The sequence below is a fragment of the Aythya fuligula genome, chromosome 11 (assembly GCF_009819795.1).
Source record: "Aythya fuligula isolate bAytFul2 chromosome 11, bAytFul2.pri, whole genome shotgun sequence".
NCBI classification, from domain to species: Eukaryota; Metazoa; Chordata; class Aves; order Anseriformes; family Anatidae; genus Aythya; species Aythya fuligula.
This window is the reverse complement of record NC_045569.1, coordinates 7,761,758-7,863,580: the sequence shown is the minus strand read 5'-3', so window position 1 is coordinate 7,863,580 and position 101,823 is coordinate 7,761,758. Positions and strand designations below refer to the sequence as shown.

Here is a 101,823-nt window from a genome sequence, read left to right as displayed (position 1 = left end):
GCACGGCTTTGTTTTGGCATCTGTAATATTTCTGTTTGGGATCTTGTGACAGCACAAGTTTGCAGCAACAGTGTCTTAACACTAATTCCTGGAAGGTACCAATCATGATTGTAAAACAAAGGACATAAACAGCACACGAGCTTTATTCACCTCTTCATTTCTTTCATAGCTTCGTAAGCCTGTCAATCTGCAGAAAGCTTCACCTGCAGCTGGAAGAAGCAGCCTGTCCCATTGCAAGAATTCAGTCTGTGAGTTGAGCACAATCTCATGCGTGTTGCATACAGGCATCAAAGAAAACACTTACTGTGCTAACAACAGCATTGTGTAAACTGCAGCATGTAAAAATTGTTTGAAGGTCAAGATTCCTTACTGAGCTTTACATAAGTTATCCTCATTTACTAGATGTATTTGAAGAGTACTGAAAAACGTACTAGGACTGCAAAGACAATTTCATTGTGGAACTTTTTCTTACAGCATGACATTCATAATTCTGTAGTTAAAATTAAGTTATAGAAGAGATCTATATATACTCTATTTAGAAATGTTTTCTTCTGATTATTAAATGAAAGCACAAGTTTTGGAGCATAAACAGCCATTTCTCTTCCATGAGACTAGCTGTTCAACACCAAGATACAAGTTATACAAGGTAATGTGATCATCTATTTGGATTCCTTCCTTTAACATAGCAAGGAAAACATTTCACATGACCAGAAGAAAAGATAAAGTGAGACTTCTTGCAATGGAGTTTCAAATCTGTGGTTTCGTTTTTTTTTTTTCTTTTTTTTTTTTTTTTTCTTTGAAGTACTTCTGGAAAGCTAGTTGCAAGCTCAGGTAACATATCAAGGGGCTTTCTGAAAACAGTCCTTGGAGCAAAGTGAGAATTATTCCAGGACGAAGGAATTAAATCAGCCCTGACCAAAAACAGAACAAAACATATCTCTATGAGATAAAGTGTTTTTTACAGTTGAAATATCCCCTGTTCTGTGTTCAGGGATTTTCAAAGTGACTTTCTGTGAGTGGTGAAAATAGGGCACTTAAAATCCCACTGTGAAGTTTTCTTTCTTTTCCTTTAATTTCAAATTGCATTATGCATAATTAGGCATTTGGATATGGTGCAAATACTCTGGAATAAAATATGAATCTATAAAGCATCTATAAAGTATACTAGTCCTACATTTTCCTAATCAATGTGGATTTGTACCAGTAAATACCATTTTTGATCATGTTCTGTGGCTCTGAGGGAAATGGCAGGGCACAGCTTGCATCCCTCTCTCCTTTGAGAAGGGTTGCCATTAACACAGTCTTCTAGTAACTGCCTGTGGCTTAAGTTACCCCTCTGTCTGTGGAAGTTGTGTGGGGAAGTACCAGTTGGCTCAGACCAAAGTTGTCCCAGGGAAGATCCTCATAGTGGGTGGCTTGAGCTATTCCCTGGCTTTTATTTATTAGTAGAGAAGTAGCCTAAGTGGACAAACTGGACTTTATTACATCCTGGGAACTAATCGGTTCAGTCATGTGTAGAAACTCCTACAATTTATGGTAGGCCTCGTTTGGCGAAGTCAATGAAGTACTGGTAGCTGTGATGCTGGAGGAGGTGCTTGGCTGTTGCAGTACTGGGTTTCATTGGTATAATTGACTTGCAGGCATTTCCTAATGTAATTAATCTGTGTTTTCTTTAAGAAATTAACTTCGCTGAATGTTCCTTTTTGAAAATAGAGGTAATAAAAATCAGAATTGATTCAACTTCTGTGAACTAATTTGTTAAAAATCTTGGCAAAAGAAATGATTTGCATCTTAAAGCATTGTAGGCTCATTAAAATTCCTCTCATGGATAATTAAAGAAAACTGAATAAAAAAGAAAGTTTAGCAGTAAGCAGCTCACAGGCACTGCGACATTTCAAGCATGCTAAAATCAGAAAGAAACAGCTTTTGTAGCTGTAGTCTCCTCCTCTTTATTACGTGTTGTTTTTTTCTAACAAATAACCAGTTAGTGTTGGTTTCTTCTGTTGTTCAAGTGGCTTATTTATGCCCAACCTTCACAGTTCTTAGCATATTTGTCACCAGCTTTAGAGGGCTTGTCAGCATGCCTAACAGTGGAGAGACTCTTGCGAAAAAATCACAAGATGAAAATGGGTAAAGTAGTTTATGTATTTATATTAACAAACTGATTTTCCAGTTTTTCACGACTTAAATTCGTCTTCTACTACCATGTGGGTCCATGAGAACCTTACTTTCTTAATAGTGACTCCATCTGATTCAGAATAAGAAGTATCTTTTGAGGCTAAAATGAGAGAAAATCGTAATGAAGATTCTAAATGGATTTACTCTCCTATGCTAACTTCTAGTTTGGCATTAATCCTAACTGTTTCATTCAGTATGAACTATGTTGCTTGTATCCTATTTGCCTTTATCTAATTGTGTAGTGTTCATTTTATAGCGCAGAGGCTTTTAGTCCCAGAAATGGGCTCAGCAGAGGTTTGTGTATAGCAGTTCCAACAAGAGGTACATTGAGTTCCTGTGGCTCAGCTGCTCACAGCTTAGTAAAGACAGGGAATGCTATCTGAAAATGCTGGTAAGCTACTAGACTCTTATACTGCAGTAAATTGAATGATTAATGGCTTTCCAACCATGTGGTAAGATTACATACATTCTTAAATACCATAAAATAGCAAAATTCTGATAGTCTTCAAGAAAAGAGTGGTCATGTTCCTGAACCATCCCTTCATGTGTCTGCGATGAATAGAGCAGCAACCAAGACTAGAAGTTCGGTACTGTTTGCTCTACACATACTACCATTCATATTATGTACTTTGAATGGACCTTCAAAAATATCCTGCTGCAGCTATGAATGTAGAGCTCTCTTCCCTGCTAAGTTTGAAGGAATAAACCTTAGGTCGTAATTTGCCTTTGTGGTTGAGCATCATCTTTCCATCAAAGGCAACTGAACTTAAATCATGGGATACCTTAAAAGGTATCCCATCTCTTTGAGCAGGGAGTGGGGAACTTGCTTTTAAAAGAGTTTACTTCAGAGTTGATATTACATTTTTACATGAAAGACAACCCTATCGGCTGCTTTCTTCTTTTTGTCCTAGGTAGCCAACACAAAAGGGAAAAAACATTTCCCTTTTCCTGTTACTCCATTGCTGTAATCGTATTTCCTGTGAGAAAATCTCCCCATCTCTATTTAGAGTTTTTCAAAATGCCCAAGATTTTCAGAATAGATGAACAAATCTCACAGGAAATATTTTAGCTTCTTATTGTAAGTTTGTCAGTATCACTGAGTACTAATTATTGATTCCCATGTACTGAACTATCGTATTAGGTAGACATTTTTCTGTTAAGTTAGATTTAACTTCACTTTTACTTAGATAAGAACTTACATGTTACGTTGCTTGAAAGATTTGCTTGATCCTCTCAGGTAAACAGATGGCTGGGGTCCATTTTATCATAATGGTTTCTTCTATTCAGGGCTTTGTAATCCCAGATAAGCACACTCAGGAGTAAACTGTGGAAAAAGACTTTATGGAAAAGAAACAAATTGAAGAAATCTTGGAAAGCTTTTGAAAAAAAATATATATTTTTTTCTTTTGCAGTAGTAAAATATTTAATACTAGATTGACATTTTTAAATCTGCCCCAAACCCATGAAACAGTTTGATTTGGGATTGGTGTAGATATATGTACACACTGACCTGAGGAAGTGAGGATTTTTGTAAATTAGTAACAATGCCTCTGTTTTAGTCCAAGCATGGTTCTACTTGTGACGTGCTTAAATAAAGAAAGTGTTCTGGGTTTCCATTATTTAAAAAAACTGCTGCAAGAATTTTAAAATATATAGTGGCTTTCAACCATTGCAAACAGGAAGTTTAAGTGTCTTATGTATTACTTCATTTCAGTAAAAAATGTTTGGCATATGGTTTGTTTCTGAATTTCTATTGAAAGAATGTCAGACCAGAACTCTGAATGCTTTTGATGTGTTCGGTTTCCTTTGCTTAAATGCTTCCCTGTTTTTGAAGAAGTTGGTGCATATTTGTTGTCCTGCTAAGTGGTGGTGTTCACCTGGTGTGGTTTGAAGTTTGGCAAAGTTTCTTTTTTCATGCTGGAAGTAGGATTTCAGGTAGAGAAAACTAGACAAAGAATATAAGATTCTAGCAAAATGTGCAGAGGTAAAAAGACCTTTGGTTAGTCTGAAACTTAATCAGCATGACCTCAAAAGTGAGAAAGAGAGGAAATAATGAGTTCTGCATGACCTAACTTTGCCTTAATCCCTACAGATTGCTGTACAGAAGCAGCTACTGGAAGATTTCAGGCTCAGGTGTGGGATTTTGCTGGGTAGGGTAGAACAGAGTAAAAAGGTTGATATATTCCTTCCTATTCACCCACACAATTCTCAGCTATCTGTAGAACTAGTCTGCTTGCCAAAATAAATGGCCTGTTTTGTTTCTTTTTTTTGGAGGGAAATTAGTCATACAAAAGATAAAAGGAAGTTTTATTTTTGCAAACAAAGATAGGCTTTACTAGAAGGTGTGCGTCAAATCTGGCATATGGCAAAACAGGTCTCAGCTCTTATCTTCTTTGTTCTTTATTACACTTTTGTGTTGCTCTTAAAGATACCTTTGTGTGGGAAGAAGTTATATTAGTAACTTGAGAAAGGTGGTTTTCTTGTGCACTCTGAGAAGAAAGCTGATTGTTTAATCAGCTGAGCCTTTTTGCAAGAGTGGCACATATCTGGGCTGCCCCCTTTTTAAGTCTCATAAGGACATGAAACTAATTAAAACCTGAATGTAACCCATTCTTCAAGGAGAAGGGGAAATTTTAAATAGAACAAATATGGAAAGTATTATAATATTTCCCTAATTTAAAAAGAGGAGTAATTGGTAAATAAGACCACTCGTAATAGACAGCAATGCCTCTGTAAAGGACCAGGAGGACCTCTTCTGACTCTCCTTACTTTGCTCCTTAACATAGGAACAATTTTACATGTGATACAAAATTAGGATTTACAAAACTAGTATTGTGGGCCATTACTGTCTGTTTTTCTTGATGCAATAGAAGATGAGAAACCATTTAAAAATGTTTTAGGAAATAATTAATAGCTTCTCAGTCAGGAGATGTAGTATTTGCTACTCAGCTGTTTGTGTTGCTCACAGAATTTGATTTATCTGATGAGCTATTAAACCTGGGGGCCAAGTTATGTTGTGTGACTCAGATTTGAATCTGAGTAATTTCACAGTCTTTGTGTAGATCTCTGACAGATTCATGATTCTAAATTTATTGTCCTGTGCTCCCTCCCACATCCTCTCCCCAGAGTTCTGTTTTAAAATATTGGAGTCAGCACTTGCAAGATGCATGGGAAATCGGGAAAGGATTACTCATGAATGGGATCCAGATGGTGATGGCTAGTGGCTGAAGTTTCTGGGCAAAATGCCAGGATTATTCAAGTTTTCAGAGATACCCAGAGGTAATTTGGCCCATTGCTTTTTGCTGCCAAAAGAATTGTCAAGTGATTACTTAATGATTCCATCTTAACCTAAAATGGCCAAGTGACCTGTTGAAAATGCCTAACACCCCATGAAAAGTACTCTGGAAAGTGCAGATGCAGACCCAAAACATACTGCCAAAAGCAGCTCCAATGTAGATTAAAGCTGGTGGATTATATATAGCTGGGTTGCCCTGCAGAACATGCAACAAAAGCTTAGGGGACAAAAAAACAAAAAAGTCCAATTGTTAAAATGGACAAATATTTCATAACACTGGTCACAGACTGATTGGAAGAAAGATTTTATTTTTTCACCTGCTTTACTACTGTTTAAATTAAACAACCGAACTATAAGAATTTACAAGTCATCCTCAGAAGAAGCAAGCAATGAAAGGTGAACATGAAATTTATGAAGAGGTTTCTGCCTTGGAAAAAAATGCATGTTTTCCAGTTCAGTCTCATTTCATGTTTTTTAATAAGATAATTTTTTAATGGGAAAAAATTACTATATTTTTACTAAATAATAAATTGTATGATTAATTTTTAATAATTGGGAAAGCCTAAGGCAACAAAAGTGTGTTGGGGAAATAAATACTTGTGCAAATGGGGATTTGCACAATCTTCTCCCTAAGATAACAAAGAATCTCCCTGAGAACAAAATTTATTAATAATGTTTTCACTGTATGGTGACGCCATCCATGTAGTACAACATGATTCAGGAATGAGATGAGAGCTGAGCAGCTGTGCAATGGGAGAAGCTTCTGCATTAGAAATACCAGGAAAGGGAGAAAGAGATGGTGGCATCATCTTAAATCCTGACAGCAGTAGTGGATTCTGGATGGAAGCGTAGCCCAAACTACTGACTGTTTAAACTGCAAAAAAACCTGTTTGTTCAAACCTTCCTTGTGACCAGTTATGAATGTGATTTCCAGACTTAAAGTATTTTGAATTTCTGTATATATTTAAGGGGTTGTGACTAAATATCCTGAAGCCTAAAAAAGTAACTTGTACTGAATAATGTATCAACAATATACAGACTTTTATCATTTGATCAACTGCTCATATTTTTGCAAGTTTATAGAAAGCTGACTTTAAAACAAACAAACAAACAAAAACACAATGCTCACTGGTAAAAATCTAACAATGAGAAAGCTACAGAAGTTGAGCAATAGTGATAAAATATACAAAAGAATACAAAAAGAATAAGAGCTTTCTGTTTGTTTGCCACTACACATAGAGTTTAACAACTTCCCCTTAAATTTCATTATAATTTGACTGCTGCATAACAAAGTTCAGATTTCATCGGTACGTTTTTTTTATCTAAGGAAGCACTCTGCAGAATTAAGGCCAAAATATGTTGAACTAGTTCCTCATTTTGAAATATGGGAGAAAAGGTTCTAACCAAATCGTATAGGACAATGTGTGTATTTTGTGAGGTGTGTTAAAGTAAGAATTTATGTAAAAATACTTTTGCTCTCCATAGAAATCATCAGTTCATTATCATATTAAATGTTGACTTTATACATTCTTTTAGGTTTTATTCTTAGTATTTTCATCAGATTTTACTGAGAGAACCTTATGCACAGGAAATGAGCTGACTGTATTTGACCTAGCATGTGAGATGTATGCAGAAATTCCAAATATCAGGGCAAAAAAAGTAGAGCTTGTGGAAGTGCTTCCAAAGTTTCTTGAAGTTTTAAAAAGAAAAAAAGGAAGAAATTAGTGTCACAACACAGACTGTCATTAATCAGACACTCAGTATCATACTAATAACAGTTTTTCCTAATGTATAACGTTAAGCACATGAGGACTGCCATTTCATAATGATCAGAGTGGGGGAGATTTAGCTCTTATATTAAATTTCTTTGTTTCCAAGAAGAAACAGTGCTGTATTCACTGGATTTGTTCAAAGACTTTTTTTTTTTTTTTTTCCTCCCTAGGCTAACTGCTCTGCCAGCAAGCTCAGATTGGTTGCCTTTTTTTTTTTTTTTTTTTTTTTTCCCCAGAATCCTCACCCACAGCAAGGGCTCAGGAGGTCTGTCAGTTACTTCAGTCACTGCTGTGCTCTTATCCTGTTGCACATGCATTACTTCTCCTGGTTTGCAAAGACAGAACTGACTGGAGCTGTTTCAGTCTTGGAAACAACGAATGGAATTTTTCCCTTTGTTAATCCACTACAGGGAATGTTCAGACTCTTGATTTCGGTTGTTGGTTCACCTGATACGTGAGAGGAGCTTCAGTATGCTCTAGCAGTCAGTTGGTGCGGCGCAGGGCAGTAGCTGCGGGCACTTGGAGCTGCTCTGGGATCTGCGCCAGGCCCTGGGCCAGCCAGCCTGAGCCTGCTGTGCCTCTGCCTCAGGGGAGGGCTGGTCTCTTGACTTCAGGCAGCTGACAGAGTCTTATTTGATAGGATGGTACCTCACCATTAAATCCCAGCCTGTCAGGAAGTACTGTCATTCAAAAAACCCTCATGCTAATGGAGTTGCACAGGAGTATGTTTTGTTGAGTTCTGGCTGGTCAGCACTGTGTAACTTGAACTCGTTTTGTTGTAATTGGCATGCTAAAATGACTTCTACTCTCAAATCTTTTGTGTGTGCTTTGTAGAGGTTTTTATATATTACCTTTGTAATCATACACTTTGGTTAAATCAAAATTTTATATAGGAAATTCCCTTTTAAATTGGTAGTTGAATTTGGGAACATGCTGTCCCTGTACTAATAACTTTAAATGATTTATGCAGAACGCCGGCCTTAACTGTTGCAGCCAAAGTCCAGATATTTAGAACATTTTGGTGTTGATAGAGCATCTTACCAACAAACCATAATTCTGCAGTGTATTTTCTCCTTGCAGCTGTATGCCAGGTGTGTTCTTATTTTCCTTTGGGTATATTAGTATGTGGATTTAAGCATTACATCTTTAGTAGTTATATCTCCTTTCAGAATATCTACAGATACACGGCCTATCTGCAGAGATTTGCTGACTTGTTTTGAGGACACCCAAGATGAGAGAGGAGACCCAAGAGAAGGGACCCAAGAAGAGCCAGCAGGTAAGCACACAAAAGGTGATTTTTGAAAATTGGAACCCCTTTTAGAATTTTTACATGCAATGTTTGTGTCTGTTTTAGCAAACTGGCTGTTTTTCAGGGCTATGATAAGAACAACCCCCCCCCCCCCCCAACCCGCCAAAAAAAAAAAAAAAAAGAATCAGGCAACTGAAACTTTTCAGGAGTTTTCTGTAAACTTGCACGAATTCAGTAGCTTCTCATGATTTTGGTCTGTATTTGAGATGATTGTTAGATAAAAGTGAAAAGTAGCCTGATCCCCAGCAAAGTCATCCCCATCCTGGTGTTAACTTTGGCATTACAGCCTGCTTACCAGCTAGTAGCTATCGAGAATTTTCCATGCTGTAATAACTGGGGGCTGTGAAGGAGTACCTGTCCTTGGGTCAGTTCTGCATTGTATTGTAGCACAGGCATACTGTTGTAAGTTTAAACCAAGTGCAGTGTTATATTAAAAGAGCTCTGCTACCATGCAGCTTAAGGGAGGTTTGCAAGCAGAATATAAGCAGCTGCTTTGGAAGATTTGCAGCCCCGAGGGAGCTCCCTGATGCCTTGTTGAGACTGCTATCTAAATGTGCTTGTTTAAATATGGTGTTATTTGTACTAGGAGACAAATGGAGTAGTGACTACAAACAGATCTTGAAGAAATAACAAATTTATGTAGGAATCTGATTTGCAGACTTTACACGTATGAATATGCACTTGTATACATACGTGTGTGTATATATACTGTTAAAAAGGCAATTCCTTAATCCACAACAGTGCTTTTTGTTTGTTTGTTTGTTTTGCTTGTCTTTTTTCTTTTTCCCAAGAATTGCACTGCCAGCCATTCACATTTTGTTGTTTAGTAAGCAGGGGAGAAATTTGTATGGGTAAAGGTGACAACTACCTTCTCTTTTTAAATGTTTAGCATGTTTTATTGAGCTATTGAAGACACATTGCATGTGTAGATTATTGCTGAGGCTGTGATTCTGCAGAGTACCTGCTTGTGTGCTTGTGAAGGCTCTGACCTATTTTTCTAAGAGAATATATCTGGGACGCTGGTTACTGCCACCAGCTATCCGTCCCGCTTCTCTCCCAGAGGTTGCTACTGGCTCCAGTTTCCGTAGTACTCTGGTCTATAAACCACGGTGCTCAGGAAGGAGTGTACATGCCACCTCAGCCACTCCTGCATTAGGTGCCTGTGGCATCTGGAAGAAAGGCGAGGCAAACAACGAAGGGTAGAAGCCACTCCAGATGTTCCATGATAATTTTTCTGCAATCACAAGTCACGCCCCATTCATCTTAATTGAGCAGTTCCTTTATTTGAGCTTAGGTACATTTCTAAGTTGATGAATCAGTCTTCAGCTGCAGTGGGTTTGCTTCATATGTCAGGTGAAAAGGAGATTCTGATGCTTTGTAGTTGTGAACTGTCTCTTTTTATAATTGATAGTTCTGCAATTTCAGATGTAAATATGTTTAATGAAGACCTCAAGTTGCTTTTGGAATTTTCTACCATTTATTTTCCACCACCTTATAGAAGCTCATCCCTGTGAAACCAAGCCATAGTTTGGTTTTTGTAATAATGCGTGTATAAAACCAGAATAACCTCACTCTTGACAGCAAGCATTATATTGGTTATAAACCAGTGTAAAAGTAAATGAGAACTCATGCATGCTGGTTATATTCTGATGGAATTGCAAAATAACTTTTTGGAAAAGACCTCTGGAGGGCAGCTAGTCCAGCTTCCTGCTAAAAAGTGACCTCATGGCCTTATTCAGCAGAGTTTTGAAAACCTCTGAGGACAAGGGTTCCTCTCAGAGTCTCTCAGACCCTGTTCTTGGTCTTAGCCACCTGCATTGTGAAATTATTTTTCTTTATCTAGCAAGAGTTTTCCTTGCTGCATCTCATGTCCATTGCCTCTTGTCCTTCCACTGTGTGTCTCTGAGAGGAATCTGCCTTCTCTATAGCCCACCTGCCCTGCCTCCAGTCTGTAGCAAACTGTCGTTATATTCACCCTTGGTCTTCTCCAGATTGAAGAATCCCATCTCTTTCAAGGGCTTCTTGTGTGGTGTGCTCCAGTCCTGTGAACATCTGAGAGGCCCTCCTTTAGGCTTCCTTCAGTTTGTCAGGATCTCTTGCACTGGAGCTTCCAAAGCTGCACACTGCTCCAGAGGCAACCTCATTGAGTATTGAGTAGGGGGAAATAATTAGTTCCTTTGATCTGCTGGCTATTATCTTGCTAATGCAGCCCAGGAACTAGCCTTTCAGGAACACAATACTGACTCTTACATAGCTTGTTTTCCACCAGGAGCCACAGGGAATTTTCTGCTGAGCCAGCCAACACCCAGTCTGTGCTGCTGCATGAGGTTATCCTAGCCCATGTGCAGGACTTAACATTTACCATTGTTGGGCTTTGAGGTTTGTGCCAGACCAATTCTTCATGTGTCGTCATTGAAGCTGGTGAGGGAGCATTCCATTGCTCAAGACGGCAATGCAGTCATTAAAACAATATTGTTTCTAGGACTAACCCCTGAAGAATGCCACTTGTAATTGACTGCTAGCTAGACTTGGAAATGTTGACCGCTGTTCTCCAAGACTAATTATCCTGCCTGGTTTTGATTCACCTGCTACTCCAACTCCATCTGGTCCAAACGTTCCAAGTTTGCCTTCAAGGATGCTGTGGGAGACCTTGTTAAAGTAAATGACCTGCCACAGCTCTCCTCTCCCCATCTACAGAGCCAGTCATCTCGTGGTGGAAGGCAGTTGGATTGGACAGACTTGATTTGGGTTTGGTAAATCCATTCTGGCTGGTCTCAGTAACCATTTTATACCTCACAGTGATTTCTAGGAGGGTTTGTTCTATAGCCTTCCCACAGTCTGCGGTGATTTGGATTGTCCTGTTGGTACTCAAGTACTCTTTCTTCCTATTTGTGAAGATGGATGTGACATTTGCCTTTTTCCTGTCATTAGAGATCCCACCTGATTGCCATGCTTTTTCAAAGATGATGGGAGCAGCCTAGGGATGGCATGAGGCCAGCTCTCTGAGCCTGAAGAATCCCGTTTGGGCCCAAGGAGGTTTTTGCATGTGTAATATAGAATTCTGCATTAGAGGATTTTACTTGGAATTTCCTTTGCTATAGTAGGTAGAACTTCTCATCTGCTGCCACTGGGCACAGGAGCTCAGAAAACCTTGTCAGTAAAGACCAAGACAAAGGTGGCACTGAGTATGTCAGCCCTCCTCAAATCCTAAGTCAGTAAGTTGCCCATTGTATCCCTTTGGCTTCCAATGTACTTGCGGAAGCCCTTGTGGCTCTTCACGTCCCTTACCAGTTTCATCTCCATCTAACTTTGGACCTTCTATCTCTGCATGCCTGGGCAATGTTTATGGAGTGATGTTTCCTTGTGATTATGCACACACCTTTGTTTTGGTACATCACCATCAGTTTTAGAAGCGTCACGATTGTTACAAAGCTTGTTTTGTACGTAGTTGTCTGTTCTGCTGCATCACTCCTTCCATGTCAGTTTGTAAAAACATTCTTTGAAGGATATCTCTCATCTCTGATCCACATTGGTAGCAGCTTCCTGCATCTGCAGAGCAATATATTTTATTATGATTCATAGACGTTCCCTTTTTGTCTACTGGAAAAGGTAAAAGCTTCCATGAACTAAAACATTCCTGTGGTTTTTGGCTAATTTAAAAATATTTTGTCTATTTTATTCATTTTTTTCTGCTTAAGAGTTTAAGCTATAGACGGGAAACAGGGAGAGGTTGTTGCTGTATTCTTTTATTTTTATTTTTTTAAAGTATCACTGTGCATGTTTTCTGGCTCATATGTTCAGGTTCACTTGAAATTCAGTTTTGTATTTTTCTGTTTAATCTGTTCATTGGCACGAGGGAAAATTTGGTGCAGATGACAAGCTCTCTTATTCCTGTCTGTGTCTATTCAACTTCAGCTTTCACTAAAAAGAAGTTTATTTTTCAGGGCCAAGGATGTGTTGAAGAAAATTAACAATAGTAATGGGTGAGAGGAGGAATGATGTATTTCTATTGTCAGCAGAATGTGATGGCATCACTGTTGTGGAATCTGGGATGACAACTGTCCATTAAAAAAAATGCCTCCAGCTAAGAGCCTAATACCTTCTCTTGTCATTAGAGCAGAGTGATGTTTTGCAGGAAGTGGCATATAATCAAGATACTGTTCTGTGAGTTAAAACTGAAAGAGTTTCAAGCAGAAGTTTAATTATTGTTTTAGTTTCTGCTTCTCAGGCACATCCATGGCATAACAATTTGAACTGAGGTCATGCAGCGGGGCTGTTCCACAATCAGCCTTTATTACCTGTTTCCCTGTGTGAAAGGTGACCTTGGTTCTTTTGCATTTCCTACAGCTTGGAGTTCTTCCATGAGATTTCATTTACATTCCCAAATGCATTTTGGCAGTCAGTCACCAGGGTACTTGAAAGACAAGTAGTGAACAGAGAGGAGGTCTCATTCATGTATTAGCTTTAAATTATAGGATTAGTTGCAATTTATTTATTTATTTTTTTACTAGCACACATTCTGTCATATATTCCAAAGGTGCAGGCATTTCAGCCAAACATACTATGCATGTGAGAAAAGTGTATCGTTTTGCTTTTTGCTTGCCTATTTAAAACAGTCTTTTGGTATCTAGGCTGGAAGAGACAGCCTCTACCATCTTGCAACATACACAGTGGAAAGAAATAATTGGCTTACAAAAATAGAAAAATTCTGATGTGTTTATATTATGTATTATTTCAAATTTGGTAGGAAATATTTTAATCACAAATGTACTCATAAATTAGAATTCACTTATAGATGGTTCACAAGTCTAGGATTGAATTGCGAAAGATCAGTTTAAAACTTTCAAAGTACTTTTTAAATAGAAAACAGTTTTAAACTGTTTTTATTTCCTGTAAAGTTTCATAGTACTTTTTTTTTAATTTTACTGGAAACACTGTATGCATAAAATTCAAAATAATTTATCAGATGTAATTAGAACAATTTCCCAGACAAAAGGCAGAAATGGTCATCCTGTTACACACTTTGTATACAGCAACTCTGAGCTGCCTCTTCCTCCAGCTGCAAAGACAATGGTACATGGAAAAATTAGTCTGAAAAGGAATTGTGCCTTGGAGGAGAATGGTGGAGTTGAGGGGGTGGGATAGGGACACTTGAAGGGGCTCAGATATTCAAAGGTGAGTACCTATCTGAATAAAATCTGTGCTCATTTGTTTTATCTAATAAAATAGGTTTTCTAGGAGCAGATATTTTCTCACCATCTCTGACTAACTGAATTCACGTGAAGGACATGAGCCGAGGTCATATGTTAGTGAATAAAGAAGCTTTTGGGGTACAAAGTGTAATGCAGATAGCAGGAGTTACTAGAAGAAAGAGGAAAGGAACAAATACTCCTCTTTGCTTGCATATAGAGAACTGTCAGTGGCATTAAGTACTTTGAGGTGGAATCCTGTCTTATTTCTTTTTATGTTCTATGTAAACCTACAGATGTATAATGCATCAATGCTCATAGTTTATTTAAAGGATCTCTATACTGATGTCCACTTTGGTTCAGGTGGTGAGTTCATTTCTATCATGGGCATTGCAGTTGAGCTTTGAGCTGCTAGTGAGGCAGGGCACCTATTTTGCTTTTCCCACTTTATAATCAGTTCATTCAGTATTTAGCCAGGCATTCTTTCCCAGGCTCTTTCTGGGAAGAACGAGCCCTCTGCTTAATATCCCTTTGTGTACTTACAAGAGTATGTTGTTCATTTTCTGCTGTTTTTAGAAACTCTGTGGGAGAGCAATCTTTAGATTATTATTATTATTTTTGGCTTAGGTTTAGATTTAAGAACTGTTTTTAGATTTAAGCTTTACCTGCAAATACATGCAAATACAGATACTGCATGAGTGTTCAAGTTTATATTCCTTTGCAGTATATATTTTGTATTATTAAGGTGGCTCGTTGAGTCTCTGTGAAAGTGATTCTGTTCTTAGACTTTTTGGTGTGAGTCAAAGATGCCTTTTTGACACCAGAAAAATTGCTTAAATAAAAACAAAACGATTCCCCGTTTCAAAGTACACTTTTAGCTTTCATTTATAGATATTGCAATGATGTGATCTTTCGCTCTCCTGTCCGGAAACTACTATCTGCTGAACAACTGCAGTGAAAATATTGTGATTCAGCAACTTTTGCAATGTTATTCTAGGAACATTTTTAATATTTTTAGTTCCACTGGAGAGAGCGAGAAAGAGACTTTGAAGAGTTTTTTGTAATAGGTAAACTGAGATGTTGTAATTTAGTTCTGTATGGTATGATTTTGTGCTCACTCATACCTGTGATCCTTCCTATTTTTGTTGGTTGAGAAGCCAGAACATCATAGAGAGTTTTTCACCCAGGCTTTGTGTGCGTGCAGAAAATAAGCACTTGGCTTACCAGTAGCTTCCTTCTCTGACGGGTTTCATTTCATCCTATTCACACCAGGACTGAAGTTAAAGGCAGAAACACCTGCTTTGCCCTCACACTTAAATGTTTGTTGGGTGCCACTGTTTACACTTCAACGAAGTCTCTTTGTCCATTACCTAACCTCCTCCATTACTGCTGCCTGGATTTGTGGTGCCCTTTATCCATTGACCTTAAGACACGTGAGAATATTTGGTAAAGCTCCACACCTATGTTTTGAAATCATTATATACAATTTATACATGAGAAAATTAAGGCACATGGAGATTAAGCAGCTTTATTTGTATTTACTTCTGTCATTATTACTTTCTGTTTGTCAGGATGGTCAAGAGAACAAATATTAGGGTGTGAGTCAGGAACACGAATGCAGCATAATATGAGTCAGGAACAGTAATCCCAGATTGACACGCATCATGGCTTTGACTTTTCTAATTACTTTCTGCACCAGGGTTAGTATCTCCTTGCCTGGGAAGGGGTAGAAAGGTTAATTAAGTATTTTTTTCAAAAATACTTTGTACATGTTAAGATAAAGTATGGGGGCAGTGAAATCTTTAGAAATAGTTTCACTGAATGCTGGCAGCAAACCAGCTTCATTTATGAAAGTAAGTCTAAGGAAAAAAATATTCTTAAACTGTTCTTGTACTGTTTCATCCAGAAGGATGGGAACTAGCTATTTGGCAGGGGGGTTGTGAGCATTCTTTTTGTCTTTCTTAAGAAGAATCCATGTAAATTTTGCCAATTTACTAACCCCTAAGTTCTCTAAAGAATGTATTGATATTAAGCCTGCTTCTTGCTGGGTCAGCAATAGCTAAGCAGGATCTTTGAGGAAGCCATTTGTTGTGAATGCCAGGGACACCTACAGTCCTTGGCAGCAAGGATTTCGGTGGTGTTCCCTGTTTGTGTCCTGTCAGCGATGGGTAGAAAATATTTTTATTTTTTTAAGTGAATGGTGGAAAGATGGTTAGCATGAGAAAGGCAAGAGCAGAAGGCAAAAGATGACGTGGTAATGGGACAAGACAGGGGTGAGTGGAGATCCATAGATAGATATACTAGAACATAGGGCAGATGACCACAGGAAAAAAACTGTAGAAAGCAGTGGGGGGGGGGGTGTTGGGGCAGGATAGAGCAGAACAGCTGGGTAGAACAGAGGGGAAGAAAGGGCTAGGATGAGCAAAAGAAGCTGGGATGCTGGGCAGGAACAGGGATTTCAGATTGCCACATAGCCCTCTGCTTCAGGAGCTGCTCCATTAGCTCAAGGGATAGTGGATTGTGCTGTGCTGAGCATGAACAGTCTTCACAAACTGGTGGTGTGCCTGTACCATGGAAGATCAGCATAATTCTGAACGATGTTAGCACTTCTATTCAAGACACAGAACAAAGTATAAGAAATAGTTTTCTATCTACATAGAATATTCATTAAAGTTATAAAACTGGAAAGCCCTTTTCTCAAAAGATGGGAATCGATGGAATTATGTTCAGTCCTCTTATCTTTTGGTATAGTCACACAGTATTTTTCACTAGGAGAATACCTAGAAAATGCTTTATTTTCCAGAGACTTTGTGGACTTCCTTTGCTGATGGCAGAGTCAGACTGAGAATAGATAACTCATGTCCGCAGACTCCCATAACAGTTCATCAGATGTTCAAGGAGAGCCTAGAAAAATATGGATCTCTTAATGCTTTGGCCAGCAGAAAGAATGGAAAGTGGGAGAAGATAACTTTTTCAGAGTATTATTGCCTTTCCAGGAAAGCAGCCAAGAGCTTCTTGAAGGTAGGTACGGAAAACACAACCAATTCCCTTTTCTCCCTCTGTCTCCTCAAATAAATAAATAAATAAATAAATAAATGATGATTAAAATTGTTTTCAGTCAAAGAGATAATATTTCCGTCATTGCAGGTAAATGCCACTGTTTCATTCAGGCATAGGTACAAAGTTCATCATGAGGTCTTAAGACAAAAAATAAAAACTGTGCTGTATGTTTCTCTCCAACATGCCTCTATTGTATAACTTCATGCTTATTACTTTTTAGCTTGGTCTTGAACGATTCCACAGCGTAGCAATCCTTGGATTTAATTCTCCGGAATGGTTCATCTCAGCTGTTGGAGCTGTTTTTGCTGGGTAGGATTTGCTTCCCTTTTGTGTAGGGATTTCAAGGTTTCAGTTGTGCAAGGTTTAGAAATGTAGCAAATGGTTATTTGGTGTCACATCCTGGAAGTTGTGCTGCAGCTGATTAGCCTATTCAGCAACCTACTGGAGTCTCGTAGCTTTGAGTGTATCTGGAATAGTCCAGACACTCATAAATTGAACCTGTTTGCTATGGACTTAATTGTGACAGTCACGTATCTTCTCTTACTGGAAGATGTAGGATACAGAGGACACTCCCAGCTTTATGTCAGTGATACATGATATCTTCAAGTGAATGAAGTGACAGATAAAATACTCACTAGCCTGATTCCTTCTGTCCTGATACGTGTTACAATTTGGATTTGACCTCTTAGTCTGTTTCTGTGCCATTGAAATTCAAACTGGTATCTGTGTGCAGCTTGAACAGAAAGAGCACATGGTGGTTTTTGTTCTGTTTTGTTTTACCACTTATTGAGCTAACTCCCCTGTAGCCTCAAGTAGGCTAAAATAATGAATCCTAGCCTACAGCATCTCCTACTGCATGGAGTGCAGAGATTTATTTTGCATATATCATCCAAGTATATCCAAATACTTGAAACAAACATGATAGCTGTACTGATGTGTACCTCCACATCCTCATATTTTCATCTTTCATGTGATCTCTTACTCTCTTTCTGGATGTTAAATGCATGTATGTGTGTATATAAATATATCTTCTAATATATAATTTTGGATGTAGAGGAATTGTCACAGGAATATATACAACCAATTCACCAGAGGCCTGCCACTACATTGCTTATGACAGCAAAACCAACATCATAGTTGTGGAAAATCAGAAACAACTGGACAAGATAATGCAGGTATGAAGTGGCTCAAAAATTCATTGACCAAGTACCAGGCTATGCTGTCATCAACATAGAAGAATAGAAATTGTAGAGCTCAAGAGATTTGGTTCATACATGTTTCTTTCTAGAAATAGGAAAAATCAGCTGTGGTAAACACTGCTGTATCCATCTGAGGGTTTTTTGGAGCTATTATTTCAGTTTTACTTCTTTCAGAAAAAAAAAAAAAAAGTGTAACTTGTTATCCTTCTAATGATATATGCATAGTGGCTATCACCAAGCCACTCCATTTGTAAAAGCACAGACTGATCACTTCAGTTCTGTGATTAAGTCAAAGATATATGTGAGCCACTGGGTCCCACAAAGTTGAATGAAATTAATGCTCTCTGAGGGCCATCCAAAGCAGAGAAAGACTGTAAGCCTGCAGCTTTATATTTTTATTTATCCTTAAAATATGCAAATTGCTTCCTTTTTTTTTTTTTTTTTTCTCTTCTCTTTTAGGAAGATAAAACATTTTATTTATTTATTTTTAGCAGTTTAACAGTTTTTATTGAGGTGGTTTCTTCTATCTTTATTAGGAACCACAGGAGCTATGGTCAACTTTCAGCTTGAGCTTGAATGTTCCTTGATATGTCCTTTGATGCAATAAGAGAAAGGATACTGACGAACCTTTTTGGTGTAATTTAAGTCTTTTGACTGAAACCAGACTTAGCAGATTAGCAGACTGTGTAGCATCTCCTCCTCCCCCTCTTTTATTTTTGAGCCAGTTGGTTGTGAGTTTAGGGGAGAATACTTGAGGGAGGAGGGAAACAGGAGCTTTCTTCTGACTGTCAACCCAATTACAGTTTTGGCAGCACTTCAGTGGGGAAAAACACAAGATACGAATAACAAATTATAAATTTGTTTTTAAAAAAACCTAACAGATCTGGAATCGTTTGCCACACTTGAAAGCAGTTGTGCTGTACAAGGACTCCATTCCAGAGGGATGTCCAAATCTGTATACGGTATGTGAAATGCTAGAACAGAGTTACAATTATTAGGATATTATTTATTTAATGAATTTCTGCTATGTTTGATCTGTGGAATGTCTGCCATTCAGAATGCATTGCTGTCTTCCAGCAAAAGCATTCACAAGCTTCATGAGTGTGCATTCTATTGAATTTAAGTGTAACTTGATTTTTGATGCTTGACATTTAAAATTAAAGTTACCTTGCTTGACTGTCTTTTGTTGTAATTTTTTTTTTTTTTTTTTTTTTTTGCCTTAACTGGATTAACAAGACACCTGTAGGCTTCAGGTGGGAATACGTACTCTCAAACCATTAAAAATAAGTTGTACACTGGCTGTAGCGAAAGTTGCATTGTGGGTGGTTACACTGGATCCAAGGACATGAAAATGTCTGTACTTCTACTGGTGATAGTTGCATCATGTTTGCACCAAATATTTCTGGTGTCAGGCAACAGGTGAAAAGAAATTACTACAAGCTACACAAAGCAGAGCGCATTTTCTTAGCATGTCCAGAATCCACGGGTCGCATGGTAAAAAAAAAAGAAAGCTGAAAAAGGGACAAATACGGGATCAGAAATTTGAGTCGTATAAGTCCAGCACTTAAGAAATGTTAGGAATTGTTTTTTGTAAAAATGTTTTTTCAATATGTTGAAAATAGGTTTTGTAGTCTTATTACATGACTATCTTTTTTAGTTGGCTTCTGATTATCAGATTCCAGTCTGAAAAAACTCTTAATGAAGAGGGAACAGCATAGCAATACTTATGCTGTGTTTAATTTCATAAACTGTTTATAAACAGTAACCAGTGTTACAACACTGTACATATCAGTATGGAGTATGCTTTACATCCCAGTATAATAAAAATGTTACTTTTTTGCTACTTATATTTCATAGTAAAAGGAATAAGGCTAGCAGTTAATTCTGGAACAACATTCTGTTGCTGAAGCCTAAATGCTTGAGAATTTGGGAAGAGCGAAGTAATGCATGGTTTATTCTGTTACTGAAAGATACATCAGAAAACCGCCCTGTTCAAGTGCCAGGTTGGACACATTTTCTCAATGGAGAAGGGTAGCTTTGAGAAAGTCTTGACAGTTGCCTTAGTTTATATTGTGTAAAGGAAAAATTGGAGATCAAATCACCAAAGGCAGAAATGGTTTTATAACTTGGATGGAAAGCAAGGCACCCAAACCACATGACATATGATGAAAGAGATTTATGTTACAAGTTGACAGCGGAGATGTAATGAGCAGTTGCTGCAGTAGGGGCCAAGCTTTAGTTCTCTTATCAGCGCATGTTACCAGATGCCAAATGCACTCAGTAATGTGTGTGGCTGTTTGTACCTTTCATACTCCCAAACAGGGAACACTCGCTATTGCAGGTACTGTTCAGTAAATAAAGCCTGGGCAACAGATGCACAAGTGATTAACGCATTCTGGTATGAGAAGACAGTAAGGTCAGGGAAACAGGAGCAAATGATAAGTCACATAGAAACAATTACGCCCTTGACACCTCCAGACTTTCCAGGAGCTGGTGAAATAGATATGGCTGTATTGTGTGGGAAGAGATAATATGTGACGAATCCTTTCTTGCTATGGAGCTATTCTTTGTACTCCCCCTCTTCCCAGAGAGATGATATGGTGGAAGAACGTATGAAGCTTGTCACTGGTGGTTAGCAGAATGCTAGGACAGTGTTGCTACCCAAGAAAAGGAAGTCTGGGTGCCACAGAGGCTAACTATTGTAACCTTAGTAGCACACTAGCAAAGAGCAGAGGAAGGAAGGAATGAACATGCACAAGGGGAGGTGTTAACCTCTGCTGTCCTTTGCATCATCTTCTTCATTACTCTGTGGTCCTAGATATATCTCCAAGAAATCATTGTGGAACAGAGGTGCTGCATCTTGCTCTTGGATAATACAGTTTTGTAGCACTGGTTGAATTATTGGATCTCAATGGGAAATTGACTCTTGGGTTATTGACTAATTTTTATTTACCCTAGTTTTCATTGCATTGAAATCAGTGGCATACCTAGCAGGATATCAGGTGCATGTGGTAGATGCATCTGAGAACGACCAGTAAAATATAGACGATCAGGCTCAGCATTTTTCTGGGACCAATTTGTGCTGCACAGAAGTCCACCATCATGAAAAGTTTAGCTCATTCTAGATGGAGCCAAATCTGAATGGAGATTGTGACCAGCATTATATGTTCTGTTTGCTATTAAATAGCAGGGAATTTGGGCAAGCACTCACACATCTAGATGATAATGCTTTTGCACAGAAGCTTTCATTCTTTTGCTTTATATAGTTAGGTACAAGAACGGTGAATTATAAGTTGAATATCATAAGTGTGCTCTTAAAATGTAGATCCAGATTCTTTTCAATAAGAATCACAGTCCTTCTAGGTGTAAGATAGTAACAGAATTTTATCCTCTATGACTTGTACATAATATCTGTCTTAGATGAAGAATGGGACTACCATTCCCTTCATAGGCACGGGGAAGACATGTAGCAGCATAATTTCAGACAGTCTGTTTGCATTTTCCACGTGAAGTTATACACTAGTCTTATGTTCTTTCCATGGGCAAGACCTGAAGTAAACTTGTTTTGGAAATGTGTTCAGAGTAAGGCACTAAACTTTTTCTGCCGTTCTTTTTAGGCTGGTAAGGTGCTGCATCTTTTCCACTTGCAAGGAGGTTCACAATACCCTCTATTTTCTGTTACATGCTCTAGATGGAAGAGTTTCTGGACTTGGGAGATGACATACCTGATGCTACTTTGGATGATATTATTAACTCCCAAAAGCCGAATCAATGCTGTGTACTAATATATACGTCCGGAACAACTGGGAAGCCAAAAGGAGCCATGTTGAGTCATGACAATGTATGTAATTTAAACTCCTCCTTTAGTATAAAAATAGCAAAGTATGAGGATACTTATTCCTGTTTTTTTTTGTTTGTTTGTTTGTTTTGTTTTGTTTTGTTTGTTTGTTTTTTAAATGACTGGTGCATAATAGAAGAGCATTGAAATTCCCCTGGTTTTGCAACATGGGTAGTGTACTACAAAGCAATATTCAAAATGGAGTCATCTGATTTTGATTATGTTTAAGCACAGTGAAGAATAAAACTACATTCTAAGTAGCACTTCACAAATTTGAATGTAGATTATGAGTATGTGTTTTGTTACTTGCTGGGTTGTTTGTGAGATACGGTACTTTACTTCTGCAATAATTTATATATAGCCATAACATTTTAGTGATGTTTTGTCATCTTAAAACAAATCATATGCATCAGCCAGCTGCTGTAAGAAGAGCCTGAGACAGACTACTTTTGCAAATTTTACTTTTTCTTTTTTTTTTTTTTAGTCCTAGTACTCAAGTACTCATAATCACTTTAGCTGTATTGTTGTGAATAGTAAATTGCCTACTGATGGAGAACAGCAAAGCCAACTGCAAAAATGGGTCTCCACAGAGGTCTACTAGCTAAGATCTGGACTGTAGTTGATTTATTTTACTGAAAGTGGCTGAGCAGGAGTGGGAAGTGGTAGAGAGCCTCTCTGAACACTTAGTCTGTGAAAGGGCTGGCCTAAGTTGTCACCTCTCCTCTTAGAAGAATGCAGAAACTATTACAGATAGCGAGCAATTCACCCAAATGTAGGGAATCAGCACAGTGATATCTGGAGGGAGAACATAGTGTAGTCGATAGACAAAAAGACTGATCTGACGTTGCAAATTCCATGCTCTTCTGTCTCAAAGGAGTCTGGTGTCATTTCCATGTTAGCTGCCAAACTATTTCTGGCTGATGATCACAAACAGGCTATTTTTATGTTGACCAACAGTGGAAAACACTCCTTGCCTGTAACTGCTGCTGCCTTCTTTAGTCAAAAGAAGTTTGCCACTGTCCATCTGTAAAACCAATGCTGAGTCAGTCATATGCACCCACAGAGATCTACTGTGAGCATGCCTGCATGCTGTGAGGCTTTGGAGGATAAAGAGGATAAGCAATCAATATATCTACATTTCAAAGACATCCCATTCTGCCTACTGTGTTTAACTCTCCAATAGCTCCTTGACCAATGCTGCCACCTAAATTTGGAGTGGCCTGTCCTGACAGCATGCTGCTCCTTAAAAGCTTTTCTGGAGAATTGCTATTTTTTTAGACCAAACCTACTCTCATGTTAACCTTGAAATTTATTTTGAAGAAAAGCAACTGGCTGGAACATACCGTGAGAGCAGGTATTGCACGATTTATATCTTTTCCCTGCTGTGCTGAGTAACTTTTTTTGTGTGTCCTATCCTACCCAGTTTAGATTAGACTACTCTGAAAAAGCCATCTCCTCTTTTTCTGCTATGCATATGTGTATATTTATTTTCCTCTTACCATCACACATATTTGTGGATCTTGCATATACTGTATTCTGTTAATGAATATATGTGTATTTAGCATCCTTCGGCTGCATCTTCTGACATAAAGAACTGGGAAGAAAAGGGGGAAACACAGTTTCACTAAGAAGTCAAGCAGTGAATCTTAACCATTATTCACATATGTAGCTCTGCTTATGGGAGGTGTGTGTGTGGATGTCACTTGTGAACCACTGTGGTGAATCTCCCAGAGACTTCCAGAGGAACAGGATACAGCTGCTAATCATGTGGTGATCAATACAATGTGATGAGCTTCTTGCAGATACTCAACTGTCCTGTGAGCTCACTGATCACTGAGTATTTATTGTTCTCTTTCAGGTAAACATATAGACATACACTGGTGAAAAGTGCCAGCTAGATAGAAAGCGTGCACAGTAGGAGACTTGCAAATGAAGGGGCTGATCAGTTTTCTTGTCCATCCAGGCTGAAGCTGCCTTACTTAGTGCACCACCAGGACCTGGGGAGTTGGTAGTGTTCACAGCAGGTCAGGCAGCAGAAAGACTGCATTTAGTTCTGTTATCTGCAGGCTGTTGTTGCTACTAGATGAGTTCATCTTGCTTTTGGCTGGATGGCACCAGAGGAATGGCCATCTGGTATGTTGTTAAAGATTGAAGTGTCTTCAGCAATTTCTGTAAGCAGACTTGTCATAGGTTTGTTGGCATAGCATAAGGATGCTTAGTTTGTGTTAAAAGAAAAAAAACAAATCTAATTTGTTTATTTTTTATTTAAATAGATAACTTGGACATCAGCACATTGCAGCAGAGCAGGAGATATGCAACCTGCAGAGGTCCAACAAGAGTCCATAGTCAGTTATCTTCCACTCAGCCACATAGCTGCACAGATATATGACCTGTGGACTGGAATCAAATGGGGAGAACAAGTTTACTTTGCTGAGCCAGATGCTCTCAAGGTATCTGCCTTGCATTGCACCTGATTAACCTTGCATTTTTTCATCTTAGAAAACATCCAAAGGAGGAAATGTGTTTTTTGAAGAGGTGCAGAAGATGGAGAGTCCGTTATTTTAAGAATTATGGAAAACTAAAATCCTTTAGACTCAAGATGCAGTGCCCTGGACTGCATTTACCCATGTGGCGAAACCGCATAGAAAAGAGTCTCTTTGTAGTTATGAGTCCATAAACTGCTATAAGAAGAGTGTACCTGGAACTGGTCCCTTACCTACCCCCACAAAAAGCTCATAAATGCATAAATGATACAACAGAGACTGTGTAGATCTTAGTTCCAGTGTTTTCTGTAATTTAACAGCTAACTTAACAATTTATACTCAAAATATTCTGAATGTATACATATTTGGTAGTCCAGGTCTGTAAGCTTTAATTAAGGCAGAAGTGTGCCTCTAATGCAGAAGAAGTATAAGATTTTGGGGGGAGAAAGGGAGGAAGATGGAACTAAACCACCTGTGTTTTTTCCTTTTGGAGTACATGCTTCCCCTGATGTGTAAGAGCAGATCCATGTTAGTGAGTATACCTGATTGAAATAGGTTCAGCAGTCCTTGTTCATATCCTATATGTTTAGTATGTTCTACATATTGTTATTGCAAGATGCAGACTGTATCACCAAACCTCTTTTTCACTGATGTGGACCTTTTGCAATGTTTTGAAATGATTTTAACAGGGCAGCTTGATCAACACACTAAAAGAAGTGAGGCCAACATCTCACATGGGAGTTCCTAGAGTGTGGGAGAAAATCATGGAGAAGTTGAAGGATGCTTCTGCTCAGTCAGGATTTCTGAAGAGGAAAATGCTGTCATGGGCTATGTCAGTTAGCTTAGAGAGAAACCTGAACTGCTCAAGCAGGTAAGTATTATTAGGAGTGAGATCTCCATCATCCCAGAAGTAGTTGTCTGCTTAAAAGAAATACCAAGCTTCAGTGAGACTCTCGAAATATAAACAGGTAAAATTTGGCCTAGCAACACTGCAAATATAATGTAAGAGGGAGGATATAGTTATCAATTACAATAAGCTAATCATAAACCCAAGTGACTGTTAAATGGGTCCCTCCATCTTCTCCAAGGATGTTTTTCCACTAACACCTCCCTGAACTCTGTGTCTTCTGTGAGTTGAACTGGCTAGTTTTCAGCTGGGTGAGGTCCAGCCTACCATGTGACTGTGCAAGTACTAGATACTGGTATGAAGAAAGGGCATGAATTTGAAGGAACTGTGTGAGAAGGGGAAAATTCTCATTTTGAGGACAGCCCAAACATAAACTCTCTCATGACAATTTGGAGTATGCACCATGGGAGCAAGAATACCTCATTGTGATACAAACTCAGGGACTATCCCAACCCCCTGAATTCTGTGAGCAATAAATAAATAGTCTGTTCTGAATAACAGGTATTTTCCTGGATAAGAGTGCACAGATACTGAATATTGCATAAATTCAAATATTAACTTAATTCACAGTTCCAAAGTTCTTAAAATGTGAAATATGAAGTGTGAAATTACTTACTGAAAATGGAATTTCCAAAGGTACTGCACATTGGTACTGATTTCCTTGTCTGATCTTCCAACTGCTCAGATAAGTTGTGTAAATTTCAGATTTTAGTGTTTCTCAAATATTCATTTAACTGATAAAAAATCAGGAATACCAGAACTTTGTCTTATGCAGTACATTTTTGTAGCCTCTTTTTCAATTTGCAGTATTCCGACATCTTAGGAGTTGAAGTTCACTTGCAATGAAAGACACTAAATAAATGAAGCAAGGAGAAATAAGTTTCCTGTTCTTATTGATGTGACTTCTGTCAACATACAAAACCAAAAGGCAAATATATCTCTAAACAAAACTTGCATCTGATTTTGTTATGGAAATTCTGTTGGTTCCTCTGACTTACTACTATCTCTTCCTCTTTTGTGTTTTGTACTCAGCAGTGACCTAAAGCAGTTTTGGACAAGGTTAGCAGACTACTTGGTGCTTGCTAAAATACGCAACGCTCTGGGTTTTTCTTGCTGTCAGAAGCACTTTTGTGGTGCTGCTCCACTCAATACAGAAACACTGTATTTTTTCTTGGGTCTGAACATCACCTTATATGAGGCCTATGGAATGAGTGAAACCACAGGCCCACATTGCCTGTCTGGGCCATATAATTACAGGCAGCACAGGTAATTTTATAGTTAATTTTATGTGTTATATTTCATTATGAGAAAAGTATTCGCTGAGTTCAGCAATGATCTTACCACTTACTTTCTCTCAACGCATTGCCAGTCTGTTGTGAGTTTGGGAGACAAAACATTCAAGTCAGAAATTGAACACATTTCCTCCATAGCATGCCAAATCAAGAGCACTGAAAGTGATCTAAAGCATTTTATGCAGGACATAGTTATTAAATCAGACGTGTAGCATAGCCCTGGCCCATGGCAGGATAACTTTCAAATATGAGGCCTCAAAGAGAAAAGTATTTTTATGCCTAAAGGTACAGTGCAGGCGGGGGGGGGGGGGGGGCGGGGGGAACAGGAAGCACAAGGCAAGATACACGACTTAAAAACTGACACTAATACATTGATACATTCAGGGATTTGGTATTGTAGATATCCTGCCAATATTAAATTTAGTATTTCTGTGTTCCCTGTGTGTGTTGCTGCTCTTCCCCAATAGCTGTGGAAAACCAGTACCTGGCTGCAGGGTGAAATTGGTGAATGAAGACACAGAAGGCAATGGAGAAATCTGTTTCTGGGGAAGGACTGTTTTCATGGGTTATTTAAATATGGAAGACAAAACAAAAGAAGCATTTGATGAGGATGGGTGGCTGCATTCTGGAGATTTAGGAAAACTAGATGAGGATGGCTTTCTCTATGTCACTGGAAGAATTAAAGGTAATAAGCAAAATCTTGTATCATATTCGTAGTAAACTATTCATCACTGTTCGGTCATATATCAGATGTGGTGCATCTAAATAAGTGTTTTTCTTTTAATGCCAGCAGAATTTATCTAACAGGAAAGAAAAATAAACTTTCCTATGATGAAACTGTGGCATACTTCGTTTAGGGAAGGTTTCCCTCTAATCTGTGATAGGTGGGGATAATTCAGTTCCTACAATGAGGCTTTTCATTTCCCAGGCCCTTATTCATGATTACTAAGTCATATAAAATAATAATGCAGGTTTAATGTGTTGTCTTTGATTCTAATGGTCCATTAAGCTCTTCCTTTGAATCTTGCCCAGTTGTCGTAATTACACATTAGAATATTTAGACAGTAACAGGAGACAGCCCTCTATTATATAAAAGCTATTGCTGTAGGTCAGAGCTAGGTTCTTCTGATGCCTTAGGCAATTTGTTTGCAGAGGCCACTATTGAAATTTGAAAGTGGAGGGGAGAGCTAAAGCAATAAACCTGGGTGTTATTACAGTATATAGCTTGAAGTCTTGCTTGAATAACACTGGTTGTTGGTACTGTGGAAGCACTTTTTCAAAATGTGTGTTTGTAGAGTGAGATTTGTCATGGTAGACATAACAGAAGAAGATTTAAAAACTGAGTAACCATCATCTTAGAATATGTGATGAATCACTAGGGAGAGAACATGGATGAGTGAATTTGTCATAACAGTGGCCTATTAGGCATCAGGACGTCAGTAGATGCTATTAATAGCCTGCACCAAATACAGTTACCTTGATTTTAATTTGCTTTCTCATCTGATCCATTTTTCTTTCAGGTAGTTATTAACATCTTCTAGTCTCATTCTGTCATAACATTTGTGTTGCACTCGCATCTTCCTTGATTGTTGAACTAATAACGATTACTCTAAATTACAGGGTAGGATACATCTGGGATAAAATAAGCATCTGTCCAGTTTCATTCAAGTTTTAAATCCAAGTCCAAATAAGGTAAAATGTAATAGAAGGTAGTAAAGAAACTCTTCTTTTAGTGACTTCTTTGTTTGGTTGATTGGTTCTTACAAGTTTTAGGACTCATTATATTAAGCATGAAACAGTAGAAGTTGCTTTTTGATATCTGAGGTCCAGAGAAGTTGCAAAGCACCAAGATTTTGCTAGAGGAGCCCATACAGGAATATCTGTATAGTTGTGCAAAAAGTTATTACGATTATTACAGTTTTCCTGATCAGCTGGGAAAAAGCTGACATTTCAGATTGAAAAACTAGGAAAAAAATGGCATTAGGGCAAAAGGAAAGGAAATAAAAAGAAAACATTACAAGTTTGGATACACAACAACTTTGTTGTGTTTATGTGGTTTGGCAGAAATCTCTCTTTCTATAAACACAAGTCATGCTTCCTCAAATGCACTCACTGTGCTGACTAGGGAGAAATAACATTTGTAATTATGAGATGAATGTGTACTCCTTACCAGAATGTGGAGTACGGATTGGGAGTTATTTCTGATCATTGCTGTTCAGGAGCAGTAGAGATGGTAAAGAACACGTGTGAGTGCTGAAAGGGTGTCATATTCCGTTGATTGCATCTAAATTCTTTTATCACTGGCAGTGGATTGGGAATCAACCCAATCTTTCATATATAATCTGCATTATTACACAAAGGACTGGTCTGCCATTGCCCTGTGTTATTTATTTCTTGAAGCATGTTACTTATTAAAACCCTGCCAAGACTATTTGAGGGCAGGGAGAACTCAACAGTGTAATGAAAACAGGGTTGAAACTTACTAGGATAATTCTCAGTCATGAAAATTTCAGTAAATAGGTGTATTATACTTCAGAATGAATGCATTCAAATAGTTACACATGCCCTTGTCAATGGCCAGTATCCCTACCATTGTTTACAAACCTCAAAAATACTAAGATTCCAGTCTGTCATTATACTCCTCTCATGTCAAGAGTAGGGCAGGAATGACTGCTTCCGCTGTGAATTTCCTCTCCCAGATCTTGACTTCTCCCTCCTCACATTCCTTTCCCTTCTTTCCATGTTGCTTCTGTGGAGCCTTCATGTAGTAGTAACTTGCTTTTGTCTGGCCCCTGTTGGTGACTCTAAGAATTAAATATGATGTTAACCATGAACTTGCTTTTTGGTGAGCCAACAACAGTAAAATAAAGAATGAATCCTACACTAGTTGGGAAGAGATGACTGCTCAGATAAAAGGTATGTGTTATACAACTTATGAGACGTAACGGTTACTGGATTGTATAAAAATATATTATCCTATATGCAGTTGGACTAGATGATCTCTGAAGGTCTCCTAACTGAACTATTCTGTATCTGGAGCTTGTTATAATGGAGTTTGCATTGTGTGTACATGGGAGCAAACGTGTTACGTGGAGGAAGAATTGAAAATCTGAGCGCATACTCAAAATTATCAGCATTGCTATTTTGAAGAGAATCATACTAACAACTTAATAGGTTTGGTTCTTTTTGAAAACTATGAATTTCTGCATGTCAGAATAAGAAATGTGGATCCATCCAGGAATTAACCTGTTCTTTAGAGTTTATTTGAATTCAACTAATAGCCCTTGTTTGTGTTTTTTTTTTCTTCTCCTAGATTTGATTATTACAGCTGGAGGTGAAAATGTGCCTCCAGTTCCAATTGAAGATGCTGTGAAAAAAGAACTCCCAATTGTTAGTAATGCCATGGTGATTGGAGACAAAAAGAAGTTTTTGTCCATGTTGTTGACCCTAAAAGTACGTTAGTTTTAATACTCGTATCAGTGAAACTGTTATACCTGCACCTAACAAAATGAGGAGGATTGTGAACCATTGGCAGAAAGACACAAAATTTGATAGGAGGGCATTGGTTAAACAAAAAAAAAATGCATGGGAACTACAGACCAAGTCATCATGATTTGAACTTGTTATGGTTAGATGATACAATGACGTGCAGTGTTGAGCTAAATGCTCCTCTGTAATGATGAAATAAGTAGTAGGTCTGGTAGAAATTCAAGGTCATTAGACATATTTTAATTGACGTGTTTCGAGTCTGTTCATGTCTTCTGCTTTTAAGTGTTTTTTTGTGTTTTTTTTTTTTTTTTTTGCATTTGATAGCTAAGTAGAAAGAAAATAAAGCATTACCATCTGTAGACAGATATTTCTGCTTTTTCAGGCTTAAATAATATTTTGGTGTTGGTATTTGGCTGCTTTGATTCTTAAAAGCTGGAGAGAACGTGATCATTTAATGATCATTGATTTAATAAACATTTAATGCCTTGTAAGAATGAGCATTTGATGATTTTCTTCATCTGCTATTCTAGAGTGTACTGGACCCAGATACATCAGATCCCACTGACCACCTCACTGAGGAAGCTAGAGAATTCTGCCAGAAGACTGGTAGTAAAGCCACTAAAGTATCAGAGATAGTAGCTACAAGGGATCAGGCAATCTACCAGGCCATTCAAGAGGGAATCAACAAAGTCAACATGAGTGCTACAAATAGGGTTCATTGTATTCAAAAATGGATAGTTCTGCCAAGAGATTTTTCCATTTCTGGGGGAGAACTAGGTAAGATTTGTTGATTTTATCCTAATGAGCACACACTGTAATGGGGCTGCTGATCTAAGAGCATTCAAATCCAATTTCACATGCCACATTCTGGGTACAAGCAATAGATGGAAAAGAAAAAAGTTATGCAGCATTTCACAGACTACAAAACCTGGAGTTTTTGATGTGTGTACATATCTACAGCAAACATGGTCATTTAGCGTGCATACAATTCTGTGACTAAATTTGACATTGCTTAGGGCAATTAAGCAATTCTAGGTAATTCTTTATGCATTAAAGTATTAATAATTTACAGTAATGATACCAAAAAGTCATCCTAACAAAAAATGGAGGATAAAGTGAAGGACTGACAGAGCCCCAAACACAGGCTTTTTTGAATAAATTGGGAATTGTTTAAAAGGTTTCAGAACTGTCAGCCTTTTAATTAGTTTCGGGGTCGGGGCAGGCAACAGGACACCTGAAAGTAGTCAGATATCACTCCCTTATCCACACTTGCCTTTGAAGTGCTCACTAGAGGGAGGCAACCTTACATACAATTGCTTCTCCTTTAGCAGAAATCTACACTAACAAAGTAGATACTCTCCCATGCAACGCTCTTCCGTAGAAAATGTTATGAACCAAAGCTTAAACAAAGTAAAAAATTTTTGTTTCTGTTTCTGCTGCTGTGACTAACGTCTTCTCTTAAGGTCCGACAATGAAGTTAAAACGGCTCACTGTGCTTGAGAAATACAGAAAAGAAGTAGACTCCTTCTATCAAGAGTAAGAAGTCTTTCATCCAAGCATTAAGGAAGACCTGTGAGCTAAAGAAAGTATTTCCTAATCATAAGCATTAAGGAAAATTTGTTTCTGTTATGTAGTGTAGTTTCATTAGAAAACTGCTCTATTCATTTAGTTATTTCTGATACTCACATAAGAGTTTGTCCTGTTCGTATAGAAACATCTACAGTGTGTCCTTTTTCTAATACAGCTTTTACTTTATGCCCTGAATGAACAAGATTAAAGACACCTGCATGTTATGTATGAAGTGGGTATAACTAATTAGTTCCTCTAGACTGAAACAGAAGGAAAATCTTTATGCAGTGATTTACCTTTGTGTTGTTGTTCTGTAGGAGGTTCACTGTAGCTCATGTTTTATTTCTGTAGATCAGTAGTTAGCAGTAGTGTTAAGCAAAACTGTTATACCATTCCACTGATAAAGATAATTATTAAAGAAAAAAAAAGTCACAAGGCCTCTTTTTTTCTGTCCAAGGGAGAAGCAAATTTTCATGAGCATACCATTTTGGAGCCTAACCAACACTCTTCTGTAAGGGCTAGACTTCAGTGAGACTTTTCTGAAAGCAGGAGGTCATCACTTCTTAAATCCATGTTGAAATAAGTGTTATTTCCCGTAAAAACAAGCACTCCAAGAAGTTGGGGGAATAGCTTTCTAAGAGTGAAAGACAAACTAGGTAATATAAGAGCTCTCACATAAAAATAAGTTTGTGTTCTAAATCGTAGTTTAAAGAGTTCACAGGACTCTTTAAAGCAAAAATATTTAGAAGGAAAGTTTTACTAATGCTTACAAAGGGGAACTGTATTTCTTCTTCCCCTTATAAAATATAAATCACATCACATGAAGGGCTAAAGGGTCAGGTAGTAAGTAATATTTGGCAGAGTTATAAGAACAAACAACAACAGAGACAACAATTCTTGATTTAAAAACAAAACCACAAAAAACACCTTGCAGAACAGGCTATTTTCTCTATGAAAGTTCCATGATCAGTCTTAAACATCCTCTAACTTAAGTTTGTTGCAAGTACCAACAATCAGATCAATACATGAGGCATGACAGCAACGTAGGATTACAAAAACAACAAGCAATTGGACTTGGAAAACTTTATTTTTTCCCTATTTTGTGCGTAATGGTACTTCAGGAGTTCTTAAACAATATTAAAGGAAACAACACAGCCAGCAGCTTGCAAAACATAGAAGGAACTGTCATCCTATTCACCAAAAGCAGAGTGCATAAGGAATAAAGCTTGTTGTCCCTCTACCACCATGGCATTAGGTGGCATAAAATAGCTGAGATGCTTACTATATAGAGCAATGCTAGAAGACAGACATTACCCAAACTAGTTTCAAGTCTGAAACAACCAGCCTAAACAGTCTCACTGAAAAGTAACTAAGAGGAGTAATACCTATTAACGGAATAAAGCTTTAAGAAGTCTGGTTCTGGCACTAGGTATAATCCCATGCTATAGCCATGACTTGTAAAAATGTGCATTTTCTTGTAGGATATGCTAATGGCAAGCATACCCTAAGACATCTCGGTCAGAGTGACTTATGAGGACTTGTATGTGATGAAGGAGGGAAGGAAAAAAAGGTGCTTTTATGCTTACTGGGCTTAGTAAGCAGTAAGAAAAAAGAATTTGAGATTCCCTCCAATAGGGATGAAATGTATTTCTGAAATGTAGGTACCAGAGCCAAGCCTTTACCTCTGTCTTAATCCCTTTAGGACCAGTCCCTTACATTCCGAGTTTATAGACTAAAATTACTAGTCAGTGCAATGAGATACACTGCATAAAAACAAAGTACAACACAAAAAAGCAATACAGCAGAAGCCATAAAATATTTAGTATAAATTGGCGAAGTCAGTACTTTTCCTTCACAATATATGGCAGAAGTAAGTTTTTATAATTTTCTCTCTTTAGAACTCTGTTATAAATTAAACTGTGCTTGAGAGAGGAAAACATTTAAGAACAACTTTGGTACAGATGTGAAAAACAACTTTCTGTTAGTATTAGTTCTCACACCTAGCTGGTTTGTTGTTTCTTTATGTACATAAATTAAATCTCTAGATTTTTGCATTTCTTTATTCATGACTTTCAAAGGCAAAGCTGTATTTCATGAATCAGACCATCTGGAAGTGTTTTTTCATTGCTTTTAATGCAACATTGCTGTTATTTCATACCCATTTCTTTTTATAAAGGTTATCTTGTGCTACTGTTAGGCTGAAAATCTGCCATTTAAGTTTCAATAAGACCAATAAAAGTAGGCTTTAAGAGTTAAGGTGCTATTAGAATTCACTGATTCTGTAAATATGATATTCACATAAATTTGCTTTGTGGAAAGTGAAAACCAGCTAGTTGAAATGGTAGACAGTTACAAAAAAAGAAAACAGTTCACTTACATGAAAATGTTCACCACATAGAAACAAACGAAAGCAGGCACAAGTATCCTCTGTAGCCATTTGGACTAAGTTTATTAATGAAGAGACCCTTCCTAAAACATTTGCTCTCTTAAGAGACAAAAGTTATATGCATATAGATACCAGGTTACACAACGTACTACTGTGATGCATCCTCTCAGAGTTATTACAAGCCGTATGAGATGTTTAGTCTGTGTCCTGTACTCTGCGGCAGATCTCCTCTGTGAATTCTGAGCACTTTGCATTACCTCCCAAGTCTTTTGTCAAGACCTGAAGGAAGAAAAAATGGTATTAATAAAACATTTAATGGGGGTAGTCCTGCCTCTGCAGTTTATCTTCTACATGTTGTACATGGGTACTGAATACAAATGAGAGACTACATCACATATGAGTTTTTCTGCATTCCATATAGCTTTCATCAATAACAACTATGCAAACTGAGGCTGGTAGAGAAAAGTGAGTACGAACATGGAGCGTTGTTATCTCAGTTGAGATTTTGTCTTAACTACAGGAAGAAAGCAAATTTGGCCAACGCTCTCAAGTTAAGTATTAACTTTTTTTTTCCTTAACAAGTTTGTCCTTTGGAAGTAAAATTCATATATGAGGACTCAGCACAAAGCTAACTAATTAAGAGTATCAGTCAGTAATGTTTTTTGGGGGGTTATTTTTCCAAGGAACCCCACATGGAAAAAGCACACGGACAGCTCTCAAAATGCTGCACATTAACAATTGTCTCATGTTTGCTTAGTTAAGAGATGGAAAAACAGACAGTTAAACTTTCTTCAAGTACAACTCCTGTCTGCCAGCATGAGGATTGTAAAATAATAATTAAGAAAGTGGGCAACATTGCTTGTCCAACCTAGTCAGATTAAAGCAGTCTAAGAGGTAATTTAAAAATCATTAGTTCTCCCCTTATATCACACACACACAGATCCCAATTAAATAGCTTGGGGTGGGGAAGAAACAGCAAGCATGAGAGGCAATAAAATGTTACTATTTTAGAATCTTGTCATTTTAATTGCATTATGCTTTTTTCAATTTAAAAAGATTCTCTCCACTGTGAGCATGTAATCATAACATCGTAAGCGACTAGTAAACAAGTAGCCATGTCACAAAACTTGCACTGTTATCTTCTGTAGAATTACTGACCTGCAGATGGAGAATTTCATTTCCAGAGCAGTAAATGGAAACTTTACAGGAGCACCTCTTTATTCACTTGTAAGTTTAGTTTTTTGTTTGTTTGTTTGTTAACTGGCTCCTACACACAGCAAGGTAGCTGCAAACAGACCACTTATGAAATGATGACAGCTTTTTGTTTAAGCATGCTTGTTACTTTTAATTACAAAGCAGCTTCTCATGCTCTTGCCCCAGATAACTGCACTAGCATGGCTAAATACTAATCCTCTTTAAAGAGAATCATCGGGATCTTTCCAGTTCTGTTTTGAAAAGGTGGAAGTCAAAGCAGGTGAGTGAACCAAAAGAACTCTGAGCAGAAATTCAGGTCAGGATTTAGAGCAGAACTCTTTCCTCCCCCCTCCTCCCCAATCCCCTTTGGGTATGGAATCTGGAGAGAGTTTACTGCCCAAGGGAAATTGCATACAGTGTTAAGGGAGAAGGTAAATACCGGATATAATTTTGCCCTTAACTGTTATTTAGTAATCCAAAAAGGAGCCAAAGTAGTTAGGAGTGAAAAAGAAAATAAGTGACCTGAAAAATAGGAGCAGAAGTATTACAGTCAGAACTGAAATGAGTGATTAAGCCTGTAAAAGGCAAATGAGCATACTTCACTTTAAGGTCCTGATTTTAATGTATTACAGGCCTAACAAGGAAAGTAAAACTAGCTACTTGAATGTCCAATCCCTTTCATGAAAAACAGAGATCCAGTTCTAGTTTTAGAGCTAGTGGAAATTGAGACACAAGGAGAGCTACAGAGTATCCCTCATAGTGAGCTGAGCAAACTTGATACCACTGAGGGTAACATAATTACTATAAGAGAACAGTTGTGGTACTGTTCAAGATTCAAGCCAGCAAAGCAGGGCATCTGCTGTTTTGGTGTTGATGTTCTAAGTTTAGCTATGATAAAATATTATTTTAATTCACTTTATGTATTTCCACATCTTCATGTTACCTTTCCATCTTTAATTGTATCAAAGCAAGCTGTCTCAATTTTTGTGGCATGCTTGTGTAGTCCCATATGACGCAACATCATTACAGCACTCAGAAGAAGGGCAGTTGGATTTGCCAAGTCTTTTCCTGCAATATCTGGTGCTGTTCCATGAACCTAAAAAGAAGAGTGAACCTTGCTGTTACAAAGTTACTATGTTGATAAAAATGTCCTAGTTAATTCTAGTATGCAACCAACTTAAAACTGAACAAATAGTCCATAAAAGAACATACACAAGTTTGTGTGTAATACATATTCTGTTTTTTGAGTAAAATTTTTCTACTTTAATAGTCACATTATGTGTCATGGGAGTTTTAGATTCTCAAGTTGAGACAAAATTATTATTACTACTAGACCGCTAATAAGAAGACTTACCGATTCAAAAATTGCAACTCCATTAGCACCAATGTTCCCACTCGGTGTTACTCCAAGACCCCCAATCAATCCAGCACACAAGTCACTAGAAAAAAAAATCCACAAGTTCTTTCCACATAGTTGTTTCCCAGCAATGTATTAAAATAGCTTTGTTAATTCTCATTTTATTTTGACAACATTCTAACAAGACAGTCTAAGAATAATATTATGAAAGTATAGATCCTGTTAGCCACTTGTATTCCACTGGAACATTTAAGAACTTGCAGAACTACTAGCAAGAGAAGTTTCAATAAAGAATAACAAAAAGGAAATTCTAAATAGTAAAATAAAGCTGATTAAGACACAGGCACAACAAAAGGTACTCAAAGCACAAGAAATCTGTAACAGCCTCAAGAACTACCAAAAATTCTGATGTACTATCTACACATACGTACACATCTAAGTCTTATTTCCCTTGAAGAAGCCACAGAACCACTTACTGTATATAAAGACTTTCTAGAAAAAATTGAATAATTTTGCTCAGTTAAGGAAATACTAGTAAAGTTTATTGTGTGAGACTTAAGGAATATGTTCCAAGTGGCACAAGACTGGCTTTACCCTTCTCTTTACTGAACAGCCTGAAAGTCATAAATCTAACATCAGCAGACCATCAGACATTAGTAATTTGCATGTATTTTCCTCCAAAGTTAGCATAGGAAAGGACAAACCAACTCTGCCTACAGTTTTCATTCTCTACCCTCAAAGCTGAAAAAACTGATAAGGCTCTTAAAACTCTAATATTTTAGCACACTGTTTTGTTGTCTACAAGGTACCTAGTAGATGAATAAAAAGCAGAGAAGTTTGGATGAGCTTGCAGAACTATCTTTTAAATTAACCTAAATTGATCAACTATAGTTTAGAAAAAAAAACGGATACAGTCTAAACTTGTAACTTAAGGTATTTAATGCTTCAGAATGGAGATTCCTTCTGTATCTATTCAGGCCAAGAAACCTTTGGCATTATGCTCATGCTTTAAAAAAGCACAGGGGGTGACTTTCTCCAGTGACACAAGTGCACTTCTTCAAGAAAGACTCAAATTTATTGAAGCTTTTTGGAAGTATGAAGTTGACAGAATTTCCACAAGAACTTTAAAACTGGCAATGCTGAACTAGGTATAGTAAGTTGAAATAGTACTGATGATGGGACTCAAACTGATCCGACATCTTGCAATTAATAGTGCAACGTCTGCTGTGAGCGCCCTGTGGACTCCTCTACCAGTTCTTAAAACAAGAAGCATTACTTGGAGTCTGATTTTTCTTAGAGGTGACAGATATCCTTATCAGAGGGAGAATGCCATCTTAAGAAAAGCTGAATGAACATTTCTTCTTATGCATCAGTTACTTTTACACTCATCTGTACAGAAAACAGGAGATGAACTTAAAGACTTAAGCTGTCATTTTAATGTCATTTTAACTTTTAATCAAATTCCAAGGCTGTTTTCTTCAATCTCTCCTTGGACATGCAAAGAGAAGCAGTGCTCTGTTATACACTGGAAAAGTTCAGATTAAGATACTTAATTTTACTAAGCAGTAGTAATTGAGTTTACATTCTACTTAAACATTTTTACAGAACAGAAAAATGTCTGCTGATTGACTTGGCTTTCAGGACACCAAGTAACTGTAGTAGAAATGTTTTTTAAATATGAAATTTAATCTCAAAGTGAAAAAAAATACAATACAAACCCCAAAAGCTGGTAGGATAGTAAGAGAAAATACATTTCAATCTTCAGAATCATTTGCCTCTATGGATAGCTTGCTTTAAATGTGATATTCCCACAGTCATCTTATGTAAGTTTTCCTAATGCTTAAAAATAGCAAGTTTTTCCTACTGTCTACCCAAGCATTCTGTGCTACAATTTGAGTCATTAACTTTTTTCACGCTTCTGGAGGAATTTCTCCTACACCAAACCCCATTTGAGTAATATTCCTAGCCTTTATCTGCAGAAACTTTTTTCTTTTAGTAATATGCATATTCTTGTCATATAGCTCATTCCAACTACATAGTAATAATATTAGTGTAATAATACCATCCTTTCTTCCTATTCAGAGTCTGTGTGGTGTTTAGCTGCCAACTGGGTTAAACCACAACATGAAGAACTCTGGATGCAAAAAACAGTCACTCATCTGGCTGGCATGTAACCGGATTAACTTTCTGGAACAGTATTTTACATGCTGATTTAGTTTAAATCAAAATCTCCATACCTGAGGATGTCACCATACAAGTTTGGCATAACAAGCACATCAAATTGTGACGGATCCTGAACCATCTAGAAAGAAGTATATTTTTATTAAGGCTAAGAAAGTAAACTAAAAAATAACCATAACTAAACCAGATAAATACTCACATTCAGACACACAGTATCTAGATACATTTCGTTAAATTTAATATCTTTACAGTTTTCTGCTGCCTCCCTGCATTTTCTCAAGAAAAGCCCATCAGACATTCTCCTGCAATTAAGTGAGAGAATACGGCTGTTACTGAAAAGTAAACAATATATTGAGGTAAAGAATGCATGCAACAGGAATTTAAATAAAGAAAAACATTAGAGTGCAGACACCTAATTGCTGACTATTAATCCCTTATGTTAAATACAAACGTTTTTAACATGATACAGTCAAAGAAGTTAACCCTTTTGTATTCCCATCTAAAATGTTTTTGGAGCAGTAGTTTGACTGTCACGCATTAATTCCCAAACCCTTGTTAATTCCCTTGTTCTTTTACTAAAGGCTTACTAAATTTGTACAGATGGTGACATGTACTATCTATCACGTGCAGTGTGACTCAGTTCACTATGAAGTGCTTTGGAAGCTACAAAGGACACTAGCTATTTTCATCCTCATTTTTTAAATTCTTTTTTTTAGCTTATTTTTAAAGTAAGAGCTGTGGGAAGAAAGTCACAGCACTCCCACAGACTTACTAATACAAACATTAGTCTTACAATTAGATTTAGAATACAAACATTAATAGGTCACTCCAGACCTATTAATAGTAGGTCAATATTGTCCATTTTACTTATGAGGCATTTACTTCAAACATTTTACTTACTCCTGCTAGCATTAATGTTAGAGATTTGAGGAAAATTTAAAGCGGTTTATAAAAGCCTATTATTTTTTGTTGTTCTTAAAAGGAAGTTTCAACATACATAATATTTGCCTTGTGTACAGCAGTAACGTGGCTTCTCTGATTGTTTCTGGCATACTCAAAAGCAAACTCTGCGATACGCTTGCTAGCTTCCTCTGTGATTAGCTTGATACTTTGCACGACACCTTCAACAATCTGAAAGACAACAGTTGCATTGCTAGTAGAAACAGAAGCTTATTTTTTTCAAACCAATAGTATGAATGTTTGGAACAACAAAATAGCAGAATTTTCAGCAAGACAGTCTGCACAATGCATACCACAATAAAAGACCATTTTTGTGGGTAAAGAACTTAAAAAACACCACTCAGCCTCTCAGTAAGAAACGACTGAGATGGGCAAAGTTATTAACAAAACATAGAAACCCTCCAGAAATACAACACTTCCAGCAACATACCACATGTTCAATTCCACTGTATTCGCCTTCTGTGTTCTCTCTTATCGTGACAATGTTTACATCTGTGTAAGGGGTTTTGTATCCTTCAATTGAGACACAGGGACGTACGTTTGCATAAAGGTCAAAGGTTTTACGCAGAAGCAGATTCATTGATGGGTGTCCTGCAGCAATTGGGGTTTTTAAAGGGCCTGAATGCAAGAAATAAGACAAATGAGATAATAATACTACTCCACAAATTTCAGAGTTGAAACTCTAGGTAAAGTTCTGTGGCACTCTGACAGAGGAACTCCAAATTCCTCTGTAACCCTTACACCGAAATGCCACAGAAATTCTCTGTGCCATCAAGAATACTAGAGTGATATAAATCAGCTGCTCAAAGGCCAAATTGTTTCCCTCATTCACGTGGAACAGGAGTTCTTATAAAAGGTTTTTACTGAAATGAAGATACTATTAATTGAGAGTATAATTATTACATTCTGTTGTAAATCAACTACCTTGGAAATACATTCTGTTTAGAGTATAAAGTTGATATTTAGTACTGCCCACCTTTAACATATTTCCTAGAAAGTCTGTGACACAGCTTTGACACGACGAACTGTTTTAAGATTACAGAAGACAACCTGACAGACTGTCCCCTAGAGTTAGCCATTATATTATGTTACTGATGAAGGATTTTTGCTTTAAACCAAACTCACCATAAAACAATATTTAATACCTTTGTGTTCAACCCCAAGTACCTTTTAATCCCATTTTGTTTTTATCCATGGATTCTTTGGCATCCGGAGGTATCATCCACTTTCCTCCTGGTCCTTGGATAGCTGTAACATTCCTCTCTTCCCACTGAATAGGAGCCTAAACACATTTTCTCTATGTTAACTTCAATATCAAGACTTTTGCTTCCACTTTTAGCTTATTTTTCACAACAAGGTGCTTGAGGAATTTTGTCCAAACCTTCCTAAACATTTTTTCTCTGGTGAGTGACAGAAAGCATTAGATGCTTGAACTTGAAAATAAGAACTTCTAAAACACAAGTAATTGCAAATGAAATAGTATGATCAGTATACTATACCAGCACAAATTTCACCATCACAAGATGCCTCCCTAGTAATGATATACAGGTAGCATGAGAACTGCATTTACATGCTAATTCCTTTAACCTTTAAAGAGTTCTCAAGTTCCCTGTATTCAAGAGGCACAAGACATCTGAAAATGGAATTCATTGAGAACTGATCATACAAACTGCCTGAAAGACGGTGCATAACATGGATATATCTGTTATCTAAATTGAATCTGCAAGTGTTCCACAGTGCTTTCTGAATTTTCGTTCACCATGGGATTCTTCTAATAGGAAACAAGCTGCCACCTGTTCATCAGGGAAGGCCATAAAGGAAAAGGTGCAAGGTCTTACATAAGCAAACAGAACCAATCTAGGCTTAACATACTAGAAAAAGAATCTCCTTGAAAATGAACAGATCAGAGTAAGGACTGAAAACCTGCACTCATACACAAAGGTAGGTTTTACTCTGCCATACCTCCTGCCTCTCTCCCCCAAAACAGCCATAGCTATTAAAAGCTTTCACATGTAATTAAAGATAACTTCACCTTTTCCAAATCTAAGTTGGACAGTTCTAACAAAAAGTGAATATGCTTTGACACTATTGCTAACAGGGAGCAATTTAACAGCTCTTCAGGAAAGAGCACTATTTTATTCAAAGCAAACGATACAAATTCTCATGAAGTTCCTGGGATAAGTAGGAAAACAGTTCTTGGACTGTTTTCATTATCACAAAAGGTGAATGCAATTTAAAAGTGCAGCAGAATAACTGCAGTAAGGTTTCTAATAATAAAATAGTTCCTTCCCTTCACATATGCTTTGATCTGCACTGAGAAGTCACAACGGATCAAAGAATGTCCTGTCAGTCGCTCAGGATTGCTACCTCAACAAGATGATTTCACATGATACATTGAGTTGACATTTCCAGAACTTAAGTGCAACATTTGCTCTCAAGTCACTACTACTCTGCCAGCTAACACTTTCAAACACTGCCATATTGCAATACTATCTTTTAACATCTGAAGCTTCAGACTGTTTGTATTGCCAAGAAGTTTTAATAGCTTAAACATGACTCAATCGTTTGGAAGTTAAAAACATTTATAACTATAACCTAGATAACGTCTGTTGTGGTAGTTAAAGCTACAGTGCTCACAGCAAGACAAGTAGACTTACTTTGGCAGCATCAAAGATCTTCATCACAGCAGCAGAAATCTCAGGTCCTATGCCATCTCCTGGGATTAAAGTTACTGTTTGTACCTAGGCAAAGAAATATCAGTAGCACAGCTAATGAATGCTATGTTCAATGCAGGAAACATTTTCATAAGTTACAGAAACCAAGTAACTACTAGAAAAGAAAGTTTGAGTTACCAAAAATCACTATGAAGAGTAGCAGTATTGAACAGAGAAGCAAGAATGACAAGCTTTTTTTCAAAGGGAGCGTGCAAGCATTTTAAGAGAATTTTTTGAAGATTTGCCTACTGTTCTTATTTTAGAACACAGATTTAACTTGAAAGACAGGTTCCTGCTCAGTGCTCCTTGAAATAAGTGATCTCAACATGCTTTCTTCTTGAAAACTGGAGAGGAGACAGCACTGTCATGTTTTCCATACATCTCCAGTATTATCAACATGCTATGTAATACTGACCCGTGCTAGGAAAGGCTTAATTTATGAAAAGCTTATAGAAAATAAAAACAAAAACATATCTAAACTTCTCAAGCAGTTCTCTAAAAAATGCACACTCATTTTTAATCCTGTCAAGTTATTTTTCTGCCATGATTTTCTCAATTTTCTTTCCTTTGTCATCTTCAAACTGATGAAAAAAATCACAAACCCTAGGCTCACTGGATAACAGAGGAATAAAGTACTCTGCTTTGATTAAAAAAATATATTGATGATTGCTATTTTCATCCTCCATGCCCCAAATCTTGATTTTATTTATATATTTCCAATATTTTTGTAAGGAATCATTACTACCTACAAAAAGGCAGCTCGGATACAGCATTACGTGTCAAATCCCAACTAGAATCAAATGGCAAGATATGCTGCCATCCTCCTCCAAAGAGGATACTCAGAATTTCAGAAGGTTTTATCTGAAACAATAATGTGGTATAAGCAGATCTGGAGGAGCCTTACCTTCTACAACTTCCTATACTGTGTAAGACACAAGCTACACTTCAGTTTCTTCTCTCCACCATCAGTTCTAGAAAACTTAGAGTTAAGAGCCACGATTCTTCCTTAAACTTAAGTCCTGCTTAAGGGTACATGCAGTGGTTCTGAGCCCTGCTTCTGTCTGAGCAGTTTTCAAGGCCATCTTCACTGAAAAAAGGCCTGTGGGCACCTCAAACACACACAAAAAGAAAGTAAAACGTCTACAGGGAAATACACAGCCAGTGTCTAAAGTACATTAAAGAGGGCCTTGAAAAGGCAGAATTGTAAACGCAAAGTACTCTAAAAGCAGCAAGATTTAGAGTAAATCCAGCGTGTAGCAGAATGTCTGCAAAATAAAGATGAGAAGCTTCTCAACAATCTTCCTAATTTGCCTATATCCCAATGAGTTTCAGAAGACTGGCTTATGACATCCATATTTTGGGAAAAGGTGTTGTTTTTTTTTTAGTAGAGTCTTTTAAATTAGCACTTACTCTTTTATATAAAGTAGCCAAAGACAGTGATTAACCAATATACATCCAGTATGGCATTAGGAGCCTGTATGTTCATTTATTCTGGCCTTATTTTTGAGAAGATAAAATTAATAGCAGCAATCTTATAAAGGTCAATTTCTGGGGCTCTTTCTTGAGAAACTTCTTAAAAGAAAAAGGAAATGGTACTATCATACTCACAGCACTACCAAAACTTCTGGTCACCTGTTTTTGGTTTTTGAAAGCACCTAGCAATCGTGAAACCTGCAGAAACACAGAACAAGAGGCTGCTATCTTATTGCACCAAAGGGATTTTAAACAGTTAACGATAGCGCAGCGACCATGCATTTTAAAGTCCTGTCACTTTAAAGTCCAGTCTCAAACCAGCACACAACTCGAAAGCGAGCAGCTGGTGCCTTGCCAAGCTGCCCACAAGCAGTGTACCCAGCTCCGCGCACGGGTGTTCCCAGCAGGGTCAGGCCGGGACAGGCACGCCGTGCCGCAGTGCCGCTCCGTGCCTGGAGGTGCGGGGAAGCCGTTGCACAGCAGCCTGAGTCCTCAGGTGCCACACACCGGGGAAGCAGCCGCAATAACTCCAGCTGAGGAGATGATACAACGAGGCTTAAGATCGCAAAGCAGAAGGTTTGTTCCACCAGCAGCAGTACGTTGGTGCTGAGGTCTCGCTTCCACAGCTGCTTTCCAGCGGTGCAGACTCCTGCCGGGCACGCTGGGTGCCTCAGTCCTTACCCCGCAGCCGTGCCCTTGGTGCCGCAGCGGGATGCGGAAGCCTCCTCCCGAGGCACGCGGCACGGCCACGCTCACCACGGCGAGAGCAGCCGCTGCCTGCGCGGCTCCGGCCCCGCATCGCGCCGGGCCCCGGACGGGCACAGCGGGCACCGGGCCTCCGGCGGAGGCTGCGGCACACCCCGAGCACGGCGCCGGGAGCGGCTCGGTGCCACCTCAGGGCGCGAGCCCCGTGCCCGGCCGCCCCGCCACCCTCCCCGCCATCCCTCCCTCCGTGCGGGCGGCGCAGCCATCTTGGCGGGGCCGGGCCGGGCCGCCTCAAGGTCACGGCAGCGGGAGTCTCCCCGCAGCGCCCGGCGGCCCCCTCCCCTCCCCGCCCGCCCGCCCGCGCTCCCCTCAGAACCGGCAGTCGCAGCCCCGCGCTTCCCCCTCAGCCCGGCACAACCGGCGGCGCTCTCCCGGCCCGGCCCCGCACCTACCGCGGGCATCCACGCGGCTGCAGCCATGGCTCGCCCGGCGCCGCGCCCCAGCAGGCCCCGCAGGCACGGCCACAGCGCCCGCAACCGGGAGGAGCCCGGCACCGGCACCGGGACGAGCCCCGCCCCGCCCCGCCCCGGGCAGCCCGGCCCCGGCAGCGCCGTGCGCATGCGCTGAGTTTCCCGCCCAGCGCTCGCGGTGGTCTCGCTGAGGTGGTGGCGGCGGTGGGGAGGGGGGGGGAACGTGGTTGGAGCCCCTCAGCCCCCGGTGCGGCCCTGAGGGGTACCGAGCGCTCCCGGTGAGGGGGAGAGGCCGCTGCTGGCAGGTGCCTGGGGGCGCTGAGCGTCCCTAGGAGCCTGGCACCGCGTGGAGGCACGTCCAGCCGAGGGGTAGCGGCCTCTGAGGGGCTTGGATACCCCCCGGGGGATGGGGGAATCGCCTCAGCCTCCGTGTGGCCTACTGGCAAACGGTTGTGTGGAGGCAGCCTGCTGCGGCACGGTAGGCTCTGCTGTCTTAAATAACAGTACTGCCAGAGTGTGCACGTTTTTTTTTTTTTATTTTACTTTTTTAATTATCACACAATTTATGCCAGCTGCTTTGTTGTGAGTTCAAGAAGTTAATTATAGGAATAAACGAATGTGTCAGCTTTGATTTAAAGCCCCGAGCAGCGTAGGTGTTACTCTAATTACACCACAATAACAAGCAAGATGCACAAGAGTGGCTGCTGTGCATCCCTTCTGAGAAGGGCCCAACAACACAGTAATAAAAACACCAGTTATTTTCCCTAGGCAAAAGATGCCTCTGTAGAGATAGCAGTAGTTTCTTTACCCTCATTCTTTTGAGAGTTACTTTAAAGGAATTCCTGTTATCAAATGTCTCCTCAGGAAATTGGTAACTTTTTAATTCTTAATATTCTACCCTAGCTTAACTCCTGGCAAGTAGCAACAACCTGAATGTATAGGCTACCCTTTTGGATTGAAACCGTTTTGCAAGCAGGGTGGAACTTTACGGAGAGGTAACTTGCAAGGAAACATCTGTGCAGGAGGGGATTTGGTGTATTTGGTATAATAGGCACAAAAACCTGCGGGTTCTTTTTTTCCCCAGTCTAAAGCCTAACTTCTGGTTGTATCTGTGTATGAAAACTTACAAAGTTTATAGCAGGTGATCTTTGGGAGTGAATGCAGCTCATATGCAGCTTGTTAACTGTGTGCAGATGCGAAAATTCTCCATAGAATGAGGCATTCAGAGGTAACGTGGCCAGGGTTCACAGTAGCTTGATCTTCCTTGGAGGAATAAGAGCTTTCATTCTTAGACTACAGTCAAATTCCTGCTGTATAATTTATAGAGGCAATTTAAGGTAGGATGACCTATCTATTGGAGGCTGTTAAACCTAGACCTCTACTAATAAATCAGAGCAAAGTCACCTGGTTTAGCAACCACAGCTAGCAACAGTTCAAAGCAGAAGACTTTACACTGAAGGGACTCAGAACTGAGCACGATCTGTTCAGCTGCCTGGGCTGTGGAGGCAAGTCCCTACAGCTGGGGTCAGATTGCAGCCTTACATGGGTGTTAAGCAATTGCAGCTGACAGCTGCCTTGATATAAAATGTTAAATCTGGCGTATGTGGTTGATAGTATATTTTCTGATCTATTAATTCTATTTTTGAAATAGATGAGGAGTGGCTACGTAAGCACAATCTCTGCTGTAATAGCCAGTATAATGGCAAGACTACTGTGTTTATATATTTTGTCCTCTTCATTAAACTTAATTTGCAACTTTGTAAGGTATATGTTGTGTGTTGCTAAATAGCTTACAATCAGTCCGTTTGACAAACAGTTTAGGGAAATTCAAATACCATGAAGTGATGCAAAACTGGCACTGATAACATTAAGATTAGAGTCTGCTGTGTATATAGAGAAGTATTGATTTGTGGCAGTAACATGCTAGGAGTAAATATGGCTTAACGCTCAACAAGCAGATTACACTAATCGTTGAAAAATACAAACAGAAGAAGTGAAAAAGAGCAAACTGAAAAATTTAACTGAGCTTTGATATATACGAGGAGATAGGAGTGAAAAAGAGTTTGTGCTTTATGCTGTCTTGAAATTTTACCTGGTTAGCGTAGCAAGATCATTACATGATGAAATATAGATACCGCTATAGCACACTTGAGAAATAGCTAGCTAGTATACAGGAGCCCTCAAAAACCAGTATTTGGAAGTTATTGTAAAAAAAATAAAAAATAAAAAAAATCTTGTGCATTTTAATTGTATTTAACAATTGAAAATCTTCAGAATATGCAGAGAAACGGTTTGCTTTCTGTCCATATGCTCTGTGGGTGCCATTGCCTTGGTAAGTTGTCTTTCTTTTTAAGCAAGAGCTTGTAACTTTTAAAGCAATCATCCCTTTCAGCCATACTAGTTTTCTTACGTACTTTCTCTATGTTAGAATGAAACCAAAGCATTTTTAAATGGAAAAGTGGAGGAGGACAGAGTGGGAAGAGGGTGCAAAAGAATAAACAGGAATGTGTGAACTTCAGGAACTCTACTTCTAGCCTGCTTTGTATCCACAAGTAAGTCGTATATACTTGGTGCTTTCCGTTTAGCCTTTCTTCTTTTATTTTTAATTTTTGGTTTCTAAAGACTGGCTGATGTGTGTCATTTAGGATACAGTGGGACCAAGAAGCCAAGAATATAACAGCAGGTAAGAAATGAGATGTCAGTCTTACCACTGTAATAACACTCTCAAGTATGCCAAATCACAAGATTAAAAGATAGGGAGCCCAATCCATCTTTGATGTTGATTCACTTCCATATGATGGCGTTGAGGATAGTTTGGTCATTTATATTTAATCTGATTTGCATAGACAGGCAGCTTGAATCAGGTAGCTGCGAAAGGAATGCTATTTCACACAGATCACTTGACTATGTACTGTTCTGATATGACTGCAATCAGCTGCTAGTCGGTGCATTTCAGTAGCACCAGATCATGAGTAAGAAACATGCTTAATTTTATGGTTAATCACTAAAGCCAGTGATGCAACTTATTCAGAGTTGAGGGTGTGTAAGAACTGGGACATTCTGGAAGTTCTTAAAGTTCTTAATCTCAAAGGGCCATTATGGGTGGTGGTTTTCAGTTTCAAAAAGTTTGTTGAAATAGAAATACTCTAATTTGTATGTTTTGCTTTTTTCTTCTTTATATTCTGTCTTGGGGGTAATTTTTTGGAACAGAAGAAGAATCCAACGCCATTATACATTGGTGAAAAAAAAAACACTGGTGACTAGTTAAAAGGTCAGTTTGGCCAGGTAGCAAATGGTTGATTCAAGTGGGTGCTATTTGAATAGATGCTTGCTGCACTGTTGATCTGATTGGAGGTCAGTCATTCAGTTTGTGTTATCCTTATTAGTGTAGCTTTTTCTTATTTTGAAACTGCTGCAATGTATTCTGTTGGTAGTGTCCATTTCTGTCACTGATAAAATTCTGATGCTAGCTTAACACTAATAACAAGTGTTATTGAATGCATTCTCATCCCAGTAAATTAATTTTGTACATATGTTAATATTGTGTTTTAGTAGCACCAGGCAGTGCTGGTTTACAGTTAATCAAATCTGCATTTCTAAATGTTGCAATCTAAATAAATGGTCTCTTAGAGACTGTTCCCCATTCACTGGATGTTTTTACTACATACCCAACACATTTCATAGAACATTACACTGTATACGATAGATGTATTTTCAGTTTTTTTGTGAAATATTTGTTCCTTGTTGCATGTGAAGGTAAACTCAACTCCTATTATCTGATGCCATTATCTGGTCAGGGTCATTAGATGTAGGAAAAAAGCAGAAGGTAATTCTCCAGATGCTAAATATACTAACTTCCTGAAGGAATAACGACCATGGGCAGAGCTATAGGTAAAGGAAGGAATTTTATTAAACATTTTTAAACCTTCTGTTCTTCCTATGCTTACAACTGGGCAGCGAGCAGGCTGAAGAAGCTTATTTGTAACAGGTCTTGCCTCCATCTTCACATCCTTTCTCACCCAGCTTTCCTCCTGCTCGTATTATAAGAGCTCATCCTTCTGCAGATGTTAGATAATATGATTTTGTTTCTGAGTTTATTCATTCTGCCTGTCTGCATCTCTTACGTGCTCTTTTTTTTTTTTTTTTTTTTTGCCTTTTTTTTTTTTTTGCCCTTTTTTTTTTTTTTTTGCCTTTTTTTTTTTTTTTTTTGCCTTTTTTTGTTCGCTTTCCAGGAAATACAGGAGGGTCGTGTTGTTTTAACGTATGCTGTGAGCCCTCTAGCGGCATTTTCTGCACCTCTCTTTCAGGCTGTGGTAGCATTTTTTTTCTTCCCAGCTTTGTTTGCCTGAACCGAAAGAGTCAGATTAACTTTTGTTTAAGCTACTTAATTAAACTTTCCGGATTTGTTTCTTTAATGTGAGAGGAATACTAGCGTTTCCTGGTCTGTCTGAGAGTATTGCAGCTCTGGTAGCGAGCTTATACCCTGGGTAGCCAGGGCTGATGGAGCTGCAGCGTGAACACAAATGTTTACTGTGGAACCCACGTGGCACCCGGTGGTGTTGTGAGGATGCTTTGGGCACTTAAACACCGCTGGATGGAGGCTCCCGCTTTGGCAGCATGCTACAGCAGGTCAGATCCAAGCAGTGATGAGGATGTACTTTGATCTGAGGAGAGACTGACTGCAGAAACACTTGCTCTGCTACTCCATTCTTCCAGTTCCTAGCCTCGCTCTGCGCGTGTGCGTTACATGACTGCGCTACCGAGCGCCATCAGGTGACGCAGAGCTGTTCTGAAACGTGAAGGTGCCGAGCAAGAGCACCCTGAACTCGCAGACTGAGCAAGGAGACACCGAGGCAGTAGAGAGCTGATTTCTTCAAGTGCTTCCTGCTTCTTTTTTAAGTCGTGAAAGCTCTGTATGTCACTTAGAAAAGCGTCTGCAAAAGGGGAAAATAGGCATCATTGTTTTGGGGTGACACCTGCCTATGACTTCAACACTTCTCTTCCTGGCACACTGAAGTCAAGCCTTTGCAAAGATTTTCCAGTACCGCTTCCTTCCTCGCTGGACAGGAATAGGCAAAAACAGTTCAATGCAGGCTTTGGGATTTTTTCAGCACTTTCACAGTGTATACATGCTCTAAATGCCTACAACACAGAGGAATCCAGCTACTTCTAATGGGATGCATTTGCATAAAGGAAGAATTCCTCTTCTAAGATGGGTAATAAGCAGACAATATTTACTGATGAACAGCTGGATGCCTACCAGGTAAGATATCTTAGTTTGAAAGGAAAGAAGTAACCTCAGCATGTTTGTGGGTTGATGGGTTTTTGTTTTGTTTTTGTTTTGAGAGTGTTTTCGCAAATACAAACAAAAATTTGCTCTTTAGCTTGCATGTATATATTTTACTGTTCCTTCCCCATACCTATATTATAAGGGTGGGTTGTTCAATATGCCCAGTCTAATTCTTCCTTCTCTGTGTACAGAGGCGTCAAATCGCTCATGTCCTGGCTGGGAAACAGCGTGAAATCTGTGACCAGCTTGCTTAAGGGGAATTTCTGGTGCAATCTTCTTACTGAGCATTTTGTGAAGAAGTGTATCTATAACATTTTTATTTAATGTGCTGACTTTGCTGTATTAGGTGTGAGGGGAAATAAAAGGACACATCTAGTTTCACTTCTAACAGTGACTCATAGAAATATACCTAATGTAAATCTAAAATAGGTATTTTTATGCTTGTATTCACTCCTGGATGGTAGTTTCTTTCTTGACAGAACAATTACACTTCTTATTTCTGGGGATAGTTTATTGGTGGCACTTTATTTCTGTCACATCAATTTTTTAACTGCATTTTTCCTCGAGAAAATAAATAGATTCCAGTCTTCATTCATGTTTTAGCATACTCTAAATCTTACTGAAATGCTTTGAGAGAAGCTCTCTGCACAGTGGGCACTTAGAACAAGTTTATGAAAAAGCAAGTGAGGCAATATGTGAAAATAGAAGTATGCTCAAGACGGAAGCACTGAGTACCTGTTCTGAGATGCAGACAGGGCTGGCTGCATCGCTCTGTTCTTTTACAAGAAGTGACAAATACAGACAGAATTAACAGTGTGGGAAATCAACATTTAGTTTCTCCTGATAACCGAAGGACAGATCCAAGGCACACAGAAGTAAATAACGTTATATTTGCCTTTGTGAACTTTGACTTCTATCCCTGTGGTTGAAACTACGAGTGTAAATACCAATTTTTGGGGGGAGTTAGTGCTAACGTGGACATTTCACAGGTGTAAGTATTTATCCACATCAAGTCAGTTTAGGGATACAGGCTAAAAATGCTCTAAAATGTTATCCAATTGTGAAAATAAGGCATAAGTTAAATATTCTTATTAATTTCCTAGTTCTGTTGGTATCAGGGTTTTATACTTGTCATTGTTCTTGCTCCATTTTCACATTTCATACAATGACAGCTTCTTTAATTTCCATTTCCTTACACATCTCATCCTCACCAGCAGTCTCTCACTGTAATGCACCAGTTGCAGACTGGGTTGCCAAAGTTCTCAATAGACTTTTTTTGTTTTTTTACATCCCTGTGAGATAGGCAAGAGGGAAATCACAGATCTCTGAAAACACTGATGTCTGTCTTCTGCTACCAGTAAAAGTGAACACAGAACAGAGCCCAACTGCAGTGAAACAAAACAAAATCCAAATGTAATTAATGTTATCTTCTTGACATGAACTGGCAAATGCAAGAGCCGAAATGTCATCCCTAATTCATTATTCTTCATCTAGAAATTGCCTTCCTCTAATGGCTTTTGCAGCCCCTGCCTTTCATAATGCTGGGTAATTGATCTCAAAGCCTTGCAGTAGTTAGGGCGATTGGATTGAGTCAGCCTGTGGGATTTCTCTGTTACAGGAGGACTTGTAGTTCATTAGCATTAGTAAAACATGATTTGCAACAACCTGTTGTGCATATAGATGCCCCAGTGTGCAGCCAGGTATATACTTAAAAATAAGTTTTAAACTGAAAGATGGGTTACTCCTTTTCTTATCCCAAATGGGGGCTAGGCAACTTCTTGAGAATTTGATGTCTCTGAGTTGGTGCTCTGCTCCTTATCATAGAACTCAGGGTTACTGAGTCATATAAGTATGTCAGAAGCAAGAGAGTCAATTTTATCCTTTTTATGAAATAGATTTCTATTATTCCTCACAGCACCTATTAGAAAGCTGTTCAAAAACTCCCTCTCCTGATGGTTAGACTTGTAATTTATTTGCTTAAGTCATTTTATTACTTCGTGGTAACTTGCACAATTTTTGTCTTTCAACACAAGTTATTCTGGATTTACAGCATTTGAATGTTACTTTAGCAGTGAAGTCTTTTTTCAGGTTATGTTTTAAGAGCTTGTTTCATAGGAGATGCTTCCGATAGTAAGAGGAAGATGGAAAAGTGAGAAGTTAATCTGCTTAACGTACAGTAAATCCACATTCAAATTACTTTAGTTTTCAGGAGTAAAAGTTAAGCTGCAGAAAAATCACCTGCATGAAAAGCTAGCATACAGTAATCTCAGATCATCAATATGATATTAAAGAAATAAAATAACGCTCCCTACCTGATTTGTTTAAACTTTTCAGAAATGCCCACGTGAAAACTTTGTAATATATAAATGATCATATTGAAGGGTCACCTTTTAGCACAACCTCTGTATTTAAATGAAATGTAAATGTGGTCAGCTGCAAGGTGCGCCAATGTTTTAAAATAGAAGAATGTTTTAATTAGCCTCCTAAAAGAGTGATGATGGGAGAGTCAGTTGAAGCTTTTCTTGAAAGAGATTAATAATAGAACTCAGTAACATTAAACCTCTCATTGTTTTCCTTTTTTTTATACTCAGAATAGGTAGAAGGAAATTAACTAAAGAAGGACTGGCAACTTGCAAATCTTCTAACACCTTGTCATATCACCTGGAAACTTATTTAGCTCCTGTTCTAGTTGACAACTCTTTAAATTTGCATAGGCATAGGCTTAGTGAAATGTTAGGGAAATATAAGGAGTTAGGCTTTTGCAGGCATTTGTTTCCTCACTGAGATTCACCTCGTTACAATGTTAGCCATGTAAAAAAATTATTTCTGTCAGGGATTGCTTATTCTTGTGCCCTTAGAGTACTTGACTGTTGTGTTGTCTTACTACATAAAATGCAAAATCTAACCAAGGTCTGACTAGGGGAAAGGTAAGTGTTAGCAATCAAATAACATCTTAAAATTAAGCTTTTAAAAGTTGTCTACAGGACAACTTTTGGATACCAAGTTCCATAATGAGAAAAATAAATTAACCTGGAATTTTACCTTGAGTTGTGCTATATAATGATAATTGGAGCAGGAGAAAATTAAGACATAAACCAAAGCAGTAACATCAGGTCCATGTATTGGCCTGAGTGCGCTGCATTTCTCACTGAGAAACATGATTACATTGAATAAGGAATGTGTAGAAGCTGTACTTGGAGTTTGAACAAATTACTCCTCAAGCAATCTCACTGATTTCGCTGTAGTTACTTGAAAAGGTGGTCTGAATTTGATACAAATTGTGTTCCAGTTATTTCCTTAATAGACATAACTTAGGGAATGTAGGGCTCAAATATTTTATACCAGGTATTACTCTTTTTATTCTAAGTCAATTCTTTTTGTGTTTGTTAATTACTAGATTTTTTTTCCCCATATGTTTAATACAGCACTAAAAGTGGTATTTATGCTGGTTGGTTGTCTTCTATGCAATACTGCAAAAAATAATAGTAATTTGAAAAAATAACATTATTGTCTTTTAAACAAGAATTTGTCAATTAGCTAACTTTTTTCCTTGTACTAAAATTCAGGTCAAAGTGGGATTCGGCTATATATCGTGAAATATGCAAAACCAGAAGAAAAAAGTTACGTTATATGTCAGTAAATGCCATTTATAAATTGAAAAAAGGTCATTAAGCTGTCTTTGGATTTTTAAAAAGCTGTGCTTGACTTGGTCAGGATCTGTGATGAAAATGTACCGTTTTGGGGGCAAAAGTGCAAAAAGCCTACTTGTCACAGGTCCTACAGGACCTTCTGCTAAAAGCACTTTTCAGTTTCATAAAGAATTGCTTTTAAAGTGCAAACTTTAAGTAGCATAATAATGGAAGAAGCATTTGTGAAATTATCTTGTAGTCTGATTCCGGTTTCATGTTACTGTTTGGTGCATATACGGATTGAGCCAAATTAAATTTGCTGACAGTTTGCTTCTTCATCAGTACTTCCTTATGTCTAGCTGTTTCTACTCCAGTGCCTCAGTACAAATACACAAACTATTTCTTGTGGCTGCAGGTTTTGCTTACTGAAACTTGGTGGGGATTTTAGGGGTTTTCTGGCTGTAGTTCAGCAACATGATTACAAATAAAGAGAATGTGAAAATCTCCAGTGATATTGTCTGCTGCAACCAGCATTTTTCAAGATAAAAGTCCATATAACAGTACTGTTACTAGTGCAGATACTGATTGTGACATATTTTTTTTAGCATTTAAATTGGGATTTACTGAAGTACTTGCACAGATGTGCGACTTCCAGGCTCGTGCTAGCCTCATTGGCTTCCAGTAACTTTGTATTTACAGTGACAAAGATACATAAATATATTGATGCCTCAGTCTTGCACAGCTCTATACCACTCTTATTTGTATGGCAATTAGAATCCAAAAATAATAAAGTACTGCACTTGTAAAAATGTTACAAGAGTAGAATTAATAATAGAGCATCTACCTATATGAGGATTGGTTTTGTCCATCACCTTTTGTCTTCTTAACTTTTGATTTCTGATTGCTTCATAAGGTGATGTTTTCTTGGTATTTCATTTAAATGCTCTTAGGCACATTGAGTACTTCTGTCACAGTGCAAAAGATCATTTGTGATTTTATAAGCGAAACCCCTGAAATATATATTTAAAATGTTGATATTTAAAATGCAGCATTCAGTACTTGTCATTTTCTTAAAAGCTGCTCAGTAATATAGCTAGAAGTATCTAATCTATCTTGCCCTGAGGATATTTTTAAAGTTCCTGTTATTTGTTGGTTTATTTTATCTGTGGCTTGTTGGCTCTTGTTTGAGATTCCTTCTAATCTGAAGCGACTTTTATATTGCTAGGACTGTTTTGTATTATTTATTTACTTATAAAATGTTCTGATGAAGCTGTTGCAGGTTCAGAATAATCCTGCCCTTCTGCAATTATGCACATAAATTACACAATTATACAACTATTGTTATTGAAGAGAAATATAATGGGTGTATGAAATGCTATTTTGCAATAGACTTGCACATTTGAGTGCTGCCCTTTTCTCATTTGGTTGTTATCCGGTTTTTCTTCTCTTCCATCCTGCAGATAAATATTGTCCTTCTCTATGTGCAATTAATTTTATTTGAAAATTGTGCTTTATGCACAACAATCTTTGCTTCTAAAGGTGGTAAGTGATAATCTTTTATTCAGTGGACTGCTAAAACTCATAAACTGCATTCTGCTCTCTGGGATAGCCAGTAGATCTTGCAGAACAAATTACACGTGGTCCAGTTCCAGAATAATACTGCACATTACACTCTGTATGTGTACATTACATAAAATTAATGCTGATTAATCAGCATTCTTAGCACTGTTAACTCTACTCCTATTTTTTGCTCAAATCCCTGTAGAGCTAAACATAAAGCAGAACTGATCTAGGAGTTTGCAGTGAAATCTTACAGACTAGTAGACAAGGTAGTGTACTGTTGTGTTTGTCTGTTACCATCTTGTCCTAAACTTGCATTCACCTGACATAGTAGGTCAAAGAATAAAATGCCAGTTCTGGTTTTGCTAAACTCTTTACACTGTGCTGTTTTATAAAGGAAATTTTAAGAGCAGAGACTGTTAATCTAGCTTTGAGCAACACTGTGTGACTAGCAGAAGGTCACACCACCAGCCAAGAGCAAAGCCACCCATAAAACCAAAGCACACCAGCTATATGCCTCTTTATTCTGCAGAATATTTTAAGAACCAGTTAAGCTACCTAAATGCCACATTTGAGAATCAAGTTCTATTATACGAGTTAATGATCTAATTGAAATCAATGGACAAAATTGTTTGCTTTGTTTTTCAGTCGTAATTAGCCATAAGGAAGCGTGTAATTGCAGATTTGTGTTATCTCCAAAAAAAAAAAAATAAAAAAAAAATTCAGTGTTCCTTTGTCACACTTCTAATTAGTTTAATTACTGGGGGCACAAGGACAGACCAAGTGGGATAGTTGATCTTAGAAAAGGAGCGGGTATTCTCTCAAGTGCAGGAGTAGGTAATCTTTCAAGGCAAGACCTCTGTCCTAAATAACCTGAAACCCACAGGGGACCTCCTGTTAGCAGTAGCTTTTCAGGCCGTTGTATAGCATTAGAAATAAAAGCCTCCATTTCCAGGATAAGTTCTTGCTGGAAATCTAGAACTGATACTAATTATGAAAACCGTGGTCATGTTCCTTTGAGTGTTTAGCCTGTGCTTTTCTAGCAGGACTCCTCATGGCTTTAGTGTCCAAACAGAATAAGGCAGATTGCTTTGTAAATCAATGGTAGACTGAAATACCGTCTACATGGTAACAATGTGTTCCGTGATATTCATGGCTTAAAGGAAGATTGATGTAGGCATATGCATAGTTCCCAGGACCCATTTCACATTTCCATATGAGGGACTTAATTTGACATGTTTATTTACTATTTATTGTCCATCATTTTGTGTTTTCTGTATGAATGAAGTAGCCAGAAGAAAATTGGATGATTCACCTCCTTGTTTCTCTGGCCAAAAGTCTTTAATTAGATTTGAATTAAATTGATGGAGTTACAGCAAATACAAAATGAAATTATATTTAGACCTGGGTTCCATGGTGACTTTAATCCAACTTGGGGCTGTGCTTCCAACAAAAAGGGTAGTCCTATACCTCTTCCCTCCCATCAGTAATGACTTGTTTTAGTTTCTTCTCTCAACACTGGTGCTAGAATTAGTGACATTGTTCCAAGCCACAACAAGGAGGTGATCCAAGCTGAAAACGAATCCCTTTTTGTATGGTTAGTTTCCAAACACATTAGTTCCTTCTCTGAATTCTCTGATGCAGTTACACTACTCATTGGCATGAAGTCAGCATAAAGGAAGAACAGAAATTAGCTGAGAGAAGCAGGAGAGCTGGCTGGACTTCCCTCTCAGAGGCTGGAGCCATGGCTTTTGCATTTGCTGTTCAGGATCAGCCAGGCAAAGCATTTTTTAAGGGGTGTGTAAGGTCTTGCTGTGGGTTGGAAGTAGAAGCCAGGGTCCTGACCTTGGTGCCTTGACATTGAATAGCTCTAAGCTCTCTGAAAGTGGTCTCAGAAACCATTGTAAATTTTGTGACACCCCTAACACACAATGCCATGTAATTGTCAGGCGTATTTGGAATACTGCAGTCAGCAACAGTGGTCAGGCAAATACTTGCTATTACAGGGAAACAGGATTGTGTTGTCTTTTGTTATAAAGGTCTCCAGTGTCCATGTTTTTAGATTACGGCACTAAAAAATTCCTTTGATAAAACTAAAGATGGAATACAATGTTTGCTGTCAAAGAAGTGAAGTGACTCAGATTTAAAAAAAAACAAACAAACAAAAAAAACAACTAAATGTGGACTTTCATTGGAAAAGGTTTATGACATCTTGCTGTGGTTTTTAGTGGTGCTCTCACAAGAGTTCTAGAAGGTGAAGAGTAACTCATCTTGTTCATCTTTATCTCTATCTGTGTATCAGTTCTGTGTCAGCTTTCTAGTTAAGTAACAGTGTCTGCTGTTTTCTCAAGCCTATATAATTACAGGATGATTGCTGCTCAGGGCACCACCATCATTTGTGAGATTGCACCTGCCTTTCATTAGTAAATGATGCATCCTTTAGTGGCAGTTTGACTGTAAGTGGCGAACAAGCTGGAATTAATGAAGACTTACCCAGCTGGCTCCTATTTCACTTTGTGCGGTTCCAGACAATGTGACATCTTTGTTGGCAGCTCACGGTGTGCCTTCCTATCCTGCCTTGTAACACTATTCTGCTACACAATACACGGAAGGGAAAGCTGCTTCTGCTCCTGCTTGGTGCAGAGGAGAGCAAGCAAACTCAATAATTGATACCAGGCAGGACTGATACTGTACCTGGATACCTGAGATGAGCTGGTTGATTGCTTCAGCTAGCTGTGATCATTTGCTTTCCCCCCCCTTTGAAGAAGCAGGCATTTAGCCAGATTAATTCTCACCTTAGAGACAAAATGCATTTTCAGCAGTTGACTGAAGAGCAGGACCAGGGTGAGGGTGCAGTAGCTCTATGTGCTTATAGGTACAGCATAACAACTCTGTCTGTTGTCTTGTCACTAGTTGATTTTAGGATGTATTTTTTAAATGTTTGCGTTAAAGGAGAAAACCTATTACGATAGGAGCTGAATTCTTAAGCGTATGCTCTGCCACATCACTCAGGCCTGTGAGAGAAGCAGGTAGTCATCAGGAGTGTTGTGGTTTGGTTATACTTGCATCTAGCACTCTGGCGCTCCCACCCTCCCATCAGCCAGTAACTCTGAGACACAAACTTGCATGTTCTCTAAACTCAGGGCCTGAGCAATGTGCAGAACTCATCATCCAGTATTTCATTGTCATCGGTGTTTCTAGGTTTGAATACAGGGCATAACTTTCCCTTTAAACAAAACAAAACAACACCTTAGGATATTTCAATTATTTTATAACATTCATTGCTTTCTATAGAGTTACTTTATAGCATATATTGCTTTCCAAATCAAAACCGGATGGTACATAAATGGTATCTTTAATGTTTTTCTGCCAGCTCTAAGTTTTCTCCCCAAAACATTAAAAAGTAATCCTTTGCGCCCACTTTCAATATTTCTATTGTATGGTAATACATTTTGTTTTTTTTAACAGGATTGCACATTCTTCACTCGGAAAGAAATCCTTCGGTAAGTAAACTATATTATTTTTTCTGTCATCACATGGAAAGAACAAAATTGCTTTTTTCTGACTGGCGAGGAAAACAAATGAAACCAGTTATTTTGCATAAATGAATGTAGGATGGGGCTCAGGGTACATGTATAATATGTAAATGTATGTAAGCAAAAGATGTCTGTTGTGTTAACGTCACTAACATAGGCTTTTCTAGGGAGAAGCCATTGAATAGTAGGGAGTCAGTGACTTTCTGAATAGAATTTGCTGCTTTTCTGTTTGTTTTTGCTCAGGATTTTTGTCCTAATAAGGAGTGAGACTACATCTGCGGCATGTATCTAGGATGCATGATATGGCATGTAACTTAGGAGCTCATAATGTTCTAGATTCTCAAATTTGAATAGCTTCTGAGACATAAGCAGTATCAGGGAAACAGCCTTTGTTTTCATAAACATTGGAAAGTGCTTTGCTCTGAGATCAGAAATAGATCTGGTCTCTGTGAGAGGTGTTCTTTGCCTTAGCAGTAAACTTCAGTAAGACTGATGTTCAGCAATTCTGTTGAGGTGAAAACTAATGGGTTACTTTATTTTTTGGTGGGGGAAAATAGAGGTGGTATTTCAGCTAATTTCTTACATACCTTTGTTCTTGGTATTTGTGCACCTAAGGTACATCTACAGAAAATTTTGTGGACAAATAGGAGTCTAGAGCATGTGTAATACAGGCCCAAATTAAAGAATATGACACAAAACACAACTAATTATCTAGCAAGATGTTGGCAGGGGGAGAATGGACACACAACTGTAATATGCTGATGAAAGAAAGGAAGTAAGGAATCAAATATTTCCCCAGAAGATGTAATTAAGAAACTTCTTAATCTGAGTACACAGACTTTCACATTTGGGAAACAGCGTTTCCATAATGAAAACTCACACCATCACGAGCAACTGAGAGAACACAGAAAGTGTACTTTGAAAAATATGCTGCAGATTTCAGGAAAAGATGTTCTGAAGTCAGAAAATGTCACTGTATGATAGGCAAGCAGGAATGTTACAGCATCGTGAAATCTGGCTATGAACTGAGGAGTCAGCAACTTTTGTTCTCTTTTTTTCTGGGTTGCAGTGGATAAAAAAAATAGTAGTAGAGAAGTTTCCAATGTGCAGTTTTGACAAGCAGGTAAAGACTGACAGAAATGAAGAGAGATTTCCTCACAGAAATGTCCTAAGGTGTTTTTTACATGCATTCTGGATTTTTTCTTGATGCATGATACTGAAATAAAACTTGTTGAAATTTGATATCAAGGCACTGAATGTTTCAGAATGTTCTAAAAATAGCAATTATAAATGAGCTGGATTTGTGAATGTTTATGTAACAGTATTCTCGGGTGTGTCTCAGAGCTGTGTAATTTGAAACTGCATTTGCAGACAGGTGATTTATGATTTTTTGTCCTCGCAAGGTAAGTGTGACAGAGTAGAGGAGGTCACTGCGATTCATAAGACTTCCTGATAAAGGAAGGAGCACCGAACTGTGGCAAAGGTTCTGCTGCTTAAGAACAAGATGATGATTATTTATCTAATAAAGTTTGACATGGTGACTATGCATGGGATAGGGACTGTAGAACTGGAAGTTGTTGGTTTACTTTGTTACTCCTTCACTAATCTATGTAAGCAACTAAGCATCTTTGACAAATTGCCTCTTTAATTCGCCTGTCTTAATATTTTTGTGCCTTTTAAGTATGAGGAAAATATTTCTTTTATCTTGATTGTTGAGGTTGCAAGCTCCTCCTGGTAAGAATAAATCAAACTATTTTACCTCCAGAATGCTAAAAATGGTCTTAGTTGTAGGGTTTGCATTCTGTTGTAGTGAAAATGCTGGTCTGAATACTTCCTGAAGCTAGTGGTGTCCATGAGAGGTGTTGTCATCACCTGGCATTTAAATAGACCAGTTTAAGTACAGTAAAGAGATGACTGTGGGAAACAGTATTTAAGTTAGAACAACCCTGATAGATTTTAATAAGGGCTGCTTTTCTAAAAAGCACAGAAATGTAAACAAATGACTTAGCAAAAAAAAAAAAAAAAAAAAAAAGGCAAATAGTTTTTGGCTGAAGTCAGCCTCCCTGGCTGGCTCACCATCTATTAGTATGAGTGGTAGTGATGACACAAGCAAAGGGACACGGTTGCTTAGATGGGGATGAAGGAATAAATATGGCAGCTCCAATTTATATGACTTTAAACTCATGCAAAACAGCATGAGATTGCAATTAGGTGAAATGGGCTAAGTGATATTATCCATCTTTCTGTGCGGGAAAATAGACCATCAAAAAGCCCAAACAACAAATTTCTCTTCTGCTGGTTTAATGAGCTGAATCAGCTCTTTCAAGGGTGAGTGCTAAAGCTGGAACAAGAACCAGAACAGGAAAATGGGACTGAAAATGAGGAAAGTAAAAGAGAGCAAGACTCTACATTTCAGTGGAGGTGAGATGTTAGATTGGCTTAGTCTAGTGTCACTGTAAGACTTTGGTACCGTGATCAGTTTAAGTCAACATAAATGCAGGCTGCTGTCAAAGGGGTCGAGGACACGTTCTCCTGATCGATAATCTAAGTGTGGAAGGAAGTATGTTTATAAACTATAAGGAAATAGTGCAATTTAAGTTAAGGTGAAGAAGAAATGAAAATATCATCGTGGCCCATGATTATGGATCTAGGAGGAGGGAAAACTACTATGTTAATGGACTGCAGAAAAGATAATCATGCCTGGTGAAAGAGAAGAAACAAATAATTATTTATCATGTTTCAGTTGAGTGTTTATCACCAAAAAATGTAAAAATTCTCGTGGAGAAGTGCTTAACACAACTCATTAAATGAGCCCAGGGCAAGAGCATGTTGAAGATCTGTGGATAATGTAGATGTATATGTACTATCAATGACAAAATATTATCTAAAATACTTACAGGACAGCTGACAAACGTTCAGAATCCTTACTGATTCTATTGATAGGTGTGTGTTAGGGCTTTGAAAGCATACCCCGCTTTGCCTGAGAATGTGGAGATTACACCAGGACTGCAGGACGCAACCTCAGTGTATGGAAAGATGCCAGACCACTGAGTGGATGATCAGCTCTTAAGTGCCTAGAACATAATACGTGCTCAGATGCAGCCACTGTGGATTTGCTAAAAGCAAATCTCCTCCTTCATGAGTGACTGCTCTTGTGGATAAGAGAGAAGAAACAGATGCAACATATCTTTATTGTTGTAAAGCCTTTTTGCATTTTCCTGCATGCATTAGTCCTTTTCTACCTCTGTTGTATGAGTGCACTAACCTCTTGGCTAAGGTACCAGTGAACATACTTGAAAAAAATTGTAAGAACTGCAAGAAGCATTGAGCTGAGGGGGGATTGGACACACTATGAAGATCAACGTTACCTTTTAAAGCCATGCTCAGTGTATCAGAGAGAAGGTCCAAGATCACCAACAGTCTGCACTGAAATTCATACAGTCAAGTATTACAAACTGTCAATAGATAGGAGAAAAAATTGTCAGTGCAGAATGGTAAATGGTATTAGTAGTTAAGATATATGGGAAGGGGATTAATTGATCTAAGCAAATTTAAAAAACAAACTGACACCCCCCCACCCTCCCTGGATACCAATGTTAAAAAAAAAAAAAAAGGGGGGGGGGGGGAGGGATGGGAGCAGGGCGTACTTCTAAGGTGTGTTAACCTAAACATTGTGTGTAAAAGGGGAGAATTCCATTCTAGTCAGCATGTCATTCTGGGACCTCAGTGTGAACAGACTGTCCAGTTTTGGGCATCACCATTCAAAAGAGATTTGTTGTACTGGAAAAGGTCCAGTAGAGAGAAACAAGAATAAGAGGATTAGTGGAGGAAAAACAAGAAAGAAGAAAGGTTGGAAAAACACGTTATTGATGGCAATAATTAATCTGTTTATATAACATGCCTGTCTTGAGATTGTAGATGGGATCAAATGCTTGTCTCCTATAAGGCAGTATTTCTCCTCCTGAGAAATGTAAATCTGATTTTCTAGCAGCCAAGCTTTTACTCCAGCAATAACGCTTATCTGCTAGCCAACCCGTCTGTTTCTATTTCTCCCTCTAGACTAGTACAATTTGGCAAATACCCAAGCATTCAAACACAGGTGTTCTTGGATATCTGTCCTAGCCAAAAAGTATGAACTCTGTAAATTAGAATTGTAGAGTTTGAGACTGACTTAACCTAGCTAGACAGCTGCTAGAAGAATATGGCACTAAATTACCAAGTTGGGCACTATCTGGACAATCAGCAAAGCTTTGAACCTTCTCGTGCAGAAGAACATTTATAATTCTGTTGCATTCCCTTCTCTGCGTGTTCATTGGCGTGTGTTTGAGGGGCAAAAGATAAGGTACAGAGGAGCCAATTCTGGCCAATCCAGCTATATGCTGGATTTAAAACCCAAAACCTGCCTGAGAGTGAAGCAGGGAAGAAAAGCAGGGGTTTCCTCCAAGTGTCTGGAAAGCCTTCCTTATAAGGGAACAAATATGGGAAAGGGCTAGAGATGCATTTCCCTTGGGAGCAAGCTGCTGTGCAGATGGAGGGAGAAGCTAGAACACAGCTTCTGTTTTCCTAGCACATCTCGTCTTTCAAAAAGTTTGGGGCCCACGTGCAGAAAGGGGAAGTGCCCATATTGTCAGTTCTGGAGAAAAAGGGCTTTGCCAACAGAATAAAAACCTTGCCATTTAAGCCCGGTGGCATAATTCTGAGACCCTGAAAGGAATCTTTCCTTAACCAGTTGCAGACAGCCCTGAATGTCCCTCGTTTCTCAGCCCCAAACTGAAGAACCTAGGAATTGGACTTGATGATCCTTATGGGTCCTTTCCAACTTGGGATATTCTATGATTCCATGAACCTCCTTCTCTTTGAGCTGCGGTAACTTTTTCTGTGTGTGGCAGACTTATGGATACAGAGTCATCTGCGCCCCAGCTCTCAGACCCCACGTTTGACTGTCTGCAATAACAGCGCTCTAGGACAAGTGTGTGTGCACTCTAACAATTTGCATTGCTACAGCAACTAGCAGCAGTTGAAAATCAGTTCCCAGCTGCTGGCTTTGCCATCAGTATGTTGCATTCTCCCTGCAGTCTGTGCAATTCTGTCTTGAATGTTGTTGCTTCTTTTGCTTCTAGCTATCCATATCTCTGGGAGTTCACAAGGGCCGATCTGTCCGTTCCCAGGGCTGTGGGCAGACAAATCGCTGCTGCTGCTGCTCATCTCTGAAGTGTTGTGTTCCTGCATATTCCCAGAAGCTGTTCTGCAGCTTTTCCATGACACTCATACATCTGAACAAGAGCCAGTAGATTTGATTTTGGTGGGAAACTGAAAGTGCAGCTGAACAGCAACGGAGTGCTTCTCTGGATGTGCTGTTCATTGTTTATTCCGTTCTGTACGTTCGACATTTGGCTAGATCAAGGTGTGGCTCCTATGAGCTCCTGTGGTGCTTTTACTGTGCTAGGCAGCTGAACACCACAACTGCTCTCTCACTCCCCCTCCTTCGAAGAGGAGGGGAAGAAGTAAAGGAAAGAACAACTTATGGGTTGAGATAAGGATAATTAAATTAAAGGGAAAAAATAATTATTAAGGAAAGATGATTATTAATTAAACAATTTAACTAAAGGGAAAATGGGAGAAGTGAGCGGGAAAGGGAAAAACAAAACAAATAAAGGCTATGTGGAAGTGCAGAGGAAAGAAATTACTCTCTGCTTCCCACAAATGAGCGATGCTTGACCACGTCCTTGAAGCAGGGCCTCAACAACGCGTGTAGCTGATGTTCAGGAGGAGGACTGAAGTTTTCATAATGAGAGCCCACCCCTCCCCTCTTCTTCCTTTTTCCACCTTTTATTGCTGAGTGCGACATATGGTATGGAATATCCCTTCAGTTGGTTTAGGTCAGCTGCCCTGGTGATGTTTCTTTTCTCACCTTTTTGCTCACCCCCTAGGAGGGTTAGAGAGGGTCCTGATGCTGTGCCAGCACTGCTCAGCAGCAGACACAGCACTGCTGTGATCCCACTGCTGTTCTAGCTCCAAGAGCAGAGCACAGCACTGCATGGGCTGCTGCAGGGAAAGTTAACATCCCAGCCAGACCCAGTACAGCTCCTTGTGGGACTGCTCATCAGCACTCAAGGCCTTGCTTTGTTGTTCCAGTTAAGCCATATTGCTCTTCGTTTTCTGTGAATATGCAGAGCAGTCTAGAATTTACTCTTTGGGGTGTTTATGATTTGTGGTGTTACATTCATATGTATTTTGAATGTATTCATGTTATTTAGCCTAAAATAGGATAGATATTCCTGAATAATTTTTTTCTTTTTTCCATACCAAAAATGAAGTGACTGGTACTGTGAAGGCAGCACCAGACTTGGTGAGATGTTTTAAGGTATTAGGTTCTATAGGCCGCTTTAAAGGTTCTGCTTCCGTCTAATCAGTGAGCCATTACCAGCTTTTATCTTTTGTTTTCAGCACTCCTTTAGCGCAGAGTTCTTATTACAAAAGCAGCCCAGCTAGCTGTAATGTCGCAACGAAACGTTTAATGGTGGTGATTGATGTGTATCAAGCCAAGGAAGAGCTTCTCTGTTTCTCAGCATACCCGCTGGTGACCTCAAGGACAATCTGACTTTCATTCCGAGCTCAAGAGCAAATTAAAACAATCACTGCAGGGTGCTTAGAAATCTTTTTATTTATTCATTTAGGTCTGTTCAGGTATAGCTAGAGGCTCCATTATGAGCGTAGAGAGATCCCATTTCCGCCATGTCTAGCACATGCCCTTTTGTGATTCCAGGGTGTTACACCCTTGAGAACTGGAGTAAGGAATCTGACCCACCATTTTTGCCAAGTAAAACACTTTCACATGGTAGAATGAAATAGCAGAACCAAATGTAGGGTGCTGTAGTGTTGTTTTTTTTTTTTGTTTTTTTTTTTGTTTTTTTTTGATTTTGCTCACTGAGCTGAGTTGATTTAACAGTTTCTGCTGTCTACAGGGGTAAGTCTTGATCTGTTCTTGTTTGATTAATAGAAAAAGTATACCCTCAGTTACTTGCACAAGCAGTGTTGCAGTTGCAACTGTGAGCTACCTCAAGGAGCTGTGAAACTTCTGTATTTTCAGTCACATCAGTTCCCTGACCTTGCTGCAGTTTCCTAAGTGTTACTGCTTATGCAAAGGAGGTGAGTGGGTGGGCAGGCCTGAACTGTCTGTAAGTGCAGATCAGCAGTTCGGGTTTGGATGGAATTAATTTGTGAAAGAATCACACTCTTGGTCCTTGGGTATGGTACATTAAGCTTAAACATACACCAAAATCTGAGGAAACGGTGTCATTTGTCTGTTATGACATTTGTCACTACATTTCTTCTACTCTAATCTGTGGGAAGGAAAACACTAACAAATGCTACTAGCCTTTCTTCTCCTTCCATGCAGAATAAATACAGCATTCTGCCAACAAAGGGGGAGCGCATCCAGGAAAGGAGAGATGCTTTTGCAGGCATCTGGAAGAATTTCTTGAGGCAAATACCACATCAGGATCTGTAGTCACTGCTGCGAAGGCAGTGAGGCTTGTTGTAGGCCCTGGGCTTATGAGCATTTCTAATGGTCTGTGCGTGGTGAGGGCAGCCTTTCCAAATCTATGTGTGTTTAGATTGCACTGCAAAACTTCACATTGCTCCATTTCTAAGGCATAAATGTGTCTATGACTAAGGCGGACAGCCAAAGCCACTTCATTATTTTCAGATATGCTTCCCGTTCGGGGACATGCTGAACGAAAGGACACAAAGCCAGGTCACAGCTCCGTATGAATTCAGGCCATCATCTGAAGTGCCTTCTGCTTCTATACAAACAGAAGAAATAGTAGAACATTTAGCATGGAGGTTTACTGATATGCCATTTCCAGTTAGTAATTAATGTTATTGTGTCAAATGTGTCAGCACAGCAGTGTGTACAGTGACAATCAGCACAGCTCTCAGGAGAAGGTTGCTGAAGCTGGCTCTCTGTATTGGTCCAGGTATGGCCATGGTGTGGCTGATTGATGTAGTGCTGTTGCATGCAGGAGGTTTATGGTTCTAGACTAACCCAAGTAGTCATCTGAGGAAATAACCTTTATGTCCACTGATCTTTGCATTGTGTTATAGAATGATTGATGAGAAACGGCCAGTTCCCTTGCCAAAAAGTAAGTACTCACCCAGTGTAATGCAGGTTACTCAAGTGCATGGAAGTTTGACTAAAATTCATGCAAAAGGGACTGTATTACACCATGTGATATATGGCTTTCTCAGGATCCTGTAAGAGGCTGCAGAAGTTCTTTTTTTCTACCAGTTATCCACAAAGTCATTTGAGGGACTGGCAATCCAGTGCTTAGTTTATCATGAAATGGCGTGTGGTGTCCCTGAATAACTTTCCAGCTGTCTTTACAACTTCCCAGCAGAGGAAAAAAAAAAAAAAAAAAGAAAAGATGTGGTGTTCTGTTGTTTGGTTTTATTGGGTTTTTTTTTTTTTTTTTTTTTTTTTTTTTGTTTTTTTTTTTTGTTTTTTTTTTTTAAATTATTATTATTTATTTATTGCAAAGGATAATGGTGCTTGTGTAGCATATTGCATATTGGTTTCACAACCTTTGTGTTTTTCATCGTGATAATGCCATATAATAAAGCTATCTCAAATAGAGTTGTAGGATCCTTACAGATAAAAGCTTGTGAAAGACTATTTTATTGCTGTAATTTTATTTGCAGGAGCCTGGATCACAGCCACTTCCTACAGGCTCATTTGGATGCTTTAGTGTGAAATCCACTCAGGTGGAAAGTTCTTATTCCTATGGACCTTTGTGTGTTTTGGTGAATTAGGGAGAGAGTTAGTGGGAGGAGAACAGGATAAGAAAGCTTCCCACAAATCTGCTGTTAATTACTTGGATGTTTTTCCATCCCTTGTCTTCTTTCTAGCTACATCTGACAGAGTCCTGTTGAGCCTGAGGCAGTGTTCTGGAAGGCTCTCTAGTTGTTAGTGCCTGGCAGGTCCTTTATGCTCTGCTTCAGAGAAAAAGCAAAACAGACTTAACTGTAAATGGACTGACAGGGAACAGGTTGTCCTAACAGCTTTCTGTAGAAATGAATGTTGACTTCTTGTGGATGTTGCTGAATAAAACAGAGAAATTGCATGTACTCACGTGTATATCTAGGAATGTGTGTGTATATGTATATTACAGCAGAGACATCTTACCAGGGAGTTATTTGCTTGTTTTGGTGGGTTTTACCAACTTCCTGTCCCTAAACATGTATTTCTCTTCGTGAATCTAAAAACTAAGCAAATTCTGTCAGCAAATGTATTGTTCAGCTCAACACTTTTGGCCCGAGCTCACTCATCTTTCTTTTTTGAAAGGAATTTTATTACACTCTATGGCAGCAGAGCAAGGCTATGTGCTTTTATTCTGTGTCCTTTAGCAAAGTTTTTAGCTAAAACCTAATCGTTGTAATAGCTTGCTGAGGGTTTCTCTAGGAAAAACACTTGCTTATTGCCTCTAAAATACACCATTTTGAGGAATAAGCTCAGACAAGAATGAAACAAAACTGTGTGAAATGGAATGAAATGGAAATGGTCTGTGTGACAGTGCTACAATTACAAGTGTAGATCTACTTTGCTAGTGAGGCACAGCTAGGTAAAGGGCTTTTTATTTATTATTATTATTATTTATTTATTTATTAACTGAGAAGTAAGGTCTCGCAAGATGCTGTTGTCCATAGCATAGATGGCATATTATTTGTCTTTTCAGTTTCATGCCCGTATCTTTGACCAGCATTCTGCACTCAGCTTTGATCCCTGGGTTTTGCTCCGTGTTAGTACATTGGTCCAGGCCTGCTTCTTGTGTACACGTAGGAATCTGGTGCTTAAAAATTTTATACAAATGGTGTGAAACCCTGCTTAATAAAAAACTCAAGGTATATGTCGGTGATAGCAGCAGTTGTGCTGGATACTACATCAAATCCCTCTATCTCCAAAAAGATGGGGGTTGGATATGTCAGTCTTTTGCACTTACAGATAATGATTAGCCAGATTTGTTTGATTACTCAGGTTGGATAACTGGGAAAGGTTCTTCACTAAGATGGTGGTCAAGCACTGGAACAGGCTCTTCAGGGAAGTGGTCACAGCACCAAGCCCTCCAGAGTTCAAGGAGCATTTGGACAACATTCTCAGACACAGGGTTTGGTTTTTGGGTGTTCCTTTGTGAAGCTGGGAGTTGGACTTAGATAACTTTGGGTCCCTTCCAGATTAGGTTTATCTAGGATTCTCTACTGTATGAATTGAATGGGTTATTTAAAATGACTTTTTTTTTTCTACTTGTTTACAGGTTGCATGGCCGGTACCATGAAATGGCACCAAACGTTGTGCCCATGGACTATACAAAGGACCCGGATGTTAAACTACCTATGCAGCTTATAATAAACATGCCTGAGCTAAAGGTATGGCTTCTGACTGCTTACAAACTGTATTCTGATAAGCTCTAAAGCTTTCCTGCCAGAGATTGTGTCAAATAAGTTCGGTATCTTTTCCCCTTCCAGTTATTGTTCAAGGGCAAAGCCAGCCACGGAAAATGGAAAATATTTAGGTGGATGTCTCCCTTGAAGAGATAGTTGGGATAGAAATTAAAGGAAATTAGTAAGAACTAAAACTACAATTTACACTCTCTTCATGTCATATATCCTTTCAAAGCCAGTGGGTTTTTTTGCTGATAACTTTCCTTAATCATATTGCATAGTATAGGAATGTAGTTAGTATGTACCTCATTATTGTTAAAATAGTTACAAAATTGAAACCTGAGATGTGAAATAAGTTTTTCCCAGAGTTGTTATAATATTTCTTTCATCAGCCGGTTGAAAGCTGTTCACCCTTGTAACTCCTAGAGCTATGTAGTGCAAACCTGATTAGAATTCAGCTACAGGTTAGCTTTGTATCAGCTGTTTGCATTTTCCAAGTCTGTGTCCTTGACTGCCAGGGCTATTGGTGTAATTCCCTCCTCTGCAGCTTATGAAGCTGACCTTCTTATCTCATCTCTAAAGAAATGAATGGCATTTACTAAATCATGTAGGTATTACAGTTTTAAAAAGTTATTCTTCACCCATTACAGTGCTCAGCATGAATTAGGAAAAGGACATGCAAGTAGTATAATTTAAGGTTTGTTTATGTATGAAAGTGTAACAGCAGCAGCATTCTATAAACCCTTTTTTAAACATTATTATGTGTGTAAATATGTTGAAATATCTATGAAAGAGCCTAAATTATGTGCCTATGGAGTTAATGAAGAAGAAAGTGCATCCGGAGAAGTAATCATGGAGCTTGAAAATAGGTGGTATAAAGATCTTGCTGAAATGTTCTTTTCAGTTCATCAGTTGGCATAAAATATCTTACTATATGTTAACTGTTCAGATACCATAAATATATACTGCAAGTTTTTGCATCACACAGATGTTTTTATACTCTTTTCTTATTGTACAGATAAGAAAATTAGGCAACAGGACGAGTTAGCAATACTTTGCAAAAATGCCCCGTATTTTTCCTCTCTCAAATTGAGTCTAAACTGGAGATAGCAACACAGATTTCTAAGTTGATTATCTAGAATTAGATTGTTTAAAACATAATTAGGCATCTAAATAGGTAGCCTGAGATAAGTAGCTACCACAAGCAGAGCTAATTAGGCCCCTAGGCTGTATACTGAAGTATATTGTTAAATTGCTAATGGAGCTAAAAGTTGGAAAGTAGAAAGCTTGCTCTAAGCTTTATTTTTTGTACTTATGATGGGATCAGATGAGTGATGAGAGGTTGAGAGGTGAATTGAACACAATTATGCACTACTTTTCAGAAAAACAAGGAGTTTAGTGCAAGAAGTTATTAGAGAGATGGCTGACAACACGTGAATAATGAGAACCCGTTGCCACACTGTGGATGAGACAGCATTGATATCTTCAAAAACTATTTAAGTGCTCGTACAGAGAATAACTCCACAGATTACTAACTAGATTTATGATTTGGATGTAATCTCTGTAAATCAGAAGTCCCTCATGTTCATTGCACTGATCTCTTTCTTTTTGAATTTTATTTTTATCTGCTGCTGGTTCCAGTTAGACTTAGGCTGGTGGACTGGGTGGGCTGATGATTTTGATGGTTACTGTGTTCTACTCTTTTTTTCTCTCTTAGAGGTGATCCCTAGATGAGTTGAATTTGTTTTTAATGTCCCAGTGAGATTTGCTTTAGGTTAGTTAAAGGATCAGTTCTTAACAGATATCCTGAACCAGCCAGTTACCTGGAACCTATCTTAAAATATGAATATATTTCTGACTTGCTGACATGTTGGATGGACATCTGTATATAAAAATGCAAATTAGTCTTGTATGAGATGCAATAGCAGAAGTTACTAATGGTCTTACCAATATGAATATAAATTAAAATAAACTCATCAGCTTTTCCAGTAGCTGGCAGGATAAAATAGTATGTGCTTCATGTGGTCTAAGTACATGGGCGTATCTTGAAGTATCCTGGTTGTATTAAGCCATCTGCTGTGTTTTGCTTATGCACAAATATTGATTTTTTAGATTTGTGATTAAAATACATGGTTCTTAAGGGTTTTTGATTGACTCATTCTTTGTTGCAAGTAGTTTGATATCTCTCTATCATGTCATGCCTGCAACTCTTTCATCACTTAGGTGTTTGTACTGGCACTTCACGTGGGGAGACTCACTATTCCTTAAGTTTTATGTAGTTATCAAGGCAGAATCTCTAGGATGTTGAGAGCATGATATGAAATTTTCTGGCTCAGTTATGTAACTCTGAAGGGCTTAGCTGCCAGATGGCTGGTAGTTGTTTTGTGAGACATTGGCAGGCTGATATCAGCCTTCAGTTCTGAAAAGAAAATAAGTGATGGTAATCACACGTACTTTTTTTGTCTTCAGAGATACAGGATCAGACACTTAGGGAACAGCTGTTCTGTGAAAATGTTAAGAGATGGACTGCTCTTTTTACAAGACAGTGTGGTGTGTAAACTGAGATATAAGACATAGATTTTATGTTGACCCATGATTAGATTTTGTGATACAAGAGCGTATGTCACTTTTGTAACATATTTAGGTGGTAGTGGTGTAATAAACTTGCATATGTGTATTTAAAGTGGATCAAAATCTATCTTCTTTCACCCCTTCAAATCTGTGAAGCTTTCTGACCCAGCTATAGACTGTCCTGAGACAAATTGAATTTGGTTTCATGCAAATGGCAGGACAAAACTCAGTGTCAAATTTAATAATAATTCTCTCCCAAGTTTCCCAAGGCTGTGAAAACCCTTAGAAATACTGCTGTCAAACCAATCATTTCAGGAACTGAGGTTTTAAGAGTTTGTGGAGTACCTTCCATAGCTGGTGAGCTTGTTTCCAGTAAAATAACAATTAAAAGAGGAGACTGGATCTGCCCCACCTCCCAGGGTCTTTCAAAATATTGACGGTTAAAGGTTTTAAAATGTCACCTAAGATCTCAGTCATAAACCTGGGCCAGCGTTGGTCACGAAGCATTTCCCTATCTCTTATACAGACAGGGGAACAAGTCTTTCACCTATAGTTCATTTTCCAAGCAGTCTAGGTATTGACTTCAGCTCATACATGAAGAAAAAATGTCCTTAACCTTTGCAACTTTCCCAGACTGCTAAATAAATCGATATTGTTTACTCAGTAAATTTTCATCAAGGTGAAGACAAAACTGACATTTGAATCTCAGAATAGAAACAAACAAACTAAATGTCTATTGAATTCTAATAAAATTAGTGATAATTTCAATGCACCTGGCTTTTTTCATATGCACATTACACTTCCAGTTACTGGCAATGTTGAGCTTAATACCACTGCAGATTCTGACAAATGGATAGAATCAATAATGCACTTTTCTAAATTAGATTCTGCTACTATAAAGAAATATCTTTACTTCACGCATTAATGTTTTGAGCCAGGATGTTTTTAAATATGTCTGTGTTTCAAAGGAAAAAAAGATCTTCACTAACTTAAATTGGCAATGAATTTTTCACTAATTCATGGTCCTTAAGTTGAAAGTCAGGGCAAGAAACAAATAAATAAAGAAGGGGCAGATACTTTAAGTTGATTAGTTCTACCATTACACTGAAGTTAACAGATCGAGTTTACTCCGTCTGTTCCATTGGAGTCTCTGTCCTCTAATTTTGACAATCTTGGCTACACAAGCAAAAGTCTAATAAGTTCATTCAAGGGCATATGAGAACATTTGAGATTACGCTAATTAATACTGCAAATTTGTCACAACAATACGAATTGCTGAGTATGAGGCCATGTAAAAAGGGAAGATGCCTTTATTTCAAAACACAGCTGATTTCACTTGCATTATCCCTGTCATTTCCACATAACTAGATGTGAGAATGTAACCTGATCGCAGAGATCACACGTGTTCTGTAGGATGCAGGACTACATGTGTGGCTGCCGTCTTTGTGATGTATAAATCTCTGGTTGTAAGAACCTTCAAGTTGGCATACGGCTGTTTCTGGTTGTGGCAGTGTAGCAATCTTTGTGTCAAGACGAGGTCATAAAAGGGCTTTCTGGAGGGGAACCGTTTTTGTTTCATTCACTTTACAGTCTGTTGCTTTCCATTTTTGGCTTGTGCAGTAACTTCATTGATCCTCACAGGCCTTGTCATTAGCTGCAGTGGTGAGTGAGGTAGTTCATAAATCCACACACTACTGAAACAGAATGACCAGCAGGCACAGGAATCGGTCAGGGGAAAAAAAGGACACACAGGGAACAGAGAATTGATCACACTTTAGAATCAGTGTTAGCACCCAGTTTTTTTCTAAGTTTAAACATGAACACATACATGCTGCTTCAAAATAAAAATAAAATAATTTCCTATAATTTTAAGAGGATTGAGTTTTAGAAGTCATTTCAATGATTTTGTTGCACTGGTGCTAAGTAACGATCTGTCCTCAGTTTTAAAAGTGATAAAGTTTTCTGTGTAATGGATGGGGTCACCCAAGACAGCAGGTTGATTGTCTTCCCAGACCCCCACCCTGCTTTGGCTAACATTTGCCTCTAGCTCATCCTGACATCCTTGTCCCTGCATCCTATTAGTTTTTTCTCGTTATTGTGGGATGCTTTATGCCTTTTAGACCTTTCCTTTTGTCTTTCTGAAGGCCGTTTTAAACAAGTGTTTCTCAACTTAACCCTGAGCACTCCAAGTGTAACAAGTGAGGGCCATTTTTTCTCCAAATTCTAAATCTGTACCTATTGATGCTCTATATTAGTATTTTCTACACTTTCTTGCTGTAGTGAATCAGGTTTTGTTTCAATGCCTTATATTGCCATGATGGACTACTATGTTCTGCAAGAATCAGCAATCCCATATGCAACTGGCATCTTTGTTTTTTTGGCCCTCGTGACCGTGGTGCAGCCATCATTAAATAGGTAAGCTTGTTGCCAAGCTGTCCTACATCTCTGCTTTCTGCACAGGTGCAATTGCTCAAAACCTTGTAAAATTCACTTTGGTTTATATTTTATAGACTTTTAAAGATGTACTTGAAATAGACCTCAAAATGTCGCTTACTCCATTCACCTGTTTTATCTACAATACTTACCAAAACTGAAATTCAGTGCGTTTTGCATTTCTCATTAGAAACTCTAGGAGTTTTAATAAGCATAAGAGCTTTATTAAGCATGTACAGACAGATATGGTTGTTTATCGAAGATGTAAACTTATCAATCTATCTGTATCTTAGCCTTGGTTTGTGCAGGACTTTCTTATGCAGCGCGCTGTAGCTGCTGTAGAGAAGTTGGGATGACATAAATAGAACAATCTAAACATAAATAAAAATTATATTTGATTTTTGAGGAAGGTGTTAGATTTAAAAAAAAATAAATTATGGAAATGTGCTTTTGTCTGCTCCAGGGACAATTTGCTCTTGCACTTTTAATGTTTCTTCCATAGTGCCAGCCTTTCCTTTGGATGTCTAATAATGAACAATTTAGCCATTTTTATGTTAATGTTTGTCTAATAAAAATCCATTTCTATTTTTTAGGAGTAACTTCTGAAACTTGAGCATTTTGTAATGACTACCCAACCTCTCTAGTTTAGTTATCATGATCTAAAGAGAATTGTTATAGTTATACTTGCGGCACCTTATTTTGAAAATGCAGTCAGCTTGTGATAGGAGGACAAAGTGCTTTAAATTCAGTGGTCAAGCTGCAGGATGATTACAAAAACGGATAGGGCAAAAGGACAACACAGTGCTTTCCTTGAGCCTCTGATGGAAGTGAGAGAACAGGGTGTAAATAACAAATGCCACAGTAAGATTTAACTGTAATCACAAGCATGAGGCCTATAATCACAGTCTTAGAAAACTAACGGTCATGATTTATCATGTTGTGTTCTAAGTCTCTGTCAGAATAGATGTAACAGCATATTAAAAATGTTTAGAAGCACAATTGAGTAGAAAAAGCTATGGTTAAGAAGATAGATGGCACGTTGAGGAAGATGATTTCAAGCCACTTAAACAGCAGCAATCAGCAAAACAGCCAAGTTTTAGCTGTAACAGTTCTTTATGGTTTCTGTCTCCACTCTCATTTTTATTATGAGAGGACTGAAAAAGCTTTTTAACAAGATAAATGTAGGTTTCTAGTTGTAAAAGGATTCTTTTTTAAACAATTAGTGCTTGAAGGAAAACAATCTATGAGGGAACCGTATCGTTTTCCACTTTATTCCCTTCCCCCATGGCTTTTCCTTTAAATATGATGGAAGCCTAATCTGTGCTCTTCAGAGTAGAGGTAATGAAATTACAGAAAGGATGTGAAAAGTATCTGTGAAGGTAAACTAATACTTTCCATTGTGTAAACCGCAGATATACTGCCTGAAGACACACAATATGAGAAAGTTAAAGGAAAGAAATCAATATGAGGAAAGATTTTATTTTTCATTTAGATTTTAGAGATCCATTTGGCAAAGAGTTACTTAAGAAGTATGCTTAGGTCCATTTAATTGATTGTTGACCTATCTGTAATTTCAAGGCCTCTGACATGCCAAATAGATAATTCATCTTAAGCAACTGCAATATATTAGTCAGTGAGATTGTGACTAGCATTACGATGCAGAAAGTCCTGGGTTTTATATTCACTGCTCATAGGGATATTTGCTTCTGTGTAGTCCCTGCTTGTTGCCCTATGCTGCCAATAAGATGTCAGTTTCCATCTGTTCCCATGCCACCATGTTCTGATGGAGTTGGTTTTGAAAAAAACAATACAGCAGTTCAGAATGGCAGTGTATCTAACATGTTTTCTCATCCAGTCTGATACTGAGCATTTCCTAATACTACACATTTAACAGACATGCTGTTTTGTGTCCTTTGAGAAAGAAACTGGGCATATCTTGTATAGCCCAACTGAATCGTGCTTTGTCTTCGCAATAAACCGACCATTTGAAACTATAGAATCAGCTATTTTTCCACTGAGTGGCCTTCTATATGTATATTCATACCCCAGGCAGGTGTACTTCCAAGCACTTGAGTCAGATGCTCTGAGTGGTACCCACTGATGCACACCTCCTCCACACATCATGCAAATGATGGGAGGGATTGTTTTGTATCCTTTTACAACACTTCCTCTCAGCCACCTGGCTTATTCTGGGGTGTTGTTTTTTGTACTGTGACTCTTTACAGCTGTGACCCTGCTGCTTTTTTGAGCTTGACATCTTTTTATTTTCAGGAATCCCCCTTTTTTAATCTGTATTTAATTTCTCTCATTTTAAATTGGCCTGTATTTTCTTCGTCTGAATAGTGAGCTCAGACTCATATTAAGTTCAGAGCACAGTGAAGTCATTAATTTTCTACCCTTTGAAATCTGTAGACATGCTCTGTACTGTGGAGTTACTTCACTCATTAAACAATGTAGCAGAATTTGAATTTAGTATTGAGGGCCTTAATGCTTTGTTATTTGAGACCATGGCTCTGGAGTTGCTACTTCAGCTACCTTTTGAAACAGCCTTATTTCTGGCTGTTATCTCAGACAGAAAGGTTGGAGAGATCTTGGCATTTAGTAGTACTTAAAATCTCTGGTAAAGGCTATTCTGTAAATCTTGATTGTCCCAAGAGATTAATTACACTTCCAAGTTTGGTTTCTGAGAGCCTCACTCATCTGCAAAAGATTGACAAACACGCTTGTATTGTTTGGCACTGGATGGCTATATGGCTTTTGGCAGACTCCAATCGCTTTCTACCATGGAAGTAGTTGTAGAGTGCAAACTGAAAAGCTCAAAGGCATCTCAGGTTGTTAGTGTATGCTGTGTCCTATGATACCAGTAAAAGAGAAATCTGATAAAATCAGGTATGCTCTGAGGATATGAATAGCCTGTTAGCTTCTGCATGAAAGTATCTTCAAGTTCTAGCTGATAAGGCTGCCAAAACATGTTCTTATACTTGCCAGGCTGTATGTCTTGCTAAATGTATGTAGATATAGGACAGCTTTTTTTTCAATCCAGGCCACATAACCAAATGTTTAACCACTTCTCTGTATTTGCATCCTGGAGCAAGACACTGCAAGGAGTCATCCAACAGTAAGAGTCCACACATGACCAATCACCTGAAGAAGAAAGGAATGCTGCTTTCCAGGAACTGGATGTCCTTTGAAATGTTGTCCTTGTGCACAGTCACACCTCATGTTCCTCTTGGAGCATTTATGCTGTTGTATGTTACGCTAGCCTTTTAATAAGAATCCTTAAAAGTTAAAATGTTGGTCTGTGCCCCTATGTAACATGTAACTGGCACGTGAAAGAGGCCATAGGGGAGCATACTTTAATAGTCACTGCTGAGGCTCAGAAGTCTGTTATGTGACCGCATAGTGGTCATACAACAGGCACCTTTATAACACTTACAGAGGAACAATGGTTCCCCTGGAACTTAGCTACAATTCTTTATTGGAACTTAAACTACAAAATCTGTATCTGCCTGAAATCTGGGTTCTACCAGGCTGTGTCCTCAAATGCAATAAGTCAGTAGAGTTGTGCTAACTAGCATGAGCTAGAAAGATTAGGCACAAGAGTTTTATTTAAAATTGCCTTATGATATCTCAATCCATGTTGGCTTAGATTAATTTTCGATTTCCCTCATAAACTTGATCTGAAATTTTTGGTAGATTAGAAAGAACTATGTCAAAGTTTTCATTATTTGAGGTTGTAACAAAATATATTTTAAATGTTATCTATGTGTATGTGTGACAAATGTCATTATGCTTCCAAGATCCCCCTGTGATTTCAATTGGATATCTTTATCTTTAGCTCTTGTTTTAAGCTGTTGCGCACCATTAAACAGTTGTTGAATTTAACTTCAGAGGCGGATGCATATTAGTGTAAGTAACCCAATTCTCGTAAGGAAGTTTGTGCTCCTATAAGATGAAGGATATTTGAATATAAAGCATCAATCTGTTCATGTAACTTTGCTTTGTACATGCTGTTGGTACTTAGCCTCTGGGGGCACACAGAAAATACTGTGTTTTGTACGTGCATATGTGCTGTGTGTGTATTATCAATAAATAATTATAGTAAACTGAAGATTAACACTTTCTGGCCATTTACCTCTCTAATATAGCTGTTTTATGAAATTTTATTTAAAATAATTGGAAGGTATTATGAATATTTGTTAGTTAAATTTTTGTGGGGAAAAACTGAAATGGATATGAGTGAACTTTTGAGTTTTCACAATACTGCTGCTTTTGAAAACAAACAAAACACCGCAAGCATATTAAAAATAATGACTAAAGCTGACTGCGTTTATAGGAGATCAATATTTTAATTGCCATTCTTGGCTTCAGACAAGGTCTATAGAACATACTTGATAAGATGCTGCTTGCAGTCCAGATGATGTTCATTTGTTTTATTCCTATCCAATTGAATTGATTTTTGCCAGTTTTATAGACATAGCTACAAATTCATCTTGATTTTTATATAGCTGTGGGAAAGGTGTTGCTTTGTTCCTATGAAAACGGTGGTTTTGGACTTCAGAGTACTAAAGCAGCTTTTCTCATGCTTCCTGACTGTTGTATTTATTATGGTTATAGAATATTGGCTTTTTTAGAGTGGCTTGGTCACCAGCTGGGTTGGTGAGGTGCTAGAATAGAATCTCAGGATCATCTCTGTACAGAGGAAATTGAGTTCAAAACTCTTGAATTCAACCAGAGCTCAAGCAGAGGTTGGATATTATTTATTTATTTATTTATTTATTTGGTAACAGTGAAAATGAAAGACCCTTCTACAAGATGCTACTGGGGGTATGCCTCTACATCTTTAATGAGCAGATTTGGTATGTTTGATGGTTCCATATCAAACAGAATGGATAGCACAGATTTTTACTTCTTAACATGCTTTCATAAATAATAGTTGTTCCTCCAGCCAGGTATCACCAGGTGATGTAAAGACCCTGTTTGTTTTATTGACTTCCCACCTTGGTCTGTTTTTTTCATTGATTTTCCACCTTGGTCTCTCAATTCCCTTCTTGTGTCACTCCCTGTTTGTATCTGGTAACATCTTAATGCAGGAGCAGTAATCCTCTAGGCTCTGTTAGTCTGACAGCTGGTCTGGAACCAGTTATGTGCAAATGATATTCACAGTCTTAGTGGCCTTATCCTAACATTTATAAAGCAGGTGTTTCACATTGGAGAAATGAGGTGACCATCAGTTTAGAAACAATTAGTAACAATTGAACTGAGAAAATCTGGGTGAGGAGTGGTGTGGTGGCAGTATATTTTACTGACACTTTGTGCCAAAGCATGCAAATGTCAATTTTTGGATGTGCTTTGGGAGAAAGAAGTTGTCTTCAGAAAGTGATCTTCAAGCATCCGACTACTGTTTATTTGCAGGGAGTCTGTGTTTTTGTTGATGTTCTAAATAATAATAATTAAAAAAAAAGTATAATTTTTTTTTTTTTTTTTTACAGGAAAATCCCTTCAAGGAAAGAATTGTGGAATCTTTTTCAGAAGATGGAGAGGGGAGCCTCAGCTTCAATGATTTTGTGGACATGTTCTCTGTCCTCAGTGAAATGGCTCCCAGAGAGCTGAAAGCAATCTATGCCTTTAAGATCTATGGTACAGTATTGAGATGCTTTTGTATGCCCTGCTTGTTTAAAGTAAAAGAGTATGAGAGTTGCTGGTGATCTTTTCTTTGTTTCTTTTACTGTTTAGATTTTAACACAGATAACTTCATTTGTAAAGCAGACCTGGAAAAAACCCTCAATAAGCTAACTAGAGAAGAGCTAACAGCAGAAGAAATCACTTTAGTTTGTGAGAAAGTGATAGAAGAAGCTGACATGGATGGTGATGGGAAGCTAGGATTTGCAGATTTTGAAAACATGATTTCCAAAGCACCAGACTTTCTCAGGTATTGCCTTAAGAAAAAGTATGTCACTAGGTATTTTCAGGTATTCTTTTTGGATGTTGACTGTGTAGTGTGGCACACTGTCCAATGTGCCAGGCTTTTTTAAATTTATTCACAAAATTACACATGTTGAGTGTCGTGGCAGGTCTAGTTTCCTTTTTTTTTTCCTCCCCTTAGTGCAAAATACCAAAGTATTGCTTTATTGGTGAAGGCTAGGTAGATTTTATAAATGTGCATAAATACATTTTACATGGAAACATTGATTATTCTCATTGAGAAGGTGAGAGCTAGAGGTTCATACTGGTAGCAGAAAATTGATTAAAATGATCTATCGCTATATTTTTTTTGGATGTGCTGTTAAATAGTACTTTTAAAAAAGTACTATTTTACTATTTTTTACTAAGTACTATTTTTTAATTGATTTCTGTCTGTTCTTAATGTTCTGTAGACAAAACCCAGTCCTCTTAAGGTAGAGCTTCTCTTTCCTGTTTCATATTTAAAGAGAACTTTTATAAAAATACCAATGGCTTCTAATTTTCACATGTTAATGAAACATTCTACATAAGTTATGGGTAAGACTTACTCAAGTAATACAAGGATAGAGCCTCTTTAAGAAATTGCAGTGGAACAGCCAGCAAAAGTAAGATACTTCAAGACTGAGAAGAGTTAATTTGGATTTTGAATCTATTGGCAGTGTAGGCTGAAGCTAAAGCCTAGGTCTGTTTTTCACCAGATGTCAGTGGGCTGCGTTATCTACATCTAATAATAAGTGCATGATATCTTGAAAAAATTATTTCCAAGTCTTTGTTCATATACATTATGGCCAAGTTGGTAGTGTGACTGGTGATAATTGACAATGACAAAAGTTCTAACATTTGGGAAAATAAGAATCCAACAATCATCTGGACTGCAGGCAGGTATATGGTATGATTTTAAGTTTGAAGTGTCCTGAAGAAAACAGAGGAGTTTTTCTTTGGTAAACTAAATTTCTGAGGAAAGGCATTGTAACAAAATGATATGTAAAGCATGAGGACACCATTCCTTTGAATTCTAGGAAACATTAGCATCTCAAGAGGATACGTTACAAGTCAATGTGAGTGTCTTCTATACTATAGAAACACATCAGGCACTACTTGACAATCCAAGCATGTCTCTGGGAATTCTTTTAAAACAAGATACGTGTACATATCATTATGGTGAGGTTCAGCTGAGTATGCATTCCAATATTGTGTTTATACATATTTCTAGGTAAAAAAATGTTCTCTGTACGCTGTTCTCCATAAAGAAACTGTTGGGATCAGGTAGAATTTCTTTTAAGCAACGAAGAGGCCATGAAATGTACCTACAGATCTGGTAGATAGCGCAGATCAAATGTGAAGAATTGAAGACCGTTGTAAAGACTCAGCAGAAGCTGTAGTTTCAGAGGTTTCCTGTGCCGTGACTGACTTTAGTGCTGCGGTGTAGAAGCTTGCAAACTGCTGACTGAAATCCAAGCTGTGGATGCTGTGCAACCAAATCATTTCCTGAGAAGGTGGCAGAGAAGAAGAATATTCTCCACCATACCCATTGGAATGACTGTTGCAATTATTTTTCTTTTACAAGCCTTTGATGTGTTGGTGCAGGCATGAACTACCCTGCCAAGTGAGTGCTAAACTTATGCCTGAACCATCTTCTTGATAGTACAAAAAAATATGAAAACTTTTTTTTTATCTTAGTCAAATTGTTCTTTTTGAAGTCTTTAGCAGATGCATGGAAGAAACACCAACCTACACATGTCCAGAGACAGCTGTAATTTTAATTTGGTTTTGCGTATCTCCACATTTTGTGCCCAGCTGAATACACTCCAAACTTTAATTTCAGGGAAAACAAAGTGCCTATTGATTTATACTTCCAGCTGCTCGGCAGCTCTGAAAATTAGACACCAATGCATTGAAGCAATGGCCGCCTTTGAAAATGATAGCCAGTGAGCAACTGGAGATGCTGGGCAACTGCAGTTTTCAGAGACTATGTACAATATTTCTTAATACTGGATCCTAGAATACCACATGGGTACCTAATATGGGATCCTTTTAAAAATGTTAAATGCTTTTCCAAACCCTAGATGATTTTTGTTGTCAGTAAAGAAATTCGTACTCTACCTTTTTCCTGTCTTCAAAAACCACTTCATTAAAACAAAAGATTATGAAGCTTAGATGCAAGTTTCTTCTTCTGTGGCTTTGCCACTATTTCAGTATGTGATTGCTGCTAAGCCATAGGTGATCTTACTTTCCCTTTGTTGTTATATGGGTCCAGTGCTTACCTGACTTCTGACAGACACTGAGAACTTTTATAAGATGATCTGTCCAACTGTAAAATCTATATCATCATTAAAATGAGGTATAAAATTACTGAGGAGGAATATCTTTACCCTGTTGATAAGAATCTTACCTTTAAAGGTTTTATGTAATTCCTATTTTGAAGCACTTTTTTCACACAGCTCAATGTATTATCTTTTAAGCTGCCATACTATCATGCATAATATATATACAGCATATAATATATACAGCAATCATTCATTTTGGCACTATGATCCAGGCTTTGACCTACTATGAGCTAAAGTTCATCCATTCTGTGTTGACTGATTTTCATTATCTCACCACTTGTTTCTCAAACCTCTATTTAATGACCCCATGTAGGTTTAATCTCCTACAGACAGTCTTTGCAAGCTTTGGGCTGCTGTCAAATAAATGAAGATGCAGTAAAGTCTGTTGCTTGATTTGTGCTGCTGCTGTTGATGACACTTTTTTAAAGACTAGAAGAAAATATTGCTCATTGTAGACCAGGGAAGATGATGTATACAGTTTTGGCTTTTATTCTTGAATGTAGAGTAAGCTGTAAATAATTATGACAATCACTAGTACAGACAATTTGATTGCAGTAGGTTTATTTCACTCAATTGTTATCAAGAAGCTGCTTGCAGTTTAATGGAAGCGTTTGCACTCTGAACTGGCACTAGCTAAGTGTTCTGTTCTACAAGACTGGGTACGTTTTCCACAGGAAATTGGTTTATAAATCATCCTGGAAGTTTAAACTTATTTGAAGGCCCAGGGTGAAACATACTATAACAATTTAAAATGGAGCTTGAGAAGACCATGGCATTAACAACACCTTGGAGGTGCCAAAACTAGGCAGAAACAACAGATGAAACAAAGATTTCATTGGATATGCACTGTTGTGAAACCTTTGTGGGCCTTTACCTATGTAACAGGCCATGTCATGACTCTAGTCCTACCCAAAGCTGATGTGACAGGAGCTCTCTCTCAAGAAATGTGCATCTCAAAAGACCTGTCCTAAATTGCAGATGATCTAGTTTCTAAGGATTAAAGTCAAAGCTATTGACAAATTGATAAGAGATGCTTAGTGAGCAAACAATGACAAGAAATGATTTTTATCAGTGTTTTTCACAATGTATTTCAGTTTCTCATTAGTAAAATGCTTCATCTCCACAGGCCAAAACGACAGTCTGATAGAAATATCAAGAAAAACCCAACCTTAAACAGTTTTCCAGTGAAGTAGATTTACATGGATTTTTTAAGGTGTCATTTGTAAAAATGTGTTCAAACGCTGATTTTTTTTAATTTTATTTTTAGATCGTAGATATTGGCAATGTGTGACTTAAATATCCTAGATTAATGCAGGTCTCTATACATCTCTTGAGTTCTGAACTAAATGTTTACTATTCTTTTTTTCTGAAGTGTAAATATTGGTAAGCTCTTTGCATTACAATATGCTTTCTATACATTTCAGTGTCACCCAGACTGAATAAATTTCAAGATACGAAGTTCCTAGAACGAAGTTACTGTGAACATAAAATTTTATTTCCTCTGTATACATACCACAGGTTTTCCTTCAGTGAATTCCTGATTCAAATCAAATAGCTGTAATCAAGTTGCAGCCTCCCTGGAAAATAATCCAAAACCATATGTCCACTTCAGCCTCTCAAATGCTCCAAACCTCTAAAGCTCTTTTTTTCCATATAGGCACCAAAATTACAGTTTTTGCATGTAAATAAACATGATGAATACCTTCTGATATCAGTCAAGAAGGAAACATACAGTTTGTAACACTGTAGGCACTGTCAGAACATTGAGCAGAGATTATCACCGAGAGGGCAAGTAGAAAAGCCTTCCCTGTATCTTTTACCATCCTGACAAGTTTCTCAAGAGTTCTGAAAACTGATAGCAGTTGTAGGATGTGTTGTGCTGTTTACCTCTATTACAGTGCAAACCATGGATAAATAATCAAAATGTCTTGTTCCTTAGCAAGAGAAATGATAAATTTATCTATGTAGTTTGATGTGCATAGGAACCCAAATGCTGTGCTATATCAGAAGTGCAACTGGGAAACGTCACTCTGCTATATATCCAATAAGTAAGCCAAAGGATAATTGATTTAATCCAGTACTGTGCTCTGCCCTGTGATCTAATGTGTTCAGAAGATGTAAATCTTCGTGAGAGAAAACTTGTTATTGCAGATAACTGATAGTCATAAATGCATTGGCCAGTCATGGATTCTAACTGTCCCAGAGAATGGGACAATTTGTAACGTCAGTAATTAATCTATACTCTATGGCTGTCGTACAAACCAGAAAATAAGTAGATATTCTTGTATTTTTTTTCTTTTCTCTGTTACAGAAAGATTTGAGGTTTCCAGTGCTAGCATCTAGGTTTGGCTCGGTCTAACGACTGCAGGATGTTTGCAGATTTTCAGATTCAGATATTGTTATATCCGCATCACAGATCTTTGGGACCATCTCTTCTGCACTAAGATTTAATTTTTCTTATGATATCGATATCCCATAGTATATTGTGCTCTGGGATAAACTTTTTTATCTGAAAGAAATATTATGAGTACCTCTGAATTTCTATAGTTAGACAAGTGATGAGAACCTTGTACACACAAAGAGGTCATTCTAGACACAGCATTTTTTCTTGCTGACTGGCTAATGAAACTTTACATGATTGAAGGAAACATGATGATTTAGCTAACCTTACCATCTCAGTCTGCAACTAGAATTGAAGTTCTTTTAGGTCTAATTGACAGTGTAATACTTTGCACATAGGGACAGTACGTTTGAGAAATGCTTGGAGCTCAGTTTCAATTAAACGCAGACTGTAAAATGAAGTTGTGAAATGGAGAGATGAATCACTACTACTCTGTGAAATTGTGGAGGTGATGCTGCTATGCTAGAAGACCAGAAGGTTACCTTTGGTATGTTTTTAAAGTGGCATCGCCATCCTGTATCTACTCACTGTTATTGCAAGATGCAAGGAAAGGATGAGCATACTAGTATATGCTTTTTTCTTACAATGCTGGCATTCCAGCCAGAGCAGTCACTGTAGGATCTTCAGCAGAACAGTTTCTGTAAAGTCAGGTTTTCAGAATATTGAATTTCAATCATACTTTTACATCTTTTTCAAGATTATTGTGCATTTCTGCTTTTCAAGTAAGTTTACTATTTTCCAAATATTGACGTCTGAAGTGTCACTTAAGCAGAGTATTTTATTTATTTATTTATTTATTTTTACTATATAGGATAAGAAAAACTTTTTTGGATCATTCCCCCATAAGTACTATAGTTGTGGGTCTACAAAAATTCGCAGTATAACAACACACTGACTGGTTCTGTTCATGCGCTGCCTGTGCCTGACCAGAGGAGAAACTTAGCAAAATCAATGGAAAACATAGTGACCTATCCAATTTTCTGTAGCTTTGCCAGGTGCTTGATTTGTCCATTTGCCTATTGAGAGTTAAGTTAACATTTTGCTCTGTCAGCTACTCGTTTCCTCTGTTAGATATAATAGATATATTAATAGATAAATTAATGTTATAAACAGTTGCCCAAGTGACTTAATCAGTGGTAGTTTTCTGGCAGTTTTCTTGAGTTAATATTGTATTATTGTAATCATAAGAAAAATTAGATTATTCCTATCACAACAAAGCAGAGGTCCATCAAAATGGTGGTAATTTACAGATGAAAAGAGTCCCTGAACACTTCACTGTTGTTCTTGTAGGTTAGATCAGGCCTTAGGATTGACTGTTGTGTCATTGCCAAGCATCCTGCCTATGCCTGAATATTAGCAATCCTTGCATTTGTAGCTCAGTGTTCTGCAGGTGACTTCTAGGTTATGGGAAGATCTGTCCTTCTGACATGTTCTGAAACCAGAACAGTAGAGCAGGATTTCTGCATTTCAGATGGTATAGATGTATGGAAGTCATTGAGTAGTTTTGTTGCCAGTCTGTTCATGTCTTTATCAACAATTCGTGATTGTAAATAGAAGATGTCTCTCTTGTCCAAAAGATCTTAAGCTTTCTAATAAAACCAAAGTTTAAAGTATTAGATCTGCCTCTTTGATAAGTAAAAGCTTTCAAAATGAGAAATTCTCTAAATGCAGTTTCTGTTCATTCTATCATTGTTCTAATTTTTATTTTTATTTTTTAGTACTTGATCTTCCTAATTGTTAGGCATTCAGTAAAAGAATGATTGTACTTTCTGGAGTAGAATTTAGTAGGTTTAAAAATGCATTTCATCTTCAAATACTTCAGTGTAAATGAGAATGTGCTTCAATTTTTCATCTTCTCAAATGTCCTCTCTAGGAAACAGGACAAAGAAGACCAGAGATTCAGATTTGTTGTGCAGCACCTTGCTTTATATACTCTAATGAAAGCATTGTATATATTGACAAATTTATGTATCTCTCTTAATCTTTTTCTTTCCTTTGCAGTACTTTCCACATAAGAATCTGAAGATGTTTCTGTGAGCTGGTGTTATCAGAAATGACTTGCCAGTCCAGCCTTCCTGAATCTCAGGCGCCTTGGGGGCTTTTGTCCTCTAACTGTGGCTTCTTAGAACGCAAAAAGTATTGAAATAATTCTGGTGCACAAAGGGAGAGAAGCATCATTTGATCTACAGGATATTTGGAACAGTTGCATTTTTATCTTCACTGCTGGCCAAGTACTCTGGCAAAGGTGGTTGGGTTGTGGTTATTTTTTTAAAAACAGGCAGAATATCATCAGAGTATTATTAAAGGTATTTCCACATAGTTTTTATATTTATGAATATTTAATACTATTCTTAAAAGCAAAAAAAAAAAAAAAAAAAAAAAAAAAAGATTGACAGGAAGATGAACTTGGGTGACTTTTCCAAGAGAAAGCAAGCATGGGCCTTAAATAATGAGATGCCTCTATCACTGTGGTGTACAGCTGGGGGTCTTGCATGGAAATACTCTTACATGAAAGAACTGCAGTCAAGATCAAACTCCCAGTGTTGAAGACAACCACATCCCAGATTTGCCTTTCAGTCGCTGAAATGGCAGGTGCTGGGTTTGGTGCTTACCTTCAACCAATATTTTATGGATTGTCATGTCCTTATGAAACTTGAAATATTTGCCTTTTGTTTATGATAACTGCATATGTGATTCATTTCTTTCCAAGATTAACTTTAAAACTGTGTCCTTAATCTCAAAGGAAGTCGTGCATTTTACTGATTCTATGGGCTGATAGTGTTGAATAGAAGAATATGATCATCTGTTACCTATGAAGAAATTAAAGAAGCACAGCACTATTACTAAGGACATGAAAAGACATTTTTTTCTAAATGAGCTATGCAATCTTTCCCATAAAATGCATGAATGCAGCTCTGTATTTCTCCTTCCTCTTCAGCTGGAAATCAGCTATGTTCTTTTTATTTTATTCCAGTACTGTTTAGGTACTGTGGCCTGAAGACAATCATACATGTATTACTGTTCTAACAGTCAATAGAAGGGCTCTGTCACTTACATGGCTTCTGTATCAAAGTCATAACAATTAAAACTTTTGACGCATTTTGTTGTGCCTTGAGAATTTTTGGGCTAAGCACATTAACTTCCATTCTACTTATTATTCCAACTACTGTAAAGTTAAATCTTTCAAAGGCTGAAACATGTTACACTTATTGAAATAGCTGATAAAATATAGAAATTAATCCTTTTGCCATTTCTGTAGGTGTGATAATGCTCTCTACTTTGGAACTTGTAATGGGTGGTAAGCTTGCAGTGTAGCTTGCTGTTGTAGCTTGTTCTTGGAAAGAACACAATCTCCTTTTCTTTTTTTCCCAGGGCTAGTATTTGTTTGCTTACCCGTTAGAGGCACTTCTGATGCAATCTCACAAGGTGGCACCATAACATCACATCACATCATGACTTCAGTTACCTGTTTAAACGTTTTTCTGAAATACAGGGTACTTATATACTTTGATGCTACAAACAGAAAGATGAAAATTGCGGTTATCTGTTGATTTTAAAACTGTAGGTAATAAGACAAAACTTCATATTTGCTATAATTAACAGTTAAATCTTAAAATGGGCAAAAATAAATACTTGAAAGTTAAATAATTTTGTTGAGTTTGTGTACAAGGGAACCTTGTTTGTAATACGTGTTAACTGGACTGTGACCCACTATAGTGACAATTTCTACCTTATTGCATTTTAAACCCACTCTCAAATGCAGATACTGTAAGTTTCCTGGCAATTACTTTTTTGCTTTTGCATGGCATTGGTCCCAGTACTATCCGATAGCATTAAGAATACCATGTTGTTTTTCCCTTTTATGAGTTAATGTGCTTTTAATTCCATCTGTTCAGTTTTGCTGTCTTTCAATATAATTAGATATTATTTTCATTTTTTCATTATGTAATAGCAACTTGTTTTTTATGCATCTGTTATATGTTCTTTGGAAATATGGTGGCCACAGCTGTTACAGTTAATAGAAAATTTTTGATCCATAGAATGTTTTCTTTATTTTCTGTCTTACCCTTCTTAAGTTGTGCTAGCTCGTTTACATTAACACAGTGACACACTTGAATAGTTGAAGTCTTTTTAGGTTGTCTGTGGTACTTATGTCTTTTTTATGTTATGAGAAAGCACAAAAATAGAATAATTCAAGGTTTGTTTGTTGTTTCTTTTCTAGATGTACATTATGTGATATGGTGATATATATTAGTGGTATGGTTTAGTGGAGGACTTGTTAGTGTTAGGTCAGAGGTTGAACTGGGTGATCTTGGAGGTCTCTTCCAACCTACATGACTGTGTGATTCTGTGTGATGCGCTGAAGTTATCCACCGTAATGTTAACTGTTAACCAGTTTTATGTTGATGGCTTTAAAACATCTCAGTCTAAGGTAATCTATCTATTTAAACTTCACTGGGACTTAAACGTATGGCTGATGTTCAAAATGCGGCATGTGTACTGTTCTGAGTAGAAATGCTTCAGTGAATTAAGGTCAAAGCAACGTACAACCTCATATGGGACATTATCTTTCTCCTTAGCACAATGGAGTCAGTTCTAGGGTATGCCGTTTTTTTATGAGAACTGGAGAGATCCTATTAAAAATCCCAGAAAATTTAAATGTACATGAAAAATTAAACAAATAGGGACCTTGCAGAAACTAGAAAAACTCATGTTGTAGAGACTTAACAGATGCAGATTTTCTGAAATAACAGTATAAAGGAAGCTAAATAGAGGTCTTGGTACCGATACGTTTGTAGAGTGGAGTCAAGATGCCCAGTAAATCAATCTAGGTTGAAATAACAGCAGGACTATAATGTGTTTGTTATGTTGCTACCCATTACAGCTCAGCTGGGACAGAAAGTGGAAATGAAATTGGATGAAGAAGGCGTTAAAGATAAATCATGATTGCTGATGTCTTTAGGAAGATGTGTCTGAGACAGAAGCAGAGGATGTTGTGAGCACATTCTGCTTTTTCCTCTTCATGATTTTGCAGTTATAGATGTCTTGTAGAGATGTTGGTGATGCTGAGTGACTATCAAATTCTCTCTGGTGGGGAAGAGGAAGAGACTGTTCTTGGTGTAATTAAAAGAGCATCACCATTGCAGATGAGTGCCTTTATTTAACTGGAATTTCTGCCATTCTTGTCTGTAAAAGATATTTCAAAGTCTGAATTCTGAATGAAATTCCTTGCTGCCCTTTTCTTTAGACTAATTTGCAAGACCAGTGACAGACAAGTCAATGGCATCAGCCTCCTGTGCTTTGTTAAGTTATCAAGTAAATTAATCATTCCCTCTGTTCTTTCCTCAGTTAAGATTTGTTCAGATCCAAATATTTTTCTACTTAAATCCATGACTTTGTTAGATATATTTTGCGCACACACGGTTGATCTTGCATGCATGCTGCTGACTGCGTGCTCGCAAACCCTGCAATATGCACCCTGATTTATACTCTTTTCCACTTCTGTGCACATAGGGGTCAAGGCTGCATGTGCTTGAATATGTAGGCCAAAGTGTTTTCAACTCTGCTGCAGAGGGCTGTGGGCAGCAGTCCAGCCTCCTCCTCTGTTAGTGTAGATCCTCTCAAGTGAAATCAGCGGGGGTGGCAGCCTGCCAGTAGCAAGAGCCTCCTTGCTGGGTGCTGAGTCACAGCCTGGACAGTTCAGCACAGACAAGGCTAGCTGTCAGCTACCTGTGTGAACAAACTAGGCAGAATGGTAGCTGATTGATGAAAGGGTGTTAATTGCAGACCTGGGCCCTTCAGGAAAAGCTCTATAAGAATGCAGGTACCAAGCATCTCTTAACTTGACAGGAAAAGGTTTTCTCAGCTCAGTTTCAGAAAGCGCAGCCCAGCTCCTGCACAGGAGGTCAGGTTCAACTTTTAGCAGACCTTTCACCGCCACAGCCTATGGGCTACTTCTCACACCACCCTGGAGACAGTACTGATAGTAAACTCGTGCTGATTGTTAACAATCTGGTTTTAGTGTTTGCTGTTCTGGGTTACTTCAATGATAGTTAGAAATATGTTAATTTTCACTAGACTTTTTTTTTCTTTTGAGAGGAAATGATTTTCTATTTTGGAATCTGTTAAACTTTGTCATTATAAACTAATAGACCCTGAAAGAAAAAAGATTAGGATTTTAACCAAAATGGTCTTCTTGTTTTTTCAGAAAATAGTCCTACAACTTCTTCTGGCATGACTGTGCAGTAAGATTCTGCATACAAAAATATAAAAATAAAAATCTGTAGATTCAGAGACAATTCCCTCTGCAGGAATAATTTGAACCAGAAAGACTGCTTTTGCTCTGTCTAAACAAATAGGTTAAACAATGTGTGTATTCTCAGAAATAAACTAAATTCCAGCAAATTCAATGAGGCTTTTCATGTTCAAAAGTTTTCCTCTGTTTTATGGTGATTTTAGTGACTGTTTTTCTTCCGGTGATAAAAACAGATACGATAGGGAAATAGAAATATTGTCTATTGTAATTCATTTCATCCTAATGACAGTAGCAGTAGACTTTAAAGAGTGACCTGAGAAATAGTAAAATTTGGCTTTCTGCAGAATTTGCTAGCAAATGTTCTTAATGAAATGACTTGATCCCATGTGACTCACTTTCAGTATTTTTCCATTTCCAGTTAACTCCTGTAGATGAAAAAGCAGAATATAAGGAAAGAATTATCGGCATCCAAAGATGGAGTATTTGAGGTCTTTTCCTTCTTCCAGGAAATTCACAAAATTGAATACTGGTTTATTAATGCAGTAAGTCTGAACTGAATTGCTTAGAGTTGTTTCTTTCACTCACTGTGGTAATTCTGTATTAGCCAGATATCCTTGAGTGTCTGATTTCAACAACAGGAAGACTCCTACTCCTTTCAGTAGGCAGGCTACAGATCACATCTTAAATAATATTTTGCTTTGTTCAAACACAGAAAGCTTAAAAAACAGATCAAAGAGAAAATATCTTTTTATTTGTTATTTTTTCTGAAGAAGTACTAATAAGCAGGCACTATTGGAAGTGGAAAACAGATCTGCTGCAAGTTCTATCATCTCATTCTTTATTAAGTAAAATACAAGAAGTGAGAAAATATTCTAGGTTCATGTGGCAGATGAGATAAGTGGTACGTTTGATAACAGTGGCCAGGAGAGCTAAAGGAAACGTGCAACAATCTGTGTATCAGCACTATTTTCCAAGCTGGAGAAATTTGTATGGATTTGGAAACCTGCTAAAGTTCACAAATCAGTCCTTGATAATGCAAAAGTTGAATGTCTTGTGACCCAGATTCCACTTCTACAGAGAGAGATATCCAGGTTTGGGTGGAGTCTAAATGGTACTCAGCAGTTTCCATCAAATTTCCTTTGACGCACAAGGCACCTCACTTTTAGTGGTGGGGGGACTTAGAGCATGTCATGTGAGCGGCAAGCTTTTAGCTGCAAAATAAAAAGAAGGGAAGAATTTCTGAGCAGCTTGTGAAACTAGAACTTTAGTCTTGATACATGTGTGTTCTGTAGGACCACTGCACTAAATATTTCCAATGTAATGCAATTATCTTATTTATGGCTAGTTTAGCTTTAATTCTGGAGCTCAGCATTCACTTCTGGAGAAGAAATGATCTTTTATGAAGTTATCAGCTATTTTTTGTGTAACTATGAGTTTGAGCATATTATTTTAATAGATCACGATTTTTTGAATCATTCTTTCTTAAAACCTCTGGACTGCAGGCCACAATTATTACTTTCCGTCTGCTTTCATATACTCAGCCAATACAAAGAAGTCATGGAGCACAGGGTGAGGAACAGTTTTTTTATACAAGGAATTGACGCCAATAGCATATATCTCAGTGGCAAGCAAACAGAAAGGACCCCTTGGGATAGCAAAGAATGGGCATGTCTGTGTATCTTCTGTGCACAGCCTTCATCCAGTCTCCTCATAAAAAATGAAATGGATTAATTTCTCAGTAAAGGTATAGTTATTTTTATATATCTTCCTCTTTAAGCGTGCAGGTAGCAATTTAAACTTGCAAGATTTAGTTGTGTTGAGGTAGATACTAGCCAATACAGTTCTTTGCACTGAGGATCCGATCCATTCATACTATTTGTGTGAAGCAGTACTGTTCTCTCTATTATGACCCTTTGATTTTGGTGAGTTTATGTAAAGATGAAGAGCCAATCAATGACAATACGGATGAATCTTGCCCCAAGACTACTGAAAAATACAAGAACACCCTGAATCCTTAGCCACTTAATCTGTGCCTTACATTTGTTGTAGGAGTTTTATGACTTTACTGATTCAAACAAAATATATTTGAGGTTTTATACAGAATAGGATATCTGAGTTTGCACTATATAATTATTTCCTGTAACATTGTACAGTGAATTCAGCTAACGTTCCCTTTCATTTGCTTGCTTGAAATTAGTACATTTTGTCCACAAAGAGGCTGCAGGCTTACCACTAAATGTCCCTGTACTAGACATACTGAGTAAGCATTTGATAAATTCTGGTAAAACCAGAGTAAATACATTAAATAGTAATTGCATATTTAGACTGAACCTCTCCTAGGAATAAACTTAATATGTCATATATCCCTTTGAAAATGTTTGAGTAGCACTTGAAGGTTCACTCCTGAATCTCTGTCATGTGTTATATACTAGTTGGTCTACCTCAGTGCAGTACATTCGGCTTCAGATCTGCCGAGAAATCTGGGGCTTATTCTGATCACACAGCTGTAGAAATAAAGTCCATTGTGTTCTGTTAATTTTCATTGAAACTTACAGCTGTGTTGAAGCAGACCAGTTAAGACCTATTTATAGTATATTCTAACTATTGCTTAATTTTTGCTTGTTTTCAGCAGAGAGCAGATAGATCATGGTGTTTCCGCAGTTATCTGTGGTATTAACCTTGTGAATGCCAGTGCAGAGATAAGGTAGGGTGAGCAGGGAAAATTAAGCCTGTTATGTAAAAAGAGACTGGACAAAGTATTGTCTTAGGAAAGTGAAACGGAGAGGGTTATGAATCCGGTGATGAAACTCAGGAAACTTGTCTCGGTGACCTGGATTTTGAAACCTACAAAGCCTCCCACCTTTCCCTCTACTATTTACCTTTAGTTACATAAAACAGTTCTTGAATTGGTAGCTAATCTACCCCAATTGAATCTAATAAGTTACAAATAAATGTGATTCTTCATGACATATGATACTTATTAATCTCCATTTTATGTCCCACTAAAAGGGATAAAATGAAGTGTGTACAAAGGAAAAGGAGTCAAGGACACTTCCCTGGTCATCTACTGATAGATTTATTCTGCCCCCAAGTGAGACCTTCAGTCACCTCTATGACTGCTGAGGCAGACAATTTCTAAGCTCCTTTTCAGCTTAGAAATCCATTATAAGGACAGGAGAAAAAGACAATTGTGGTGATAATTTTTAATGAAAATTCATAGGTGATATCTTTTTGTGAATGGGATTTTCTTTCTGTCTAGTATCTTTTTACTGTTTCTGCTAACTGAAACACTATGATGATGTTGTTGGCTGCATGTTTCTTCTTGAGTTCATGAAATGAGGTAGACCCCCTTTTTATTTTAGTTGAATGATTTTTCTTGTCTCACCTTAGGAGTCTAGATTTTTGTTTTTACCAGCTTTGATTTATAATCACCTGTGATGTATGGCAGGGTTTTATGATATAACTGTTTTGCATCTTTCAGCTCCAAGCTTAATGAGTTTATTAGAAGTATTTGTTAGGAATTTTAGCCAGAGTGTCTTTGAACATGCATGGTCAGTGAAACGCAACTGAACAGAATGGAAATAGGTAGCAGCACGTTCGGAATAGTCCTGCCACTTTGGGATATGGAGAATGTAAAGCCTCTTCATTGCATTTCTGCCTTCAATCCAGCTGAGTTGCAGAAGTGCACTGTCACTTATTTTAAATAAAGCTATCCCAATATTCACAAGAAAATATAAAATATGTTGGTCAAAACTTTGGGTAGATTTTTATGAAAGATGTACGCATACTAGTGTATCACCAATTATTTTAACGTGCATGAAGTTTCAGAGTCTTTATTATGAAGGGTTGTATTTTATTCATTATTGAACAAGGTTTACAATTTGTATTCAGAGTCTTCCAAAAAACACTGGAGAATGTCTAGACACTGTGAGAAGGAGTCTTGACTGAAAGCTATTAATTCCACTTTAAGATCTGGTATTTTGTTTGCTGTTAGATTAGTATAACTGTAGGAGAGTGAGACAGAGGGCTTGCGGTTGTACCAGAAACTATTCTTTTTTTGATTTGCTTTCTTTCCTTCTTGACTTACTTGTTCAAATTTGAAGTCTCAGTGAAGAGTCATAGAGTTTTTGTTTCTGTATATGCCAGCTGTAAAACATTTTTGAGAAGCTAAGTATATTAAAGATACTGAAAAAAAAAATCCCAATGCTTTCATTCAAAACTAATTGCACCTTCTCAGAAAACTTTATGTTCCTCCCAGTAACACTAATTGTGAGGGGTTGGAGGTTATGAATACTAAGATCTGTAACAACTAAAAGCTATAAAACTCATTATGATAAACATGCATGTGAAACAAAAGGCAAGGAGCATGATCACTTTTAATTTCTAAGAAAACGTTCCTTAAGAACAATTATACCATATCCTGAATATGAGTGTTTGCATCATTCGCAGAAAATCAATGGATCTATACAAGAGAGACGATATATTTAAAAATAAATATTTTCTCATGTAAATGGTATGTTTATTACTAAGGTGATAAAAGGTATGAATGATTGTTCTACAGATATCTAAATGAAGATTTCAAATAAATATGGAATAAATTTAAGTTTAAAGAACTTGATTCTTCTTCAGTTCTCACAAGGTTATTTTTGAATTTATCCATTCAAATTTTAAGATGAGTCAAACCAAAGGTTTTGCTTACAGTAAAAAATACAGTATTCATTAAGTTGATAGTGATTAATGTTACACATTGCACATAAATACTACTTTACTTGCGTATAACTGTTAATTAAATTAATGTAATCAAGTATACAAGTTGTTATTAAAAAGCTGATGGTATTTTAAGCCACCCACAAGGTTTTCTTTGTGTTTGGTCCTGCACAAAGACAGAACAAAATCCTTGTTTCTGCCTCAGCAGTGTTTGCAACCTAAGAATATGAAGAACAGAAAAGGTCAGTCAGACTTTTAGGAATACAAATTCACATATTGCGATTAGCTGCATTTCTTCATTAGTATAAGCTCTATTGTATCATTTACATTTAACTAGAGTTGGTTGTACTTTGCATAAGAGCACAGATACTTTTGTTCTTTCATTTGCAAATGGTTTTAAAATAAATAAGAACGACAAATTTGTGATAGGGTCCATTTCACACACACAAAAGGGAAAATAATTAGATTCCTCTTTTGGAGTTAATTTTGAGATCTTTTGGCATGGAATGTTTTAATGGAGTTAAAAGCCTGTCCAAAATATACAGAAGTGGCTACATCTTGGTTACTCAGAGATATTAAGCATCCACAAACAGACTGATAATTTGAAGTTTACACTGCTCTATAAAAAATGTTTACTTCTTTCTGCTACATATCTCGCTTTCCCTTTATAAACAATCAAACCAGCTGTGAAAAACACCAGTGTGACAAACATTTTACATCTATTTTCTACAGCTATTGAGCACTGCAAAAGTAGGTCATCAGTCAGGACTAAAATCGCCAGCAAGTCTAGCAAACAATTAATGCAGTTCATTCTTGCTGCTAATGAAACTGAGGAGGATATGAAGCAAAGCTTTATATCACTAGAAGGAAGTTATCTCGAAGTCTGCTTGAGCTGTGACTGAGGCAGTTTGACACAAGACAGAAAAGTTATTCATTTAATCCATTCACACTGCACGCTATATTACCTGCTACGTGTCTATGTTGTGTCACAAATCAAAGTTTTAGCCTATGTCCTACGAAAAAAATCTAGAGAAAAAATGTAATCCTAGGCAGTTGCACGCTTAGAAGGACTCAGTCTTAGAAGTTTCTTCATGTATTTAAAGCTTCTGTAACATCTCAGGCTTTCAGATATCAATCTTGGAAATAAATTGGATAATAACTTAGCATTGCTCTGCAGTTGATAAATATTGATATGGTTACAGACAGCTTTTCATATTCTTTATGACAGTTAAAATAAACCTGGATTTTTCTCTTGTGTTCTACATGTATATTCCAAAATCATAAAACCAGGAGTCTAAACCGAATCATAGGACTCCTATTTTTTCCTTATGAAACATCTTAATACATGCTTTTCATTGGCACTGGGTCATTCTTTTCCAGCTCCCACTAAGATAAAGTGGAAATGTCTAAGCTACCTGAAGAAGATGTAGTCCAGCATCTGATAACTTGCAGATCTGTGGTCTGCTTTTTGCTGTCACTGAAATACAGAAAACAAAAAAAAACACACAATCCTTTTCAAAATCCCAGGTTTCTAAAGGGCAAGTCTAGCAGTTGTATGTTCTTATATCTTCTGTGGTTAAAAATCAGTACATGTTTAATCATGTTGGTTTCACATACAAACCTATGTCCACAATCTAACACCTTCAGGAAGAAAAACTAATGCATGTAAAGATATTAAATTATGCTTGATGTATATGGAACTAATCACTGAGACATAAGCCTTATGTAAAGTAGTTAGGATGAAATTAGTGCCATTACAGAATTTTTAATAGTTAATAAAGTTTGCTATGGGGTGCTATTGAGTATTGTAAGTGAATTCTCCCTTTCACTTATTATTTTGTATGTCTGAAGGGTATTGGACCTTGAATTTTTATTGCTAGAAAACTGTTTGGGAACATAGAGAACTACTGGAGCCTGAATTGTGACATCTCCTGGACTGAAAACTGAATGACTGCAAGGGCAAGGAATTTTCATTATGATTACTGGGTTGTCCTGTCCATTTCTGTGTATTGACTTTACTGAGACACTGGTGTACATGTGCAAAGCACCTTGCTGCTTATTTTTCTTCATTGTCTTTTTGTAATTCATGATTCCTAAAGAATATATCAGAGAAATATTACCTTCTGAAGCATTTAACATCTTTGCTATCTTGGTTAAAATTACTTTACTTAAGGAATCTTCTAGTAATATTGGAGGAAAACACAAACTTTTATTTAACATAAACCAGAGGAGAATGAAGAAGTTAACAGTAGCAAATAAGAGATCATTATAGATCCATGCCATAAGGAAATACAGGAGAGAAAAAAAATTCTTTGCAATCATTTCTATTTTCACAGTTTGAAAAATTTCTTCTAAGATAACTTCGACCAGAGCAAAAACTACAGGATATTGTCTGATGTTTTTACCTTGTACGTGTTGCCAAGTTGGGAAAAAGCGGAATTTATAAGGATGAAGCATCAGCTTGGGCTTGCCAAGTCACTTTTTTCTGTCTTGGTTATTAAAAGTAAGGAAATGAGGGGATGCTATGATTGAATGATGCTTTATTTTCCTTTGCTTACACAAAAATTGTTTCTATGGTAGCTTATGGATTAAGGGTAATGAGCTCAGGCTGAAAAGTAGTAATTGTTTTCCGTAATTCACAGGTCTAAGGTGACTGCCGGCTCATTGTTATGCATTACTGTCTACGACATTAAGAAACATACATCTGAGTACAGTTGGCTTTTTTAGGAAGTGCTTTTTCCTGTGCTAATTTCACCCTTGTAAATGAAACACTCTTCTTGCCAAGGAGATACCAGTATGTTTGGTAAGCAAGGCCTGAGCTTCTCATTTTAAGTGTTGAACCTTAAGGTTCATGTTGGCATGAACTGGATCCAATTCCCATTGTCACAGAAAAGTCTGTATGGGGCACTGCGACACCAGGTGAGCTTGTCTGAGCTCTACACTCAGACAATGGACTATAGGTTTGGGTACTGATGGTGTCTTCAGTCCCAGAAGGAGTACAGACATATCAGCACGACGTTGTATTTAAATACACAACTGTCCTGCCAAAACACTGCATAAGCATAGCCAGTGCTGGCTCTGCTTCTCTGTTGTGCTGTAACATTTAGTGTATCCCTAAGGTTTGTTCTTAATCGATGTTTCTTGTGTCATGATCTGAATGCAGTTGGTGCTAGAGATCTCCACAATTACTGCCCAATATCCAGCCTCTTTATTCAGTTATTTCTTCAATCAGTTATTTCACAGAATCATCTAGGTTGGAAGAGGCCCCCAAGATCACCAAGTCCAACCTCTGACCTAACACTAACAAGTCCTCCACTAAACCATATTGCTAAGCTCTACATCTAAATGTCTTTTAAAGACCTCCAGGGATGGTGACTCAAACACTTCTCTGGGCAGCCCATTCCAATGCCTAAATTTCTTCACTATTGTGAAGAGTCTGAATGACCACTTAATACACTGGCAGGAAATAAGCCATTGTAGTTGTCCTTGGTACTCCTTATTCATTTTCGGTTCTTTCATTAACCTTCCCGCAACGCTTTCCTGTTAGCCCTTTCAAATTGCTGCTCCCATATTTGCAGAATACTTTGCATTATGTATTCCTTTTCAGTGAGATGTTCTGAAGACAGATGTTTCAAGAAAGAGAATCTAAGTTGTTTTAATAAATACGATGATGTCACCTGCTTCCCCAAATTCTTTCACTTCTTAGGAGAAATTAATTTGTAATGAAAGCTCATGAAATAACATTTGGGAGAGCTGCTTCTGTGTTTGCATCTCACGTTCAGGAAATAAATCAGATATGCCAGTACACATCAGTGCTGTGATGGGGTAGCTATCTGATACCTGCTTGAATTAACTCAATTAAACCATCAGAACATTCCAGATAAAAGTAGGATTGCTGAAGCCTTGTATTGCTTTATGTGAGGTAAACTTTGTGAAGAGTTCCTAAATGCTTCAAAGGATGCATTTTATTAATTGTAAGCTGGCAGTCCTCAAGCTAATGACATATGCAATTATCAGTGTTTTCTGTGAAGCATAAACAGTGTTTTACATCTGTTATTGTTGGTATTAATAAAAGGCGATGCTGCAAAAGGCTGTTAGGATTTGGGGTGGGGAGAATGGAATATGTTTGTTTTCAATAAACCAATTAGTTGTTGGAGCAATTCTTAACATATGCCATGAAAACATAGCCTAATTTTTAAGCACTAGAATTTCCCCCATCTCAGTCATCTGTATTTTGATATTTTTCTAGGATATAGTTCTCTTTTTCTATACCTATGCAATTTTTCTATTGGTACCAATGTAGCCAGGTCAGAAAACTTGTTATGGCCAGGTAGACCAAATACAGAATATGTTTTGATGTAAAGCTGAATTGGTCATATTTTGTAGCAGAATTGGGTATTGGAGGCCATCTGTCTGGATATTGCATTTTCTTAGATAATACTATTATTGGATATTTGCTTTAGAAAGGACTTGAGGTTAGTTTGGCTCCAGATTTGAGTGATGTGACTTGCTCTTGATTCTGTGTTTCCTTGATTTTCTGTGTGTTTCCTGTGTTTATCCGAAGGCAAAGCCCAAAATTCCAAAACAGAAAACCACAGGAAAAGCCACTCTGGTAATGCTTGTCTTCAGCAAAAACAAATAGCAAGATAAATTTCCTGCAAGGCCTTTTTTCATGACAAATGTAGTCTGGGTTCTAGACCAAATTGTCTAGCTAAGAGATCATGTTTTTTTAGGTTAACTATTCAATTACAGATTCTTATTTAAAACAACTAAATGTCTTTCAGTTTACCATTTTCAGTTTCTTTTGATCTTCTTCAGCCTTGACAATTGTGTTTGCCCTTTGCTAGGATATTTGATTCCTTTCTTAAAAAGTGATGAATGGTTCATTAATGAACAATTAATGAATCTGAGTTCATCTTAAAACTGTGTAGCCCAGCATTACTTAAGCTGCTGTACAGGGAAGAAAGGTAACCCTAAGCAGCTTTTCACTAAGTTATTTGTCACTCTGTGAGAGAGAGTGCGTATAAAACTTTTGTAACCCATTCTATCCCACCAGGTATTTCCTGATTCTTGTAGCATGCAGTGCTTCCACATCATATAAATAAATAAATAAAAATGACACAAGGATTACATGACGACTTTTGTTAAAATCTGTCCTCTGATCTCCTCTGATCTTTTTTTTTTTTTTTTTTTTTTTTTTTTTTTTTTTTTTACTGGACACTTCTGTGAGTCCCCATTATAGGTATATTTTCTTAGGTTCTCCACTGGGAACCTAAAGAAACGGTTCTTTCATTTCATTTTCAACATGGAAAGAAGTTCCACTGTAAGTACCTGAAATAATGAAGCTTCGTTGTCAATGTTTGTATCTCTTGCCCTTTAATCTTTTCCCCTCTACAAGAGTACTCTGGATTCTTCTGCTTATCCTCTTTGGCATTCCCATCAAGCTCTGTCACAGTTGGGAGCCAGTCTGGATCTACATGAAGCCAACAATTATGTATGTGTGGATTGTCTTGTTTGTTGCTACAATTAAGTAGTTCTGGCTTTTTTATTCAGAAGGGATCTAATTTGACTCTCTCCTCTATGTGCATACCAACTTGTATAGATGTTTTTACAAGTCAGATTGCAGATGTGTAATTAGGAATCAGTGCTGCCTTTAACTGAATTGGATTGTTACATTTTCCTAGTGAAGAGT

At 37.8% G+C, this 101,823-nt stretch overlaps 3 protein-coding genes across 7 annotated transcripts; 2 read left to right on the top strand and 1 right to left on the bottom strand.

Annotated features, from left to right (window-relative positions):
- Nucleotides 1-2,004: 2,004 nt before the first annotated feature.
- On the top strand, nucleotides 2,005-32,008 carry ACSBG1 (acyl-CoA synthetase bubblegum family member 1). The gene is made up of 14 exons (XM_032194640.1): nucleotides 2,005-2,130; nucleotides 8,415-8,521; nucleotides 16,547-16,764; nucleotides 17,024-17,112; nucleotides 17,858-17,978; nucleotides 18,884-18,964; nucleotides 21,694-21,843; nucleotides 24,114-24,290; nucleotides 25,013-25,194; nucleotides 26,263-26,496; nucleotides 26,990-27,207; nucleotides 29,836-29,975; nucleotides 30,542-30,788; nucleotides 31,475-32,008. The coding sequence occupies exons 1-14, from the start codon at nucleotides 2,081-2,083 to the stop codon at nucleotides 31,549-31,551; spliced, it is 2,091 nt and encodes a 696-aa protein (XP_032050531.1). The 5' UTR covers nucleotides 2,005-2,080; the 3' UTR covers nucleotides 31,552-32,008.
- A 640-nt stretch (nucleotides 32,009-32,648) lies between these two features.
- IDH3A (isocitrate dehydrogenase (NAD(+)) 3 catalytic subunit alpha) lies at nucleotides 32,649-45,118 on the bottom strand. The gene is made up of 11 exons (XM_032194641.1): nucleotides 45,003-45,118; nucleotides 43,981-44,043; nucleotides 42,316-42,399; nucleotides 40,826-40,940; nucleotides 40,089-40,276; nucleotides 39,696-39,829; nucleotides 38,898-39,000; nucleotides 38,755-38,819; nucleotides 36,515-36,599; nucleotides 36,104-36,256; nucleotides 32,649-34,245 (listed from the first exon to the last, which is right to left on the bottom strand). The coding sequence occupies exons 1-11, from the start codon at nucleotides 45,027-45,029 to the stop codon at nucleotides 34,162-34,164; spliced, it is 1,101 nt and encodes a 366-aa protein (XP_032050532.1). The 5' UTR covers nucleotides 45,030-45,118; the 3' UTR covers nucleotides 32,649-34,161.
- CIB2 (calcium and integrin binding family member 2) lies at nucleotides 44,246-88,268 on the top strand. 5 transcript variants are annotated; one of them, XM_032194644.1, is made up of 8 exons: nucleotides 44,246-44,421; nucleotides 47,462-47,572; nucleotides 49,253-50,283; nucleotides 58,968-59,002; nucleotides 69,346-69,457; nucleotides 79,969-80,116; nucleotides 80,213-80,408; nucleotides 87,170-88,268. In XM_032194644.1, the coding sequence occupies exons 3-8, from the start codon at nucleotides 50,233-50,235 to the stop codon at nucleotides 87,189-87,191; spliced, it is 564 nt and encodes a 187-aa protein (XP_032050535.1). In that variant the 5' UTR covers nucleotides 44,246-44,421; nucleotides 47,462-47,572; nucleotides 49,253-50,232; the 3' UTR covers nucleotides 87,192-88,268. The 5 variants fall into 5 exon arrangements, with proteins under 5 accessions (XP_032050535.1, XP_032050534.1, XP_032050533.1 ...); XM_032194643.1 differs by having other exon boundaries at nucleotides 47,449-47,572; XM_032194642.1 differs by lacking the exon at nucleotides 44,246-44,421 and adding an exon at nucleotides 47,289-47,352 and having other exon boundaries at nucleotides 47,449-47,572.
- The last annotated feature ends 13,555 nt before the right edge of the window (nucleotides 88,269-101,823 follow it).

Excerpts from the sequence above, each read along its gene's own strand:
- ACSBG1 (XM_032194640.1), top strand. The coding sequence starts at position 2,081 with ATGCCTAACAGTGGAGAGACTCTTGCGAAAAAATCACAAGATGAAAAT. Across the intron at positions 8,522-16,546 it reads GACCCAAGAAGAGCCAGCAG|AGACTTTGTGGACTTCCTTT; the intron begins GTAAGCACACAA and ends TTTATTTTCCAG. Across the intron at positions 27,208-29,835 it reads TGTCACTGGAAGAATTAAAG|ATTTGATTATTACAGCTGGA; the intron begins GTAATAAGCAAA and ends TTCTTCTCCTAG.
- IDH3A (XM_032194641.1), bottom strand. The coding sequence starts at position 45,029 with ATGGCTGCAGCCGCGTGGATGCCCGCG. Across the intron at positions 36,600-38,754 it reads TTGTATGGTGACATCCTCAG|TGACTTGTGTGCTGGATTGA; the intron begins GTATGGAGATTT and ends TTTTTTTTCTAG. Across the intron at positions 36,257-36,514 it reads GAGTTGCAATTTTTGAATCG|GTTCATGGAACAGCACCAGA; the intron begins GTAAGTCTTCTT and ends TCTTCTTTTTAG.
- CIB2 (XM_032194644.1), top strand. The coding sequence starts at position 50,233 with ATGGGTAATAAGCAGACAATATTTACTGATGAACAGCTGGATGCCTAC. Across the intron at positions 69,458-79,968 it reads TAAACATGCCTGAGCTAAAG|GAAAATCCCTTCAAGGAAAG; the intron begins GTATGGCTTCTG and ends TTTTTTTTACAG. Across the intron at positions 80,117-80,212 it reads CTATGCCTTTAAGATCTATG|ATTTTAACACAGATAACTTC; the intron begins GTACAGTATTGA and ends TTTACTGTTTAG.